This window comes from Chaetodon auriga, chromosome 4 (assembly GCF_051107435.1).
Source record: "Chaetodon auriga isolate fChaAug3 chromosome 4, fChaAug3.hap1, whole genome shotgun sequence".
Lineage (NCBI taxonomy): Eukaryota > Metazoa > Chordata > Actinopteri > Chaetodontiformes > Chaetodontidae > Chaetodon > Chaetodon auriga.
Window position 1 is genome coordinate 10706888 of NC_135077.1, and position 144179 is coordinate 10851066.

Consider the following 144179-nt stretch of genomic DNA (forward strand, 5'->3'; position numbering starts at 1 on the left):
TGTTTATTTATTTATTTATCTTTACAATTGGCTAATCAATTATTCGACTAATCATTGTAGCTCTACTTGTATACTAGGTAAAGGTAGGTAAAGACACTTTATAAGGTCTTTGCGTTTTCTATTCAACAATCTTGGTGTGTAATGTAACTAGTAACTATAGCTGTCAAGTAAGTGTAGTGGAGTAAAAAGTACAATATTTACCTCTCAATTGTAGTGTAGTATATTCTCGATAAAGTATAAAGCAGCAAGAAAAGAAGATATTGAAGTAATAATAAACATATTTGGTTATATTCCACCAGTGGATAAGATGAAAGACTTGCACTGTTGTTGGTGCCCTTCAAGTATGCTATTTGTAATAATATTACAGTGCAAAATTGTTGTTACTTCAAAACTTTTCTTTGCTAAAACTACAGGAATGTTAGCAGAAAATGCACTTAAGGAGAAGAGGGGCTCCTTATAATGACGAATGAATGGAAGAACTCTCAGATTAAGTGCAGTGGGTTCAGAGTGAGTGGGACATTTAAGATCACGGATAATTTACCATTTAAGTGTTGACAACCAATCATATTAACTGACTGTGGCCTTTCTTAATTGGTGAAATGTCACAGCTGTGGGAATGCTGCCACCAAAAACCACATGAACCTCACGGTAAGACATCTAATCAATCATCAAACAAGAATCTAAATTCTATTTTCAAATACTCCACACACTCATGATGTCTTCAAGGTGTACCAAAACTACCCATTTTAATGCCACTGTCACAGCTGGGTGTGCATCTACTTCATATAGTGTTGGGTGATTTAATCTATAGCAGATATAGTGCAGTAAAAAAGTAGCTATCTCATGACACTTGTTAAAGTTTTAAGTAAATGAATTGCATTAATTTAAGTGAAGTAAAATTAATGTATTTGAAATTAGTTTTTAGTGGGATAGCCAATAAAAAATAGATTGTAATATACTGAGGTTTTGAATATGTTTGCTTGATTTAAGGATTCTTAAAGGGTAAAACCACCTTAAAATAACACAGAAGTCATCCCGTAATTTATATATTAAACTGATGAGAAGTCAGGGATTGCTACTGTGTTATTTGACCATTTTTAATGGGTTTATTAAGAGCTTAAAAAAAAAAAAAAATCAATATAAAAACTTTTTAGTATATTATAATCCAAATTATTAGAATTTGGGGTTAAAACCTTAATTGACACCCTAGCTGAAAAATGAAAGTCCAAATTAAAGGGCACCTGTAATGTGCCCTTTAAGGGGTTTTATTTTTATTTTTTTTTAATACATACAGAAAACACTTAAAACCTGCTTAATAATGTTTGAGTCCATTAATTTGTCCTAATTCTAATAATCACATTGACCTCTAAATAAACAAAAATTGTTTAAATGTGCATGAAAATACATAAAGCACATGTGTCCCTCTGAAACGTATTAAGTTGTACAAAATGAAACTTACTGGTAAATCAAACTTGGCAAACATACCTCCAGCTGGGGATCATGATATGACGATTACCACCCAACACATCAGTAAAAACCTGAAATGTACTAATTAATTTAATGATTTCATTGGAACACTTCATTTGCACACTGCCTACTTTGTTTTTGCTACTTTACTGATATGTCATGATTGATGTCCACAAATGTGGCAGCTCTGTTTCCTGCCAATTAGGCTGCAATTTAGCAAAAACCTGGCTTGTGTTTGCCCTCCACGACATCCTTGTCTGTGTGTAGAACCCCATGCCTCCTTTGGCAAAATCAAATTATGGAAAACACTCCAGGCAAAAAACATTTTATTAAGGAAATTGGAAATGAGCCAAAGTGAAACTGCTTATCCACCGCCAACACTCACACTCCACTTGTCAAGACTGATGTTATGCTTTTGCACTGATATCAAAAGCAATAAAATATCAGATCTTTGCACTGCAAAAACAAAGGCAAAATAAAAACAGAAATATATCATTTTTCCCACTTGGTGTCTGTTGCCAACATGCGAAATCATGTGATTTCCAGTAAGTCAGAGGACCTGCATTAAGCAAACAAACATCTCTAAACCAACAATCACAGATTAGTCACTGTGGGCTGCAGGTCAGGGCAGCAGACAGTCAGAGGTGGTAGATGGAGTGAACAGTAGTCGGATGTGGCAGAAACATTGCTGGTAAAAAAAAACAAAAAAAAACAAGCTGGTGACTGAATTTGGATACATTTGGAAATTGGAGAAATGTGAGTTATTTAATGTTTTTCTGGCTTTTTGCTGAATTCATCACTGAACACAAGCAACATTATTCACAGTATATTATGCAGTGCTGTGATGAACAACTATATGTTCTGTATTTTGTGAGATTAATCTCTGACAACTGTGTACATTAATGCTAGCAGGAGTTATAAATGATCACTATTTAAATGTTTCATTCAAGATTCAAGATTCAAGATTCAAGATTGCTTTTATTGTCATTGAGCATAGCCATGTCAATGAAATTTTTGTTGCAACCCCCGTGTGAAAAAGAAAAGATAATAAAATAAGATAAAATAGAATAAGATGAAACACATCTAGATAAAATAAACTCATAGTGGGGAACATCACTATGTTTCACAGATTGCGCCACATATTGATCTTTTTCCCGGCTTGGTGCCATATTCATTTTGAAACCCTTGCTTGCAAAACAGCTTCAACTTGCTATCTCATTTTACTCCCTTTGCTCTGCTTTAGATGAGACTACAGGCCACACTTTGCCTCTTGCTGCTGCTCATTTTTGAGGTAAACCTACCTGAGAATTGTCTCTTCAGAGCTGTGGCAAAATGTTTAACAACATCTTTCATAACCATTGATTAGCTGACAAAAGGGATAGTTGACTCCTGAATACAGCAGCTTGTTTAACACTGTGTTTGTGTTTAGCTTGCATCATGCACACATCTCCGGGTCATACCTGGTTCCACTGTGGATCTGCCCTGCCTCTCAATTCAGACTGAGTTCACTGAAGCGGCCATCACCTGGGAATTCAATGGTCTTATTACATTTCCATATAAATACCAGCTCCATTCTAGCTGTTTTGCAAAGTATACAGTTAAACATTTGTTCAGTTTGATCTTTTTTTGCACTCAGGCAAAAATATAACTGCTGAGTCGCCTGGCTCGACTAAAATTAAAAAGGATGGCTTGTATCTCACCATCTCCCCTGTAACTGCTGCCAACCAGGGCAAGTATGTGTGTTTGGTAAAGGACACCAATATGGAGATGATAAGGGCTTACGACATCACAGTTGATGGTGAGGAAGATCGATTCTCTTTTATCATACATTCACACATTCTCAGTGGAGCGCTCTGAATTTGGGTAGATTCGACAAAACTGGTATACACACATTGAATCTGAGGTGTTTGCGCTTCTCTCTACAGCATCAGTTCACTATACCATTAAGGTATTCGAAGGCTCCACCATTCAACTCCCGTGCAATTTCCCACTTTCCAGCCAAGTTGAGGCCAATGCACTTTGGTTCAAAGAGACAGCTGTGGGCAAGAAGACGCAGCTGAATACTGGAGACAGTTCAACAGATGATAAAGGGAGAGTAGAACAGCTTTATCCACTTGACCACGATCAGACCATCATACTCAGAGAAATCATCATGGAGGATGCTGGAATTTACACCTGTGAATCTGCAAAGGGGGAGAAGCTAAGCACTGTGTACCTTGTTGTTGAAGGCAGGTTTGGCAATCTTTTCCATATATTACTGTTGCACAGTCTGTGCAATTTGAAGCCATTAATTATTGCAGTAACTGGCAAACCAACAAGCGCCAAATGAGCTTTTCAGAAGCAATTTAATCACTTTTGCAGACCAAAGCTAGCAGCAAACAAAATAAGAGATAAAGATCTCATTACCAAACCATGTCGCGGTAGTGTTATTTAAATTGGGCACTGCATTTATGTATGTTTTTAACCATGTGCTCAACCTTCTTTCAGTTCGTCCGACCTTTGCTCCTCACTCATGTGGCATCACCACAGCATGGGAGCCCTGCCAGGACGAGAACAGTCGCACAGGAGAACCCATGTTACAAGAATCCATGGGAGAGTTTTCCATGAAGCTGTATTCTTACCTCAGACAATCACAGCCCTCTGGCAATCTGCTCTTCTCTCCTATCAGTATCGGCGGCGCACTGTCCCATTTGTTGCTGGGTATGGAGCAAGTGCCTCATTTTTAAAATCAATTGAATGACTTGTGATCGTGCATCAATATCTTTAAAGTCTGGTCATGTCAACATATCCTATAAAAAGACCAAAATGAGATGAGGTATCCTTCCTGGGTCAAAAATCTGACATATCTTACTCCTCTCTGCTACAGCTCTCCATTGTTGTTCCACAAACGCATCAGTGAGCCACACAGCTGCGATGTGACATGTTTCTTCATTATGATGAACGTCAGCACCGTAGTTTACTTTGAGCTTACACTGTCCTGCTGCCAGAAATATTTCACCAAATCCATTGCTGAAAATAATGCCCAACAAAAGCACAATTTCCTCCTGTTTGATAAGTGTTTGCTAAAAACTCCAGCGCCCAGCCATTTAAGTTGATTATTTAGCCTTTGTTTCAAATGGAAGTACGCTGCCATCACCTTTTCTCAGATATTTATGCCTTCAGTAGGATCAAATGGGCTTCGGGCTGAGTGCCACAGACAGGCAGGGGAACTCAGAGACTTCGAAAACTCATCCATTGCTGGTTTTGGTCTTTTCATGAGATTTGTTGAAAATGATAAAAAATAAAGAATAACACCAACCTTATTCTTTAAGATTATTTGGTATAACCAGCAGCAAAATGCTTTTATTGCCTGAAAAACTTTTATATGACTTGGAAGTTACATAAAAACAGTCTCACTGTGAAATGTCACAGGAGCCTTTCTGTACTTTTTAAATGTCAGACATGTCTAACAGCTTTCCATATCACTCCGAATTACAGCATTTCCACATTACGTCTTTTCTTGATCCTGTTCCCTTCAGGTGCAAGGGGTGACACCCGCAGAGCCATTGAGAGGGCTGTCTGTGTGCCTCATGACTTCCACTGTGTTCACTTCCAGATGAGGAAGCTCAGAGAGAAGCTGGCCAGCTCCTTGCAGATGGCTTCTCAGATCTTCTACAACCCACGTACTAATCACTGTGTGAAGCTCACAAAATAGCAGAAATTCAGTCACACAGATACATGCAGAGGCTCTGAGTGCATAAAGAGCAAAAAGGATATGTGTCTCTACAGCTCATTGTGGTTTCTCTGTTCTCTTCCTCAGAAATGAATCTGAGTAAGTCCTTTACTAACCAGTCCATCCAGTTCTATGAAGCCGAGCCCATCAAGCTGCTGGAAACCAGTGAGGAAAACACACAGATGATCAACAGCTGGGTGGCAAACAAGACCAACAATAAAATCAAAGTTTTGGTGGACTCCGTATCACCCAGCACACAGCTGATTCTGCTCAACGCGGTCTCCTTTAGTGGTCAGTAAAGTGTGTGTGCACAAGTGCGTGTGTAAATGTAAAAATGGTGGAAACTAATAACCTGTGTGTATGTGTGCATCAGGCCAGTGGATGGTCAAGTTTGAGGAGAAGCCCAGGAAAGGACTTTTCTCAAAACTAGATGGTGATATGGTAAAGGTGCCGCTCCTCTATCACCAAAAATACTTGGCAACTATGGAGTACGTCATTGAGTTAAAGGCACAGGTAACAGTCAACGCCCATCTTAACCCAAACATTCACGTTGTGCATCACACAGCTTTCCAAACTGTGAGGCGTTGAAGGAGGATGTAGAGGAAGAGACGGATCGTGCCAAAATGTTTACTCCTCGTCAGATTCAGAACTCAGTTTCATCAGACTACACAGACATCAAAGACCCACTTAAACAAATACAGGAAAAATGTGGGGCTCCATCGCAACATTGTGCTTCCTTTGTACATTTCCTAAAGGACTATAGGAACCGTAGTTCAAAACTTTGTTTGAGGGAGGCCCCCTGCTGTGTCCTGACGCCTGGATTTCTCATTGTGCCAACAGGTGGCGAGGTTTGCTCTCACGGGTGACAGCAGTCTTTACATCCTGCTGCCTCGCTCCAACACAGCGACTGACCTGCAGCAGGTGGAGGAGAAGATGACGGACACAGCTGTGCGTCAAATGATCGAGCAAATGAAAACCGCACCTCCTCAGAGCATCGAGGTCACTCTGCCCCAAATCAAACTGAATGTCCAGCCAGACATGAACATACTTATCAAGAAATTAGGTTTGTTCGTCTTTCATGTTCTTTCAGAGTCTGTCAGACTCAACTGACTCACAATGCAACATGACCACAGCTCTTTGATCTCTGTGTATCTGATCTTACTTGTTTTTCCCCTCCCATCATCTTTCCTCACTTTTCTCTCCCTTTCTCCCACAACCAGGACTGTCATCACTCTTCGAGGGTGCCAACTTGTGTGGCCTCTACTCTGAAGACAGCCTGGTTCTGGATGATGCCAAACACAGAGCCTTCCTCGCACTGACTGAACAGGGAGTCGAGGCCGGAGCCGTCACCGCTCTCTCATTCTCTCGCTCCTTCCCCTCCTTCTCTGCCCTGCGGCCTTTCATTATGCTGCTGTGGAGTGACCATGCCAACGTGCCACTCTTTATTGGCAGAGTGACTGACCCATCAGAGAGAGAAAGTTGGGGTGCAGACAGACGCAGAAAATAGAGAGAAACAGACAGGGAAGAAACAAAGATATGCTAAAGAAAGGCTTTCTGGTGGAAGTGAAACAAGTCTAATATACCCAATACAAAGTCAGTCTCAGTTTTGCTTCAAGTAGTCACTAAAATGAGCAGTGACCCTCACAAAAAACATATATACAGGCCTGTAGGTGCTTTGTTTTCAAAGATGCTGATTAATAAACATTGAGAAAAACACACATGCTCCCTGTGTTATGCTTTTGAGGAATTTAGCAGAATTCATTGAAAGGAAGACAGACGACCACTCAAACAACTTCAATTTATTTTGCGAAGTAGTTACACAAACCCACCACAGGATGGCAGTCATACTGTGTGATTGACATTGACCGTGAACGCACAGAGACTGCAGTAGTGAATTCCCGTTTCGTTCACCCCTGCCCTCCATCATTGCCACTGATATCAATTTAAGGAAGACGAGAGTCAAAATCTGTGACAGTAAAGGTTTTTCTTTTTTTTTTTTTTTAATTAACAACTTGCTTGATAAAAGCACAGCATCTGAGCAAAAAAATACCCTGAATCATTGTATTCACAAACCAACAAATACACTGATGGTGAGAGACTGAATGATGGCATAGACTGTAAACACATCAGCATTCAGAATGATTAGCTAAGCTTGCTCTCTATTAATCAAGCTGACAGTGATTGCTAAACATGCAGCTGTATTGCAGATAAAATGATTACATAAGCAAAGCGGGGTCAATAGACAAGAGTCAGAAAATTTGGTGACTGTAAACAAAACCAACAGATCCAGAGACAGGAATAAACCACCATCCAGCCAGAAATGTGAACTCTATTAGATCACTGTCCCCCATTCCAGCCCCAATCAAAGTTCTGCGTATTCCCAGAAATGCATCTTTGATGCCTGGATAACATGATAATATTGTTGTTTTGGTTTGATTATCTCACTGCTGACGCGCTGGGTGTTTTGATGTGCATAGAAAAAGTACAGAATAAACCCACCATCCTTGCCCAACCCTCTTGTTAATGTCATTTAAGGTCTTACTGAGAATGTGTTCAAGCTTTCTGCTATAACACACAGTTTAGTTCCCAGCTTTGATAATGCCTAAGCCCTTTTTATGCGAAACCTAATTCACCACCGAACGATCCGTTTTTTGCAGTCAACGATGAGACACAAGGTTGTTGAAGGACACCAAGAATATGAGCAGCCGGATCGATTCAACAGTTAGAAAACTCCCGGAGGCCACTGACCGACTGTGGGTGTGCTTTTGTCAACCAGTGCATGGCCAGAGCTGTACAGATAGATGGGAGTACATTTGATATCCTGGCGGGCATTTAGATAATGCAGTGATAGTCTAGCCCATGTACACCATCAATACGCAGAGATGTGCACGGAGACACATAACACACATGTAGGTTAAGTGCTCTATTTAGCGTAGTCTTCCAGCGTCTTGGATCCTGGCGTGTGATTATCTACTGTCTCCTGCTGCCAAATGTGTTTCCATGCAGTGTGTAATCCCATTTTACCTCCTGAGGTTAATTGTGTGTGTGTGAGGATGTGTTTTACTCATGCTGTGGGGACATAATTCTGTTTATGCAGTCACATTGTGGGGACTTGTCTTCCTTATGAAGACAAAACGCAAATCCCCATAAAGTGAATCATTAATTTTAGGGTCAAGACTTGGGGAAAGGTTAGGTTTAGGTTAAGATTGGGGTAAATGTTGGGATTAGGCAAGTCGTGGTCGTGGTTATGGTTAGAGTAAGTCTCCAAGAATGTAAGTCGACCGTCTGTCTGTGTCTGTGTGTGCATTTCCACAAACTGCACAGTTTATTTCAGCAGGCAATTCTGTGCCACAGACACAGAACCAGTCGTCCCAGCGGTCTTGCCTCCTGTCCAGAAAATGAAATGTATGCCATCATAGACCTGATATTTAATAGGCCATGGGATGAATGCAACATAGATCACAGCAATGACTCCCTCTGATGGTTTATTTCAGCCCAATTTCTTTTACATATATTTTTTTTTTTTTTAGATCATCTCAGTGGCTGAGGGTGTACAAAAGCAGATAAGGGCAGATGTTCAACCTTTGGCCAGACCTCTTCCCATAAATCAGATAAAAGGACCGATCAAATGCCGGAATTGTCAAATTAATATATAACTGCTGTGATACCGCCCTGCAGGGAAAAAAAAAATGTTGCATCATCTACTGCATCATCTGTGAACTCTGTAGGAGCAGAATTGGAGCCGCTGAGGTAAACCTGTTTGGATCCTGTTGATATCTAGTTCATGACGCTGCAGCGAAGTGAGAGCACGAACGGGACCTCCAAAAGCAATATCCGTTCTGCCTGCCGCCGACACGACTACAGCCGGTCGGAGGGTATGCATCAAGATATATTCTTAAAGTTGCTCTGTGACTGTCTGGCAATGAGAGAGGCAGATGGCAAAGGTCTGGCACACATGATTGACAACTTGTCAGTGTCCTCCAGCCAGGAACACTCACACCACTGAGGCCTGTGGTGGTGGCAGAGGATTTCTCTCTCTCGTGTGTGTGTTTTTCTTGTCCTTTATCATTATTCCTTCACACCTCTGTGCTTCTGAAGTTGAAACGTCTTGAATGGGGGCAATGGCGTGAATGCAGACAGACGCACACGGCACAGACAGAAAATGTAGGCACTCATATTCTCATAGCCCTCATGCACACAAACACACACACACATACACTGACACGTTAATGTCTGATATGAAGGTGTATAGAAAGCCACTGTCACTGAAAGACAATGAAGGACATACAGTAGGAACACTGAAACGGTAAAGGTACAAATCCACCAAATGCATCATTTTGTGCTTTATAATACGGTGTGTTGTTTTGCATCAGATCAACAATCACTAAAATAGAGTCTTCTCAGACCAGAATCACCCTCTCCTGTCACTATATACCACATTATGAGTCACTGGGGCGCATACACGTTCGGCCCTTTCACTGAATGAATTTTGAGTACATTAATTTCAAATTTCATTAGTTGTAAATTTGAATGATACAGTATGAGCGACTTCCACAATACAGTAAGGTCTAAAGCACAATTTTGTGAGTATTGTTTTGTTACGTCAACACTTTAATGAGGACATCGTCACAATTTGGTTCACCTTTAGAAAAAAATACATTTTAAAAAATGTATTCAGATACACATCATTACCATCACTAATATTAGTATGAATATCATATACTAATACTTGGTGCTGTAATTATCGGTGTTACATGACGGATTTCATTTTCAACATTATTATTATTGCATGTTTTTATCCTTTGCTCTTGGTACGACTTTGTTTGGTCTCTGTTATCAGCTATCTTTCAGTGAGATAAATGTGTGTGCATGTGTGCATATGTGTTAGTGTGTGCTTGTATGCATGAATGTCTTGTGTAATCTAGTCCGGTTTGTCACTGCTCGGAGCTCCTTGCTGCGTGAGCGTATGCCAGTACTCCACTTTCTTCCCTTTGTTTTTGAGACACTCGAACCAGTGTTTCAGTCTCTGTCCGCTTGCATTGATGCCCAACTCCACTCCACCTGCAGACAGAGAGGCAGAAACAGAGAAGAAGAATCAGGAGGTGATGGGACATTGTTGGGGGGGGTCAACAGGAGAGAGGAATGGAAGAAAGAAAGACTAGTGTTGGAAAAACCACTCAGAACCTTTACTTAAGCAATAGTACCAATACAACGATGTAAAAATACTCCATCACAAGTAAAACTTCAGCAGAAAAGTGGCCTCTGTGACTCTTCTATTATCATATATCACATTATCTAATCACTAACAGTAATGCATCAATGCACATTTAGCATTTTACTGTTTACTGGTGGAGCTACATTAAACATCTTTATACACAGTTCAGTAGTTTAGCCAAGTGGTTCCAAACGGAGGGGTCAGGCCTCCCCAGTGGGTCACTAGATAAATCTGTGGGGTTGTGAGATGATTAATGGGAGAGGAAAGAGCAACAAAAGAAGTTCTGATGCAAATTGTATTGTTTTTTTTGTTTTGTGTGTGTGTGTGTGTGTGTGTGTGTGTGTGTGTGTGTGTGTGTGTGTGTGTTTGGGGGGGGGGGCTGAAGTCGTGGGTAATAAGTTTTTCTTTTGGAGCAGCTTGTTTACAAATTCAGTAGTTATGGATCATATCTGACTCATACACAATTCAAAATGTGGCCTCTCTTATCTGGCAACCTGATGAATTTAAGTAAAATAGACGCCTTTTTTTTGTGTCTAATTTTTCTCTCCACCAACTCCTGAGGGAAATATCTGGCTCTTTAGCTGCTAAATGCTAGTTGCTAACTGCATCTGTCTACACTACCTGCTCACCACCAAAAGGTACACCGTGTTTTTAGAGCTTTTTACTGAAAACTGCTGCCTGATGTGGGTGAAAACGATGAGAAGCGAGAGAGTGGAGCAGAAAAGTAAAGTTGGAGACCAGACAGCTAAACAATGAGCTAAAACTCACAATGGAGCTTTGTGAGGCTGAGGGGAACAACATATTCAGATGATAATGCACAGTAGGTTCATCAGTATCAGCCTTTCACATTGCATTCAATACTAAGTCAATACTAATTTCTATTATACATGATTTAAATGACGCCATATGCAAAGTTTTGTGACAAATGGTGGAACAAGACATCTAAAATATGACAAGGGGCTCCACGACAAAAAAGTAAAGAAACAATTGTTTAAATTCTAAGAATACATTTTATGTAACCTTAAGTATTTAAGTAAAATACTGTAGTAGCTACAGCTGTCACATAAATGTTGTGAAGTATAAAGTACAATATTTCCCTCAGAAATGTAGTCGAGAAGAAGTACAAAGTGGCATAAAATGTATGTAATGAAGTACAAATAAGTCAAAATTTTACTTAAGTGCAGTATTGAGTAAATGTAATGAGTTACTTTTGACCACTGGTGGAATCAGAAAGCATCAAGGGGACAAATTGACAGACAGTTTGTTTTCTTATTAAAATCCAATGTTCAGCAAGATGTAACTGAGCTTCGGCTATAATGTACATCAACATTCGTGACAATAAAGATTCGTATTATTTGACTGGCAGACACAAAGCAAAGAAGGAAGCAAACAGACATTGAAGACATACTCCTCCAGGCAGTGAGGAAGAAAAATAGACAGATAGGTAGGGGATTACAAGAAAAAGAGATTTAGATAACAAAAGATTTATTGAAAGATCACGGGGGGAATAAATATGCAGAGAAGCAGGAAATGACTCAGGTGGAAGTGAGCTAAGGTGATGGTGGAGAGGCAGACTGTAAGACAGGGAGATGCAGGCAGTTGTCACACTGAGGTTATTACAAAGCCATTCCCTTGGCTGTGATTGCACAGTTAATGGAGCGTTGAGTTTTAAACATGGTATTTTGGCAATGCTGCCTTCTAACAGCGCCCTGGAAAATGACAGCCATGAGCAAACAAGGCTCGATTGTTGATCTGCCTCTCATCTGAGCGCCGCAATGAACCCTGCCTGGGATGCTGCTTCTGGGAGGAGAGGAGCAGCCTTTAAGTGCTTCCTACCCTGCTTCCTCCTTAACTCTCCCTTCACACACAGACACACACAACTCGCAGAGCAGGTCAGAATCTGTTGACAGGACTTCGATAGGATAATCACGCACAACACCCCACTAACACTCCCACCACCTCCGAACAGAGATCGATGGAGTGTTCCTGGGCCTGCGGGTTGCTAGTGACAAATGGTCAGCCATCCTGACATGCGTAGGGGGACAGAAGAAGAAGAGGGATGAGGAACCAGAGCCGGAGGAGATGGCACAGACGAGGGCGAGGCTGACACGCAGACCGGCGAGCAGGTGTGCACCAGCACAGGTTTAACCCTGTTCTCTGTCTGCTTATTTTTACCCCTCACAAAATTTCCCTGTGCTGAACATCTGTCTCTTTCAACCCAACGAGCAGACACACAAGTACGTGCAATGCATTAAGTATCTGGCAGAGCTGTAGACTTGAGGCATCAATCCGCTTTAAACGAAGGGATTGGCAGACCATCAGACAGCGTCTGAAACCCCGTCCCGCACATCATTTCTCCTTCTTTTGTGGGTTGCGTTTGTCCATTTCTGTAACCGTAAAGCAGCCTGATGGCAGGCTTATTGCCCCGCTGAACACATGCAAACCCTTTCACCTTAGACACTGGGTACAAACCAGTTTGTCTGAAGCATACAAAACCCTTAAGACTTGACCTGTCAGACTGAACTTCAGACTTGCTTTAACTTGAGACTTGAATGCAAAAACACTCATGTGTCAAGTTTTGAAGACCAAGTGAACAATAAAAAAAAATAAATAGCAACAGGCATACGTTGAAATAGCCACACAGCTAAACTCAAACCCAGCTCTGAATGCAAACTGTTCCGATGTCATGTCATTTTACCAATGACCATCAGATTTGCAATTTTCTTTTTCAGACTTGTGACTTGCCTTTACCCTTGAACTGAAATTTGCTTTGAAAAGACACCTGACTAAACAGATCTGACTTGGACTTGTCTCACTCGACTTGACTTTGACTCGCCCCAAAGAAAATTCAAATTTGCTTTCAAAGATTCAAGAGTCGACTTGAGAGCAATGACACACGGATCAAACTTTTTCTCTTCTGGTTCTAAATCCGATTCAGCTTGTCTTCTGAGAACCAATCCAAATTTATTGGACATATTTTGATGGAAGGCAGCATGAGGCTGGGGATTTCTATGACACTGAAAACTGAGTCAGTGGCTCACTGTGACTGAATGAATGTACATAATTCTTCACCGAATCACTGAAATGTATGACATTGATGAAGAAACTGCATTTAATGTTGATCATATCAGTGCCTGATCTGCTTATTAACAGCAGTATTTGCACTGACACTGGTCTAGAGTATCGCATGGGCTCACCCCTACTTGAACCTTGATTTGTCTCAATTGACTTGAGCCTTGACTTGTACCAAAAGATAGTATTGGTATCTATAGTGTCTCTTTAGCAGTTGTATTATGTTGTAAAGTTTTACAGCTTTCATGTGAGGTGACATAGACGCTGTAAATGTACAACTCAACATTCAACATACAGCTCAAAGTTAGTGGTTTAGATTTGCTTCAAATTTCTGATCACTCCTTGTGTATCAATCTTCCACACAAGTCAACTTGATATATTGCAGGTGTTTACTTGTGTACTTTTGCCCTCGCAATTTTTCTCTCAGTGTCAAATATTTTCCTCCACAAATCCCTGAAATCTCACCTTTTATCATGTGCCTCCTCTATATCTTCTGCTGAGCCCATTAGCCCACTTGTTATTGCTCTCACTCTTAAAATAGTGCGCCAGGATTGTGTTCGCCGAGCCTCTTTATCAACTCGTTTTCTCCATTCGTCTTTGTCTCTGTGTCATTTTTCTCCCAGTAACCATTAACATAACTGGCAGGCTGCTGTAGCTAAACCTGTAATGATAATGGTCAGAGGAATGGCTGTTATCTGGGGCTGTACATTAGACCGATGGCCTTTTCTCCCAGCTGGGCTAATAACTCACTGGGCTTATCTAAACAGAGTGCATCCCACCCACCCACTGCCTCACACACACGTGTGCACACACACATACATTAGACAGAATAAAATGCTTTGATCTGTAGGCCTTCAAACTCACAGGGTAGTAATCCATTTTCACTGTGCCTCCTCACTACTTCCCCATCACTTCCTAAGCTCTCATGTGCTCCATTGCTGTGATATAGACATCAGGCCATGCCAAAGCTGTTTAGCAGTCTGATGAAGGAGCAGCAATCTGATGTGCCAAGTCCACGAAGGATGGGGATCCAGAGCAAACGTCTCCTTTTTTCCTTTCTAAAGCCTCTCCATTTCCTTTTCTACTCAAACCTTCCTTTGCTCGCTCAGTCGTTCTCCTCAAGCCTCATAATTACCCCTCATGTCGCCACAATTTTTTTTTTTACTCCCTTCTCCGCCCACACTCGGCCTGGTTTTTATGTTTTCTGCAATTGCACCACTTTCATTCAAACACTCTTGTACAGTCATCTCTCTTTGCTGCTGCTGCTGCTTTCGTCTCCACTCCTCCCCTCCACATCTCAGTTTTTCTCAGCCTACCTATGAAGTCGTTGCTCATTCCCAAATCGTAGTCCCACACAGAGATCTCCAGGGTTTTCTTTGCCAGCTGGTCCAGGGATACTTCATATGAAAACTCCTGTGCAGGTGGTGCACACAAGAGCATATTTATATCAATGATTCATAAACACAAGAGTTGAAAGGAACCGAATGCGTAATTTAGTGTATTTTCAGTACAAGCATGCAGATTGATGCTGAGAAGGAAATGTCAGATTTGAAGTCACTTCAAAAAGGTTTGCTTAATTGCCATGCTCATTCAAATGTCAGATACACTACAGAACATAACTTTGAGCTCCGTAAAGAAACCAAAGAAGTTGCCAGGGGTATTGTGGTCGCTTGTAGAACAGGAGACAAGTTGTACCTCATTGAATTCGGGGTTGAGAGTCTTTTTCTTCACTGAAGTCTTGTATTTGGACTTTTTTCCCATATCTGGCTGCAAGATGCTGAGAAAGAGAGAAAAACGAGAGCAAAAGCTAAAGAGGACATGAATTCATCAAGACCTTGTACACTCTTCAAGTTGTTCCAAACTCAGGATAACACATAGCTTGATCTTAAATGAATAGTTTTGGGAAAAATATGCCTAGTTTTTCCAAGTGCTTTAAAAGGCAATTGGACTTGGTTGTGGTTCTGGAAGAAATTATATCCAAGAGGTGAATCTGTTCTAACTGATAGGGAGTCCCAGGCATTTATCCTCTTGCAGCATCGTTTACACCTTCAGAGTTGTTGAGGTCATGTGTGAGTCACTGACCCACCCGGCCATCATGTGAGTTGTTAGGGTCACATGAGTCATGGTGTGAATGGGCATTAAGCTGTCTGGGGAGGACTACAGGACTACACTGTAAGTGGTGGAAGCCACTTGGATGAGAGGCAAAACGTTCTCCAGAACCTCTAGCAAGTCCAGTTGCCCTTTAAAGCACATAAAAGTGCCATGACCTGGATGGATGGAAGTCTTCAGAGTCATTAGGTGAGAAGATTGATGTTCAAAATTTGTTAAAAATTAAACAGTTGGGCACGCACCCCGTGTATTGAGACTGTTAGTCCTCTGCAGTGGCCGCAGGTTCGACTCCCACCTGCGGCTCATTTGCTGCGTGTCGTCCCCTCTCTCTCTGCCCCTTTTCCTATCGCACCTTCAGCTGTCTCTATCATACAGACTAAAAAGCCCCCCCCCCCCCCCCCAAAAAAAAAAAAAAATTAAACAAAGTCAGCAGCCAGTTAGCTTAGCATTAAGACTGGAAACATGGAGAAACAGCCAGCCTTACACTTAAATTTTGTAGGGGGTTAACAATCAAGCTGTTTCCCTCTTTTTCCAGTCATTATGCTAAACAAAGAGATAATGGACTGCTGGCTGAAGACGTAGCCTATATTTACCCACAGATATGAGAGTGGTATCAATCTTCTCATCTAACTTTCAGCAAGAAAGCGAATATGCTTTTTTCTGAAATCTTAAACCATTTCTCTGGTTCAGTTCTTCTTGTAGCCCATATTCCTTTGAGAAATAGGAGTGATGAGCAATGCAGGACGAATGAAGTAACTGTAAATATGCGTATGGTACAATAGAGATCCTCAAATACATTTTTCTTTTCCAACAAGGCCTTCAATATTCTGAGATCAAAGTAATCGTTCATTTTACTTTTAATCTTTTGCCCTGACAATAAACTTTGCTGAATGGCAGAAACAAAGGGAGACAGAAAGTTTGCAAAATCTGTTTCAGAGATAACTGTGACCCAGAAGTCAGTGTTGAACAAAGGCAGGGACAGAGGGAGGTTGAAAGAGAAAGAGAATGAGAGAGAGAGACAGAAGACCACAGCAAGATCATAATCATGCCAATGTTGGAGGACTATACGCTCCGGCAAAGAGGCAACAGACGGATCGCTAGAGGGCAATGGGAGTCATCATCAGCATAAATTCCAAGTCAAGATGTTCAGGCGGTGAGATATCTCACTCTTCCAGCCCCCGCCAGTGACGAATTCTGGCCTGACAGCTGATGCATGAGATGGGCTTGGGGTTGTCACTGCAGAGCTGGAATCAGAGCGAGTGAAGGTTGGAGGGATGGAGGAGGGGAAGGAACAGGAGGTGGAGGAGGAGGAACTGACAGAAAGCAAGGTGGTGGCATAAAAAACTTGAGACACTGTATGATGTCAGTGCCGGACATGGGCTAAAGTTGTAGACAGCTATGACTTCAGTCCTACTACCTGTTGCTGACAACTAAAAGATTGCAAACACAGGATTTTCTTGGTTCTGTCTTCACCAGGATTGCCCAAAGCAGCCTTAATATCAGTATGTCCAGATGTTCACAGCCTTATTGGGTTTCCTACAGCAAACCCCAAGGCTCCAAACCCAGGGGGCTTGACAGGATCTGAAAATGGTTATGGTAAATGTGTAAGAAATAAAAATAAATACCAATGTCCTTTCATTTTAGTTTTTCTTGTGAAATAGAAAAATAAACATTAAAGGAAACAATCTGATATGGAGAAGTCTTTCTCATTTTTGGTGACACCTTAGTTTTTCCAAGGTGGGAACCACTGAATCAGAGAAAACGGTTCAGATTGCATTCAAAAGCCTTGGCTTAAAAAGTTTGGCTCTATAAAGAGGCTCTGAAGATTGTTATGCAGCCGCCACACCAGAAAGTGACATGCACTGAAAAGGTATCAAAAAGGGAATAAATCTCTCCTAGCTTGTTAGCTTAGCCCAGTCGCTAAAGGGACAAAAGCAAACCATTGCTCTTTAGTGGAACAGTTTATTTAAATGGAGAGACATTAATTCACCCATGAAGCATGAGGACACACATCTGCACAAGTTGAAAATTTTCAACTCATACAGACATGTCTTCAGTCAGTGCTGCAGCTAGCTTACAGCTAGCATCTGTACCATTGGTAAAGGACTATTTGGGTCAATAAAACACAAACAAAACTTGTGGTAAAGCTTCACTTTCTGTCAGAACACATCTTTAGAGATTATTCTAAACACCTGCTCTGGTGAAATGCCCTTTGGAAGGACATATACAGTAGATATGTACTTCTTTGGTACATACTAGTGATAAACCTACTGTGTACCTATGACACTCCAGACTACAGTGTTGTTCCAGTTAAAGCCGTTCAGTTGATGACATGTTACCAAACAACTTTGTGTCACTCGTCACAGGCTCTGTTAGGTGTTTATTGTATTTTGAAAGATCATTTTCTACTTAAGCTCATCAGCATTCATCTGCCCAAATACCTGGTGCTTATGGCCTGACTGCCTTCAGAAGAAAGGAAACAGGAAGAAAGAAAGGAATCAATTGAGAGAGGCAGCCAAACAAAGCCTCTCTTTGACCAGCAGCATGCAAGAGGGTGAGGTGAAAGCCTGGGGGACATCTCAGTCTGAGCTGTGCCAAATCACATTTTACATACGGCTCCAAAGCGGTTCAGACGGGGGCTTCCAATTTCCTGAATAACAAAACATCATTTGACAGCAACATTCATAATAATTACAGCATAAATAAGAAATATTTCGTACAGCAGCAACCAAACTATGCTGAAATTACCGTAGAAAATTCAATGTGAAGAATAATTCATACCATGGAAGGCTGGTCCACAGAGATAGGGAGGATTATCCCTTCAGTTTTTGTTTGCTGTTTCCATAAAAAGTAGGTTGTTCACTGCAAAATACAGTAAGCTAACTAATCATACTTTTCTGGGCTGTACACATTTACTATTTTAGCCACTTATCACAACCTCCACTGACTGATAAGGAAACAGGGATTGACAGCTGTTCTTCTCTATAATGATGATGATGTTTAAATATTGTTCTATAAAACTATTTTGTTTTTCTCATGTGGAGCAATTTGAAGAAAAAAAAGACAACTCCGTGTCCTCATGAGGCTGTAGCTCTCTCAGTTTAACAGATCAAGTGGGTGTCTTTCAATCTTCCAATACAACATTTCTATATAACTTTATATTGCTATTTCCTTTGTTGCAGCAGAGTTTTCTTGCTGAATTTCATACTAAAATATCTGTAACTTTGAAAGATACCAGCTCGATTTGGTTAACTCAGACTGCTGTTCATATTAGCTATGGACGAGCTTCAGAATGACTCTCTCAGGACAAGCCCTGTGGATTTTGTCATCCACGTCTGGTTTATTCATACTGCAGACGGGCACACATGCAGTAGACACATACAGCTCCTATACAAAATAAAATCGGGGGTGTTTGTATGCAGATGTCTTCCATATGTGCGCACTAGAAGACAATCTCACAATATTAAGAAGAAGAGCTTCTTTGATTGTTGTACTTGGCTGAACAACAGTTATTTGTGACTGCTTGATGAGAATAGGATGGATGGATGTGGAGTAGAGAACTGTACATACAGTTGTACTTAAAGTGCCATGCATGGGTGAAGTGCCTCATCTTATGAATACCATGATGCAACTGTCTCTGTAGTTTATTCTGCAAGGACTGGACATTTCGTATAACCAGAGAGGGCAGGGGAATACAGATGGAATACTTTATCTAGCGTTAGGCAGGTGATTCAATTACATGCATTCCCTTGCAGCAGAAAGTTTCTACTATACCGTGTCCTCTGAGAATAAAGTGTGACCCCGTTGCAGACAAGAGTCCATTGATCAAAGTCCACAAGACAGTAATTATTAAAAGCTCTGTCACTGCAGATCAATAGTAAAATGTTTAAAAGCACTTTTTATGCCGATCATATGCCATCAAGCATTAAAAAAAACATACACGCACCAAAAACATAAAACACAGGACCTAGACAAACCCATTGCCGGTCACCGCACTAGCATGCGTCCTAGCTTGTCTTGTGGACCCTGTTGGTCATGTGGATATGCTAGCATGAATCAGGGTTTAAATTGGAGTCATTGCATTTTCTTTTTTGCTTTTTTTGTGCAAATCAAATCAAATCAGGCTCTGTAAGGGAACAGGGATGATCACAAGTTGAAATATTAAATATTCTACATCATGTTACATTTTTTCATCTCTTTTCCATCATTTCTTTTTATGTAATTGAACATACATGACTCAATCGCACAGCAAATTGACAGCTCTTTAAATACCAAGGTTATGAGAATTTGGAACCTAAAACCATCCTGACAGTGATTTCAGGTTACAGACAGACAAAAGAAGAATGAGAGCATCCCTATGAATGAAAGAAACAGCACAGAGGAACAACAAAAACACAGACGTGACAGGGAAAGATGAGGGAGGGGGAGCCGATGTTAAAAACAGAAACCAAAGTTATGACACAGATGCGAGAACAACACAAAAAGTGATAAAAAAAAAAATGAGTGACAATTGGAAAGAGGAGCTAAATATATGCCTGCTGCAGAGAGGAGTCGTGATTTACACTTCAGACAAGTGTTCAGAGTGAAAAAGAGAGAGAACAAGAACGTAAAGTACGGCAGTATGCTTGGTCAGCATGAAAAACCTGACGTGTTTTGCACCTTTTCTGCCCTCACATGTCTTTTCTCTGACAGAATAATTTATTTTTTACATATTCTGTGTAAAGAGCAGGGGGAGAGGAATGTGGGTCCTTCAGAAGGATGCAAACTCATTTACTCTTTAAATGCTAATTTGTCCTTTTAAATGGAAGACAAATTAGCTCTGAGATAATTCTGACCTTGTGTCACTTGAATGGCTTCTAAAGGCTGATTGAGAGTCACAGGGAGAAACAACCAGTTGGAAAAGCCCTCTGGACAAATGCATGAACGCACACACATGCACACACAGCATGGATAAAGAGAGACTGGCATCAAGATCAGCTTTGGTTACACATTCCTCAAGAGTATTGCTATGGTGTTGCAGCTGCAGGACATCACTGCACTGACAGTGAAGTAGTCAGAAAGCCAGCTAAGCAAATTAATTCCTTAATCCTATGTCGACTTAATTGCCCAGTATACTCTAGAGATGCAATTTACCTCTGTCAGCAAATACATTCACTTCACACATAGTTCAAGTCAATGGCTTAATATCAAGAGTCACTTTGTAGAGTTCAGAATATTGGTGGCACTTAGGATGGAAGACTTCTTAAATACATTTTTATTTGCCAGAGAGTTCAACGCTAATGTCACTAAAGCTTCACAGCATTAATTATGTTGGAATTCACAAAATGATGCATTTGAGGAGCAGCTTATAGTCTGCAGATCAACTACTGAGCTGAGGTAAAGTGTTTGTGATCGATACAGAGAGTCCCTGGTACAAAAGAGAACAAAAAGAAACTCTGGCAGGCAGACAAATGAACAATCCAAACTTATCTGCCAGAAATAAGAATCAGAGCAGTGGCTTAAACAAATCATGTAAACGAGCTTGTACAAAAAGAAACAGCCAGGGGAGAGAACAAGACAAGGGGGACACAACAAAAGGGAGTGAAATGCAACATAGCAGGTAAGGAGAAAAGAATGACAGAAAGAAGAGGAAGAGCTCGACAGCCCAGGTGCATGTGTGCTTTTCTGGTGGATTCAAAAACACTGCGCATCAATGGACCGATAAAGCACAATGTGTGCCACATTTCAAGTAGAAGAACAAATCAATACCTTGGAGAGAAAGAAGAAAAATATACATGTGTATGTGTGTGTGTGTGTGTGTGTGTGTGTGTGTCTCAGCAAGAGAAAGAGTTTTCTTGCTGTTAAGATGGGAGCGTCATCTCTCTACAGTACAGAAGACCCTCAAAATCCCAAAACTGCAGGTGAATAGTTCCCACTTACACAACTGAAAACACCATCAGATAAAAAATGTTTTTCAATACAGTAATGGTAGTTGCCCCCTTTCATTCAAACAAAACCTCCTAGTATTGACAAAAAAAAACCAAAAACCTTTGCTTCCCAGCTTCCTCTAAATTAAACTACAAAACACATTGTTTGCCCCTCCGGAGCAACACATATTTTATGATTTGATGCCTCTATGGGTAAAGTTTGTACAGGCCTATGAACAAAAACAGCTTGGTTTTAGACGTTCACTGTCTGCATTTATGAGCCACTTTTATGCAAATTGATTTACAATTTGCTCCATATTCATCCTTTCACACACTCACACACTGATGGCAGCACAATACCACGCATGGTGACCATCAAGAGCAAGAGCAAGGTGGAGTTCAGTGTCTTGCTCAAGAACAATTCAACATGTGGACGGAAGCAGCTGGAAATCAAACTGCCAACCCTGCTAGGTCACATCATCATATACAAATGTAACTTTTTGGCATTTGCTACTATGAGTGATGCTTTCATTTTTCTCCATTCGCTGTGCATTAAGGTCAGCCAGTTCTAGATGTAAAGCTGGTCTTATAATTCTGTCATGAAACATGTAAACATCTATACATAGAGGAGCCACAGAGCACACCTCTGAGATCTCAAACAGTGTGATGGCGTCAAGCACACTAACCAGTAATCACATTTCCAAGATAGCTTGGGAGGTTGGTTCAAAATAGCAAAGAAAAAAAGATATAAGAATAAATGTAATTGTAAAGTATATAAAAAAAACAGGCAATCAAAAGTCTCTGCATGACACCAGTGCACACGGGCAGAAGCATGTTCCAGATATAAACCTGCATCCAGCACACAAAGGATCAGGAGAATACTCCAGTCTTTTCTGCATTGTTTACCACCATCCTCAGGCCATAAACAAACATCTTGGTCAAAGGGGTCATAACCAAGCCAAGAGTAGCTTATCTATTATTGAACCTTAAATAACTGTATTCCAAATCAAACCATTCTGGATCACAGTATCATCAACTGAGGAAACGAAAAGCTGCTTTAAAACTTCCTTTAAAGCCTCCCACAACTGGAGGTGGCATTGGTCACAGGATTTGTTTTTCCTGTGTGGGAGCTCTCTCACTCCTTGCACTATTGGTATTTAAGTTCACAAGGCAAAGTTTCATACTTTGAAAATAATTGTACCAGCTGAGAGAAGCGCTGAGTCTTACTGATGGTAAGACGTATGATTGGCAAAATAAGTACAGAGCCACAACAAACAATTGTTTTAATTGTTAATCTATTATGTTTTGCATTAATTGCTTAATCGCTTATATAAAATGTCTGCATGCCACAATTTTCCCTTCAAATTGTTTGTTTTGTCTCACCAACAGTCCAAAATCCAAACTTATTCAATTTCCAATGATAAGTAAAAGAGAGTGGCTTTACATTTGTTCGCCCACGCTTTGGCGTTTCCTGAGTTTGTGGGTGTTGTGCCATGATGGTGTCAGAGCAGGGCATCTGACTTCGCCCCCGCAATCCCGTCCAGCTGGTCAAAGGGTGAAGTGTTTGTGAAATAGAAAAGATTGCACACTGTAACTCCGGGTTATGTGAGCAGTCTGAGAGCCCTCTAACCTTAGCCGTGTCCATAAAAATATCAAGACCAAACGGTAAATTCACATATTGAATGCAAGGATTCACACCTGAATTAACTCACCAACGTGGTTAAATTAAAAAAAAATCAACAGTGACTACTCTCATGAGACAGAACATGAAAAGAAAATTCTTTTTTTATTCCAAACTGGCACACTTTCCACAAATGTGGCTACTGGTCAGGCTACTTTCGCACTTGCGAACAGTTGTAGATTTCCACAAGGTTCCACTCAAATTGCAGATCACTATGAACCAACATGGATATTCCAGGAAGCTACTTTCTGTGTTTACTTTTGGTCATACACAGAGACAAGTGTTTGGGATGATTCATGTAAAAACCAACCTACTCACCCTGACTGTTCGCTGTATTATAAGGACATCAAGCCACTTCCTGCATTGGCAGGACATTGCTGTTGAATGTGAATTTGCTGATGCAGAATAGCTGCATAATTTGTAGGATACCAGATTTGTTCATGAATATCTGACTTGACTTACATTTTGACGAAGGGGTCAGAGTAGCCGTTGGAGTCCATGGCGGCCAGATGGGCACAGCGTATGATCCCAACCAGCAGGCAGCTCTTCTCTGTGTTATAGCACAGTGACACCAGGATGCGGCCACGCTGGGGACATGGAAAACAACCGTGTCAGACGCAGCACCTGTTTTCAACCTGACATTTCCCTCTTCAGAGAATACACAGTGGGGAATCCTAGACCGGGGTCAGTGAAGTTTCTCCAAAGCACTTTTTCACTCATAGGAAGAGGAAAGTTGTGAATGTAACTGAAATAATGCAACACAGTAGATTAGCTGTGTTTTGTTACAACATTTTCAATATGTATAATATGTAGGTGTGACTGTATTGGCAACAGGAGTATTAAAATTAAAGCTTGTAATTAAAGGTCTTATCTGAGCCTTGCAAAATGATACTGCTCCCTTCTCCTTTTAATCTCCAGAGTGAACCATAAGTCTAATCAGCCTAATCAGAGACCAAAAGCTATTAGCCTCTGTCTCCAAAATTATGACCAGAAATTAGATAAAGACCCCCAAAGGAGGAAAAACACTGGACCAGCATGTGTCATGTGAGTGGTTTCACTTCATGCCTCAGACACATATACAGATTAAAAATGAATTGAAATTATGAATTAAATTAATTAAACCTTCTTTTTCTTTAGAGATAGTGAAAATACAGGGCAGATTACAAATGCTGAAAAGATAAGAAAATGTATTAGATATAGGAGGGTAATAGGAAATGAGTGAGCCATGTTTTGGTTGGAAATGGAAATAATAAGATCGGCGATGATAAAGCTGATGACAGTTTTACCTCCTCCTCTCCCACGACTGCCCCCTGTTCCACTGTTTGATTGTTAGTTTCTTTATTCTGATATGAGAGAGAAAGAGAGAGAATCAGACAGAGAGAGAGAGAGAGAGAGAGAGAGAGAGAGAGAGAGAGAGAGAGAGAGACATCATGGTTGTATCCCACAGAGCCTCCAGGTGAATATCTATTACAGTTTATGATGCAGCATTTGAAATTGATGCCTGAAAGCCTTCAGGCCAACATGCACAATGGAAACAGGACACATCTTGATATATATGTTCCTAGAAATCCATCTGATATTTATGTGAGCAGTCTGTGCAAGGTGTCCCACACAACACACACATATAATACACGTACCTGTGCAATTCTCTCCAGGCCCATATTGTATCGTTTGCTCTCGCCCTCTCTCAGTTTCTTCAGAGCCACTCTCACCTCTCCAATGAATTCATTTCGTCCGAGTCTGTCCATGTCGCACACGCACAGCCTTCATCCGTGGACGGCGCATACAGATGCAGAGACGGGGAAGAGAAGCGGTGAGTCAGAGAAAAGTTATGTGTGAGCCCTGCTGCTGCTTTGCTTCAGTCATTATTGTGAAGCAAGCACAGACCAAATATGCCAAATATATCCAAAGTGAATCTGAACAATCAATCAGCTCCTCCATCTGCAACACAAGATGAGTTCCTGGTGGTTTCACATGAGCAGCCTCATGAATGCTGATAAGATGTGTGACTGCTGTCGAGAAAGAGGCTTTCCAAAGGATTTCAATGAATATCCTTCTTGGCTGAAACTCCATCAGACACTAATTTGTTGTAATAGCAGCATGTAAGATTTAAATTTTAAAGCAAGTGGTTAATTTTCTCTCTGCGTTTCCATGAATTGAAAGGACAGCGGTTATATCTTGTATACAGGTAAAGCACATTATAAAAGCTGCTGTTGATTCATGTGCATACATTTTGTGTTACGTATGTCATTTGGGCTGACTTTTGTGCTTTCAGTGTGATTTAAAGAGTTTGAAGATACACTGGGGTAAGCACACTCACAATGTCTCTGTGAGGTTGTATTTAAGCATAGCAGTCCTTGCAACTCAATACATGATCAGCATCAGCATGTCAGCATTTAGCAGGAAAAATGCTTGTCATGTTCGCCATTGTAGTTTTGCATGTTAGCGTGCTAACATTTGCTAATTAGAACAAAACACAAAAGATGAGGTTGGTAGGAAATGGTTTAGCAGGTATTTAGTCATAAACCAGTATAGGACAAACTAAAACTTGGACCTGATGATGGTCCAAGATGAAAAGTCAGTGGATCAACAAACTGGTTAAAATTCACTTTCTGAGCTCCATTGATATCTGCACCAAATATCATTGCATGGACTCCCTTTTCTATTTGGTGTCTCTCTTTGGTTGCACTTCAAATGTAACGAGAGACAACTGAATCAGTATCTTCTCCCATATCACTACAGTCGTGCGAACCAAATTCTTCCAAAGGGTGCACTCAGTTAAACTGATGGTGATGTTTGCTGGAGAGTGAACATTATAATATCAGCTACAATACAGTCCTCACAGCCCATCACCTGCTGCAATATTCCCTCTGTGCTCAAATATTCCCAGATGGACTGATGCAGCTCTTGATTTCTTCCTCGCTCCTCACTCTCAACCTTTCCCTCTCACGCTCTCTCTACACACACACACACACACACACACGCAAACACACACACCTTCCCCCTCCTCGTGTTCTCTTCCTGTCTCTCTGACATTTGGACGTTTGACATGCTGGTTCCAGCCTTTTAGTCATAACTGACGAGTGTCTCTAGCAGAAGCTTCTGAATAACTGACTCATGACCGCGGCTGTCAGATGACTTATGTGCCTTTGCTCTGTCATACATGTAGGGCGTCTGTGGTGAGACGAGGGTTTGCCGTGAAATGTGACACCGGTTCCGCCCAAACTTTTGGCCTCTGCTGTGCAAACGCTCCATCCGTTTCCTCACACCCTCTCCCACAATTTTCCGGCTTTAGAATTCCTCTAAAAACCAAACAGATGTCGTGGAATCTGTTCAACCTGAGATGCCAAATTTTGTTTTATTCACTGACAAAATCCACCTCTTGAACTACATCAGATTACCAGGGGGTTTTGGCTCCCCCGCTTGGAGTCTGCACTTGTGAAAGTATCTCTTTAATGGTCTCAAACGAGTAACAACAAAAAAACGGACTTTGATGACAACAAAAATGACCTTGTAGTGGTATTTTTATAGTTTCTTAAAATGGTCATTGCCATGTAATATGCAACTCTTTGGTATTTTAAACTTTGACACCATATCACTTTTATTTCCAATTTATAAGGATTTGTATGATGTAAGGCTTATCTCACATTTGGGCATTACTTCATTTCCTACATGTTTAGGGAACTTTTCCATTTGATTGATTCAGTATGTTATATGTCAGATTAAATTTTGAAGATGTTAATATTGTGAAGATAACTTGCATGGCTACTTAAAACATACTCTACATTGATTTTTGGGGAAAATCCATTCACGCTTGTTGCGTCAATAGAGATGCAAATTTACTGGCATTGACTTTTTTTACTTCAATATCAATGTCTCGAAAGAATCAAAGTAGCCTTCTGTTGAATACTAATTGACTGATTTCTTATTACAAGTCTATTGTCGTGCTAGCAGCTTTGTGAGGCTGTGGGAAGACACAGCAGTACTTGGAGCTAAATGCTAATGCCAGCATCCAAACATGCTCACAGTGGTGATAATAATATGCTACAGTTAGGCAGGTGCAATGTTTACCATGTTCACGATTTTAGTTTGCAATGTGAACATGGCAACATTTGCTAATTACCACTAAACACAAAGTAGAGATGGAAATGGCTACAGACTGTATAAAACATGGATGCAGTTTCTGTGATGTCACAGCAGTTATTAGAACTTCTGTGTTGGCTTCATTTTTTAGCCCAGGATGTTTCCGATTGTGAATTACAATTGAAATTTGATCAGATGACAGCGCTAGATGATTATTTCAAATCACCCCAAGGGGAGCATGAATGTCTGTATAAAAAAATTAATGCCAATTCATTCAATAGCTGTTGAAACATTTAATTCAAGACATCATCGCCATCACTGAAGAAAAACTGAGAAGATCACCAAAGTCATTAGGATTCATCATCTAGTGACCATGAACATCTGCACAAGATTTCACAGCAGTTCATCCAACCGTTGATGAGATATTTCAGTCTGGAAATATGGCAAACTGGGCAACATCACCACCCGTAGAGGCATGCTACAAGCACAGAAAAAAAATCAAACAACCCCACCCAAACATATCATTTTCACCCTGACATCTAACACCTAATCACAGATTTTTTCCCTCCAGACCACATCAATACCCAACCATACATCTGACCTGAGGCATCCACTAGCTCTCTATCCAAAACTAAATCAAGTTCCACATTTGTCCCTATCTCCCCACATCCGAGGACAGTGCGAGTCTATTACGAAGCCTGACAGAGGGGCAGAGAGATAGAGGAAGGAACTGAGAGAGAGACTAGACCTGGCAGTGACATCATGTTGGTAGTCCTTTAACACACACACACACACACACACACACACACACACACACACACACACACACACACAGAGGATCTCTTGATAGCCACCTCGCATCACAACACCTCTGCATGCTCCATCCCTCCTCTGTTAACAGGCAGCCTGATAACTGTCATAAAGATGAGATTCTCCCCAAAGTCATAAATATGCAGTTCCCTTCATTTTTTTTATGCATTGAAATGTAGCAAAATGTGTTGTGTCATTTAAATCAGGAAGGATAAAGCTGCCACAGTGTCATTGTCACAGTTTTCTAAACCATTTGAAATCTGCCCAAAGGCAGAGACAGACTGCGGCTAGTGATGGAGAAATTTGGACATAATCTAAAAACATCATGTCTCACTGCAATCAAACAATCTTCAGAGCAACTCAATCTGTACTCAGACATCAAAGGAGACTGATATATCTGCTTGTTCTGAGTGCAGTTTCCCACATTTCAGGTATTTTCTAGAAATTATTGACAGCTCACAAAATCAGCCTTGAAACCAGCAGACTTTTACTGGAGATGATTAAAAGCTTTCTCTTAAACGAGTCAATTCTGATTTTCAGACTTGTTAACAGACTAAATAACTCAGGAGTTTTGCAGTGTATTCCAGTTCAGTTAACTTTTCAGTCAAGATCCCAGCACCTCGGGCAGCCTTGATGCACCAATTGAAGGATAAGCCAGTATCAGGCCAAGCGTGAACTCTGGATTGAGGACATTAGTTATTAGTTTACTCAGCTGGTTCATTCTTAATAACAGAGAGGACCCCCAGTGGCCCGCAGAGATAAAGTGCACACTGAGGAATATGCGAGGTTGAATACAGAATATTAAAAAAAAATTAATGCAGTCACAACTTGAGAGATTTTTTTTCTCCAAGCCATTTCATAACCACCTTCTATTTAACCATCCCTCTCAATTTAAGTGCATTTTGCGTTGGCATAATGGCTTTATATAATCATATTAACGGCCAATGAGTGACTGAATAGCAAAATAAATAAAGAAATGCACAAAACCAGTCCTGTCCCTCCACTTTAGACACTGCAGTACTGTTTTTACAGCATTTATCCTCCAGTACAAAGGGTGCAGTAGAATGGACTCGACACAAAAGAAATTTTTAATTATTCAAAGGTTTTTGGCTGCACTCCAGCTTTTATCACTCTCTCTGATATGGGCTTAAGTACCAAACAGTGGGGAAAAAAGATTTTAGCTTAAAGATTGTCATGACATCCAACCCCGTTTTTGATATAATTTATGGCTGGCAGTTTTCTGGAGTTGCCAGTCAATGTAGATACATTCAATAACTGACTTGAGTCACGGGTCACCCACAACTCCTTTCCTCCTCCGTTACTGCAGTAGATTGCCTACCTTAAGCATGAGAGATGCTCTGGAAATGATGCATGCAAATAAGTGACAACAGCTGGTTACTGTTTACTCTCTCCATCATGTCAGAGCTGTCTTAAGTTTCTGCCAGCGCGAACCGAACATTTCCTTCCATCGTCAAATGACAAGGTTAGCTCTGATTACAGTCACTCTACATAAACCTTTCCACAAAACAACAATTTTTCTGCATTTTTTTTTTTTCATGAGTGAATCATTTTTCATTTTTGCAGCCACAGTTAGCTGTTAAATGAGGAGCTGCAGGCGACATGCCACAGCAGCTTTACTGTGTGCTGCTCCGGGAAACTTCTCTTACCATGTGCAGCATGAAATCAGATAGTGGTTGTAATTATTTTTGACTGACTTCTTTATTGAAATGACATTTATTTGGCTGCACTATTAATAGATATGCCAGTTGCTCCTCTGTTGTATTTCTGAAAAGGTAGCTGCTGAAAAAGTGTTTGCTGTAGTATTAAGCCTTAATATGAGGGTATTGTATCTTTAAATTGTGCTAACAATACCTGAATTGAAACACTGATTAGAAATTACCCTTGTTCTCATTTGAATACATATTCATCTTAACTACAATGGCTGTGCTCTGGCTGCAGTATGGCCCAATTTGACAATAAACTTTGCACTGTCCAGGCCTTCAGGCAGGTCTACAGAGAGGCTGAGTCTGGACAGAGTCCTCCTGCTCAGCAGTGCACAGAGCATGGGGATCAGAGAGTGCAGCACCCCCCTCCTCTGCGCCCTGCTGGGACCGACAGAGCAGGATGCAGCAGGGTACAGCCAAGTGAGTAAACGTCTCTCCGGGGATTCCTCTCTGTTTCTCCATTCTCTGACTGTTCGCTGTTTTCTGTGGAGTAATGAGAACAAAGTCTATCTGTAGGCTGAGGTATGGTGCTGGCGCCTGAACGCATCGAGGGAGAGTTTGAAAAGATTTTCTTCCTCTCTCCATCTCTCTCTGTCTGTCGCCTCCTTTCCCCACTTTCCTCGCTGTCAGGCAGCGTTCTATTCACTCCCGCTCGTTTGCTGTCTTACGTATTTCTCGCTGTCCTCATTCTTTTTTGGCTTCCCTTTGAGTAAACTCCTCCCGACCACTCGCCCTTTTTTCTCAGCAAAGAGTATTTCCTCATTCATCACTTTATCTATTTCACTTCTCTCTCTGTGAGCAAGTCTCTCTCTTTCAACTGTCCCTTGGATTCCCTCCATCCCTCTGTCCTGTTATCTTCCTCAGTCTTGGCCTCCCTTGTTTCCTCTACCACACTGTCTTATCTGTCACTTGACATCATTCACGCTTTTCCTCCTGCTCTCTTTGTTGATCTTGGCAGTCACCTCTCTGTTTCTCTCTCTCCTCAGCTCTTGCTTGACACTGGTCACACTCCTCCCCCTCGTTTTGGCTTCCCAGAGCCCCCATGCTGGCTTGTGTCTGTGGGCTATGTCCTTGAACAGAGGTCAAGTGGGTTTCCTCTAGTTTGAAGGGTCTCTCCTCAAGCTGCTGTTTGTGTGTATACGTGTGTTTTTTTTGGAGAGGGAGAGTAAATGTTATTTCTGACTGTGTGTATGTAAAAGCTCAAGGACGTGTGTTTTTACGCGCGTGTATGTGTGTGCATGTGTTTCATCCACATACAGAGTGGAGGCCATGCATGTTCTTTCCTGCCAGTGATTGCCCTTGACATACACACAAGAGGATAAACACACACCTGACTGCCTATATTTGTGTGTGAGGTGCAGATGAGATTCGTGTGTGCGTGTGTGTGTGTGTGTGTGTGTGTATGCACTTCAGAGGGGGTGTGTGTGCGCATGCCTGCGTCTGAGCACGTCTGTGCTCGTGTTTCCTCAGGATAAACAATGCCATCCAACCCTGTTATGAATCCGCTGAGCAAACTGACACTGATTGTGTGCAGCACACACGTTCACAAACAAAACACACGCGAAACTCTGTCTCTGAATCAACTTACACATGCAGGATGACACAAGTGCGTCAGACTTTTTGGGCCAAGATGGCTACGCTTGACCTCAATCAATCCATATGGAGAGCACTGTGGGAAGGAGGGGGCGGAGCCTTACCACACAGCTAGCACCTGAGCAGTTACCGCAGCAACAGCAAGTGGAACATTTGGCTGGCGTCGCCTGGCTGCAATAATGAATTACCTGGAAAAGCCCACTGGGAAGCATAGACGGCTGTTGCCAGTTCACTGGAGGATTGGACGCATGGATCTTCATCCCCCGCATAATAAACTGGTCATATGGATGTCTGTGGAATAGTGCTAATTGGTGACCACAGTGAAAGTCAGAGGTGAGCACCTACCTGAGTGTTTTGGTGGTCATGTCGGCTGCTGTGATGCCATGATACACCAGCGTTTCGTTCCACACTGGGTTCAGCGTATTCTTCAGGGTTTTCGTGCGTAGCTTGTTAGCCTGAGGAGATAAAGCAGAAATATGAAAAGAAATATAGGAAAAGGGAAGGATCAAAAGAAGAAAGGAGAAATGAGGAATATTTTAAGGGTGAGGGAGCAAACTCGTCAGATCAGAACAAGAGGAAGAGAACAAAAGTTCACGAAAAGGAAGCAAAATGAGTGACACCAAAAGATCAAGAAAGTAGGAGAGAGAGAAAAAGTGTGGGGAAACATCATTTATCTCTGTCCCTCAGGAAACCGCAGACATCTGCTGCCTACTTTGTAGAGGAGAGTGAGAGGACGCGAGGCTTCCCTCGCTTCACCTGTCCGTCTGTCTCCTCCCCAACATGATAAGACAGTGCATTAGCACCAGCCAGACCTCCAAAACAGGCACTGTGTCTCAAACACAACATAACACAGCAGCCAATTAAACTGCACAACACAGTCAGCATGAAAAATTAAAGGCTTTCCAAGAGAGGAAATGCCCATGAGCCCTTAATAGCATCACCATCCATAAATAAAGTTTGCAGCCACTTGCAGTCTCTTTCCTGTGGTTGTCTATTGGATGTGCAATCTTGTTTATGGTTTTATATTATAATATATATATTTTAAAGTTTATAAAATACTTCAAGAAGTTGGGTTTGCATACCAATAAATTGCATTTTTACTGACTCCCTTGATACATGCATTACTGCACACAATTGAACTTACAAAGTTATGGACACATTCTTGTTATAAAATGTAGGTCAGTGAGACCTAAAACTAATTGGCTGTTCTGAGCCGCAGGAGTGGTCATCAGTGGTGGAAAATATTTACTTAAACACTGTAAGTAGAATTTATTTAGCAGCTATAGTTAATAGTTACATTGCAGATTTAGATTTTAAATACTTTTAGTGAGGATATACTTTTGATGAGGATTTTTCCTCATCTGAAACAAATCAGATAAACCGACCAAACTAACAAGTACAATCTTTGAGTTTTGAACCAAGACGCACAACTTTAAGATCAGGCCTGTAAAATAAAAAAGTCAAATTCACTCAAGGTCAGCATCGGAAGATGGGACAAATTTATGCAGCAGAATGAAGCTAGTGACCAGGTGTCGAGCGGGGGGTCATGCAGAAACAATAGCAGGAACATTAAGACAAAAAGGAAAAAAAGGAGACAAAGAAAATGTGAAACTGGGAATTGGTTAACATTTTGACAGAACCTCCTCTCGAGGGATGGCTCTAGACATCCCTCCAGGCAGGTCCACATGACTGCAGACAAACTCTCCAATCAGGGCAATGTTCGAAATGCCCTGGGCCAGAACCCAAGGGTGCTTGTCAGGACTGTATCCCTCCCAAATACCAGGTACTCGAGATCCCTCCCACATAGACAGAACTTCAGGAGGTGCTTTACGATAAAGAATAGTCATCAGTGAGGCAGGAGGTTTCCTACTCCAGCATTCTCACTTTTGCTGATCCCACAAATCAAATTTCCTGGACTCCACTCTCAGAGGTAAGTACCATGGGAGCACTGGAATGGAGACATGCCAGTGGCAGAGCTGGGAAGGGTTGTGTGTGTGTATTTTGGCCACAGCAGATGTTTGAACCAGGTGAATTGAGGCTCCTGGTCAGGGACAATGTCTCCGGGGAGACCATGCAGGCAAAAAGCTAGTTGGAGCAACAGTTCGACTGTCTCTTTGGCTGTAGATAGTCGTAAGCTAGCGAGCAACAGCAGGCATGAGGGATGTGTCTATGTCTGTGTAAACACAGAGGAGAGGAAGAGATGGGACACTCTGTGACTGTCTTCACCTTGGGGTTGCCATTTGGATGCTGCCTGTACTAACAATAAACCACAAGTATGGCACCTTGGAGAAATGGACCTCACACCTTGACGAACAGCTGGGTCTCTTGCAGTCTGCACACTGCATATGTTGCACATGTTCCTGCTTGGTCTTGTCATCCGGATATAAAAAAACAAACTTGTTCAGCATGTCCTGTAGCAAGTAATTTAGTCTGGCGTCATAAGGAACTTCCAAGAGATCTGGATAAATAGATGCAGAGGTATCACTGGGAGACAAGAAAAACCCAGAATAAGTCCTCTGGACCACTCAAAGTGTGGATTATAGGGTGAGCCATGGAAAGCACAGAATGACTAGCAGTTGCATCTGTCAGGTGAACGGTGAGTGTTCCTTGGTGATTACCTGACATACCCAGGCAGACGGGGACAGTTCTGTGAGTCACTAAGCAGAAGAGGTGCCCATTGAGGGTGTTTGCTTCCATTAGTTTGGCCAGGGGCTCCCGCCGATGCACAGATGAATGGTGAGTATGGTGCCCATGAAGCTGGCAGTGGCAGCAGAGTCAGCAAACATTGAATCTATATGGGTCTGGTCAGACTTCACTGAGCATGAAGCATAAAATGGGATCACTGATGAGCCCTGGCTTTTAGCTGGCAGGAAGAGATAAAATTGGTCACAGTACAGGTGCCTCCTTGAGATGGAGTTGTCACTCCTCTGAGGAGAGCTGTGTCCAGCCAAGTTGCACTGGGTCAGGAGTGTTGTTTAGGGCTTGTGTTGCCAGTACCAGAAGGACGATGTGGTTAGGATATGTGTGGGAATGCATGGGGATGGTGCATGTCGGGGCCTGGTGGCTTGAACTCACTCCCTCCTCAAGATGACTTTTGATGTAAGTGGTGAAGGCAAGCTGTATTTCAAGTGGTAGAAAACCTTCTTGAATTTGTTGGTGAGCATCTCCCACTCTGTGGTATCCCAAACCTTAGCTCTGCCCATGACGTGGGAAATAATGTAAGCTGGGAAATGATGTAACATGAGTTCACTCAGATGGAAAGTTGGGGGACCGCAAAGATCAAGATACCTCAACATTTAGACCCTACTATGGGTCAAGCTCTAAAAATACTGGGGCTAACACTTCCCATAATGCAACTCAATACCGTCTTTTGTTGGACCCCCCTCTGCCTGTTAAATGCCTTCATCTTTCATACTGCACCAGTTTGTAATGCAGGCTGTCTAATAACAGCTTACATCGTCAGGGTTATTTTTCAGGTTTTAGGAAGCAGCATTCAGAGCCATAGAAGACATTACACAACTGCTTTCACAAGCTCATGACGACTAAACTGAGCTTAATGTGTAACATCTGTTAAGTGCCTCTTTAAAAATGCATCAATGAGCAACACTGTTGGACGACATGTACCTGTAGTTTTTTTTTTAAGTAAATCCCATATGAGCTGTTCAGGCACCATAAATACTCATAAGACCACCAAAGGTGTATTTATCCACTACTGAAATTAGTCCCCAACAAATGCACTATTTACTCCTGTTGGGTAACATTTTATTAAAATAAATAAATAAATAAATAAAAAATGGATGGATATTATTCATCTTTTAAAGGACAGTATGTCTTGATGACCTATTTTTGAAAAATTAATAATTTCAGCAGAAACAATTTGGCTCAGGGCTGAATGCCACAGATTGCCACAGAAGAAAGCACTGAGAGATCAAACACATAGCTGATTTTGCTCTTTTCAAGGCATTTGTTGACAATAAAAAAAAACTGCTTTATCATATATATATCGTATATATATATATTTATATCGTACACACACACACACACTCTGAATGTCCAGCTGGTAAAGAAATCGTGTCAGCTATTCTCTCCAAATCTCCTGCTCACGTCTGAAGCTGAGCAGATAACCACCTCATCTCTCTATCTGTCTTTGCATTTCTGCCACAGCCAGCTTCTTGCTAACGCCTCAGGGCCAGATGCTGAACCCTCCCTTCCATCTTCTTTCTCTTCGTCTGTTTTTGTCCCCACATCCTATTGTTCTGCCTGTGCCACCTCCCCTCTTCCTCCCTTGCCTCCCATCACTGTCCTCTTTTTATTCCCCATTTTCTGCTGGAAACTTTTAGCTTATCTACAAGAGTCAGCCCTCCAGAGCTTGCTCCATGAAGGGAACAAGTGTTTTCGATTCATGTCGTTGTTTGATTCATTAATGTGCAGTAGGAGCCATGCACAGAGTCACGACTCACAGTGGCGTTTCACTGCTGTATGTGTGCCAGCACAACTCAATGGCACAACTACTTCTCAAATTGTCATCACTCCTTATTGACTGAATTGGGCTGATTTTCCGAGCACATACCTTAACACATGCTACATCTACAAACACTTAAAACACTAGTTCCCTCTTCCTGCCCTCTGTCACTGCCTGCCTCTATTTTCCCTCTACACCGGTGCTTTTGCATCTGTTTCTAAATGTTTTATCTCTTGCCCTCCATCTGTCCATCACACTCTCCCTCCGTTTTCTCAGTCTGTCTGCACAGATCTTTTTACATATTTCACAGTCCTTCTCTCTCAATCCCTACTTCCCAGAGCTTTGGATACGGAGTCTGGCTGTGAGCAAATTTTCCATGCACCTCTGTTAGGAATGAACAGATGAAAATACCACTGACCATGACAGAGGCACCGGCAACTGCTCTGTTCATGCATGTTTGTGTGTGAGAATGAGAGAGGGAGTGATAGAGAAGGAGGGACTTATGGAGGGAGCATCTCCGTGTGACTGTGACTAAAGCCTTAGCATGTGTCTGCCCATATGCAAGGTCATGCGCCACATGCACTACAGTGTGTGTTTGACAAGGCAGCATGCTTGGATGTGTACTGGTTACAGAGCGAGTGCTGGAGGACATGAGGCTGAGAAAGGGGGCAGATGAGTGGGACCTCTTTGTGTGCCTCTGCTCTCAATGTTTCGAAAAACTCAGTTCTTTGCGGAAACCTTTTGTGTTCTGGATTACTCATTGAACGTGCCGAGAGTAGGTGTGTGAGTGTGTGTTTCCATCATCCTCACCTCTACATGTGCACGTTCCCACTTTTCCAGTGACGTGTCCCTCGTCTGGTGGGCATTTAACAAACGGCAGGTCATGGGTACTTACCTACTCATTGACGCTTTCTCTGCGCCCCCATCCCACCACCACCACCACCTCTACACCCCTCTCCCCCCATCAACACTCGCCTGTTGACGTGAGCCGTGTAACAATCCTCCCTGTTTCCATGACAACCACCTGCTGCTGTCCTCCCCTCATCTGTCTCCCCCTCCCTCTCTTTCTCCACTCTCTCTCTCTCTCTCTCCCCCCTTTCCTCCCTCTCAGTTGTCTCCCTTCTCTCGGCACACTGTTGGTATTTCAAGGTCAAAGAGGGTCACAGCCAGATAGTGAGATAGAGACAGAGATAGGGGTGGAAAGTGGGGAAAGGAGAGTGATAACAATGGGAGAGAAGACAGACAGAGGAAGGCTGGAGGACAAAAAAACCCCAGACGTTGTTATTGTTAGCACCTTAGACCTCAGACAGTTGCCTCATTCAACCTATCTTGGCTCGGCGTGCTCCCCGTGCTTATCATAACCTCATTTCGTGTCAACCTTGAGCCAAAATGGCCGACAACAGGTTGCATTCTGCCGGAGCTGGGGGTTGCTGATGTGGTGAGCCTTATCTTCCCTGCTGCTGGAGCTGAAAACAAGACAAGAGCTGTGCAGCAGACCACGACGTGTTTGTGCTCGATAAAGCAGCGCATTGGACGAGCCACATTAAGTAGCAACCAACCAAAATGTGCCCTGCTCAACGGCTCAGAACGACACACTAAATTAGCTCGCTGCCATGTTTTTACGCTTTTTGCCAGAGCGTTTTGACCTTTTCGTGGCATCTGATAAGCAAGAATCAGCAAGGGAGGCTATCATTTACAAAAACTAAATAATTCTTTTTTGTTATCTTCAGTTGAATAATGTATGAATTGTTTGCTATTTTTAGTCTTTTCAGGAAATTACGGTCTTGTGCCAGCAGTTTCTGTGTGATGTGGGACTTTCCTGGGGGAGTGTCAGCGTGTGGGACGGCCCAGTGTGGTAACACGTTACGTTAATTGCCACTGAGGTAAGGTTGGAACAGTGACCTTGCTAGCGCCGGGGAGAAGATGAAGCTTGACGTATGGATCGGCCAGCCCATTGGAGTCCATGGCTTTCAGTCCCTGTGGACACAAACAGACACACACGCACGCACACATACCATAGTGTCAAAGGTGACGTCATCATGCCCTCAAACACTTCACACAACTGACAGGGTCAGAAAAAGACAGTGACTATGACAGACCTCCTCTACTGTAGTTACATCTCAATAGCGCCTCAGGGTGTTTCTTTCCATGCCACTATTTTCTACCCTCCTAGACTCCTTTGTGTTGTCCTCATGGGAACCGTCCAATGCAATTTACATAATTAACATTACACAATATGTAATGCAAGGCTTGTGTCCTTGTACGATGGCCGCACCAAATGTGTCTGCCACAGCAACGGAGAAATATTATCCGACATTTCTTAGTGCCGTGAGATGATTTTGTTTTGAATTGACAAGGCTGCTGGGGATGTGCGACAAACACGTTTTTTTTTTATAAACGTTGGGAAAAAGCAATCTGACGTCTTGTGCAAACATAAAAGCATTACAGTAGAATTGTTTTCACGGGGCTTTCAAGGAAGATTATGCAACCAGTCACACACAGAGACAGACAGACAGACTGAAAGAGATCTGTCTATATGAAGAACATATAGAAAATGTGTGTACCTTTGCCTTGTGAATTGTACAATGAAGACAGTTGTTCTCCTGATCAAAGAGCAGGCTGAACTCTAGCGTTCCCAGGTAGGCTGAAAGCAACACAAACCATGGCCATTACTGCCAGTAAAGGGACAGGCAGTCTCAGTCAGTCACACACACACACACACACACGCACTCAAAAGCTCTGAGTCATATTTGTAGCAGATGGCTTCTTAAAAACACGGCGCTGCCTAATATGAATTGATCTGTCTTGTTTGATTACTGTTTGGGAATGAGCAGAAACTTACAGGCTGAGTCCTGCCATTGCAACACTGTCTAATAAATCATCGGTGGCTCTGTGTCACACACAAAGTGGGAGTGACAAACACTTTTGGAAAAATGCTTGACTCCACATTTACTCTGCAAGCATATATTTTGCTTCTGAGGAAAATGTAGAAACTCATTTTGAGTAAAAAAAACAAACACATGACTCTCCTCTCCAGAGTTTTAGAACTGGAAGTGTTGTTTTTCTGCGGTATGGCCTCGTGATTCAATAAACAGGCACACACAAACCAAACAAACACTGAACAAAGAACAACTTTTCCACCACAAAACTTGGTTCGCCCTCCTCGCAACTCACTGTCATCGTCGTCGGAGTCGAGCGCCTCCTCCCTGTCTCCATCGTTGCTCTCCCTCCTCTCCCCATCCTTGTATCCCCCACCCGTGTCCCCGTTGAAAGTCTCCTCTTTTAGGATCTTCTTCTCCCTCGGAGGCGGAGGCGTGCAGGGGTAGTCGTGAAAACGTGGGAAGAAGTCTGAGATCTGTGGGATGGGGAGGATGGGGCCCGGGCACACATTGATGGCAAAGTGCTCCTGCATAGAGATCTTGACCGGCGAGGGGGGAGGCAGAGAGGTCGAGTGGGGCGTCGCCGAGGGGGAGGAGGCGGACGAGGAAGGGCTGGAGGTGGAGGAAGGGGGGATGGCCAGGTGGGAGGTGGAGGGGGGCGGCGGGGGTTTGGACACGCTCATGAGGACTGTCGAACGGGACTGTGGGATGACAACGGGGGAGTGAGAGGGAGAGAAAAAGAAATGAATGAGGAGGGACAGTGACAGCTGGGATCATAGCAGAGGGGAGGAACAAGAGGCTCAGAACTAGGAGAGAAAAACAAAAACAACAGTCACATCCTCCGTCTCGTCCGACTTTCCAACTTTTCCATTTCTGTGAGTTTGTGAAGCAGCAGCAGGGGTCAACGTTGGCAATGAGTTGAAATTCACAGCACATCTAAAACATCCTGGAGGAAACTGAAATATGCGCCTGTTCTCGTCTCGTTGATGCAAACCTGACTTCTCAACAGCCAAAATAGAACTTGCCAGAACCTTTGGCACTTCAAGTGTGACTCACACATTGTGTCAGCACACCAAGTCAGTGCTCCGAATTAATATTCAAATGTAGTGGTGTGAAGCATGAACAAGTGATGTCACTCGTGCATCTGCACTTCACTCTAATCCCTCCCTTATCTCCCTCTTTCACTCCTCTCTCTCTCATCTGCAAGTCCCCTGAGCAATATTTACATAATACTATTTGAAGCCTTTCTCAGTCCTTAGCGTATTTGTCACTAAATGAAGCGTAATAACTGTTGGTAAACTCCAAGCCAAATGCTATCATTTCCTATTTTCCTCAAAATGATTAAGAGAGACTCAAGACATGTTTTCTCATCTGCACTCCCACAGTGCCACTGTCTCGTTATTATTTCAAGAGCTAGTTTGATTTCAGTGATCACAGGGATGAACTTCAAGTCGCCATGTGGTGAAGTTTCCTTTGTTTGCTGGCGCCGTCCCAGATTAAGAAAAGAAAGAAAAAGGAATTAGGTAATGAACCTAAACATGCAGGCAGTTGACGCAATGGCAGATCCACGTCATTGACAAGTACTTTAGCTGTATGTCACAAGTAACTCACCGCTGTGAACACTGATACTGTGCATTTGAGGATGAAAGTCACTCTGAGGGTCATTCGAGGATGAACGTCACTTTATCGTCACCTCTATATTGCATATGTCCATCATGTTGCTGCGGTTTAGTTCAGTTTGTGACCTTTAATGTATGTCTGTGCATTTTGTATTATGTTTAGCATGAGGTCATGATTTTCAAGTCTATTCTTTCCCCTGGAATTAAATAACTTTATTCTTTTTGTTGTTGACATGCATCCGTTTTGTGAACACAGACTCTTTGAGCTCTGTTCTTTGTCTTGCGTTGCTTTGATAACTCACAAGTCAAGGTGCTGACATTCGGGCTACAACGAATGATTATTATTTTCATTATCAGTCAATCTATCCTTCTTAGAAATTGATTTGTCATTTCATTTTGGCTATAAAACGTCAGAAAATAGTGAAGGATGCCCGGCTCAAGTTCCCAGAGCCCAAGCTGACGTCTTTAAAAAGCTCATTTTGTCTGACTAAAAGCCCCAAAGACATTCCATGTCTAATTATGAGACAGAGAAATGCAGCCAATTCCTCACATTTGAGAGGCTGGAAACAGAGGATGATTGGCATTTGGGTGAAAAAAGACCTAAACGATCAGTCGCTCATCTAAATTGTTGCAGATGAGTTTTCTGTCATTCAACTAATGAACTGTTTCAGCTCTGGTCACCTTCCACCCCGCTTTCATAACAGGCAAATGCTGTCTAACCAATTTGATTTGCCTTTGCAAAACTGTCATTTTTGGACAGTTCAGCATTGAGGTTTTGGTTTAAATGATCTTATATGTCCTCCTGCGTGTTGTCATATACAGTATGCATGTTGACTCTGCCTTTGCGCTGCGTGTGCCTCAGTAGAGGAAACTCAGAAATCAGAAACAGGACCAAAAAAAGATACTAAGGAGATTCCTCAGGTGAAAATAGTGAAGATTTTGTTTGACTGTGTTTACATCAGTGTAGCTATAACTCACCTCTCATGCACCACGAAACAAACTGACTCTCATCTAACACACTGACATGCACGTTTATATACTGAACGCACACTGAAGTGTTTGTTATTCAGGCACACCATTTATACCCCAACAGAACCAGACTTAACTCAGTTGTGAACTTGTGTTTCCAAGAACACATCCCTCCTTCCTCACTTTACTAAGTTACGGCAGTTAAACAGACTCTCTCTCTCTCTCTCTCTCTCTCTCTCTCACACACACACACACACACACACACACACACACACACACACACACACACACGCACACACACACGTACACACGCACACATGTGCGTTAGGACCAGATAAAGACCCCCAGACTGCCTGGTCCCATCTTCAATACACACTCATTCATTCATTCACACTGTTCTTATGTAACAACGCCAAATCCATCGGTACCCACATACGAATCATCACTTGCAGCATGTTGCTTACAAAGTCAATCGCTCTCACCCGTCTAGCATATAGTGCAGAGAGACGCACATGCGAGCACATGTGCACACACGCTCACACACACATGCACAAATATAGCCACAAACACATACCCAGGGACAGTCTTCATCTCTGCCAGCACTCCATCTTGCCCGCTCTCACGTCCTGTTTCTCACACACTGAGGAGCATGCAGACCAGCTTTGAGTCAATATATCCCTCTGTACTCTCTCTCTCTCTCTCTTTCTCTCCCCGTCTCTGTTTGCTCTCCTCTCCTCTGTCCCTCCCTCTTCCCCTTCCCCTGTAGTTGTGACGTATCTGGTTAAAATCCCCGTCAGTCCTTCGCAGACTGTGCATATAGTGCTGTCAGTCATTTCTTCAGCACTGGGGAGATTTAAGGAAACCCAGGGGAAAAGAGGCATGTGTGTGTGTCCTCATGGTGTTGGTGGTGGGTGAGGTGTGTATGGGAGGGAGTGCATAGATAGAGAAAGTCACAGACAAGCAGAACAAGACGGAGAGACACATGAGGAGACAAACCGATGTCACACAGACAAACACAAGGAGACACCAGCAAAAACAAACACACAGCGAGGCAGATAGATACAGTAGACGGAGAAGAAAATGGATTTGAAAACATTAAACGCACACAAAAGGAAATATTGCCTTGAGATGGAAAAAAAAAAAAAACCCAGAGCCAAAGGACAGAGAAAGGAAATTAAATTCAATGTGTTGACTGAACTGAACAAAATACTCCACCAGCCATACAATCACGCCGCCAGATTACTTTGTGTTGGCTACGACTCCGGCCAATATCAGCCAAGAATATGTGTGTTAGTGTGCGCTTTTGTCGGTATGCATCCGACTGTGGCAGCTCTCATAGCATCGGCTGAAATAAAATAAACCACAGACAGCAAAACATCAATAACACTGCATCTGTGCAGGACGACACTGAGGTAAACTACTGCTGGAACACAAGAATGAGCGGAGGAGAAGGAGAAGGACTTGAGTGCGTATCCCTGATGTTCTGTTTGGGGCGACTCTATATGGTTAAACACACTGAACTTGACTGTTTTGTGTATCAGTGATGGATCTTGATAGTGCTTTTTATACAGCACAACCCTCCTAAATGACTCGGTTTGGATTTCTGTTTTAAAAAGGGTGTTAAACCCATCTGGGGTCTCGTTGATCCCAAAGATGAGCAGCATCACCATGTAGGATAACATACTGTAGATTACTTGTCACCAAAGGGAAAGGGAAAGGTTACCAGTGAAATACTTTTCACGTATGGGGTTTAATAAGGTCTGAGGAAGGGGAAAAAAATGGTTGATTATTACTCATATGGAAAAGTCTCAAACGAAGGAAACTTTCAGGTTAAAGGGGAGAAATTTCAAAAGGGAAACTGAAAAAGTGAACAAAGCTGAAAAACTTCAGAGGATTAGAAATGGACATAATAATCTTGTGGAAAAAGTGAGTTAAAAGGCACTTCCCCTTTGTCAAGTAGAGCAGCAGAGCTCCTTTGATTAGAACGTACGGCGGAGAATAAAACATGTCAATGACGTGTTTCTGGTTGGAAAAACCATCAGAGCACAAACTGACGACTATGTAATTTTCCACGGTTGAAAAGTAACAGATGAACAACAGTAACCCTGGTCAATTAAATATAATGGTCATCTGGAGGAAGATGTGAGGTAAATACATGCAGATGCATGTGCTCATCCAGTTGTGAACACTTTGATTTACTTTGCGCATCTTATTACTATCAGAATCACCTCATCAATATTGTGCTAACAGACCATTACACTGTATATTCATTAATTTGCAAAAAGAACATGACGGCTAAATGAGTTGAAATGAGATAAATGAATGCTCAGTCTACCGATGCCAAACTCTAAACTATAAATAGGTGCTTCAGACATGGGCTACATGCTTTAAGTGGCTTAAAATGAATGCAGAAATGCTGCTGAAGTACGAGTACCTCTGTTTTGGCTGAAGAGGAGCTCTCTCACGGTGATGTTGGTTTCTGCAGAGCTGCTCATCCCTTTGGTAAACAATACATGTGGATAGGTGAGCGTTTACTCCGCCCACAGCAGCAGCAGCTATCAGACAGCTGCAGAGCTCTCACAGCTGACCTGCTGACCATCAAAGCTCTCACACGCTCTCCATGTGGCTGGCCACCCAAGAAACACGCTGCAGCCTACCAAGAGGGCTCTTACTGCAGTCTCAACGAGTTTAGGTCAGGGGTGACCAAAACAGAATTTCAGATTTCTGATGTTTTCTTGCAGGGTTGCTTTCCTGAAATAAAAATAAAATGAGATAAAATTCTCAATTGGCCTTAGTGGTCGCCTGTCGCCTGTAGCTTGTCAGGGTTGGAGCTCCCACTGAGGACACTGAGGTCATGTCCTGGCAACGCTGGGGTGTTTACATTCTGCAGATATGGTGGGTATTTTTTAGGCTGATGCCAGTGTTTTTAGACTCAGTATTTCACCTCTAGATTTTCATTTCTGGCAGTGTGGCTAAGGCTTTTAAACAGAATTTGGACCTTTTTAGTTAGGAAATAAACCAACATAAGCACTGACTATAAGGAAAATAAAGACAAATTTTCATTGAATTACTTTCTAGTAAAGAAACAGTCCTAGATTACATCCAAAAATACAGACTGGACAGTCTGTCTGTGTATTTTTGTTGCTAATTTGGGTGAACTGACCCCTGTGATTACTGTCTGATCATGTCAAGCAAAATGGTCTGTAAAATTAAGCACAGCACATCGGGAAAGAAAACGGTGCAATGTCAAAATACAGAGTCATTCCCATTTACACACGATTCCTAGCCGGTACAGTCTCCACCTGCCTCCAACCAAAACCCCAGAGCAATTTATTTTTCAGTTAGGTTGAAAAGTGACTCACTAGTGACTCAAAAGTGACTTCAAATGACTCACGCACTCAGTGTTATGTGAAAGGAAAGGAGACAACATCATAACCACAGATCGCGGTGAGTGAAGTAATAAGTACATTTGACAGGCGCAGGTTTAATTGACACCGTTTTCCATCCACAGTGACAACAAACCACATGGATTTGTCTGGTTTACCGTGTCCAGGACAGTTCTGAGGAAGAAACGCAATCAATTGTGCTTGAAGAATGAAGTCTGGACAATGGCACTGCAGTATTGATCTTTCTCAGGGGTAAACATTAGGTAGCCTGTCAGATGGATATTTAACACAGTGGCACTGCCCATGAGCTGACAAAAGTAAATAATAGTCAGCAGCATCCAAAGACAGAAAAGGATGTGAGATTCAAACCAGAAGAATGAATTCTGATGATAGAACAGGACTGATGGGGACACATAAATATTACTTAGTAAGCCTGCATTGTTTGCATGAAAAAAACCATCAAACCCACCTCAGCAACGAGTCACAGAAAGAGCAAACGAAAAATGAAATCCACGAGCAGACCAAAAAAATCCATCCAGAGGCCACACATCCCTCAGCCTCCTTGTCAGCATGATTAAAGCATTCACATCGCTCGTGAGTATAATATAAATAATAAACATCTAGAATGAGAGAGTGAGAGAGATCGGTGGGAAAGAGGGAGAGGGGAACACCAATTTGTGGAGGAGCATTCATCCAGTCCTTCTGCATGGCAAGATAATCTCCTCCCATTACTACAGCACAAAGCAGTGCAGGTTTTCCATTAAGTGTACAACCACAGCCTCCCCAGCCTCTCAGCCAGCCATTAGCTCTGAGATTAAGTAAACCTCTATTTACATACTGTAGCACTACCGCATGCTGAATTTTTCAACATTCGGCACCAGACGAGACCAAGATGGGAAATTGCATAAATTTCCTGATAAAGATCAAAGGAACCGCTGGCCCTATCCTACACTTGTCCTTGAAAGCTATGTGCAGACATATCTTGAATTCCTGAGTTATTCCTCTTACATAATGCAGTGCAGAATGTGTGCTGCAAGAGTCTGTATGCTAAAAGTCCAGATGAACTGAAAACTCATTTCGGACAAGAAATCAGTACATAGCTCACAGCATATTCTCTCTTTTTTTGGCTTGTGTGCTTATTTGGTCAAAACTGTATTTATCAAAAACAAGAAATGTGTTTTGTTCATTTTCGTGCACTGACGGTGTTCACTGCATCGGTACAGTTTCCTTTAGAGACTACAGTTACATTGCATTTAAATGGCAATGTTCAAGGTCCAAGCACACCTTGTTTTTAAAGGAAACTGGAGACGACTGATTGATTTAATTCATGTTCGTGCTGACTATTTAAAAGTGGAGTTGGATATGCTCTACACGCATTTGCATCCAGCACTAAAGTTTGCTAAGTTTGCATTAGCCACACCATAAGCTAATGCTAATACCAGAACAAGTAAGACACTAGCAACAAAAGCCCTGAATCTAGTGAATTAATCATGATTGCAGCTTTTCATTTACAAGAGGAAGAATGTTTTATTAGTACTTTCCAGGTTACTTATTCTCCCTTTAAGTAAAGCATGTGCATCTCAGTGAGCAGCCGCCACGGGATCTTCCCTCGTTAATTTTCCTTGAGTATCAGACTAATTGGTTGAATGACATTAAGATCGTTAAGAGGTGGTCATCGCAGTCTCAAAGTGACGTCAATCACAAGAAACTGAATTAATTGAATAGGCAGTGTGATGTTGGCGAGTGCATTTTTTAACAGGTGGCTAGTTGTTGATGTTCCCCCGGGGTGGCAGTTGGTGTCACAGGTGCTGCTTGCGCTCCACATCACTCTGCTTCGGGGGGAATCATTGGTCGTGTTGGCAGAGAGTGCTGTTCTGTCAAGGTGCATTATTCTTCTCACCGTGCGCCATGTCCCCAACTTCAGCCCCGCATGGCTTCTGGCCTCACACAAGAGGCATCTCCCTCCGTCTTTCCCTCTCAGCTCCTCCCAGCGCCGCTATCATCTACCACCAACATCACTTTCCACTTTCACCTTTCCCTCATTTTATCAGTCTTCCTCTCCCTCTCTTGAGGGCTGTTCTAACACAGACAGATCCCATTAACCCTATTGTGACTCGTCCTTAACTCTGACAGGCAGGGGCACACACAAAAAGAACAGATGTGTGTAGTTTTGTTTTTTGTTTTTTTTTAATCTAAATTCACCCACAATGTCACTGAACGAGTTTTCATTTCTCGAATGTTTCGTGACAGGCCCAGCCAAAACAAAGAATGACCCCTATCAGATAAAATGACAGACTGACAGAACGATATTCCCTCAGGTTAAATGCTGTTTATTATTTTTTATTTTATACGTGTCCCTCTTGCTATTTTTCAGTTTATGTGTGCTTTTAGACAAAATGCACGAGTCCCTCCAACATTGAAGCGAAGTTGTTTTCATCTCAGCTCCATGTTTTCATAAAGCATTTTAGCCCCTAGTTTTTCTAGAAACAAGCAATTGGATTCGAAGCGTAGCGAGTCATCTTACTCATGAGGTTTGAGCTTGTCTTATTTCTTGTTTTGTCTCCCATGCGGTTAAATCACTCACCCGCTGATGCTGATCTCCAACCAGCCTGCTCTGAAGCAAAGCACATCCACGTTATGTGCCACTTGACCTAATTTTATCCTGCATACATACTGTGATACATATTTCCTGTTTCCCCTCTTCTGCTGTTCCCCTGTTTTTCCTCTGCTCCTTTTGATGAATGGCTTTGCTTTTTAGGATAAACGACACCTCTGTGATTAATTGTGTGTGCACTTTCACTCTTTCGCCTTCCCTTTCAATTTCTGTTTCTCAGCCCTGTGGAACTACAAATATCCTATCTTTACCTGGGTTTGCCCCATCAGCATATTCCCATAAATAAAAGAGGGGGAGAGGTGGAGATGGAGCGGAGAGGGGTGGAGGGAAGTGTGGCCCAGAGGCAGGGCAGTAGGCATGTGCGAAATGGAGGGGTGAATGGATGGAGAGGGAAGGGGAGAGACAAGCCAACTGCTCCAGATCAGAAGTGTGAAGGTGACTGCAGAGAGCAAGACAGAGAGAAAAAGAGATGAAATGAAAGAGAAAAGAGCAGAAAATAGACAGAGAGACAAAGAATTTGCAAAAAAAAAAAAAAAGATAAGGTAGAGAGATAAGAGTAGCAAGAGACATGAAATCAAAACGCCAGACAAGTAGGGAGGGATTGACAGGTCTGATGAATGAAACGGTGGATTTCATGAGGATGTCAGAACAATTCCCACAGCAGGAAATGAAATCCACGATCTAAACCTTCAGATCCTCAAGTCATTTCATGATTTGGAGAGAAATGGCCCCCACTATCGCACCATAAAAGGGGCGTAAACGCAGTACATGACAGGAGAATGCACCGCAGAGCACGAGATGACGGAGGGGCACGGGGGCGTATTGAAATAGCAGCGATTGTAGCGAGGTGTGCAGCCAGTGCCCCGTGGCAGGACGGCATGTGGTGCTTAATGAGGCAACAGTGCAAGCAATTAGTCCCTGATATGACATTATCAGTCACCAATAAGTGAACACACCATTAACCATGAGACCCCTCCAACAGACCCTCATCTTCTGACTCTTGCTCATATACAAACAGCACATGCATGTGTTCCTAAACACAGAGTCCAATTATTTTTAATGGACTCAGTACCTATTGATGGTCAGCATGTGCATACGTTTGGACAGAGCGGGGTGCCGCATGGCTCAGAAAGCATTCTTAACGCCATATTGTTCTCAATATAGGTTGGTTTTTTCTGGAAATTGCATTTGGAAAAAGTGGGGGTCACCTGACAATCAAAGGCATCTTTTTGAATATAAAGCGTGTCCTCCTACACAAATGACTGCATTTTGGGTTGTTTGTAACCTCATAGTTGCTAGGCTGGGTGTCTTCACGTCAGTTTGCAATGTGTCTTTTAGAGGTAGTCAGCCCTGAAAGTGTCTCGTTAGCCCAAGTTCAACATACAGGAATCTCTCTCAGCTTATGCAGCGTGTTTTACTGCCATGAAGGAAATAAATTTATGAGGGGTGCAACCGAAATGAAAGCATCTCCTGTTGTCAACTGCAGAAACACACCGTCGACCGAATCCTCTGCCGAGCAGCCAAGAACTGCCGGTGTCACAGATGATGAGGAGCTCAAAAAGACCAAGAAGACGGTGTCTGTCTGAGACAATCTGTGTGACTGCTTCCAGGAGCCTGACAGGAGAAGGGGTGTGCATGTGAATCATAGAGGAGATACACAAAATGTGGGATTTACATTATGCTTTAATGGAAGTATTTCATGTTTGACTTTCACGTCTTATAATCAGGGTCATCCAATGTTTGGTTAAATACAGTGGATTTCTCCAACGTTGTCCTCTATAATAACCGCTTGTATGGACTAAAGCAGGATTACATTTTTACGGTTATGTTTGGCTTGCGTTAACTTTATAAACATATAACCATAACCCCAGTGTGTTTGCAGCTTAAGGCGAACTACACACAGGACGTCAGTCTCCAGTGTCAAAGTCCGACACTTTGTAAAGGTGCACGTCCATTGAAATGTCAGTGGCAAAGCAAAGCAGTATTAAATTAATGTCATTTCTCTGTGAGAGTTGGAAAACTGCCCCTTATTTCACTGCATCTACTCAGCATGTGACCTTATAATCAGCATTTCCAAGATTTGGCAACATGACGCCCAAAACCGCACCACTGCCTCCAGCCAATCCACGCCAAGCCAAATGCAAAAGTTGATTTCCACTTAAGTAAACATTTCAGAGGTCTGCACTCCATTGGGAGCTGACTGGTGCATGAAATTCGACAACATTATTGCACTACCTTGTCTTTTTCTGTGAAGGTAAGGGGTGAAATAAGTTTCCACTTCTTCGAAAAAAAAGCAAAGCGCTAAATAAGGGCTTTGAATGGATGCACTAAGCATATTTGAGCGTGGCGAGGGTCTGATCGCACAGGGGAATAGGTTCCTCAACAGATTCCCACTGCAGCACTGCCTCGCTGGGCCAGGAGGGAGGCAGAAAGAGGGAGGAAGACAAAGTGAGAGAAACAGAAACGGGGAGAAAGCATCAAAATTAGATTATGCCGTACCTGCAGTTTTCATTTTTTCATGAGTGCAAGAAAGTTTGTTGCTCTACTTACTGGACAATCATCCACCTGTTACAAGTGGCTTCAGTAGACCCTACGACTCCATGCATCTGTGAAATCACAGCATATCTTTTCTTTAAAATGGCAAGGTGGACAAGATTTAATAAATTTTGCATTTTTACACATTGGAAAGCGGGGTGTGACATTTACAAGAGTTGTAGGTCACGCAGCAGGTTGTGTCCGGTGAAGTGCGACAAAGTTCAGACACTGACCACTGCAGAGCAAAGCAAAATGCCAAGGAGAAGACAACAGTGTTTGCATGGACAGTTACACCACGGCACCAACACGCACGAGCTGAAGACACGTGCGTGTGAGGGATAAGTCGTCGGTCAATAAACAGTGTGGCGTTGAACTGAAAATGGCCGTCAGCATTACAAAGCCTCTTTAGCTTAAATCAAAGAGTGAATCCACTGTCATTATACTGGTGACATTTGGCATCCCACGTATCAGGATGTGGGTTCATCACTTCAGGCTTAAACGGACGTCTACTTTTTTTTCAGCTGTTAGTTAATTAACTTCTTGAACCTTAAATTCTCCACTCTTTTTTGAACACTTACTGCCATATATACAGCACTCTATATATTCTTCATCCACTTGCTTCAATTACATGACATGAGGACTTTGGCCTGATGCTCCAGTGAAGCTCCACAGATGCCATGGTTTAATAACTGCAACACTACATTAAGTTTTCTGAACATCAAATGCTTCACTGGATCCACCAGGCTCACTTGTGCTTCCCCACACCTTTCCAAACTGTGAGATTCTGTTTTATACATTATATTGACTTTATTTATGAGATGTTCCTGGCTGCCTCTCCCCCTGTCCAGGTTGCCGGCCATGTTCTGACGTGGCATTCCTCCAGCAACAGAAAGCCTAGGAACTGACTCACCTACAGTATGACTATACTTTTTCTGGCATGCCCCTCCCCTCCAGAGGCTCACTGAACCTAGTTTCACTCCATATTTTTTTTTCCCCCCGCTCATCAAATTAAAGTGGTGCGTGTTTTTATAAACATTTAGCACCTCACATTGTCGAAACTTATAACACTGACTAGAATTTGAAATAAACATGGATTTGCAATGATCATAATGGACCTGCAGATTGTATCAATCTGGGTTAAAAAGGTATAACGATTCCACATCTTGAATTCAAAGCCGACCAAAATAGACTGAAATGAAATATAAATTCATCCAGACTCATAGAATGGCTCATCTGCCTCCCCAACATATCTGCAGTAAGATAATATCATTGCCCTTTTTGTTCTTGAGGACAGAGGCAGACAGCTACATCTCTAATCCCGACATATTTAGCTGGATAATCAGCCTTCATTATATAATCCTCAGGTTAGCTAAGGCTTCATACAATAGAGATACACATCATTGGCATCCTCATCATCAGCCAAGACAAACAAGGAGGAGAATCAGATTAAATAGCATAAACATACAATCAAATCTTCTATTTCTTTCCATTCTTTTAGTGTCTGAAGAAGGTAAGCTTGTGTATTTTTCTGTTGTAATGATTTGTGGTGGCATGTCAGCAGTGTTGAATAATTCAAAACAACTGGAATCAGCTGTGCTTCAATTGTAGTAGGCGAGCCTTGTACAGATCATTGAGACAGCCACTCGTTCTCTGATGAGACTGACAGACGTCTCCTCGCTTCTTAATAATATTTCACTATCTGGATCTTGAGTATATTTTGCTGTACAAGCCGACAGATGGCCAGCCCACTGTTTCTATGTGTTTTGGTTCAATATTTGTGCCCCCGTTGCTTGCTAGTCACATCAACAGACTTATTTAAACCAGCCCCAATGTGAGATTATCAGGCTCGGCAAAGGAGGAAGAGGCTGTAATTAGACAAGATTTATACAAGGCACTAATAAGGAGATTTTACCAAATGAAGAGACGGGAAAAGATGTCTGTGAGTGAGAAAAATATCTCGTTCTCGCCCTCTGTTCCCTCCTATCTGCACCAATACTGAAGGCGACAGTCTCATTTCAGAGCCGTGACATGAAATCAGTGCTGGGGGGTTGGTGGGGGGAGTAGGGGAGAGGTGTTAAGATAGGTGAAGATAAGATGGAGTGCCAGACCAGACTGCATTACTATCGGTTGTTTATGGATCAGACACAGGCTGGTTTGGCCCTGTGGGATTGATTGTCTTCTGACTGGACAGCAGGCGAATAGAAAGATAATACGAAAAAACTAAGAGAAAACAGAGGGGGAGGGGGCAAAGATGGGTGAAGCGCCACCTGAACTCACAGCCAGGCTGAGTGGAGCTGTGCATGTCTGTCTGCCTGTGGCCATGCATGTTGTGCTTTTTTTTTTTTTTTTTTTTCCGTCTGCCGGAGAGGTTCATTTTTGTTCCCAGCATGGGAACAGAGTATCTCAAAAAACATGCAAAAAACATATTTCAGCAAGTTTCAGTGTAAATTTAGGTGCCAAGGAATAAGTTTCTCCATTTTGACAATTTTCTGTGAACAGACATGTGGAAAAAACATAAAATGGTTTAAGGGGAATCCACCAATTTTACACATCAGACTCTGTTTACAGGTCTTGGGGAGTATAACTGCACATGTGAAAATAAGGGATGTCTTGATTCAGCGTTGGTTGGGGCTGAAGACGTTTGAAAATGAAATCTGGGGGAGTGAAGTTGAAAGAAGTATTTACCAGACCTCCACTGTCTGTTACTCATTTCTGCTTCAGGCAGGCTGCTTCAGGCTACATTAGCCACTACTAGAATTGCTGCTATTATGACTAGACTATACACCCAAATTGCATTTTGAGTAACGTGGGTGCCAGATATTGACAAGGAAGGAGGACGCATGGAATAGAAATGACTTTGGTTCGACTTCACATCGATTCTGACCGCTGTCCATCACGAGTCTGTCCTTGTCATAGGACTGTTATGCCAAACCAGCGATAGATTATAGATTACCGAATAACCACCAATTGAACACTTTCTTCATTCTCCTTCTGTGAATGTCCCCCAGTCTTCACCTGATTTGGCAGCTCAGACAGAGTTATTAATTTGTTATTAATATGCCATGCATTTTTCAGTAACTGGTTCCCAAATGTTTTGACTCTTTGTTCTCACAGGAAAAACAACAGCATTTACTCATTTGTTTTCCTGACAAGGACTTCTGGTGGCTGCGAGAATAAACCGGAGCAAATTTCAACCATAAAGGAGGCAGAACAGTTCAGGAGCACACTTGTAGATGATAGTCCTGATGACAGTGTTGTCAGATGCAGAAAATGCTGTCACTTTGGAAAGCAATGGAAAACAAAGCATTTTGTTGAAATTTAAATTAGAATTTTTTTATGGTCACACTCCATTTAAAACTGCTGTTATTGGTTGCATTTGGAACCAAACTTGCACATATAAAGTCTGAGCGATCCAGGAAAATGTGCAAATATTTTAACTATTCAGTATATGACACTACGGGAACATGATCAGTATGAAAGGCCATAACAGTGTTAATGAGTGTGACCCACTTGAAATTTTGCACAATTCATCCTTGGACAAAACCCATGCACCCAAGATGCACATCCTGATGCAGAAAAACACTTCATCCTATGAAATAACAGATTTAAAGGGTCTTGCAGCCTTGGTGGCGTAATGATGTGCTTTATGTTTTCTGTCTGTTTTGTGTCTTTCTGTATTGTACGTGGGTCTTTTCTAGTGACACATACAATGAATCTCAGCGTCCTTCAGTCCAGTGACTCTTGTGAAATATATTTAGAATATCCATTCAGTGCTTAACCCCTCATGCTCCAGCCAGGCCCATTCAGCTCCGACTGCTACATCACAGCTCTCCGGTGCAGCGCGCTCTCCATCATCAGCTGTGTTAGCTGTGTTTGTTTTAGCCCAGTCCACCTGGCCCTCCATTTCATTACTTCAATTAGCATGATTAGGATCTAAAATTGCTTGTGTCGGCTCAGTGATTGACAGCAATTGGCCACTTAGGGAGGAGAGCGGCAGACACACACACAGTGCTGCTCAGTGGCTTGTGTACTGAAACGCGCATGTGTGTGTGTGTGTGTGTGTGTGTGTGTGTGTGTGGGTGTGTTTGTTTACCCTGATGGGAGTTTGTGCTCACTGAAGATGAAAGCAATTCTTCAGGCAAACAATGTGAGACCAACACTATAGAAAATCCAGATATCTTGCTTCCTCACAAATGTGCAATGTGAATGTTTGGGGGAGTGTAAGAAACAGGTGTGTGTGTGTGTGTGTGTGTGTGTGTGTGTGTGTGTGTGTGTGTGTGTGTGGACGTGTATTACTCATATTGTGGGGACTACTGTTTACACAGTCACATTGTGAGGACTCGCCTTCCTAAAATGAGGGTTTCCCATAATGTAAATCGTGTAAATTTTAGGGTGAAGACTTTGGTTAAGGTTAAAGTTAAGGTTAGAGTCAGGCAAGTAGTGGTTATGGTTATGGTAAGTCTCGAGGAAATGAATGTAAGTCTATGTAATGTCCCACAAGGTGATGGAAAAACAGACTGTGTGAGGGGCCTTGTTTTTCTACATTTTGGGGACTCACGTTCCTTATAATACATTAAATTCTAGGGTGACCTGGGTTAAGGTTCGGGTTAGGTTTAGGTTAGGGTTAGGCATGTAGTGTTTATGGATAGGGTACGTCTCCAGGAAATTAATGTAAGTCTGTGTAATGTCCCCAGAAATGATGGAAACACGCCTGCGTGTCAGAGAGTGAGAGAGTTTGTGTGTCCATGAAGATTTTGTAAACATTCTGAACTTTCCAAAGCAGAAAATATCATCTGCTAAGTTTCTAACTGCATGAATAAACCATTACTGTACTATGGGCATAAACACAGTATTAATACAAGAGTAGTACATGCAGATACTGTAAATCATTTTCAAGGAATTCCCGATTGCAATCATGTGATAACATGAACATTCCTCCCTTCTCCAGCCATCCAGTTTAACATGCTCCAAGCGTGTTGCAACCAGCATTTATCACACAGACACTGATTGTGTGAAAGTGTGACAAACAGGCAATCACTCCTCAGTCGTGGCACGTTTTGTTCAACCCAGCGGGAGCTGGGAATGCGGCTCATTTGGCGGAGGCACATTAAACGGTCGAGTGTAATTTAGAGGACTGGCCGGTCTTCATGTCTCTTCTCATTACAATCCTCGTGGTCCACGCGGCTCTCAGTAGCGACTGCTGGAGCAGATCTCGAGGATCTGTCTTCGCACCATCTTCATGGCATGTGAGATGGCGGAGTGAGGCGTTATGTTTGTAGTGCATCAGTGCCAAGTACGGCCGTTCATCATCAGGCACTGATAGCCGGAACCGCAGAGGTCCATGACAGAACATTAATCTGTTTCTCAAACAGACAACATCAATAGGCCTCTCCTCCTCCTCTGCAAGTCCTAGATTTTGTCACTCACTCCCTTTTTCATCCGTCTCTTCTCCATCTTCCTCACGCCATTCTTCTTCTCTGCTCCTTTGATCCATTCATTTCTGCTGTGTTTTTATTGGTTGGGTGTGTGTCCTCTTGTCCAGAGTAAACGATGGGTGTGAGTGATTCCTCCTCCCTCTACCTCAAGATGCAGTCATAATAGTTTAAGCAGCAGCCTGAGTCTCATGTTGTCTCCAAACAGTAAAAATGTGTTGAAAGGGGTCGCTCATTGATCATCACCTCATTCTGCTGTTCCCCTCAGCTCTACAAAGTGTTTTAGCATCTTTAAGCTAATTGTTTTGGTCTTACGGCACATATTTACGATTTCGAGTCAAGCTGCTGTTTTTAGTGAAAAAAAGCTCAGATAAACCCACAGCACACACCTGCCTGAATGGCAGATAAACAAAATAAATTTGGGTGGTCAAGGTGCAGAAGTACACCAACAGTCATAAAAACAGACATGAATACAAATAAGCCTATGCAATATGCAATCCCCCCTTACATACACACACACAGAGAGCACTTTGTTCTCTCCAAGCACCTTTGCTCTGCCTTGCCCTGACACACGCACAAATATAGAGACAAATAAATACTTCAGTATGCAGAGGGCTACATGATCCCTGAGAAATTAGGGCGGCTGTGGCTCAAGAGGTACAGCGGGTCGTCCACCAATCAGAAGCTCCGTGGTTCAATCCCTGGCTCCTCCAGCCTACGTGTCGTATCTCGTCTTATGCCCCAAATTGCTCCAATTGCTGTGTCATCGGTGTGTGAAGGGGTGAATGTGTTGTGTGTTCTAAAGTGCTTTGAGCCAGATATTTCAAGCAAACCACAAACAGCAGCTAAAATGAGAGCGAATACAGCTCTGGTTGTGAGAAACATGACTGCAAATGAATGCTAATGATACTCCCTGTCTAATGGGAAATGGGAAAATGTTTGTTAACACATTTGGTACTGTATGACAACTTTATGAGGTGTTAAGTTATTAATCCAGCTTTAATACTGGTGAATAACAAGGTTTCTCAAAATAGCTTTTTGGAATCTGACTTTAAGGAGATCTTCTGTGTTTCCCCTTCACTTTCATCCTTTTCCACATTCATCTTTCTCTTCCATCCAGGATGTCTCTGAAAAGTGGAAAAGGAGGATCAGAAAGCAGACCGCCCTCTGCTGCCAGGTCAGTGGGATCTAACTAAAACTGGTGGATAAAAGTAACGGGGGAACGGTTACACTCAGATTAACAATTTAATTAAAAGCTTTGTGAAGAGGTGAGGTTGTGAGCTTTAAACCTGTACTTGGTGAGATCCTGCATCCCCAGATGTACTTCTTATGCAGTGATGAATGCTTTGGAGAGATTTTACATTTTTCCAGAGTTTCTGGGTAATACAGTCCTTGAAACCAAAAATTCAAACAACAGTCTCCCATTACTGCTGCCATCTGTCAGCAACCTGAGTCCACTGTAACTCCCTCAACATGAGGATCCATCCATGTGACAGGCCATGGGGTTCGGTGTTGCTTTTTATCACAAGAATGGGGGAAAAAAAAGTTCTGATATTAATTCTGAGGCATTAAGTGCACTTTGAATTGATTAAGGCTTCTTTGTCTCCTAGCTTGTCTCCACGAGGAGGGAGGGGTGCAGCCGCTAGCAGAACACCAGCTACGAGGAAATTCAAAAGCAAGGCCCTTCAGCTCAGCCTCTCCAAGAAATTCTGGTTATTACCATTGTCTGTTTCTAATCAACATTGATTTCCAATCATTTCTTTGCAATTATTTCAAGGGAGGCTAGATGGAGTAATCACCCAAAAGGCACTTAAGTGTGTTTATTTAAGTAAGTTAGGAGGGGGAGGGGAGTGTAGGCCTGGCTTTGATGATGACGACTCTCAACACTTGGCACACTTCACAGCTCAAAGTCGCCCTCGGCCCAGGGGAAGGGCTCTGGTGAGGAGGACGGTCGTCGGCACAGTAAGAGAAGCCTCAGCAACAGCTCAGCCGTGGCTGCTGCCTACATCTCTTACCTCAATAAGCTCTTTGGACAGGTCCGTACAGCACATCACCACTCACATGCACGCTGCCACAGCCTTGACACACTTGTTGGTTTCTAGGTTATCCCAAAATACGGCATAGTTGTCTTTTCAAGCTTCCTGTTTTATAAAAACCATCATCAGGAGCAGGTGTCAGGGAACAGCATCTAATGAACAGCAGGTGTGCCACCTGATGCGCCAGTTAAGCTGATGATGTCACAGGCCTAAACTGCTTGTAAGATCAATACACGTCAACAAAGCTCTCAGCGTCATTTTCTGACTCACCTGCCTGTTCCTGAGAGGCTGTCAGTCGTTTCAGCAAGTGCCTCAAAATGAGGTGTGTTCAAGTGCAGGGATCCAAATTCATCAGAAGTGGAAAAGGTGACAAAGATGCAAACCCTCACAGAGTGAGGATAACGGGGAAAAGTCACCCTGGAATTAATGTAATCTTTCTGCTAAGAAGAAGTGACGTCAGTTGAGGGCACTTGCAAAAACAGTCAAGAGAGAGCAAAGAGTGGTCCAAAATTGTATTAAATTACATTGCATTTACTATACAATAAACAAACGAAAACACTATAACAACAGCTAACAAATGTAAGACACAGCTGATATTATATTTTGGTAGAGAGTGAGAGAGAAAGAGAGCTAAATGTGAATTAGTCTCATGTTCCAAAACAAATCTAAAATCAAGTCATGGTTTGTGAATGGATGAGTCACCAAAACATGTTACTGAGGGACTTCTCCTACCGCCAGTCAACGGTGACTTCTTTTACCCCTGAAAAAGACTGTTCCACTGTTATTTTTCCCAATTGCTATTTTATTCTGTAACGTCACTTTTCAACACAACAACGTTGTCGATCAAGATGATCACAAACAAGAGCAGAGCAGGTGGACGGCAGAACTCCATTGAAAACACCAAAAACGGAAACGTAGGAGCAGGCAAACAGAGCAGAAGACTTGACAAAGAGTGAACTGAAAACTGGTCTGAAATACAAACTAAACTGACGAGGGGATGAGTTACAGGTGGAGGGATGGGCAGAGAAGCTCAAGTGAGGGGAATGAAACAGGAGAACAGGAAAGGACTTGATTGGCTGGGGAAAACTCTGGGAACAGGGCAGGGATAATGAGACTGGTGAAGGGCAGGTGTATGGAGAAAGTGTGGAGGGGGAACAGGAGGGAAACACAATGCAGAGAACAACAAAAACCCAGAAAACAACAAACCCAGTCAGGACCATGACAGGGACAAGCAGGGCAGAGCCAGTTATGTGACTGGCTCAGACCAAAGCCAGTAACAGAAACTGCCGTAACAAAAACTGCTGGAATTAAATAGGAAATGACCTACAATAGACCACATTTTGTGAACTCATTTAAAACTTCATTTGTTATTTCACAGTGTTGTGGCTAAATTGTATGTTTGCATTTATGCATATGATAATTTACTTAATTCTGTACATGTGGGCCTCAAGCAGGCACGAGGGCTTTGAGAGGTGGCTGGAGGCGAAGTGCCAAAGAAAGATCGATAGAGTGGAGGTTTATAGACTGAGTCACCCCTGAAAGAAATAACATAACATTGACTTTAAAGTTGCACAGAATGCAGTTGCAAAATCGATCCATTTGTTCAGCTGATTGTAAGTGGTGACCATCGATTGAAAATGCAAACACTGGTTGTAGCTGCTCGCAGTGAGCGATGACTGTCTCAGGATGAGCACCCTGTTTGAAAAGCATTGATGCTTTTACAGAATCAGTCGAACTGTGGAAAGTCAATATCATTACCCACCTCTAATCATGCAAATATGAAACCATCTGATCAGGGTTGTGTTACCTCATCCTCTAAATCTACCCAAAAAAATCCTTTCAAAAGAAGTCGTTCCAATAATTTCACTTCACAGATGAAGAGCTGCCTGGACACTGGGCCCTGACTGGTTCGAGTTAAACTTTGCCAACATTCATGTCTGATACCCGATCCCAGACTCTGTAGGGCATCACTGAATATTTTGGCAACTGACAAGTGTAAATGAGCCAACAAATGTTCCAGCTCAATGGCACCTTAACCATTTCTGTTAAAAGCATTACTTGATTTATAGAGAGAACATCGTTTACCGTGTGCGTTTAGCTGCATAAGATGTAATGATTTGTTTGGGGGTGTACGATATGTTCAGCCCTGGAATCAAGAGGATCAACGTGGTCTTCTCAGAAACTGAAAATGGTGGTAGGAAGACTTTGGCTGCATGGTTGTGTCTTTCGTATGAGAAAATGGACGTGGATCAGATCCTGGATGTTAATGAGGCTGACTTAGAAACTCTGTTCTGTCAAGGAAAAAACCCAAACGGCAGATACCCATTAAAATAATTGGTGGGAAATGGAGAGTAAGTGCAATGACTTATTCGATGTTCTGCTAAAACTGAAAAGCCAAAACTTCATATGCAGAAGGTCACAATCATGTATTTAGAGAACAGTCTATGCATCATCATTATGTCCTGAGATGTCATCATATTTAGAAAGCTTACTGTACTTACATGTGGTCCATTCAGAGACACTTCCATTGAGGAACTGACCATTTATAGCAAATGGTTAAACTGGTTTTGTGCAGAAAAAGGCTCTGCTCTTTGAGGGAGCTCTCAAAGATTTTTGAGCAGCAGCTGATTAATGAGCCAGTGGTTGAGATGCATATGTGCTATGAACCATTACAAGCCCGTCTCTTAGAAATTACCTTTATATAGTAATAAATTGTTTTCCAAATGTTTCCTGAGTAAATGAAATGCTACATATAAATTGATCTGTTTTCAATTATTAAGACCCAAACCTTGTTGCAAGTTAAATTGAAACATTAAATTATAAAAAAAAAAAAAACACATAAAAAAATGTTAAATAATGCTAAAGCAGATATTGTATTGCCAGACTGGATATTTTTGGCAGAATACAAATGAAATGTGTTGTCAGTGAACATGTTGCAGACGCGTTAATGAACAGCGTTTCCTCACGATGTTAATAGAAAATGGACATGGTCGGTGGTACTTTTCCTTCAAAATATATTTGCGCTTGCAAATTAGTTGTTAATAAATGTAATTTCACGGTGTTGTCCATTATGGGCAATCAATTCCCAGAGAAAATAAATCTAATTACTCAAAGAAAGTAAATGTTTCCTTGGCTGCAATTCAGTTTTGTGGTGCAGTTGGTAGATTTGATGAGGACTGTGATATACACTTTTTGTTTTGCATTTAGCTTTATTCATGCCCCACTCCACAAAAAATAGATTTTATTTTACTGTATAATCAACTATGACTAACGGGGCTCATTAGTCAGATCAAGGATCTTTTGTTCAGTCACTTTTATTCCTCATTTATTTTGTTGTGGTTCCTAATATGTGCTTTTTAGTCTTTGTTTAGTTATTATAAAGCGTACACTAAAACTATTGGGTATTATTATTATTATTAGTAGTAGTAGTAGTATTAGTAGTAGCGGTAGTATATTATTATCATTATTATTATTTTATAGGATGAACCTGATAAAAGACCCTTTTAATTGTGGAACCACGTAGGACCCTGGTGGGACCTTACTTCAAAGTGGAGCCAAAGGCTTTTCCTTAAATGCCTTCATCACAGGAAAGGGATTTACTGTAAAAGATAACAGATAAATCTACGCCAAGCCGGGCTGTGCGCCTGAACGCCTTGAGGATGTTTCATAACAAGACTTCTAAATAACTAATCGGACGCTTTCATTGTTTTAAAGCATTTTACGGGAACTGAAAAACCGCTTCACACTGACCTTGAGCTACACGTCCCTCCCAGAGTTACTACCTCACCTGCCATGACTGATCTACCCTGTTTTTCTGTGACAGTCCCCTGGTTGAATTTACTGGTAGTCAGGTAGAGAGGTCGCCACGGGATAGAGGACACACGGTTTTGGTTGCTGTTGTGACACTGAGGAAGGGAGACCATCCATCCTGCAGCAGTCCTAATCCCTGCCTCAACACAAGTATTAATAACCCCCTTAGCAAGGTTCACTGTCAGCCCTCATTAGATCCAACTGAAGAAGGGGCCGGCAGAGACAAATAGCTAAAGAAAAACAATTGATGCATTTACATGTCAGAGCCACAGCGGAAGACGTGCAGCAAAATGGACTGTACTCACCAATGAGCGATGTATGTGTGTACTGTGACTGTGTTCGTGAGTGTCTTGTCTTTGTGAGGACCTTATGTGTTTGTCTGAAGTATCCACATACCTCTCATGTGCGTCCATGCTTACAGATCAGTAGGCTGCTCAATGGGCCATCTGAAGGCAGACAGAATGAAATTAACTGTTAATGGGCTCATTCTGATGGATGAATTGAGAGTCTAGGGCATGCTGTCTAATCCTTTCTGGATGAAAAAAAATCCAATTAATGTGTTGACCTTGCTATCTAAATATGCCCTTGTAGGCTGGAGGATCCTGTGCAGCGTAAACAGCGGCTCTGGACTCCGGGCAACAGAGGGTTGTTTTTTTGTTTATTTTATGCTGCAGCATCAAAAACCATAACCATCTTAAAACCTACGAGGTTTACATAAATCAGAAGTGTTTCAGTGGCCAAGTACACGTATAGTGAGATAACTCTTGACGCAGTTGCGTCCTGGCATTGCAGTTGTGTTTCAACTCTGTTGGCAATATTATGCAGTGAATAATCATTTGAACGTCTGCCATGAGGAGCAGCTTCCAAATAAACCATGGGAGCCTCTCCTTTTCCTGAAGCTATTGTGCACTTGAGCAGGATGACCTTGTATGATTTATGTATTAGCCACCCTGAGTGCCAACATGCATTAGGAAGAAAATATTAAACTTCTCTTTGTATTTGAGTTCCATTGCTGCACTGATTTGCCTTTTTATCTCTCTCTCTTCTCCAGCAGTAAAAAAAAGATCAACTGAAGGTTGAAAAATCATTTCCTTTAATAAAAGTAACAGAAATGCAGACACCCGATTAAAAGCACAGCTCCTGTATAAAGATGTAAAAGCATAGACGCTGAGCATTAGCATTAAATAGACTTAAGGATCAAAGGTAAAACACTTATTCTTCAGAACTTGAAGCTGATGCATTCAAAGTGTCTTAACATTTAACGTTCCTCCAAATGATACTGGAACAATGCAACGTATTTTGGGGCTTTTAGTCTAAGTTTTGTACGTAAAACTCCAGAAAAGTTGTAGCTGAAGCAATCAGATGAATGTGATGAGGTAAAAAGGGCAACATTTCCCTCTGAAATACAGTGGAATAAAAGTCTGACGTAAAAGAAATATCAGAGGAAAATGCCAGTTCTTTACATGGACAGATACATTTTGTTTCTTCCACCTCTACTTTATCTCAGTTTTTGAATTCTATTGAACCTCACTATTTTATCCTCGCTGCATGAAAGTGAGGAAAAACAAGCCCACAGCAAAATCTGCGCACATTTGCACTCACAGTAATGGGAGCTTTTGTAAGATGTTGTGTCAGTCTTGTGTCTTTGAACTTATAGACATCCTCAGGCTTGTGTCGTCTTTGTGCTAAGCAGTATCTCCATATGTCAGCCTCAGCTGCCGTATGCGAAGATGACTGCGTTTGCATGTTTCCTGCTTCCCCTGTGGATGTGTTGAAGTTTCTGTGTTGTGATGCACATTGTTGGCAGGCCCTAGAGTCAAGATGATGTTGGCACAAGCATGATTTTTTAAAAAAGGCATCTTGCTAATGTCTCATTGGTTTTAAAGGATGATTAATTTCATTTCATGGTCTTTTAATGTAGAAGCTTTACATATGTAAATTCAAGTCAGTACTTGTTTTCAAATATGCTAATTAGAACATTGTTTCAAGGATGATGAATGGCGGTTTTTGTTAAAATACGAGCACATTTATGGCCAGCAAAGTTTATTTCTTGCCTGAGGATACACATTTGTACGGTTTTGCAGCTGACGGTAAAATTCTAATGTCCTTTTATCAAAATTGTCTGCAACCGTTGGAATATATTAACAAACTGCACACATACATTTCACTGCAATCCATTATTTCTAATGACTGTCTACGTATGCGGAGGTTTTCTTCTAGCTTTGGCTCAACTTCTCTGAAAACACTTGAAAAAGGAAGAGAAAAGAGGGCAAGAGAGGGAGAGATCACCCAGAGCAAATGTCAAAACAAGGCAGAGAATACTGAATGCTTCACACACAAGGCTATATGCAAATTATATGTCTTCTGTCTGTGTAGGCAAGAGTATGCGTGCGTGAATCCGTCTTCACATGTATGTTTGTGTCTTCGTGACAGTGCACGGCTTGTGCAACTCACTGACACATGGTCGTGCGTGGGTGTGTATTTGTATGCACACAGACTGAGCCTATGCTGTGTCTCCCTCAGGATGCCACAGATGTAGAGTGTGTGCGTGTGTGTGTGTATGTGTGCATGGAGTGAGTGTGTGGTATTGTGTCATTTTGCAAATTAGAAAGACATGTAGCTGGTTGAAATCCCATTAGAGTTCACCGTCAGCATGCAGCAGTGTTGACATGATATGCATGTTATTCTAATTTGGTAGTCAAAAACAGATTATCACTGGGGTATTTCTCAGGAGAATTTGCTGATTTAAAGCCACTCTGATTCTACATCCCGTCCTGCGAATCTGTCTTGTAATTATTTCCACTGTTTGTTTTTTTCCCCTTCTATGCTCGGTCCACAGGAGAGAGAACTGATGCCAGAGGAGTTGGATGGTAAGATGTTGCTGGTGTAATTACCACACAAACACATGATCAATTGCACGTCAATTGCACAGCTTCATCAGTTGCATGTTGCGTGTTAAGCTTGCTCCTCTTCATGATTCATGCAAGAGGTGGAAGGCTCAGACTGCCTTGAAATGTTTTTCAGTGACTCAGAGTTACAGAATCAATTAAAATAACATAAGCAGCTGTTCTTAAGAGCTAGCTGTAGTTCTCTCTGCTGGAGTCAACAACTTATAGATAAGTTAAAACTTTATTCAGAGTTTAACTATTAGTATCTGTGCACACCTTGTGTGTACGTGTGTGTTTGACTCATGGGAAAAAATATTCTACCCTACTTTACGGTTTGTTGCCAGCGCTGTAATTTGTCTGTCTGTCTGTCAGAGCTGCAGGAGGCCTTCAAGGAATTTGACTACGATGCAGATGGCTTCATCCATTACAAAGACATCGCAGACTGCATGAGGACCATGGGCTACATGCCTACAGAGATGGAGCTCATCGAGATCATCCAGCAAATCAAGATGAAATGTGTGTATTTATCTGTCTGGTTGTGTGTGTGTGTACGGTTCACAATTCTTCCTCAGTGGTTAAAGCATGTGCGCATGATTGATGGGTGTTTCTGAAGTAAGCAGGCTTGCGCGTGTGAGTAATGTGTCTGTGTGTGTTGCAAAAAAAATTTGGGGTTGTATTTGGTACGTGCACGTTCTTTCCTATGAGCCTGTGAGGAACTGATATTTGTCTTTGAAGTTGGGGACATTCACGACATTTTAGCCGACTGATTAATGGCCCTAACAGGGCAGGTGCATGGGTGTGTGAGTGTGAGTCTGCATGAAGTCGTATGTTTAGCTGAGGTCTAACTTTCCTCTCTCTGCTCTTGACGACAGTGTGTTTGTCTTTGCTGTTTTCTCTGAATGATCAAGTATGGATCTGTGCGTGGTTAGTATTTGAAGTTTAAGATGAATCATCGTTGCATTGTTTTATGAGCCTGGAGAACCAGTCCATGTAACACCTACTTAGTGTCAGAGCAAGGCCAGAAAACCTGAACAAACCTATGTGTGTCTGCCAAGACTTTACATAAACCTTCAATGGACACACGAGGCTGAGACACATGCAGCACGCAGAAGCATTCTTTCAGTGTTTATGTGTGTACCATTTGAGTGGTGTGATGTTTCCTTTGAAAGAGACAGCACACTGACTTCCTTACAAATCAAAAGTTAGATTCATATGCATTACATCGCACCTCTGCTCAGTTCAACTACAACTCTTACAACAAATCAGAATACCATATCCATCCACATAGATGAGAATTTGTTTCTGTACAGCCAAACAAAGCAGTAATATCACTCACACTTCTATCACAGGCAAAGCAGATGGTCACAATGAGCCAGACAGCAGCCTGCTACATGACACAGAAACCACACTTTGAACAGCAACCACATTAGCTTTCCTGCTAAAGTCTAACTTACAAACATGAACACATGCCATCCCTGCGCTTTAGCTTGTTTCATTCACCAGAAGTGCTCTGCTAATGCCAGTGTGCAGGCTGGTTAGTTAAAGAGCTGCTCAGCTGCAGCACATCAAACACAATGTAAACATACCTGCAAATGTCACTTTGGTCTATTTGGATGCTGGTGTAGTCCCTCCTCAAATCCACCGCTTAAAAAAACTCTCTGGCCATGATTTGAGAGCCACAGGGCAACTTTGTTTAGTTTGTCTCTCATTACCCTTTTGGTAGCCCAGATTACCAGCTGCTGTCAATCAGTCATAGATGGCCACACCCTTCCAGCCCACTGAGAGGAAAAAGAGCATTTCTGATATTTCCCCCAAAACCTTCTTTCAACACTACAGTTATCATTTCAACCAAAACATTTCTTGTTCCTAATGATATCTAGCTTTGCAGGCAGCTTTCTGCTTGAGAAATAGTGAGAAATAGTTCTTACGTTAACTGTTGACAATATCCTCTGTGGATAATGGACCTTTTTTTTTTGGATTACCGCTGCTGAACATCTTGTCTTTGTTTGATGCTGTAAGCACCACAAAAACAAAAAAAGTAACCTCTGTTGTATTAGTGTGGAGGCAAAAAGACACAGATAACTCAAAATGCAGGCAAGTAAAACCTGACAGGACACATTAGAGATAATTTATTTCTTTATTTTTATTTCTTGTAATTGCCTGAATCAACCCTTTAGCCAGGTGTGTAATGTACATTGTTGTTGATAACAGCCATTTCTATATAATGTGGTAGAGACTTCTACATATAAAGGTGCCTGCTTTTAGAAATGGGTTAAATTCAGGCTCATTTTACATATGTGTAACATAGCATTGAGCCCCAGCACAATAACACTAATATTGGGCAAAATATTGGACTTCCACAGCCCACAGTGTAAATGTTTTGGCACAAATTATCACACTGGATACAGTGAAGCCGTGTCTCTCAGCTCTGATCCTCTGGGACTGGAGTGCAGGTGGCTTCTGTGCTACCAGCAACTTAATTAGACTCACTTGGACTCTCAGGTGTAAATAATTTCGTGATTAGATGGTTAGAGTGACAACAGCAAGGATCTTGAGCACCAGGATAGAGAGAGCCATTGTTGCATCAACCTTACATACACATCTCCTAAATGTCCTCATCTGATGTGCGCCATTGCAAAAAAGACACAAAGGACAAACAACTGTTGTTTAAGCTTGCTGAGCCTGAAAAAAACAGCAAGTTGAATTACAGAGAAATATGTATAAAACAATTCGCATTTCTTTCCAACTTCTTGATGCATCATTACAGCATAGAAATGGTGTCTCCGATTTGAAGTGTAAGATGTGTAAGTGTAAGAAGTGTAAGTCCAAAGCTGGAGCAAGCAGATAAACAATATGTGAAGCTTCAAACTGTGTAGAAAAACACTGTATATCTCCACCAAACTTTAAGAGAACTATTCAGAGCATCAGGGATTTGGTGGTGGTTACAACATTTTATACTTTATGCTATGTTTCATACTGTTAAATATGAATTATTCATCTGTTCAGTGATGCCTTAATTTGACCCATAAGGTAGAATGAGCTGCAGACACTTAATCTCTGTAGCGTAATCCCTATAGAGCCATTAATACCATGAAATTCACTCTTTTTTATGTAACTAGCGTTGCACTATCAATTAAAAAATAATAATAATCTCCTAAGACTTTTGGGAGAACTTTTCTACTCCATGATTACAGACTGACCCAGTTAAGGCACAGAAATTCTTCAAGGCGGTGTCAGGAAACCCCCACAGACTGCTGCTCCACAAGGGTAAAGCCAGTCAGCCAAAAAATATACTGCACCTTGAGGCAAGTATGAAAATCATTTGCTAACTCAAAAATCATAGATTAATGGTCTTTTATTTCAGAACCTTTCAGCTGCTGTTCTAACTAGTACTTGACAATTCATGAGTTTCATGATTCAGCACCATTAAAAGTGCTTTCCATGCAAGCAGAGCTCGCCACACTTTGGTTTTCAGCCTCAACAGTCCTGAGACTCTGAGCACTGATTAAATTTTGTGAATCACTAAATGACCACAAGGGTTTATTGAAGTAGTCTTTAGATCCACCAAGGCCCAGATAATGAAAACAGGCCAGGCCTATTGGTGTACACTATCAAATAAGCCTGCCTTTTGTTCAACTAATAACATGAGCCCTCCCATTGTATCATTCTGTTTTGATTGAATTACCATGGGGATCAAACAAAACAAAGCTTTTTCGAAAATGTTTGGAAGAAGCATAATGAGCACATAGCTGAATGTCTCCATGCACTGAGGGCATTCATAAACTTTTCACTGACCAGCTTGGTAATAAGACCAGGTGCAACATTATTACCTTTACTTAAGTTCTGTATTGAAGCACAATATTGAGGTACAGTGCTTGTACTGGTGTTTGTACTTTGAATGTCTCCATTAGGTGATACATTTTAGAGGGAAATATTGCAACTTTTTCTACATTTATTTGACAGCAATAGCTACCTCACTGGCAGTACATTTACACAATGAAACATTGGAACATTCACTACCTTCTTGAGGCAAAGCTTTGCCTAAAATGAACTTTTGCATGATATGCTGTTGACCACATTGGAAGTAAAAGTATTTGTAAAAGTATTTGTAAAGTAAAAGTATTTAAAAGTATTAAAGTAAAAGTAAAAGTATTTCTTTTCCAAATGGCTACAGTCAAAGTTGGGGTGGAAAGCAGGCCGCAATGGAGAGGCACAAGACTTTATAATGGTTTTAATTCAACAGTAACCAACACTCAGTCTGTCCTGAAAGGTGTTCATGGTGTTGAACTACACATGAACAGAGAAAAATTGTTGTATAAAGAATTCAAACCCTGTTTACTGTGTCAGCTCCTCACACATGGACAATCACTGTTTGAAATAGATGTGACTGTTGGATTGTCACATTTAAACTGCCCCATGAGTTGCAAAGCTTTGACCTCATAGCAACGTGATTGGTCATTTGCAATGATGGTCCTGAAGCAACACAATTATGATGTTGTAGGAACAACACTGGTGATATCAGACGGTGCTACAAGAAACATGACTCCACATTAATGCTAATGTTGCCTTGTGTCTCCTGCATGTGTAAAAAAGCATCTCTGTGCTAACACATTCACCATAATGACTTCACAAGGTGATAAGATGTCAAAGTTGGGCTTTGAGCTTGTTCTGCCCCAAAGTGGCCAAACAATTTAAATACTTCTTCCATCCATGTTTATAGGTAGATAATTACACTATAGACCTACTGTACGCACCACTATCCTCTAACACCCTCATACTTAATGCATGAATCCACATGTCAAACATAGACATTCCAGGTAGGCGCAGAGGATATTACTTGGTACTAGTCAACCTGTACATGTATGTCTGCATCTAAAGTATGTATGTATCCTTCTGTCTTTCTGCAGGGGGTGGGCATGTAGACTTTGATGATTTCTGTGAGCTAATGGGGCCGAGGATGTTGGCTGAGACGGCTCATATGGTCGGGTTGAAGGAGCTGCGCAGTGCCTTCAAACAGGTAAGAAGTCCCCAGCCAAAAACTCTAAAAAGTCTGACTTCAAGCGAGTGAAAGGGGCCTGGTGCTATGACAGTAGTTTGAAGTGTGCAACAGGACCTTTCCCTAGAGAGAGCCAAGAGTGCATGACTCTTACTTGTAAACAAGTCCAGGGGAAGAAAGGGAGCTGGCTATGAATGCAGAAGAAAAATGTTTATGGGAAAGGGAAAATATTCATCTTGATGATGTTTTTGGGAAGCCTGGTCCCTGCCATCCCAAAGAACCATGATATCTGCTGTATATTTGTCTCACTTTTAATTTGTGGCCATTAGACATGCTTATTTTGTTTCACATTTTGCGGTGCCTCATTGGTCTGGAGGAAATATCTATTGAGTTACTGGCTTTGATGTCAATAGAGAGTCAGGTACACAAGTGCTGCATTGATTGCCCACCGAAGCCAAGCTCTGCTGTGACGTAGTCTGACCAAGCAAAACAAATGAGGTGATCATGTTATTTACAAGCACAGCTTCACACACCTGGGTCCATCCATTTAACACATTACAGCATGATAGGTTTTTAATGGTTACTGCAAAACAGACACACTGATAATGTGCTGGTAATGATTAGAACCGACAACATATTGGAGTCCACGATATGGTACTGAGATTAATGTGTCTATATTTTAAATTTAGCCTCATGCATTTAGGTTGCTGCTTTTTGGCTTCTATGAAAAGTATGGCAAGAATTTGACATCAGCTGCCACAGCAGTGTCAATTAAATAACCCACCCTTGACTGATCTTGATCTGCACTGGTGTCACAGTGAGCTTCGTAAGAATGTTTCTATCTCCAACAATCTCTTCCTGAACCAGTGTGGCTACTTTATAGATCAAGATTTTATCGAAGCCTGTCGGCAAGCCACCAAAAGCATCATTCCCCTGCATAAAAGACTTTAAAAGTGTATGCTGCTCAGTTGATAAGTCAGACATATTGAAGTTTTTAACTGCAGCCTCTATTTCTGCCATCTGGAGTTTCTTTATCACTCGTGAGTCATCGTCAAAGTCCTGATTCTGTCATCGGCAAGAAATTCACAGGTTCTGACATTTGAATCCGTTTGTCAAGAATAACGAATTAGCTCTCAACTCTTCTGCTTCTGAACAAACTTCGGCAACTTCGGAGCATAGCCTACTGTCAGAACAAACGAGAATATATTTTCAACTCATTCAGCTCATAGTCACTTCAGAAGTCTTTCTCACTTTGCTTCACACCTCATGAGTCAGCATTGCCCCATCTGCAGACTCAAGCTGTTTTCAAACTTCCAGGGACCTCATGCAACCATGTTGTAACTAATACTGTAAATGTAACAGGTTCAAATGATTTATTTGTAACACCTGAACATCGAACCTCTTTGTCTGTTTATGCCTCTGAATAACTTTCTCTCGTCTTTACTTCTCCTCATCTACTCATGTCGCCATGCTGTATTCAATCTCCACCCTCCTCATTAGCGCAGAAACATGTAAATTGCTCTTTCCTTCTCTGTTCCTTGTGTCACCTCTTATCCTCTTCACCTATGATCTCCTTATTTGTCTCTCCTAACTCACTCCATGTTCATGTCCCCACCTCCTTAATCTCCGCTAACCGTACACGGTGAAGTTTGACTGTGACGGTGATGGAAAGATCACGCTTGATGAGCTGAAGGAGGGCATGAAGACCCTCCTGGGGGAGAAGCTGAAGAAAGGAGAGCTGGAAGAGATCCTCGCTGACATTGACCTCAACAAAGACGGCAACATCGACTTTGATGGTGAGCGGTTGGGGACTTGTGGAGGAATGTGTGGGAGAGGAGTGGACTTCAGGCATGCCGTGAGAGGGCATTAAAACAATTAATAAAAAACAATGATTAAACCCTGAGATAGCAGGGTGGGTGGTGCACAGTAGCAATTCTCATGTAGGGGTACTTGTAGCCTTCACCAGTTTTATAGGAGTGTAATGAAAAGCCAACTAATTCCACACTAAATTCAACTAAATTAATTTAATCTGATAATTAAAAAATCTACATATTTGGAGGAGGAAAATTAACAGCTAAATAGGATCACAAATTGGTGTGATGCTGATCTTTATTCAGTTTCAAATAACCGACAAGCAGCCCATCCTGAGTCAGTTGCACTGTGTGAAATTAGCAAGCAAGCAGAGAAGTTGAAATAGTTCACACGAAGTAATGGATGAAATAATTCATGTAGTGGAGTACTTGCAATAGTTAGCTAATGGATAAACAGTTGAAATGATAAGCTAGATGTATTGTTAAAGAATTGAAATAGTTAATTAAAAGGAGTGTGTAGCTAAATAACTAGTTAAAAGCAGTGAACAAAAAGTTGACATAGTGCACTAAGGGTGACAAGACAACAGTTCAAATAGTTAATAGTTTCCAAAAAGTAACGGATGAAGAGGTGAAATAGTAAACTAGAAGTATTGTTTAAGAGTTTAAATAGTTAATTAAAAGGAATGGGTGGTGAAATAGCTAGCTAAAAGTAATGGAAAAACAGTTGAAATAGCGAATAGTTAGCTAAAAGCTAGAAATACCGCTAAAACATCTAAATAGCTAAAAGTATTGTGTAGTTGCTAAAAAAAAAAAGTGATGGATAAACAAATAAAATTGTAAGTTAGAAGTACTGATAAACAGTTCAAATAGTTAGCTAAAGTTAAGTGCGCCTAGAGTTAAATAGCTAGCTAAAAGTAATGGACAGTTGACATAGTTAGCTGGTGAAGGTGATGGGAAAACAGTTGAAATGGCGAAAAGTAAAGACAGCTGAAATTGTTGTCGAAAGTAAGAAACAGTTAAAGTAGTTAGCTATGAGCTAAAAGTAACACAAAATCTGGGGAAATAGTTAGCTAACAGTAATGGATAAATTATCGCAACAGCTTTCTGCTAATCCAGTAGGAATAGCTAGCATCAGGCACAGTTTATAATCCATTCATAAGAACACATTTGGAACATGACAGATATTTCAATGACGGGGCTACTTGAGCCGATCAGGCATTAAAGGTTGGAATCTGCTGATGTACAGGATTGAAGACCAAACCAGAGAGGACAACGCAGAGGGGTCAGTGAATCCAGTTGTAATGGGTTGAGGATGAAGGGGACAGATGGGGAAAATGTGTAAGAAATGAGGTAGGAGAAAGGTGAGATGGGAAAAGAAGGATGGTTAAGTCAAGGTGGGTTGGCTGGAGGGGCCAATCCAATCTAATAAGAAGTGCATTAAGCCAATCAATAGACATGCCTGGACAGCTGTCACATGTTACACAAAGAACACACCCTGTTGAACACCCCAAGGACATTGCAAAAATGTCATTACCATGCGTTTCCTTGAAAGAAAATAAGCACTACAATGGCACACAATGACACACGCACACACATCATTGTGCACATGCGTAGGTGCTATCAACACCACATGTATAATAGTGCGCTCATTGGTTGCAGCTGACAAAGGGCTTAGAGGTGTGATCCTGTTTGTCTTGTCTCAGCAATCCAATCAATTACAATCATTGGGAACATATGAATAGGCATGTCAGTCTCAGAGGGGATCAATAAGCAGGTGCTCCTTGTTATCATCAATTAGCCCCTGGGGCAGCTTTGGAGTGCATCTGTCCAGCTTTGCCACGTGGGCAGAAAACAAGCATCTGTGGCAGAAGTGAGAAGATGGTTCAAATTAGAACTGAGCTGCTGTTCCGCTTGGTTTACTTCTTTTATAGAAAATGGTCAGAGGAGTACCTCAAGAGACAATGTTAGTGGGTTAATCTGGAATTAAGGTTTAGTACTCAGTCAATCAATAGATTCTGATCTACAATCAGACGTCTTTCAGAGCAAAGCACTTCACTAAGTCAATGGGATGTGATTGATTGGATGGATTTAGTGAAACCTGCCTCAAGCTATCTTGTGCTTGGTTTCATTGACAGCACTGGTCAATAGCTATGATGATTGACAAGTGAATCTACAATAATGGATACATGGAGCTGAAACAAGTGGTAATCAAAGTGGTTACCAATTATAAGGAGAGATGAACAGAGCCTGGTAACTGGCAGGTGGCATATTGGAGCTATTAACCTTTTTAAATCTAGGACAGGGGCTAATACCTGTCCAGACAACCAGCCCTATACTCTATCTCACTTCAACAACAGGGAAAAATGAAACTGTCATGTTTAAATATTCAACTATGCGATGCTGCTGTATCCTCTCTCCTTTTTTTCTTTGACATTTCACCCCAGAAACGCCTCAATTTTTCATTAACTTGGTGATAATGGAAACATTTTGTCACTATATCAGACCATGAGCTGTGTTACTTTCCAGTACAATTTCATGTGGGCTGATAATGATGTGGCTGTATCCCATGCTCTCCTTTTATGATATTAGAGTGTCATAAGTCCTTATCGGTGCATCTGCTGCTGTCTCTGTCTCGCTCTGCAGAGTTTGTTATGATGCTTTCTGCAAGATGACCTCTGATGGAAGAAGATGGAGCAGACAACGCTGGATTCATGAACTGTACACCAACCCATGAACTCTTCTTCTTCCTCCTTCTCTGCATCATTATGTATTCGAAATGCCAGATTGTAAAAACATAACAGAGTCAAAGAGATCTGTTTATATTTTCATAATAAAAGTTGAGTAAGTGCAGAGGGTAAAGGGTGAGTTATGAAACACCAAACTGTATGTGACAATAGTGCTGCACAGTCGCCCCCTTGTGGTTGAGAAGTGTGTAGACCCATCTGGGCCTCCAAATAAGGTGAGATTCATTCTTTTTGCCCACTTATTTCTCAGCCCCTTACATTTTAACTTCAGGTTCAAGTTGAACTGCAGTGTATGTAACTCATTTTGCACATAAATCACCAATCCAACTGTCTGTTAGCAGTTTGTTTGGTAACTGTCAATCAAATCTGGTAAAAGAACACATACATACAATCCTGAGTTGAGCTCTTGAGTGTTCAAGCTCCAAATAAATAATGCGTCAAGATGTTTTTATGCCTGTGTGCCAACGACAGCTGCAGCCAGGGGCATTGTGTTTTCTGGTTGTCCATCTGTTCGTCCATCCATGCGTCTCATTCTCGTGAACATGATATCTGAGAAAAACCTTCAGGGATTGTCTTCAAATTTGGCACAAACATTCACTTGGACTGAAGTCTGAACTGCTTAGATTTTAGTGGTCAAAGTTCACTGTGACCTCTTCAAACACGTTTTGAGCCATAACTCAGTAATTCATACACTAATTTTGATAAAATATCAACCAAAAAATACACCTTTTATTAATTCCTTCAAAGTCTTTATTACGTATGAGTCTGGACAGACATGGATGTAAACTGCAACTTTCGTTGGCAGAGGTGTACAACTGAGAGGCAGTTTTTTTTTTTTTGGACTCTGACGCCACTTAATTAGTCATGAATATTCAACATTTTCAAAAAATACTTGGTTATCTGATTTGGAGCCAATGTTTGCAGGGCTTTTAAGTGAGGTCCTTGCTGTGAGGTAAAAGCTCCAGGACGCTGCTACAGATTGCTCAAAATCTGCTATTAAACTGGTGAATGAGTGGACACTTAGGCTTAAATTGAAAAAAGAAGTGCATTTATTCTGCAAATCGATAACTTAAAACATCTGAGCAAAAAGCAAGATCTGTCCAAAAAGCCTTTTTACAGATGGTTTACATATGACAGCCTTGAGTTTTCTTTTAAAAGAATTTTTTTTTACACATTATACACTAACTGAGAGGGAAAAAACACACACACACTTAAAACATACTTCATACAATTGCAAAAAGGAATGGTAACCAAGCCAACACATCGTGTTATTCAAATCACAATGCAAAATGGTTTAAGGCAAATGCAGTCCCACTGAAGCACTGCGGGTACCGTCCTCTCTCCTCCAAGCAAACAGAGAGTAGCTTTGAATGAACAATAATGCTAACCCATTGGCTGTAAACATGCCATTTGTGTCCTGTTTTTTCAGAATATTGCATGAACCCCTTTTCTCACACAAACACATGGTCAGAATGTACAAATTTTACAAATTCATTCTTATAAATTAATTCAGTTTTAAATTAATTCATTGGGTAGCTGAATCTTTTGGTTTAGAGGAGAGACAACTAATACAAGAACCACTTATTCATCACTCCAGCAGGATCTCCAAAGGACTGTGACAAACAAAGATGTTGGAAGATAGTGCATACGACTTAAGGTTAGCTGTGAGAAGAAGAAGCATCATCGTAGAATCAAGACAAGATTTCAGGCCATCTGACCTAGTGTTAAAAGAAATATGGCCAATCTCTGCGTGGTAACGTGGAAGAAACTCATAGTGGAAAATGATGGGAAGAAACACAGATGGTCTCATTCTTTCAACAGATTGGCCTTTGCCACAACTTAGAGGCAGCAATGGAAGCTGTGCAGGGTAAGATTGTGGGAGAAGTGAGGAAAAAGAAAATGTGAGGCTCAGAAGAGGTCGTTAATACTTAGGTCAGTGTTTGGTGCACTACCAGATTTTAGTTGCACTTGGTTTTGCACAAAGATCTCCTCAGCGGTTCCTCTAATGCACATCACTTTTTGGACTCTCAGCATTTAGGATTTTATTTGCCAGGCTCACCTCACCCTCCTGCATATCAACAGAAATCTCAGAAATGCTCATTCAGGGAAGTTCCAATGAAAATGAACTGCAATAGCTGCTGTGACACTTGTGTTATTCTTTTCATCATTTTTGACAGACTCACACAGATGTGTGTCATTGGAAGAATCCCTGAGGTGGTTTGGCCTCATCTCTGGTTTCAGTGATCCACAGTTCAAGGATGTTTCAGCTTTGCTCTGGTGTTGTGTAGGCTTAATACAAAATGAGCAGTCGAAGAATTCGGATGGGAAAAGAAACAAACGATGTTGATTCAAGGTTGTTTGAATAATATTTCAAAGTCCAAACAATGTTTGTGGTGAAGAGGAGGGGAAGCTCTAGTTGTTGGGGATGCTCTGCAGATATGTGAGGATGTGCTGGATCTTCACCAGGCGTTCTTTGAGGCTAGTCATGGAGAGGACAGAGAGCTGGTAGCGTGGGTCGATAGGCAGAACAGCCAGGAGCCACCAGCAGCACGCTGGACCATTCGGAGTAGCCTAGAAGAGAAACAGAATAGTATAAGACATTTGCTTTCACAACCAAAAATCATTCAAAAGACCCATAATATCATTCCTGTGATATTATTCGAAACACATCAAAGACATCTGAGAGTCACTTTACTGTCTGAAGTGTCTGAAAGGAGCGGCGCAAAATTAATTCTAAATATAGAAAATGTGAAAATATTTTGAAAAGTCTGCTTTTTCTCCAAACCCCCTGATCTTTTCTGTCATGTGTATGAAACATCACACAGCCAAGTCTGGATGAAAGAAAACAGGACCAAGGCCAACAATCAATACCTGCATCGCTCTCATTCACAGTTTTGTTTCGCTACATTCTTGTTCAGAAGATTCATCTAACAGACAAAAGCCCCACTGTCTTCCTCTCTGACCTCTTTTGATTTGTCAGAGCTGTAATGAAATCTGGTGGACAAAAACTAGACATATCGATTTAGCCAACATTTCTGCAGTTCTCACAGGCCTGCAGTTGCTTCAGAGTTTCAGCCTTCAGCTATGTGCGTTTTACTCAAGCATGTCCACTTACATTGTAATGAGTTAAAGTTGAAATCAGTTAAAACACAGATGAACTTTTATGCTAACCTGCCAGAGGAATGCACGTCCGCGTCATCGAGTTACAAAGCTGAGAAAAATCCCCGTTTCTTTGAGTTTAAGAGCCTAAGCCAGTTACAAAATGTGCTTAACACGCACAGAAGGATCTGATGTGAATGAGGTTACCATGTCTGGACTACATGTTCAAGTGTCTGCGCTACATTTTACCATTCGGGTTACATCAACCAAAGAATGACTGTCAGCAATTACATAAGAGCATCAAAAATCATGGTCAGTGCTTTGCTCTTACAGTGCGCGTGCACGTGGTTGAGTTGGGGATTCTCTTCATGACGCTCTACTGACGCAACAGGGCAGGTGGGATTAAGCATGAAGTACCCATAAAGCTCTTTAGCCTATATTGTCAATAGACCCCGCCCTGTGGCTGTCCTAAGAGCGGAGCTCTAATCCCCAGCAGCGCTGCAGGCTGCAAGCCGGAGCCAAAGCTGAGCACACACAACAACTGTGTTCCGGTATTAAGGCCTCTCAGGCAGGTGGATCCATGGTAATGCGGGTTTCCCCAAAAGGCAAGTGTGTCATGAGATGATCCAATTTTAGACCAACAATTTGCAGCTTTGCAAACCCTGCAGTAAGCAGGAGAAAATGAGTGCTTTTGTAGAGCTCAGCTGATTTAAGTTCTGGTGATTGTAATAATAATAATAATTATTATTATTATTAATATATTAATAATATTTAATCGCCTGGTGTCTTTGCTGTTTTTTTAAAAAGTTGAGACAACCACATGTACTGAGACAGCTGAACAAATGGCTTGTTGTTCTCACAGGCTCTACCCGTCTGCTGCCAACTCACTGCTGTGGAATGTATTTACAAATTGATCTGCTAGACAAACAATATAAAAATGACACAAGAACTAAATTACTAATACCACAAATACTATTTTTCATATCAGCTCCTACTCTGGGGAGCCCCAAGAGATGTTTGACTGAGTGCAAGGTATCATTTTCCAGTTCACTAATTCTAAATCATCTCAAGCTCTGCTCTCATTGTAGTCTGCCACATTGCTCACTGTATGCAGTATTACAAATAAGGCCAATGGCAGTCATTCATTTTAACATATCAGCAAACTGTACATTTTTGTGTGCGCTAAGAAATGAAAGGGAACCACCTAAGGTAAACTAAATGTCAAAGACAAGTGCAAATACTGCCTCTAGCTCTGACTCAGGCGTGCACACAGTTGCTATACAGCAATGTGTAGTTGCTGTGTAATTTAAGATCATAATCCTTAAAAGTCTGTTTTCCATATAGTTACATAAACTAATCTGGGCAGGAAGTGGCACATCACCACATTGTGCTGAGTGTTTACCTGGATATCAGCCTCTCGTTCTGGCATCGGTCCAAAGTGCTGCAGGATTTGGTTGTGGAAACGGATCTTCAGGTTCTGGAACCAGACGCGGGCCTGCTCATAAACAGCATCATGCAGCTCTTGTAGTCTCTCTAGCTCCTCTCTGTCCTCCACCTTATAGAAACAAACAAATGAATAAATACATTGCTTGGAAAGGAGTTGCCGATGAATGATAACTCATATAAAAATGGATTTTGGTGGAGTATGATTATAAAAACACAACATACTGACAAACGTCAGTCAGTCAGTGTGGTTCTTACTCTGGTATCCTCCAAGTGCTCAATGTCAGCAGTGCTGTAACCATCCTTCATTCCTCGGGACAGGACCCGGAAGCGTTTTCCTCCGATGGTGTCCACGACTGAACGTCCGTCAGGCAGGAAGTGGACACTCCTGATGGTCAGCATGCAGCCATAATCTACAAACCTGCAGGGATGGACAGAATGGTTTATTTTTATACATCTGAGTTTCATCCACAAAAGATTGCAAGCAGTAGTTTGCCTGCTTGACATGTATTTCAATTGATATCAGAGTGGATTTTACTGATATGTTAAAATAATATCCTAAAAGGACATTCTAGATGTGGTGTAATTCACACAAATTCACACGCTTGCATGTGTTGGTGCCCGCATGCTTACCCTTTCTGAGGATCGTTAATACACATCCCGAACTGCCGCGTGCCCGTGTCCATGCAACGGCGAATCATGAGGCGGTAACGCGGCTCAAAGACATGCAGGGGGCAAGGCACGGTGGGGTAAGCCATGGTACACACAAAGATAGGCACATTCTTCGTCAGGCTGCAGAGAGGGAAAGGAAAATTTTAGACTCCTTCAGCTTCTTTGAACTGTCTGCATACAGAAACATGTGATGATCAACATTTGAGCCAACCAGGCCAGAGACAGAAATACTTACTCAGAAAGCTCTCTGGTCTCCTCCAAATGAGTTTTAGTCCTCTCTGCATGCTCTTCACTGAAAAACTGTTTGATCAGGGTGTCCAGGACATTCGTCACCATGTACTTCCTACATGCTAGATACTGGAGAGAGCAGGATATGGGTTGAATGGTTTTTCATTTTCATTAGCACGATGCTAGCCAAACAAGACGATTAATATTCACGAGTTTCAGAACATGTCAAGAAAAGTGGCTCACCTCTTTCAGGCTCTCTTTACAGAGGGGACACTGGGGCGTATGGTCCAAGCAGCGTTCCACACAGCTTTTACAGAAGGTGTGGCCACACGGTGTAGTCACAGGCTCATAAAATAACCTGTATTGATCGGAGAGATGCCACATTTATTCTGAGTGTTTGCTCATTTAAAAGTGTACGATGTGAGTGGCCCACTAGTGTGTGGCCTTACCTTAGGCAGAGAGAGCATTCAAAGTCATTGAGGTCCAGTAGGTCCACAGGAACATTTCTGCAGGATTTTACTTTGGCAGCTTGTTGTTTAGAGCTCTTTGCCACACCTGAAGTCAACCAGATAGAAGAGAGCATCTCTGACATGAATATGGTGCTAAGTGGGTCATTGGAACATAAGATGTGTTTCTTAATAATCTGGATTAATACAAGGGTAGGATATACACAGCAGAAGACAGCAGCACATTATTCTGAAAAAAATCAGTATTTAAACATCCAATTAAGATTGAATTTTATGCATCATTACGACTATTATATGTTTTGAGTTCTTATATAAGATACTGGTCTGACAACAAAGCAAACAAGATTTAATTTGGAAATTTAAATGTAATATAGTGGGAACTGGCTGCTGACCTTGTTTTTTATACTTGCTACTTCCACTGTCAACAACACATGGTTCTGTGTCTGACACTGACAACTTCCTCTTCAACAGGCTCCCCTTCTCCTGGTCCCCCAGCTGAGGAGCAGAGCACACTCTCTTCAGCCCCTCCTCGCCACAGCTAGAGCCATGAATTCGTAGCGAATGGGCTCGACTCAGACCGGGCCGCTCCAGGCTTTCCCAGCGTTTCTGAATAATGACAGACGACAGCAGGGTAAGATGATGATAGTTCCTTCAACATATGTGGCAACAGAAGCACTGAATGAATCCGTTGACACACTAGCTGATATCATTATTCTGAGAGCTAGTACCTCCTGGTTGTCCAGATGGTGGTGTGCCGAGGAGGCGCGGACCTGGTGTTGGTGCTGTCTCTGGACCGGGCTCTGTGGTTGAGCTTGTGCGTCGGCCACGAGGGTTTTACTGAGTAAGTGAGGTGACGTGTTCTGTGTTGTTTCCCTCAGACCGACCTTGACGTTCTCATCAGCCGGGGAGAGCAGGTCACACAGGATCTGTAAAAACCACTTGGATTATCATTTGAAGTCAACATCAGCAAAGACAGTTAACTCAGTTATGACTAAGAAATCAGACCTCCACAGGGGCGGGATGAATATGGGGGCTGTCGATTGATGCATATTTGTCATATTTTACTTAGATAATTAAGAAGGTCGAGCCTGTTCTTGTTGATGGTGTCATATCAAAATCTAAAATAAGCACCAGATGTTGGCGTTCACTGAAGTATTACTCTGCATAGCATGAAGTTAACTTAGATTCAATGAAAAAAATCCTTATTTTGAATTTGCCAGTACAGTACATTTTTGTGGTGTGTGAGGGAAATATACTTTTTGTCCTCTCTGTATAAAGGAGTTATTGAGAAAAGATATAAACTACACAATACTGTAAAGTCAAAAAACTCAGCCATGATAATGTAAAAAAAGAGAAAGCAAACTTAGTCCAGAGAGTTGCCTTGTGCTACGTTCAGAATAGTTATCACCATGACCTCATTTTGAACTGTATATGACCCAGTAGCAGAGGCCATCAAACTTTCTTCACAGTTAAGTTCAAGCTTAGAGCCTGAACTTCAGCCTCTGCTCCACAGATCACTTGAAACATATGTACAGCTAGCACTGCCACAAGGATGGAGGCTGTCATTTTCAATTGCATTCATTTATATGGGTACTGGGAAGGCCTTTGAGACTCAAAGTGTGATTACATGTTACACAAACTCGATTTGACAATCTATCGATGCACGCTGTCGAGCTCCCACACAGTTGTGGACTGATGTCTGGCCTGAGCCATGTCTCTTTCACAATCAGAAAGATAGGGAATTCATTCTTGATGTCAACACGACCGACAACCTTCACCAGGTGCAATCAATTTCACATGCTTTCCATCAAGTGAAAACTAGAGATGAGTAATGTGATGATGTATGCTTCCTTACACAACGATGACTCAGGGACGATTACACAAAACTTCAGCAGCATGAGCAACTGAAAATAACAGTTTCATCACAGTATGGCAACAAAGTTTTATGTTATTCTGAAACTGTATGTAGTCCTGCATGCATGAGTTAACTGTGTGCCACTTATGTAACCGCAATGCTGTGTTCTGCCTGTGCAGTGGTACTAATGACATTACAGAGTCACAAGACTTGACCCACTAACAACTTATGCAATTCCATTACAGACTATGCCAATAGACAATGGACAATTGCAGAGAGAGCGGCAGTTTACGTTCTGATCTATTTCATTTTCAGAATATATGTTTCTAAGTTGCACCCTTTGTCTGAGAAACAATATGCAACAAGTTTACATCGGCTGACTTCAATCAATATGATTTCTCTCTCTGCACATTCATGACACGTGTCCTCTGCATAGAGGACAATGTAAATGCTATTAAAAACACTGCAACACAAGGCGGGCTGTCACCAGGGTACCCATAAAGCCAGAATCTCTTCCCTGTTTCCAGCCAAATTTTTATTAAGCCATAAAGCTTAAGTGGGATTTTTAGATCCATGCCATGAAAACAGGCAGGTTCCATTAAGTGAATGCAGTATAACAGCAGATACTATAAAAACAGAACAAATGGCTTTAAGCAATAAAGACCACCATGTTTTCAGCTCTCAAGTCAAGAAGTGAAGACACTTGTGTACCTAGATTCCTTGAAGTAATGGTCCAAGTTAGCTAGCTCCTCCAGCCCACTTGCATAAACACTGAGTGTCCTGAACTCAGCTCACTACCAGACTTCAGACTGAAAACAGAGTCTAATAGTTTGTCTTTTTCTCTTCCCACACTGGCAGCAGATGAATCACAACTCCTTTCTCCTAAATTCTCTCACCTTTTCCACTTGTCTTTTAGCACAGGGGAAGTCTTCGTCCACGGCCAGGCAGTGGAGGAAGACTTGGAGAGACTCGTCAACTTGCCCCATCTCATGCAGCACCATAGCTTTCCTGAACACAGCCTGAACGGGCAGAAAAGGAAGGACAGAAAGAGAGAATTCACACTTGTGCAACAGCATTTATGCATGTATGCATGCACCTTAAGAAACACTGGATTCAAAATCATGCCGAACTGTTTTAAGGCAGACAGAACACATATTAAACTTCTTACACACAAGCGAGAGATGCTGCTTTTTCTAAATGCAACAAGTGCTTGCACTTCTTTGCACCACAGACAAAAAATTTCTCTGTCAATTTATTAATGGCTTTGACCTTAACCATTGTATTCTCAGTTGTGGTCTAGAAAATGTTCTTCAGTCATGATAGTCTTTTGTAACTTATTTACCCAAAGAGAAGGCTATTTATACAATACTAAAAACAGCACGAGGTCACTAAAAAACATGCCTTGCAAACACACAGAGTCACCACAAAGAAAGTACTCTACGGCGATGATTCAGTAAGTTCAGCTGCCAAGACATGCATCCAAAACACTTTTACTCCATAACAAAGCCAATGAATGAGTAAACATGATTATGTTCATCTGGTGTCTTGTAATAATCCGATTACACAATAAATGAGGTGCTCCCTATCTGTGGTTTTGCCAGTCTTAAAATACACCTCTTCTTAGTAATGGCCGGCTGACCAATATACCAGATTGAACACATGCCAGACTCCAGCGAGAAGGAATTTTCAAGACAAACTTAAATTTCTGTAGCATGGGATGAAAAATGACTGCAGTATCAGTGACCTACTTCAGCAGAACAGCTTGATCCGGGACAAAATTCTGTGTCCTCCAAAGCCAAGCGGTACTGTTTGAGAGCCATGTAGGCCTCCGCTCGAGACAGTCGCACCACCGCTGTCGTCTCTGGATCTGCAGGAGAGATGAGGAAATGGAGAGGGGGGAGAACATTCTTTACTTGCAGGAGGGAAAGGTTTAGTATTTAAATTTAAGGATAATCAATTTTGGGTTATCTAAATGCCATGAAACGCGACATGAGTGACACCACACTTATCGTACGAACTATCAGTCGATGCTATGATGAGCAAACTTAAAGCATTTCCCACATGCATGGGTAGATAGTTTACGTCAACAGAGAGGTTTAAAATTATGCAAGTCGTAAGTTACATAAACACAGAACAAAGACAAATTTTATTTACAGAGTCACTGAATGCTCTGCTAACAATGCAAAAGGAAAATAAGTTTCATAAGCCTGAAATAGCTGCATGTGATCAGTGAACTTTATATTTCTGCTCCCGGTGGAAGGTCACATCAAAGGGGACACAAGAGCTACAAATCCAGGCATGAACTCAAAACACAAAGACAAAGTCAGCTCTGAACGCTTTCAGGAATGGCTGAATCATTTGGGATAATAATTAGTATAAACCCCGCCATGGCATTCATCTCATTACTCAACTAAGTCAATCTGTTGCGAGCAAATCTCGACCTTTTGAAGCTGTCTATCCTGCGGAAATTACCGGCAAACTGATTCTGTTAGTGGATTCTGTTAGTTCACCTGCATTCCATCACAAGTTCAATCAATTTAATTTTCACCGAGTTGCAATTTTTCAGCACAGACACACAATCAATCAGGCAATTCACTGCCTCTCATTGAGACACATGAGATTCGGCTCATTTTTCCGACGTTTGGCAGACAATGATGTGAACAGGACCATAGGTAGGATTGTCTTGACATCATACCACCTGGAAGTTTGAGTCCTTCCTTTCAGCGTGTCTGCAGGACTGAAGGCCAGTGCTGTCAAAAGCAGATGGTCTGTCGACATCATTACAACAGTGATATTGGTCTGCACTGTGACCAATGTCAAGTGAGAGTCTTGTTCTGACAAGATCCTGCCAGTTCCCCTCATTTAAACTTTTTGTCTCATGTATTACTGCCCTCTTTCCTCCGTTTCAGCTTATTTTTGCAATTTTCAATTTAACAGACATTCTACAGTGAAGAAGCAAACAGGAAACAAGAGGAGAGAGGGGGGGTATGACATGTAACAAAGATCGCCAGCCAGAACCAAACCATAGATGTCTCAATTATGTAGCATGCACTGTAACCAATTGGTTACCAGTGGGCTTCTGTTCACCCATTTTGTGGTCCACCTAAGTTACACAATGCAGGAACACTGCAGGTTGTGCAACCACAGTTACCAATCCCCATCCTTCAGCAAATGTGTGAATAGAAAAAAAAAATCATACAATGCAAATGTGGAGACCAGTAATTCCAGTTAGACTCTCGACTCTGTGGTGAGGCATTCCATTGGCGTAAGGATCAGTTAGGCTCGTCTAATGCTGCAGTTTAGGTTTAGGTTAATTCTGTCAAAAGATGTCTTGTAGATTAAGTTTGAATAACAGAGGTCAACAGGGACACAGCAAGGTTACATGTGTTACATCGCTTGACCCAAATACCACGGACGTCTCCATAAGCTTCCATTAACAGGTTAAAGTCCCAGAACAATTTTCCAGCCATACTGTCAGACCTCCAGACCGCAAGTCAGGGTGTGGGAGATCAGATGTGGATCTAAACTGCTGTACATAAGGACTCCTTATCACCACATCATGACAATAAATGAATTAAAGAAAATGTCATTTAAAGCTCATTACCTCTGAACTACAATAGCCCAAAGTAACCAAATAACAGGAAAGTCACCGTGGTTTTTCTAGTGCAAGGTTTGAGGTGATTTGGGATTTAGAGGTTTGGTATATCAAAAAGAATAAATAATTAAAAATAAAAGGACCATTTCTCATGCAAGCTAGTGCCATACCCACAATGCATCATATCATTTAAGTATGTACTTCTCTCATTCCACGTGAAGGCAGGCCGTCATAACAACACTTATCTCATTCCTTTATCCAGGAACTGCTCAGTGAACACGCAGACAGTTTCCAACTGGTTTCCAAGGTCATCTCCATAAGAACAGCTAGGTGTTTATTTCTTTGCTCAAGGGCTCATAAGACCAAGTACTTCTCATTTTATTAACTTTTGTAATTGCAACTTTTACAGCCATTACTGGGATTTGCACATGCAACCACAAACCTGTATGATCGCAGACTGCCAATCATCTGCCATCTCCCCACATTGCATAACGTTGGAATCTGTTACAAAAATCTGACCCACTGTCTGGACTGAGTGTGTAATCTGGACCACTAGCCTTGCCTTGCCTCCTAAACTGACCCATAATCAGCCCTTTTCTTTTCCCATTTCAAACAGTTAAGAAACAGTGGCTTGTAACAGCCATAACATTTACAAAATATAAATGCCTCCCTACCCCCCCCCCCCCCCCCCTTATAAGTTACAAAACCTACCAAAATATGTGTCATGACCTGCCTTATGCAACTTTGACCGACTGCGCATGCTCAGCTGGTGGAATTTCGTAAGCAGAACGCACATGGTTACACTTCAGCCAATGACAGGAGAGCGGAAGCAGCACAACACATGAGGGTTATAGTAACGGTTTGGAAAGTGTTGGTTAGTGGAATTCACGCTACTAAGCTTCTGACCCACTGACAAAGAAAGACTAGCATAGTGTCATATTGAAGCTTACACCTTTGTTAATTAAATAACGTCTCAATAACACGATGTTCCCATCATCCCCGCTAAGCATGCGCACTACCATGCACCACCCTCGTTCATACATGGATGTAAGGTTATCTCCACAACACTTACCACGCTGAATAACATCGGTGGCTAACGACACGGCCTCCTTGTAGCGTTTCCTTCTGCACAGCTCGTCCACTTCACACAGTGTTTTAGAGCTTTTCAGCTCGTCCGGGAACCATTTCTCTAAGAGTCCGCACAGAATCACGTTCGCTTTCTGCTCACCCGTGACGGTTTCACTGCACAGCCTGCATTTGGAGAGCAGCCGTCTGTGTAAACACCTTTTGCAATACGAATGTCCACATGCTATGGTAACAGGTTCACCTAAGAAGCCATGACAGCTGGGACAATCAAACATATCCTCCCAAGGACTGTCCCCTGCGTCCCGACTCTCACCCGAGAGTGCGTCTGGCCCATCCGCTTTCTTCTTAAAGTTACGGAGGATACAGTCCACGAAAGTGCTTAGTTGTTCGGGTCTCACGGGGCCATACCGCATAGCCACCGAAAACCAGTCAATGGCTTCTTTGAGGCAGTTTTCCGATGCTAGAGCGTTAGCTTTCTGTAGTATAAGTTGATGGTGGTCCTCCTCCTCTTCTCCTGAGGCGTCCGAGTCGGCGCCGATGAAGAAGGCGCTTCTCTCCTCCGTCGCGTCCTCCACTTGCTCTTGGAGCGACATGGCAGCGTCAAAACAAAGGAAAAGAAAATGTTATATAGGTTTTCTCCTGTTGGCGTGCCTATGCATTTCTATGGCCGCCGCGGTCCTGAACAGTGGAGCCAACCGACTTTCTCACAGACACCCCGTTTGTTACATAAAAAAACAGCGTCACGTGATCAGCGAACTCGTGCCGTGATTGGTCAGGACGTCTGGGTTACAAAACGTGCGCTCGAAAGTTTCATAACTGCGGAAGAGACGTAGTGAAGTTGAGTGACTGTGCCAGATCACAGGGTTCTCGTCTGAACCCGACTCTGCTCCGTCCAAGCTCCCCCAGCCTGCAGCTGTGACATGAAACAGCAAAATCTAACAAAGACACAAGATGGGACTCCTTCTTCTTCTAGTTGTCAGGATGTTGCACTTTGTGAAAGCGGTCAGAAAACTTACTCAGAGATCCCCTTCATAACTGGTTGTGTAATAAGATTTTGTAACACCGTCTAGTTTCAGTTTTATGTAATTTACTTTATCCTGCCTAGATGGGTCTAACCTATTTTATTACCACTTTCTATCACATGTCTGACACTAACCTTCACATTTGTCTTTGCTGCCCTGATAATATGTGTGCACCTCCTGTTTCTGTTAGCACATTGTGCACAAAATCAGTGTAATGACTGGACAACTTATTGACCTAGAGTGACTAGCGTGTCCACATTTGTGACTTTTGATAATCATTACCAAATGTTTTGCATAAATAATGGCTATTTGCCAAATAAAAAAGCCATGCATGCAACTGTATTAACTTCTTTAATTCGGTCCTAAACTCTGCAGCACACACAGAAACTGAGGCATGTTTCACAAAGCCCTAGGCCATTAGCACTGAAAGCCATTTTGACCTTTTACCCTTGTATAATTTTGCATTGACATGTGGGCTGCACGTACAGGCAGCTATCCTGGGGTTCACCCGTAAAAATCAATCATCAGCAAATAGACCAAATGTGTTCGTATGAAAAAAAGTTAACCCACTTGTTTTATATGTCACATGTTCTCATGCTGCTAGAAGAAAATAATCATTCAGCTGGAAAATAAAGGTATGTCCTATGCTATTTATCTTCAATGAATATGAAAAATATACATCATGTAAAGGTCAGCAATTACTGATTGGTCCTTGGACCCAATCCCCTTTTCAAAACTCAGTGTAACATAGACACAAGAGAGGCTGACTGCGGACGTGCTGTCAGGACATGTTGCACTGTCTGTCGCCCCCCATCATCACCTGTCATCTCGTCCAGTCTGCTTCTGCTTTTTACAGCAGAGAAGCTAAAGTTAGTTCGACCTTATTCCTAAAAATGTGGGACGCTGTGTAAAAAAACAAAAACAGGACACAGTCATTTGCAAACGAGCTGTGTTCACTGACAACAGTTTTATGAAGTGTTCCTGAGCCCATGTACTGATAACCTTCATCCAATCATGTGTTCACAAAGTGGTGAACCTCACTTGTGAACGACTGAACCTTTCCAGGATGCCTCTTTCAAACCCAATCATGATACTATCACCTGTTACCAATCAACCTGCTTACCTGTGGAATGTTCCAAACAGGTGTTTTTGGAGCATTCCACATCTTTCCCAGTCTTTAATTGCTCCTGTCCCAACTTGTTTGAAACATGTTGCTTCATCAAATTCAGAATAAGCAGATATTTACAAAAATCAATTAAATTAAAGAGGTTAAACATTAAATTTGTTGTCTTTGCCCTGTTTTCAATTGAGGTTATGTCTGAAAGGATGAGCAAGTTATGCCAATGTATTTATGTTTTACACAGCGTCCCAACTTTTTTGGAATCGGGGTTGTAAGATCTCCATCCATCCATACATCCATCCATTGTCTCCCGCTTATCCGGGGCCAGGTCGCGGAGGCAGCAGTCTGAGCAGGGACGCCCAAACTTCCCTCTCCCTGGACACTTCCTCCAGCTCATCTGCGGGGATCTCGAGGCATTCCCAGGCCAGCCGGGCGACATAGTCACTCCAGCGTGTCCTGGGTCTTCCTCTGGGCCTCCTCCCGGTGGGGCATGCCTGGAACACCTCCCTAGGGAGGCGTCCAGGGGGCATCCGATAGAGATGCCCGAGCCACCTCAGCTGACTCCTCTCAATGTGGAAGAGCAGCGACTCTACTCTGAGCTCCTCACCCTATCTCTAAGGGAGTGCCCTGCCACCCTGCGGAGGAAACTCATTTCAGCCGCTTGTATTCGGGACCTCGTTCTTTCGTTCATGACCATAGGTGAGGGTAGGAACGTAGATTGACCGGTAAATCAAGAGCTTCGCCTTTCGGCTCAGCTCCTTCTTCACCACGACAGACCGATACAGCGACCGCATTACTGCTGCCACTGCACCAATCTGCTTGTCAATCTCACGCTCCATTCTTCCCTCACTCATGAACAAGATCCCAAGATACTTCAACTCCCCCACTTGAGGCAGGAACTCTCCCCCAACCTGGAGGGAGCAAGCCACCTTTTTCCGGTCGAGAACCATGGCCTCAGACTTGGAGGTGCTGACTCTCATCCCAGCTGCTTCACACTCGGCTACGAACTGCCCCAGTGCATGCTGAAGGTCCTGGCTCGAGGGAGCCAACAAGACAACATCATCCGCAAAAAGCAGAGACGAAATCTGCCGGCTCCCGAACCAAACCCCCTCCGGTCCCCGGCGAAACCGGTGACAAAGGGCAGAACCGGTGACAAAGGGCGGCCCTGGCGGAGTCCAACATGCACCGGGAACAGGTCTGACTTACTGCTGGCAATGCGGACCAAGCTCCTGCTCCGGTTGTACAGGGACTGTACAGCCCTCAGCAGAGGGCCTCCAACCCCATACTCCAGAGCACCACCCACAGAATAACGCGAGGGACACGGTCGAATGCCTTCTCCAAGTCCACAAAACACATGTGGATTGGTTGGGCAAACTCCCATGAACCCTCAAGCACCCTGTGGAGGGTATAGAGGTGGTCCAGTGTTCCACGGCCAGGATGAAAACCGCATTGTTCCTCCTGAATCCGAGGTTCGACTATCGGCCAGATTCTCCTCTTCAGTACCCTGGAATAGACTTTCCCAGGGAGGCTGAGGAGTGTGATGCCCCGATAGTTGGAATTTCTTTGAGGCCGACCGGTAGTCCTCCTCCATGGCCTCCCTGAACTCTTGCTTCTACAACCGCCCGAGCTGCCGCACGCTTGGCCTGCCGGTACCCGTCAGCTGCCTCAGGAGTCCCATGAGCCAACCAGGCCCGATAGGACTCCTTCTTCAGCTTGACGGCATCCCTTACTTCCGGTGTCCACCACCAGGTTTGGGAATTGCTGCCACGACAGGCACCGGCGACTTTACGGGCACAGCTACGGGCGGCTGCATGAACAATGGAAGTGGAGAACATGGTCCATTCGGACTCGATGTCTCCAACCTCCCTTGGAATCTCAGCTCCCAGCTGAAACGCGTTGGAGCACTTTTAACCTCTTCAGCCATGTAATTTGATAAAGGCTTTTTAATACTTTTTCTAAAATCAAGATGAGTGCCTTGGTATTTTTTCCTTTTGTCTCCCTTGGAATCTGGTCGAAGCTCTCCCAGAGGTGGGAGTTGAAGACCTCCCTGACAGCGGGTTCCGCCAGACGTTCCAGACGTTGTAAGATCTCAAAGAACAAAATGAAAATTGCAAAAGCAAATGATCTCCAGATGATGATGGTGTGTTGCCAACAGGCTGCCAACAGGTTGAGGACATAAATACATTTTATTTCCCTCCATGAAGAAGTCTCAATTATTACATCTTAATTTGGGTTGAACCAAAACGTCCTTCAACAGTCAAAACAAAACCAGATTTAGTGGGGGGTTTTTTACATGTGAGCGGCACAAAAGCAGCTTTGATCTGAGGGAAACACATGACCTGCTGAGAAGTTTGAGATAATCATCACTGCAAGAAAAGCATGAAAACTGTTATCTAACTGCAACAAAGCTGTGTTGTTATGACATCTTGGTGAACCAAATAGAGACCAGCAGAAAATCCAATAAGTGAAATTGTGAAATAACAACAACAAAATAATGTTGTCTAACATTAAAACATCTCATGCAAGCATTGATCACGCATGTCAAACGGCTATTAGCCTTCATGAGTGTCGGAGACTTTGGGGGTAAAGTTTGTTTGCTTTGTTGTGACCTTCAGCCAGGCACACTGGACATAATCTTGTCCTCTGAAGTCACAGTGAGGAAAAGATCACTCTTTCTACCGCTGTTGATGCTCATTTACTCATGTATGTCTTGCTATGATGTTTGGGGGACCTTGGACACACGCTGTTCATTGCAGTAGTAGTTGATTGAGGCCAAACTGGGGGCGAACCTGATGCAGCTTTGTGTACTGTGGAGGGACGCTGCCATCTAGTGGTCAACCTGTGCCATTACTCCAATAGAGAAGTGCTACTGGAAAATTAAGCAGTTTGCAAAATACTTCTTGAAGAAGGATATGACATTAACATTTAATAAAAGAATAGACACAACTGGCAATGTGTGTGTGTAATGACGATACAGTTACGTGCTGCTTTACATCCATGAAACAAAAAATAAACAATCTTTTGGACAGATTTTATTGAAAGCTGAAAATCTGAGGTGAGAGGAGACCCAGAAGTCGTATAAACTGTATTTCCTGTGTTTGTGTCACTTGTGTACTCTTATAATTACACTGTATTTACAGTAATTACACTGCCTTAGCATATTATACTGATTTTCTGTGTTGAAGGGAGTGTAACAGAGTGCAGAGAGGTCTGTGCTGTGGGTGAGCATGTCCATCAGAGGGCAGTGTTGAACTGTAAAACAGACATTAGTTGTGACTTCCAGTTCAGTCCAGTGACCTCTTGTGTTTGGTCTGAGACATTTTAACAAAGCATCAGCTGGATGGGCTCCACACCTTTAATCTCTTGTGTGCCAAACAGGTAAAATAAGAAAATATCTGAAGGAAGGCAGATCATCATCTTGAGCTCCATGCAGAGAAGGCTGAAGGGTGTGTGCGGTGGTACAGACTGTGACTCTGAGGACATCTAGTCCTTCTGTTTTTGAAGCGTTTCAATCTGACTGACGAGTGCATTCAAACATAAACATACATGCTGCCACATCATATCCATGGGATTTGGATTTGCCTCATCTGGCACACTAGTGATTAGGTCATTAAAACAACTAGACTGTGTATGAGTGTGTGTGTGTGTGTGTGTGTGTGTGTAGGTGTGTTTTTATAGGCGCATTCTGTTCATAAGGATACACCAACCTAATTCTTTGAACACAGATCTGTTTTTCCCCGCCTAAAAAATTCCTCACTTTGGAACTTCTGGAGAAATCGAGACATGGCGAGGGACGATATGAGGTCAACTGTGGAAGCATGTGTGACTTAACTGTTGTTCTTTTCCCTGTTGACTCTTAAAACACAGCACTATCAGGATGACATACCATTTCTGTTGCCACAACAATACCATACGTAATCCATCAGAGGATTCCAGTCCACATGGAGAAATGTGACCCGCAGTGTGTGTACATCCTGTGGGATTTGTGACCAAACATGACGACTTACTGCTCGTGTTGGTGTGGATGCCAGGAGTAGCTCTGCTTTACCTGCATGGTGTGACGCAAGAAATAAAAAGGATTTGCAAGATGCAGGTTAGGCCTGGTGTTGTCAGCTGTTCAACGAGCATGTGCAAGCCAAAGCAGAAAAATGGGTTTCATGGGTTTATCATCCTTTGGCCTTGCAGTTGGTTGAAACCTGCTGTCATCTTTCAGTCATCCTCCCCCCTCAGCGTTCTTTATTTAAAATAACAAAAAACAAATTAGTAGCGCTGATATTCTCTGGATACAGAAATGAGATATGGAATAAGAGCTCAAACTCCTCACCCTGCATGAATCCAGCAGTAACCTTCATACTGAATCCAGTGGTATTTTTTCATATATGCTGCACTCACTTCGTATGCACTTGCACGTTTGTGTTCATTTATCAATGTGGGAAACCTTCTGCGCCGGATTCTCAAACAACCGTGCAGGAATGCACCCCTGGTGCTGACTCTTGGTCAGCCTTATCTGGCCCTGCTTAATCTCCCAGAGGTGTTTGGGTTCCCAGCAAAAATACTTACACATGTACACACAAAAACATGGCAGCATTTAGAGTGCGCACACACACACACACACACACACACACACACACACACACACACACACACACACACACACACAGCTGTGTTTCCATCACTTCTGGGGACATTACAGAGACTTGTGTTCATTTCCTAGAGACTTGCTCTAACCAAACCCGAACCCTAACCTTAACCTAAACCTAACCTTAACTTCATGTTATGGGGATTTGCATTTTGTCCCCATAAGGAAGCTGAGTCCCAAAACGTGACTGTATAAACAGATTTATGTGCTCACAGCTGTGAGTAATTCACCTTCACACACACACACACACACACACACACACACACACACACACACAAAAACACACACACAGAGGAGAGAAGAAATAAGAAGGAGCTGACAGACAGATGCAGAATTTGCCTGTAGAGGTTCATATGATTGAAATAAACAGTGAAGACAAATCTGTTGCATGTACATAACACATTCAAAGGCCAGAACATGATTACATCTGTGGTTACGTGTGTGAGTCTCTGGCTAATCTCTAGTTCCTGCGTTGCACTCAAGAGGAGAGGACGTGAAGCGTTCACGGTCCACCAGGAAAAAAGTATGCATTGTCTTGGCGGTGGGCTTTCACAGTCAAGTCAACGCTTGTCTCCGCTGTCACACTGTACACGGCTGGAAAGTACTTGTCCTCGAGCTATGTAAATACAGTTTATAGATCCTAATAATTCCAGTGTTTGCGTAAGAGCAAAGCATGAACATGTACAGCGCATGCACACGGACAGATGATCTCGCTCCTGCAGACTCCTTGTTTTGTCAAGTGATTAAAAACACAAAGGAGTACATTAGACCCCACTCTGACCCTTGGACCCCCCTTTCTTTGCCGCGTGACTGACCCCCTCCTTGTTGAGTCTGCCGAGTCTGGACCAGGCCAACCGTGGTACAACGGACCCCATTGTCTTCTTTATGAATCTGTTATGTAAGAAATACGACAACGAGTGAGATCACCATCTACCAAGCCAGTTGATACCCCCCTGCACGCAGCTCACGCCTCTGTGGGCCAATCTTGGATTTGTTGGTGTGGAATGAAGAGCAGAGCAGAGAGGTGGCAGTGAGGTGAGTCTGGATCTGAGGAGGTGAAATAAACTGCAGTGTAAACAAGTGACTGGGGAGATTATGAGGGATTTAAAGAGTAGAGCCACATTTTTTGGGCCTGAAAAGTCTCCCTGTATGCTCATCATTATATAACTCTCAAGACAACAACTTTTTATTTTTATTTTAATACATTTAATAGTGCACTTTGATTAACCTGTACAGAAATAATATTAATAAAAAAGATAAACCATTTGTTCATTTCTGTAACACAAAGCTGAACATTTACAATAAAATAAAATAAAATGATACAAAACAAACATATATCTGAGGTATAAATATATTTGTTTTAAATTAACTGTCATTGTCATGCGTTATTATTTGGCAGAGACACAGTTAAAGGTACAAACATTTACGATATGAACAATGGCTTAGTGAATTAATCCGACAACTCAACACGACAAATGCGAGCCCTCAGATTGAAGCGTGACTGTTATGTAATGACGGTCGCCTCCGTTATGAGGACCTAAATCTCACTTCTTTTCATAAACACAACACAGCACAGAGAAAGAAGCTTACACAAAGATAGTTTTCCTTCCTTTTGAAATCACACAAACATTCAATCTGCCCTCCTCTTTACAGTAAAACCTGTAAAATCTCCACCTTTATAAAAGGACCATTTTTTTCTCTGTTTATTTCTCATCTTTTATAGGAGTAGCCAGAGGTTACTGTCGCAGGTTCGAACAGTGCATTGCTTTTTTTTTAAAATCTTTATTTATTTACTTATTTTTATTTAGATGTATACAAGTGATGTCCGGTCTGCAACAATAAAACAAGTGAACTGACTGTGCTCTTAACTGGACTACCTCTAGCTTTTTTAAGAGGAGAGGAAAAGCTCAAAACGGGGAAGCCTTCTTCTTTTAGCTTTTCACAAATTTGGTCCATTATTGCAGATCTGTTGGTCTTAAAATGTAGTTTTGTTGGTGTGATCGTGTCTCGATCGATATATCTAATTTTGCCCATGCATCTTCCAAACAACCAGTCAAACACATCGAGGCTCACTGAATTTTGATTCCTCTATTCGTATGTCAGTAAATGAGGCCCTTTCTTCAATCGCTCCCTCTCTTTTTGGTGAGCCAGCCACCGATTCTCATCTGTCTCCCTCTGTTTCAACACCAAAACCCTTTGTGCTATCATCTCACGATATCCTCCCTATTCCTTCTACTCCGTCTGCATATTACCAGCACCTTCACATCTTTCTTCACCCGTGGATTCGTCAATCAACTGACCATAATATTGTCAACTATTCCTCCTGTGCTTTGCTGTAACAGAGAAAAAAAGGGACAGAGGTAACACAAGACAGACACAAACCATTATCGTCAACACAATACTGTATGTACACATTATGTCGCCACTGGAAACCAGTGCGAGGAATATGTATTTATTAGCCGTTTGTAGCTTTGAACACACATGCACACACTCGCGCGCACCCCCCCCCCGCTGAAACCCCCTTTGCTTCTCAGAAGCAATAGAACCCTTTGGATAAAATTTAAACCTCACATCCCGACTCAGCGACGTCACGTCTTTGGCCCAGATAAATGTTTGTGCCACACGAGTCCTCTTATAGCATACTGAGAGCCACAACAGAGCAGTTTGAAATTGTAGCATGACGAAATCAGAGCAAAAAAAAAAAAAAAAGTCCTTCAATCCAGGATCCAGGATTTGTCTTTGAAATATGTGTATGGAGAGGCTTGGACCCAAGCTAGCTCTCTGTTGGAAAGGGTGGAATGAGTCATTTCGAGTCCCCTGTCGGATCCAGATTCGAAGGAGCGGTTAAGTCTGTTGTTGCCCAAATTGCACACTGCTTTCTCATTTGTCCATGGGCACGGTGAACGAGTCGCGTATCCGCGCCACCTCGGCGGCGCACAAGTGTCCATACAGTTTATTGTACCACTCTGGGAAACGACCCCTGAAGAAAATGAAAGAGGCATGGTGTTAGCTCATTGTGCCAGCAGCTAAAAGACAGCGAATGTCTTTGCTCCCGTCATGCGTTCACTCACCTGCAGTCGATCCTGGAAATATGTGTGAGTCTGGACTTGTTGGCTCCGCAGGGCTCGATGTAGTAGCGTGAAGTTAGGACGTTGGCCCGAACGCCGACAACAGGTGCGCCTTCGTGGTCCACAGATGTACACACCAGTGCACACGCGCCCTTTGGCAGGTCTGTTACCCATGTTCTGGTAGAGAGAGTGAAGAGTTTGGGTTAAAAAACATTAAATCAGAGGAGAATGAATACATTGAGGACAAAGACGAGGAGGATCATGGGGATGTGTACCTGAGCACCAGGTGGTCTCTGGTGGGATGTGGAGCCATGGTGTTCCTGACATACTGGTAGACCTCTGTTCTCTCATCCAGGGTCTCCACTATCCGGCTCTCGAGCAGGTCCTCGTCCCAGTGGCCCTGCTCCCGAAGCACTCGTGTCAGAACCTCCTCGGGAATTGCAGGCACCTCCACGGTCACCTTCCACAGCCGCAGAGGGAAGCCATCATGCATCTGGAGAAACAGATGAGAAAGGCCCCATTAAGTCACACACAACTCTGTTTTAAATGAGCAGTGTGGAAAGTTAAATACTTGTGAGATGATACGGTATATTCAATAATTGGCATCATATATTCTCTAAAGTGAACGGCGGGGGTTAATGTGGTGAAGCTTCCTTTCGGATATCTATCAGTCCTGTTTATGGAAATTAGACATGGTACTGCAGCCATAACTCAACACACAACAGACAGGCTGTGTTTCAAAATCCTCCCAATGCCCTTTAGCCAAGTCAGCTGCTCCATTCTGCCATCAGATGATAACGAACACGCTCTCAGTGCCTTGTGACCCTCAAACTGGAGAAAAGATAACTTCACACGGGGCCCTTTGCACACTAGACACAGGAAATGTCGGCCTGGGATCATGATTGTGTATGTGTCTCTGTCAAGCTGATGTCATTCTGGGATTGAGTCCAGTACTGGGATGGGAATGAGAAGCCAAGGGCCAGGCCAGTTTCACACGGATGTGTTTCTATACAGGAAACCCTAACTGCTGGTTTTCCACTGGATATTTAGAGAAGCAGGAGAAAGTTTGGAGAGGCAGACATGAAGAGGGAGAGGAGAAGACAGGAAACGCAGATAGCTGAAAAGACAGCGTGTGCTTCATGAGTGGCGGCTTGTTTACGCGCCACAGACAGATTGGCGGGTGATCTGTTTTTTCTCTCATCATTTCATCTTTCACGACTGCATAATATTCACCCTCTGAACGCAGCCACACCGAGCAGATGGCGTGTGAAAAAGACGAACTGCAGTGAGCTGTTCTCACCTTCCTACAGGCCAGCTCGGCGTGCTCGGGTGTGGAGCAGCTGTCATAACCTCTGAACTTGTCCTTGGCCTCTTTGAGGAGGGCGTCCAGGCTTTCCTGTAGGCAGGCCCTGTACCCTCCCTGACCGGCCTCTTCCCCTGCGAGGTCCTCCAAACGTTGCGGCAGCAGCGCCTGCTCCACGTACGAGTTCCTGCAGCGATTCATCTCTTCTGGGATCTGTGGGACGGGAGGAGCAAGAGGACAATGAGGGACCGTCCTCACCTTCTCATTGTGTTGCTGGAAGCCATGAGGGTGTATGATGGTTAAACGTGCTTCATTTGATAGTTTGGTTTTGAGGGAAAACTTTGGTGAGAACGTAACAAATTAAAGTTCACCTCCACTCAAAAATGTGCTTAACTTCACCTGACACCTGAAAACTTAAATTGTCTTGAAACATGTCTGGAGTGGATCTTTAAGTCATGCATGTCCTGTGATAAGGGTGATTAGCACCACATCTGTACTTCATGTCTTGTTTTTATCAGACATCTCCATCCTGGTTGCATTAATCTCCTCATTAAGCGTGACTTGGGATGCAACAAAATTAAAAATGAAAACACTACATCCTTTTTACATCTCCTTGTTAGCTTAGCTCGTTCTCTCTGTTCTGTCTGTTTGTACCTGCTATCTTACAGATTTAATTGAAGATTAACAATATTACTGTCTGAGAAGAAGGATTTCCATTCGATAATAAAATGCTCGTTGTAATGGAGGCAAATTACCGTTGGGAATTTCAAGGGTCTTATTCCTTTTACGAACCTTCATGAGCAAATCGAGATCTGATTAAAAGAAAATAATTCAGGAGGTAATTGAGTTTGTTTGTTTGTTGTGTAATGTGAACATGACAGGAAGCCTCTTCTACAATCTAATTAAATTTTGAACAGTAATGACCCACAGTATGCAGCCTTTTAGCATTTACTGTTGCATGTAAGAGAAGGCTGCACTGGGGAAAATTTTAGGCTAAGTGGGATTGAAAGTGGATTAGTAAAAGTGCAGTTTGGTGATTATTTCCTGTTTACCCAGTCGAGTCTAAAGTTCTGCATCAACAGGGGCATTTAAACCAGGACGGTTGGCGCATTTACTTGACACTGCTTGAGCAAATGATAGCATGAACGGGATCAACGAGTTATGTAACTGAGGTTATGTTTGTTTATAGAACAAACACAGGGACACAAGGTGCTTGACATGGTACAGTGAGCCGGAGGTGACATTCATTCTATCAGCAAACACAAAGCCATCATGCACTTTTCATTTTCACGCTTTAGCTTTAAGAGCGAGCCGTTGAGTACACATTCAGCTCCTGTGCTTTTAGCCACTGACCCGAAAGAGTTTCCTGCACTCCTGGATCATGTGTGCCAGGCCATGAGTGGCAGCCAGGTTCTCATTCAGGTCCCTCTGGTCCGGCTTTCCCAGTGTCTGCTTCCGGTTCATCACCCTTTGACCGACGAAGAGAGAAAGGACAGATGGACACAACGAGATCAGTAAAAGCATCCGTCATCCAGACAGCAGGCGGCTGAGAGGGTAGAGGAAGTCAGAGAAAGAACGAACCCCCTTCTGCTAAATGTGGAACAAAATATTTTTCTTAATTAAGTTAAGATGTTTATGTAATCTTTCTATTTCCTCTGTCTCTCTCCCTTCCTCGTCTCTCAATTCCAACTACAGTATCCTGCTCTTTTGTTTCTTTAGAATGACCCTTTCCTGTTTTGAGAATGTACAGCACATGTTATGTAAGCAGCTAATGCTATAACTGCATCTGGGATGGCAATCAAAGTAAAGCTGATGGTTACAGTGGTGCAGAGGCGCACACGCAGCGGACACACACCTTGGCGAGGAGCTCTCCTTGCGCCTCAGAGTGTTGAGGTGAAAGAGGGACGGGGCCAGGCAAACAGCCAGGTTGGTCGGAGTCATCTGGTTCTCGGCCACGCTGGCCGTCACGTCACTCAGCAGACACAGCAGCGTCCGCAGCGCCTCGCGGTTCTCGTCGGGCAGCAGCAGCACGGCCGCACGCACCGCCTGCAGACGGAGCTCTTTCGGCATGTCTGGAGAGGAAGAGGCTCGTTTTTAATGTGTGTAGAAAGAGATTACTAATAACCAGTGTCATGCTGCATTATTTCACGTTTTTCTTTGTTTTTTTTTTGTTTATGAAGGGCTTCCCTCTGCCTGCCAGGAATGATTTACAATGGGATCTGTGTCCAGCAAAGTGTGTTATATAAGCCTACGTGTGTGTGTACACTATATGTTTCATACTTCATGCACAGGAATGGTTCTGTTTCACCTTGTATAAACAGCTCCTAATGCAGCTAATGCGATCATAAAGGAGCAAAACTTGAACTCCACATTAACAATGACTCACAGACGGATGAACCAATAGCGCCTTAAACACTTCATTCCACAGGTATTTCCTGCACTAATCTTGTTTGTTTTCTTCTTTACGGTTTCACAATTTCTTGCTCCATGACAGGCAGGCACCCACAGCTCTAAAACAATAGCTCTTCATGTAATCCTCTCACAGATGAGTGTCTGTGTGTGTGAAGCAAAGGCCTGTGTGACTGCATGTGGATTTTTGTTGTTGTATGTGCGTGTATTCTTACACTGATAAATCTGGAGGAAGGTCTCTGACAGCTTGCTGGTGAGCAGGGGCTCCGGCAAGTCTCTGAAGTACTGCTTCAGCATGTCCGCGACGTCATATGCCGATTGACCTTCGTAGTTGACCCCTCCCCCGTCCGCGCCGCTCGCCTCATTCATCTGACGCAGAGCTTGGATACGAGATTTGACTCCTGATTTCCTGAAAAGACCCACCTGGAAAAAAAGAGGGAAAGACAAAGAGAGACTTACATCATGAATACAGCACAGAAAGCTGGTAAGTCAGCTTTGAACTTTAATTCTCCTGTTAGTCTCAGTATTACCACGAGTACAGTGTTTGATCCTGCTGTTAAGGCGTATCAAATTGGTTAATGTTCCCAAAGCACATAGGAAAAAAAAACGTCTTTTAATGCTTCAGACTGTTCATTGAAAACTAATATGCTCGAGTGATCCCTAAATCCAGAGCTTACAGTCAATATGGTTACATCACAACAGATCCTGTTGACTGTATTCACAAGAAGCTCTGTGACACCCAGTGGGCATTCTTGTACTGAATGTTGTGTAGGACCTCGTCAGTGGCCTTATGAGGCTGTATGAAATGGCAACGTTGAGGAGGAAAAGAGAAAAAGGCTGTTGGCTCATCCAGCCGGAATATTTTCCATGAGCTTTCACCACTTATAAACAGAGGCGCCTTGTCCTGCTTCGAAAAGAACACCATCACTCTGTTTTCTGTTTTTGCCCTCCATTAATAGCCATTTACTCCACACTGCCCTTTTCTTCCCTCTTCCTTTCCTCGTTCACATGAATGTGCGCACACAGTCCGAGGTGAATCTTTCATAATGTCTCTGGATTTAACAGGTGACTTAACAGCTGCACACTCTGACTCTGTCCAGGCCTCGCCGCTTCAGCGAATGTGTGACAGAGAAGAGAGAAAGGGCGGACAGACAGAAACTGTATATACACACATACACACACACACACACACACACACTGACTAAGTGGGTATCAGGTTTTTTCCGATTCCCGGCTCTATATTACGTAACGTGCAGTGAAAAAAAACTCATGGATGAAGATTTGACTGATTGCAGATGTCATAAAATTCTGATATTATGTAACTTCAGCACCTTAAAGAAAAGGCTTTTTTCTGTGGAAACTGAAAACAGTACTTTAAGCTTAATGATAGACTGGCAGGGATTCTGATGTTATATGTACACTGCAATTACTGTATATGCACAGGTTTGTGTACACAGCTGTCCACATGTGTGTGTTGACTGTATGTTACCTGGTCGAGGCACTGATTGCGTAAATAGCGCATGGCCTGCTGAATTCCCTGAGGGAGGGGCTGCCCTGTCCGCTGGACGATGACTTGTAGTGGCACACCGAACACATTCCTGTCTTTATAGTCGCGCACCTTGATCCGCTTCATAAACTTCGGCACAGCCCTGCAACATACACACACAGGAAAAGAATACTCATTAATATCTGCTGCAGATTGACGTGGATTTTGATATGAATTTAGCACTTAAATATTCACTTCAATCAAAATTTGGACTAACGAGACGGATCCGATTGAGACAATGCTTTTCCATTTAGTTCAAATTTAATGTAACACTCGGCGAGACTGAATCAAATTACGTGTGTGTGTGTGTGTGTGTTTTATGTGTGTGCAAGGAGGAAACCAAGCTGCAGAAGCCTGTCTCCAGGTTTATGAGAGGGGTGGAAAACACAGGGTGAGGGGAGAACGGGGGTGGGGGTGGTAGTACGCCGGGGTGTCAGAAGGGGAGGATCCCACTGTTTTTATACATCCGCACCAAGTGTCTGTCTCACTATTTGTTACTGTGTGTGTGTGTGTGCGTGTGTGCACTTGCAAGTGAACACCAAGTCTACAACCACAAACCCCAGAGTTGAAACATGCATCTCCGACCGTTTCACAAGAATGTGCCCACAAATTTATGGCTGTGTGTCTATCTGCATGGGTGTGAGTGTGTTTAGCGGAGAGACACTATGTATGACTCAGGACAAGCTTGTCTTTGTAAGAGCAGGCGTTCACAACACTGGGAGCGCTTCTCCGGACCGCAGTTTGGGAAAAATGGGAAAAGAGCATATTATGATCCCGGCCCGGAATTCTGAATATGCGTGGGCCTCCGGTGGCCAACAAGTGGCCTCTGTCTTTCAGTGATCTTTCAGCCTGTCATGAGACAAGCTGGGGTCAGAATGCTTTCTATTCTTGTCCAAGAAAGGGACAGTGCGAGTGGAAAAACACAACAAAATAATGTGATTTCTCATTTTTAGTTCTTTGGACACTGCAGATGCTAAAAACAGGTAATGTTGGGTAACTAATGCTAATGTTTGCACAGTTCACAAAACTTCTGCACAATAATGCTTGTCTGTATTATATATTTCGACTGCGAAGAATGTCCCGGACTTTTCTTTCAGGGCTTCCCTATTAAACAACATGTCTAAGACTTCTCCCCAGTATTCCCCTCCGGAAAAAAGAGAAAAGGGCAGGAGCACAGATGGAACGAGGACGCACAAGTTAGGATAAGGAGGATATTCGGTGTCATTGGATAATCATGAGCTACATATAAAATGAGGTCAGACCAATAGTTTAGAAGTGGCAGAGAAGGAGTTGTGGTGGAGGAATAATTGTTGAGGACTAATCTTTCCAGCCTCCAGCTCTTGTAACACCATGTGTGTGAACTGCCATGATTGCCCCGTTGAGGAAAAGACAATGTACACCCCTTCCCAGCAATTACGGGCCTGGGAAAAGAATGTGAAACCCAACCTCTGTGGACAGCCGTCACCACGTTATACAACAACCTGCAGATGGAAGGGATTGGAAGACGGGTGGGACGGAGGGGTAGTAGTTGGATGGCCGAATGGAGAAATTCAAGGGCATCGCTTACGGGGAGCAATTATCCACATGCAGAAGGCATTTGACATGAAAAACAAGCTTTAAACTCCTACGTAAACGCCCCCAGTCCACTCACCAGCTGAAGCCATGTTTGTTTGTAGGGGTGTGTTTCTCTAGCAGAGCAGTGAGCTGCAGCAGGGAGAGCTTCTGGAGCAGATTCATCTGTAGCACAGACTGGCAGCTAATCTGGAGCTGGGCCGAGGCCAAGCTGGGCCGATGGGAGTTCTGGAAGCTCGGCCAGCGAAGTTTCTGAGGCCTGGAGCGCAGGGAAAGAGAAAGAGGGAATGCAAATTGAGATGTGAAGAGAAGAACGTTGATTAAAAAGGAGCAGTTTAAGTCCTGGGATCTACTTCATGCTTTTGTGTACATATAAACTAAACACAGCCACACACAGTATCTGCAGCTTTGTGAGCCAAGTGATCGGTTTAGGGATTACAGGGATTTATGTACGCATCAATCAAGAGACTGTCTTAAGGACTAAAAATCCACACCCGCCCAAATGTAATTCTGCCTGTGGATTCCTGAACGAACAGCAACAGTCCCCATGGAGACCAAGCAGCATTCCACTGTATTCAGCACCATTACGTAAGGAGAGAAGTCTCAGCGTGTCCCCCTGTTCATCCTTTGCTGTCACCTTCTTAGAAAACTCTTTTTTTCTTGGTACCTCGGTGTTTGTCTTTCTATTGTTTTGTTTCTCCTCCAGCTTTTTCATGCACCAAGGTAATGTTTGGCAGGAGTTTCCAGAAGAAGATGAACAGCATGAGCTTGTTTGGAAGCAGCTGGTTGAGTTAGAGTTTTCTCTTTAAGGATCAGTTCACTCAAACAACAAAAAGCAGTGAGGAAGACTTTCTTTGGAACTGCTTTCTACAGAAGAAATAGCCCCTATGAAAAGTTCTGAGGCCATTATATTGGGATGGAGGCGTTTTTTCCATCATTTGGTGAATTGACCTTTTAATGGTTATACTGCATTTGTATACGACAGTTTCGATTTTCTTTACTGACCTGCTGGTTCTGGTTAGAGATGCCCCGACACCAGAATCTCTTCTTTCTCTCATGCCTTCCTCTCCCTCTCCCAGTGGATTTCCTGTGCTGTCTTGGTCACTTCCGTTCTCCGTCTCCTCCAGGCGGTTCTGCAGAGGAGAGGACGGGCACGGGGAGGCTGAGTCCAGTGCTGAGTCTGAGTCTCCTTCTTCTTCTTCATCGTCCTCCTCCTCTTCCTCTTCACCGGCCACAGCTTCCGGCCAGGCGTTAGCGAACCGCTTCAGGCCAGTGACGTGTTGCAGCACTTGCTCCAGTTTGCGTTCATCCCCCTCTTCCTCCTCCTCTCTCTCGGTGTAGGGGACGTTGTCATAAAAACTGAGCCGGCTGTCGACGGAGCCTGAAGAGGCACGACGCTGGCGTCTGCTCTGACGACCCCTGAGGATGACTGAGTTCCCATTATCATTCCCATTGTTATTGCGTGAACTCCCGTCCTGCAGGGCTTTGGGGAAGGTTCCAGGCTTGTGACCTTCTGGTAAGTAGAAGAAGATCATGCCCTCCTCTTCTTCCTCCTCCTCTTCTTCTTCTTCTTCTTCTTCTTCCACCTGTCTGCTGTTGTCTCGAACACTGAAGTTGTTCCTGCGGTTCTGCTCAGCAACTGTCATCCCATTGCTGGCTTGGCAGGGGATGGGTGGAGCAGATTTGGGTGGGGGTGTGGGCTGTCGATCTGAAGCTTGTTGAGGGATGCTGAAAGGATCAAAGCCCTCCAAATACATTCCTCCTCTCTTACTCGAGCCTGCAGCCGTGCTGTGGCTGCGAGCGCGAGTCACTGGGCTCGGAGTGCTCACTGCACTTCCACTGCTGGCTTCGGACTGGCTGCTCCCAGTACTTCCAGTGCTGCCGTTGCTGGTCTGAGTGGAGTAGGAAACAGAGCGATTCCTGTTAAGCGTCATGGTCTGCGTGGGATTGCGGTGGTGATTGAGGTTCTGGTTGAGGTTGATACTGGAGATGTCCACACAGTTGAGCCTCCGCAATTTGTCATCATCTAGACCCTCTTTGATGACAGGGCCACTGATTTCAATCTTCCCTCCGCTGGTGCTCCCCTTCTTCTTTCTCTTAGAGGTGGTGCCGCTGCGCAGCCGTAGACTCTCCATCCTCTTGAGGAAACTCTTAGCTCTCGAGCGTGTGCTTTTGCCGCTACCCGCGCCTCTGTCCAGGCTCCCTCCTCGTCCCCCCATCACTGTTTTCACATCAAAGGTGAACTGCCCGAGTGTCTCCAGGGGCGACGGAGGCATCCCATCAGACAGCGAGTCCTCATTAGCGCATCCTGACCCGCCTGTGCCCGATGACGAACACATGCTAGCTACAGAGCTGGCGCGAGTGGCACCAGCAGGTAGAGCTTCATTTGATAGGGTGGCAGCATGGCTCTTCTCTTCTCCTCTTCCACCACTCCCGCTGCTGTGGATGGAGCCCACTTCAGGCTGTTCACTGAGGTCCGTCAGCACGCTCTCTGAACTATTGCCTTCATGCAGGGCGAGCTTGCCTTTCTGCGATACCTGGTCCTTTGGGAACGGGGGCGGGGCAGAATTTGGGGTCAGAGTGGAAAAAACCTCCAGCTCCTCCATACGGGACCAGCGCTTGCTGTCCCTCTGGAAGGTCCAACGGCCACTGATGGCACATGGCTCGTCCTCATCTGAGTCCTCACTCTGGATAGGGGAGAAGGAGGGGATAAGGGAGAGGGCGGAGGAAACAGTGAGCGGAGAGGGAAAAAAGAGAGGAAGGGAGAGGGAACAGTTAGAGTTAGACATTATGTGCTGCTACGTTTTCCATTTCTTCTCCAACATTCCTCACCTTAGTCCAGGAAACTTTCTGGAGTTACGGAATTTATTTTGTAATTTTTGTGCTTGCACATTGCCTTCTGCACATTCATGTTCAGCTACCTTTTAATTGTTGTGGTGGTTAGTCTATCATGTCAATGTGCGGTCAATATTATTGTCTTTTTGTCTGCTCGTCAGCAGTTTTTATTGCCGTTATTATTTTAGTGCTGTTATTACTTAATTTGTTTGGTTTACAATGGTTTGTATTATTGTGTGCGCTGAATAAGCTACTGGACTCCTGAACTTCCTTTTGGGATTAATATAATATCTAAGTAAGCATATGGAATATACTGACATATGATGGCTGTCAAATGCCTTCACAAATCAACAGCCTTTACAAAAGAACATCTAATGATGGATAATGATGTTCCTCTTAGGAGATATACAACATGCAGATGACCTAATAAGACAATAACATAACACTATGTTGCACTGGGGCCTTGTGGTTAAGAGAATATGCCTTGACAAAGCAAAGATCTCCACAGTCAGCCAGTAAACACGTCTCAGTCACTTCCTGACTGCATGGACAATACGTACACAAGACAAAGAGTTACTGAGTCACATGTAGTCTATACACCTTCACTGAATGCACACACCACCCCCAGTTTGGTTAATCTATCTCAGGCCCTGGAGGGACTTCAGGAAATTCCATTATGACCCCCATAGCTCACAATGCAGCCGGCCAGACTGGGGTCAACACCCCCTCAGCAGTCTCTATCCCCTCTGTCTGTACATATGCACAAACACACACACTGAGTGTGAGACACATCAGTCACTGATACACTGTTACTGTCAATCCATACTCCTTATCCATGACAGAGATACAGAGATACACACACACACACACACACACACACACACACACACACACTGAGAGATTCCAAAGGAGACTTCTTCATATTTCTCAATCAAAGCAGAGAACCAAACCTCATAAAACCAAACCAGAGGCCACAATTTAAACACCTCAATCTCTTCATCTTTCTAAAGCCGTATAATCTGAACTCACCAAAACACAAACATTTTCGCATCTGTCAAAATAATAAGTTTAGAAATAAACTGACTTGAGAGTTTTTTTAAACAATAATCAGAGCCCCCTTTACAAAGATGTCAGGAAATTAGCACTTTGACAAAAGAAAAATGATCCAGTACAAAAATGTTCAAAGCCACAAAATCCACGTTGCACTCGTCGAGTACCAGCATTCTTGTTTTGCTGCTCACGTGGGCCCCACATACCACATACTAGGATCATTAATTATGTGTTTTGCAGAGGAAATGAAATGAGCAAAGAATGCAATCTTTCCCTGCTACGTAGAGGAATTTTATTACAGTCAATGATTTAAAGAGGACAAGAGACTCTCGTGACACTTGTGGACTCCATTGTGGCTTTTTTCTCAAGCTATGTTAGTTGGAATGTGAGATAACGGGAGTAAGCATTGTGCACATTTTTTTCAACATTCTGCGGATATCTTATCCTCAAACCATCAAGCCACCAAAGCATTCACTGCGACGGTGACTGCTCTGAACGTCACACGGACTCCGGAGAATGAAAAGTATTTATTATTACAATTAGACAGATAGAACAAATCAGGAGGAACAAGACTGGAGATTTAAGAAAGAGGGAATGTTAAGACACAAGGAGATCAATGCATTCCTAAGCTGTCTGGGGGGGGGGGGGGGGGGGTTGTCCCACAAAGATACCAAATAACTTCTTTGATTCTTCTACTCTCCTCTGTTGACTCCTGAGTGAAAGGTGCTGCAGAAAAGGTCATGCTGATGAATAGCACCACACACAGAACAAGGATGTTACTATGTAACACTTAAGGTCATTAGGGAATTAAGGTTCACAAAGTTTAAGTCAGTCTAGGCTTTCTAGTTTGTTTGAAAGTGTGCATGGTTTAAAACTGGGTTATTCACAGAAATATCTTACTTTTTTCAAAGAAGAAAAACACTTTCCAAGAGGCCTGCTTCTGTGAAAGTGAGATCTAAGAGTGTGGTGTTGGATGGACTTACTTTTCTCCTAAAAGCTACTTAAAAATGTACCATATTGCAGGAAGGCTCCAAAAGCAGGATACTAATTCCTTTTATGGTGAGCCAGAAGTATGAGGAAGCATTGGAGGGAGAAGGGGAGCGCGCCTTGAGTAGGGGGAGGTCCTGCTGAATGAAACCCCTTCATTTAGACATTAAAGCTATCCTCCTTCCCCCTAGGGTCCTCACAGCCCACTTGATATAGAAATAAAGCCAACAGGTGCCTTCTCATTAAACAAGATGAGAGAAAAAGCAGCATTGCGCCCCGTGGCCACGAGTGAACTGATGGCTGAGGTGAGGAAATGCAGTTGTGGTTGAGGAGACATGCAAAGGGGCTTTTCAGAAAGAGTGCCATTAATGTGTGTGCACTTACCCTTTTTCTTTGCGGCGATATCTCCAGTCTCATTAGAGCACACTTGTTTAGGGTGTTCAGTCTCCTGCAAACACACACACATGCAAAAATTGGTTACATTCAAAACAGGATTTAAAATATACAAGCCCTCCACAAACCTCTCATCACCAAGAGGATGTATGTATGTATGACGGAAGAAAGGATGAAATGGGACGAAAAACAGGAGAGGGGAAGAGAAAGACAGACGGGGAGCTCCGGGTGCACCCAGGCTGGCTAATGAGCTGCTGAAGGATAATCCCCACATGAGCGGGAGAGAATGAGAGGGAGAAAGAAAGGGAGGGAGGGAGGAGAATGAAATCTGTTGGAGTGGCGACGACAACTTGTGTGTGTATGTGACTGTGTTTGGGGGGGGGGGCAGAAAGGTTATCCCTCCAGCCACCTGGAGAAGGGGAGCGAGGGTGGTGGTGGAGTCCACCCTCTGGAGAGCTCTTAGAGCAGATCATGTAACAATGGAGGAATGACGGGATGGGAATTGAAGGATAGTTGGGGCTGTGGGGAGGGGGCGAAAGGCTGCCAAGAGAGGAGACATTGAGATGATAGCTTCCAGATGTATGGAGGGACACCTGCTGTGGTTTATTACTGAGAGTCGGAATTTGATGAAGGAGTCGACTCCATTAAAGAGCCATTAACCTCCTCTTCATATGCTAAATAGCATGGCAGGGGCACCGACTTCAATGCAAACCCAGTCTTCTCCGATGATACTGACATTTAGCACTTCTTCATACACACAAACTAAGATGTCTTTTTGAAGCATTGAGACCATTCATTCCCCAGCTGTGGAGGCAAATGAGTTTCCTATGTCTCCTGCAATAATGAAAAGACTGAAAGTACAGAGCATTGCGTGACCATAGCAATGCTGCAGTGAGAGGTAGGAGTGAGATATGTGCTTGCAAGGACGATACAAAAGACTCTAATGATGGAGGTAAACACTTATCGGCCTCAGAAAAAAAAAGAAAATAACAAGAGAAGAAGGTATGGGCATAGAAAACTCAATGGAGGAAAAGGTGCAGTGCATGGCTCCAAGGTGCTTATCGTGTCATTCTTTCATCTTGCCTGCAACTTTCCAAAGCACGGTTCCTTTTGAAGTCATGCCCTCATGGTTTCATTTGGGGAGGGGAAGAGATAGTGCAGAAAGGAGATGAATAAGAAGAATGGTGCATGAAATCAAACGAAAGAGAAAAGAAGTACAAAAGCTTCAGCATGACTTGTAATCTCACCTGCAGAGAGCCTCGATAGCGTCCCGATCGAGGAAGTCATGGTCTCTGGTGACCGAGGAGATGTCAATGGGAAACTGGGCATCTAAACAGAAAGAGTCAGATTAGTGTGGGTGTCTCTGTGCTGCTGACTGGATCAACATATTTAGATCAAACTAAAGATACAACCCCTAGCCTAAAAAACTCCCACCCACTCAAACACCCACCAGGGCCTTCCGTCCCACCTTCTCCCCCTTGCGTACAGCCTCGATGAAAAGCTAAAAGAGGAAGTAGCGTCTTAGCTGACCAAACAAACACAGCTGCAGCTTTCAGAGCCGGCAGGCAGGGGGGATGTGGAGCACAGAGGGAGAAAACAGGGGATCGATTGAAGAATGACAATAGGTACTCCACTGCTGCTCAGAGGTCCCACTTCCTTTTCTCTGTCTCATTCTTTCTCCCCAAGTCTACCTCATTAACAGGATCAGTTACTGAGTTGCAGCATTGGCAATGGCATGCAGATAAAGTGTTCCTTAAATCATGCAGAATAGTTAAGCACCATAGTGTGGTATGGGGATGGATAGAGGGATGGATTCTAAGATGTTTTCTGGAATGCGCTGACCCAACCCGAAATGGGAATCTTGCATCTACACCCCTGGGGGGCAATGATGATAAGAAAATGCTTTTCAAGGGAGGCACCTTTGGCCAACTGTACTGAAACAGGCCCATCAGTCTGCTTATCTTTAGTGGGGCAATAGTCTTGACAGCACAGACAATAGATTGTCCCACAAACACAAGGGGAGCAAAAATGTGTCATGCATCGGCACAAATTCTTACTTGCGTGGAGACGACTGCAAGTGACAAACCTCAAGGGTGTAAAATCAGCAAAATGATTGATTGTGGTTGGCACTTGAATGTTTTGTTCATGTATGTGTAAAAACAGCGTCATCACCTGTGCAGAAACACAATGAGCTTTCCGCTCAAATAGGAAACCTTTTACGGTTAAGTGGCGACAAGCAATGACCTGTTGACAATGGCAGCTTAGGCCTTCTGTCATCGTCCTGTAGTTACATAAGGCCAACTGGTCCATCCATGGTATGACATAGTATAGTTGAAGTAGCTACAAGGAGTGTAAAGAATGTTTAATGTATTTTGGTGAGTGTGTATTTAAAACTCAAGGGTCAGGCAAAGCTTTCTCTCTCAACCATTTTTCAGTGCATGAGTAACTTTAGAGGGTTTGGACAACATGTTTTGTGTTTGTATTAACAAAGTAAGAAAGACCTTTGGTCCTCAAAGAGTTACTATAGAAGTTACATCATAGTTAATGTTTGGAATATAGTAGTTATGGTTTGTGTGACTTTAACTGCATAAGCACAGCAAAGTACTGGTGTTAAGAAAAAGCACACCCGTTACTCCTCAGGAATGTTATGTTCTGTTGTGTGTGTGTGTGTGTGTGTGTGTGTGTGTGTGTGTGTGTGTGTGTGTGTGTGTGTGTGTGGTGAACCCCCTGACCTTATGTATGCAAAGACACAAGTGTGCATGTTGGTGTTTTGTGTGCTTGGCAAAGGACATCATGGTCACATGTTTATGAGCTAAACATCATAAGTTCTGAAATATCTAGGATGAGAGTGTTTGCCAAGTGGATTTCAGTTCAGATTTTTTTCAGCCTGCTGGCATTGAAAAACAAGACCTCTAAAATATGCCATTCTTCCCAGTATACCTGTGGCTCTCTTATGTCAAAACCAGTGGGCAGGTAGAGTCTCATAGAGGTTTTTACCTTCATAAAGCTGAGCATACTGTGGGAACCCCGCTGCTCGGAGCCAGGTGCAGGCCTCTTTGGCTTCAATCTCTGCAGAGGACACAATGTGGAAGAATATGAAGGCATGTTAGGTGTTGGGGGACACTTTAACCCACCTGAACAGAAAATATTATCAAAGCACACATAGACAAACATGCCACATAACCTGACCCAAAGGCTTTTTTGCATCACTAAAGTGTAAATGAATGATCAGTTGAAAAAGACAGTCCTGTCAAACTATCAAGGGGAGGCAAAACTCTGCAACTGGGCACTCCAACATGCCAGCAGCTTATCAAATGTGAACCCCTTGACCTTATAAGCTATCTCACACTCGGTCACTCTCCTCTCACATTCTTCTAAAGCTGGAGCTCAAAGCATCCTTCATGCAAATTGTGCTAACCCCATCACGCACTACGTGTGTGCCACTTAAGCTCCTTACCCAGGTGAGGCAGTGGTTTTTGTTTGGTGGTTTTGTTTTGTGACATTTTAATGTTAACGTTAATTTAATGAACCTCTGTTGATTGAGATGCGAGCAGGACATACACATTTTAACATACATACAATGAATGTTTCTCAAGTGTCCATCAATACCATTATTACAGCTGACAGTATAACTGCCAGACAAACTCCTCCATAACCCCCTTTAAACACAAGGTGTGACATTTGGGCTCCTCATGCTAAGTACTGACTGAATGTTGAGGCCCACTGTGTCAGAGGAGCCATGGCGGGGTCCCCCAACTATCTGCGAAAGCCCTTTAGTTGGCATATGCCAAATGGCTGCAAACACCCAAACCTTCTCAATTGCTCCATCATCCCCACAGCCAGAGGTTTGTGGGGAGGAGGCAGACACAAACATGTCTCCAGGCCTTAAGGAACTGACTTTACAATGTCCTCTTTAGTAGAGTGACAGCAAGCACAAATGTAGCACAACCTTGAGAGAGACTTGTAAACCAAAACCAGAGGAACAAAGGCAGGAAGAGACACTGGTAAACCATGGACGAAAGTGACAACATATAGAATGACAGCAAAACACAAAAGCCAACTACTTGCTAATCTTGTTACCAATGCGAGAACTGTGCGTGAAGGCTGAAAATTCAGGCAGGATGGTAAAAAGTTTCAAATTTCAAATAGTACAGTCCCTGCATTTAGAGAATGTAGTTACATCCTTTTCACTTTTAACAGGGGTGCTATGTTTGGCTGAGCGTGACTGAGCTAATAGTAACCACCGGTGAAGAGATGCAGAGCAGTTTATTTTATCTTCGAAACATCAGTCTGCCAGTTCCACCTCATTTCGAGGTTAAATTACACCGAGGAATTGTTCTTTTTTCTTAGCACAAGCTCAAGAACAGAAGCATAAAAGGAAAACAGGCTGTGCCTGAAAAGAATTGGAAGACGTTTCAATATTTTGGTGGAGAACTATTGAGATAATAAAGACATACATGTGCAATAAACAATGTCAAACAAGTGAGACATTAATGACTGGGAATTGACTTTATACAGACAGAAGACCATAAAATACTATCAGACAGACAGAGAGGGCACAAGATGACTGCTGCAAAGGGTCTGGGCTCAACCTTACATGAGCATTTACATACCAACAACAAGCCTAGACGGCAGACAAACCCACTAACAACAAGGTGTGACACGACCAAGACAGGGTCTCCCCTCCGTCACTGCAGGGGCCAGCACTCCTCACACAAACCGCGGTGACACGAGCACCCAAGTGTCACATAACACATTAACAACTAAACTAAAAGAGCTCTATTTCTCCCTGCAGATGTGAAATGGAATGTCTCAGAAGCGGTGTGTTTGGTGGGTGTGTTGAGCCTGATATTTTTGGAGCTTAGTGAACCCAGAGGAACGTCGAAACCAAAGAGCAATTATACCAACATTCTTGAAAGCGAGCACTGCGTAGGGCTAAAGATTCTTGCGTTTGCTTGTGTATCTATGTGTGTGTGTGTGTGCACATGCAAGTCTGTGTGTGTTTGCAAAGGCCAACCTCATGTTTAAAGACAAACCACTCAGAAGACAGTAAAGCTATTGACATGCAAATTAGACATACAAACACGTGGTTAGCTTTCCACCCCCAAACCCCAAAAAGAGGGCTATGGGATCCATGAAGTGCCTTTGGAGGGAAGCTATCCAGTGACACACGCCATTGGGCTACAATGTGTGTCAAATCTACTTAACAGTGACATAATGTGGGCTTGGTGTGCCTCGGAAGCAAAATAATGACAGTATTTGCAACGCATATGGACAAAACGGAATAATATTTGCCACTGCGCCACACTGTGTCTCCATTCATTCATAGGGTGAAGCAAGAATATTTTTCTCTCCTTTGTTTTGCTGCAGGAAGTGGACAGGGGCATGGGGCATCTGGCACAAACAACCTAACAATAGAGCCGCACACACACAGTTGTATGCATCTGGAATAAAATAAAGTTGGATCAACAAAGCCATAAAAGAGGTTTAGAAGAATATCCCGGGCACTCCAGCCATAAAAATGTCATCCTACAACACCCCTCCCAATCCTTTACATTTCGGTTTGCTTCAATAACTTGAGATTCGTGGGTGTATTTTATTTTTTGTCTTCCCTCACTGTCCACCACAATTCCTTAGCCCTCGCCAGGGAACTACCTCACTTCCTCTTCCTGCTTCCCTCACAGGAAGAGAGCTGAGCAACGCTGCAGTGGCCGCCGACCACCCGGCTGCAAGGCCCTGCCTTCGTTTGTTCCTGGCCAGATAATAGGCGGAGAGGTAGCCAAGACAAACACTGACTCCGGTGATTGTGTGTACTTACCAAATGTCCTCATGGTTAAGGACAGCTACAAAGCCACATACAGCAAGCACTTCAATATATTCAATCACTGAGTTGTCCTCAAATAGAAAGCTGAAGTTCACTCCCTCGATAATGACGATGATACTTGGTGTACATGTGCCAAGTTGGCTGAAGCACAAGAGATGACAAATGAGAAAGGACTCAGGCCAGCACCAAAGACTCAGAGCCAACCACAGTACTGAAAATACTACATGCCCTGGCAGACTAATTATGCTACAGCTGACCACACATGTCCTTATGTGCAGTGCAATTTCTGGCAAAGCACATTCAAGTCAACATTCCTTTTCGGGTTCAGATTTAGCTTTTTTCATGTAGTGAAGTTAGGGATGAAAGCAAGTGCAGATAAATGTAGTTATTCTAAAACACAGACAAGTCCACAAGATCTTTGTCAGGCGTTTGACAAAATTTTGACCCCAAAGGCTGCAGGCTGCGAGCTACAGGAGTAACAGAAGGTTTCAGCAGCATGCAGTTCCCTGACAGCAAAAGGTAACCTTCTGCTGAACCAAACCTTTCTCCTGTTGGTCATCTTATTACAGTCACTGGTAGTGGTCTGGTTGGCTTGGAGACAGACAAACAAACAGACAGATATGTTAATATGTGAATCTGCGGACAGACCAGACCAGAACTCCTGGTCCTTCTGAGACGACAACACAGGATGTCTGAAATATGTCCATTAGGCGGGACAGAGAGGCAGATGGACATGTGGCTAAAAACGAACTAGCCTCATAAGGACAGGTTACATGGACTAAAACGTACAATCTCTGATAACTTAGACAAATTTTTAACTAAATGTATTACTTCATAGACAGAAATGCAGACAAATCATAAGCCACACGTTAATGCTGCTGATGTGAATGAGCACAGACAACACAGTGAGACACAGTCCTTCTCAGTGGGAAAGACAGAGGAGAGCGATTATCAGCAGATAACATGACTAATAAGAGCAAAGCTGATGCTAATAGAGATTTCATATGGATCACAAGAGGCTTTTCCGCTGGAACTTGGCCAAAGTTGAACCTGTGAGCAGCCAGTCAGGGTTAAGCTTCACCCACTGCCCAGCGGCATCGACTTCTAAAGTTATCCATGCGTCTTTACTTTCCTTTTCCCTCCTCACCCTCCTCTCCTCTGCATACTTCAACTCTGCTCGGCCATTCTCTTCTCTCCTTTCCTGTGGCAGGAAATTCTCACAATTGCCGACCAAAGTTTCCCTCCATCGCAGGAGGCAGCAGGGTCTGGCTTGGCCGAGTCTGAATGCTCAGCTCCAGTGGGAGTTTGCCAGCAGTTAGCAAACAAAGGATGCTGCTCCCCACCTCAAAGGCTCTGCTACATATATGGCAAACTGGAGGTCAAGAGTCTGAATACAGTTATCACTGTGGCTGCGTCTTTGAAGTTGGCAGAGAGAAGAATGCTTGACTAACAACTGCTGTGAATTGAGGTGGCTTATCTGGAATTACCCGATCATCGCCTGGTCTCAAAGTGCTGCCTGTAAAAAGAACCCAAAAGGCAGGCAGGGGGTTCTTATCTGCTCCAGGTCTGATTGGGTCTTTCTGAAGGAGCTGCAAAGTGGGTCTAGACAAGTGATATGATAAACCAGGCCAGACTCTGTGGCTCAGCAGTAATCTACAAGTAAAGCCAGGAGCATGGATGCTGCTAATGGTTGTCTTTCACCTCAACGGTGACAAGGACACAACTTGAAGAACGTGTTTCTATTTGGTTCATAACCTGACACTTTGTGAAACAATTTCATGAATGCACTTTAAACATTCTTAAGAGCTTGAATGAAGCTTCAGGACAACTAGAGACAAGCTGTTGACTGATTTATTGGTTTGGCCACTAAGATATTTTACAAACTATTGGTATCAGTGGAGCCGGGGTCTGATAGTAGCCGATGGCTAACCCGCCACCCTCCACTGTCCCTAGTGAACGAGTGTTCACCAGATCCTGTGTGACAAGCAAAGCAACCGCCTTTCTGGAAGGACTGTAGACGAGCTCTGTTTCCTACATTATTACATCAGGCATCTCAAGCAGAATTACAGACTTTGGGGGAAAATAATAGCTCAAAAAAATAATAATCGTTCCCACTGAGATCTTTCATGATTAGTTTGATGTTCAGTTCAACAGTTGTCCAGTTTCTAATGAAGCCAAAGATTGTTCATCTCCAACAGTGTTGAGTCACAGGGGTGGAGGTGTGTCATATCTGCCAAGTAATTGGCTTTTTGCTGCTCCAAGCAATCATTATTACTTCGGCGTTTAAAAATCCACTATTGGTCGACCTCTGCTGGGGACAGCAGCTTTTTGGATGTGACCAATGTAAAACCCTTCCAGTACTCTGCTGGAATGTAAAGATGTGCATTAACAGATTTTCTTCCTGATGGGTATTGGGTTTTGTGATTCCATGGTTCAGACAGCTGGTGTTTCTGAGAGGGTCTGGCTGTTAGCTAAGCGAGACGATGCCAGGAATATCACCATCTGGCCGGCCTCTAGCTAGGCCCCGTTGACACACACACACACATACACACACAGGAAAGAATAATGAGGTTACTACCATGGTGCATTCCAGTCATCCACCACCAGCTAGAGCAGGCATGAATGCAAGGACACATACAAACGCAAACACACAGCTGGTCCACATGGATCATGGCAGAGCTTACTCCAAAGGGCCCTGTGCTCCCTGACAAACGATTTATGCTTACATGGAGGGTCCTAGTCCAATCAGGTGACCTCTGATAAGCCTTCCACAGCCATATGACAGCCTACCTGCTGGGACAGCTCTGTTGATAATATCCATTCATAAACAGATCCCAGGACAGCCAAACTATACCTTCAGCAGAGGGACAGTAAGAGAAGTATATGAACATATGTGTCTCCTCACAGGACATGGAGAAACTGAGTGCCAGCTGGATGTAAATCTTTCAGATAAGACCCCTACTCACTTCCTGTTTCACAAAGTGCAGATGAAGTGTGTTTCCTTTATTTGCTCTTCTCCTTGCACAACCACCAACTGCTAAAACACCTCGCCCCATCCCTGACTGAAGAAATAAGAGTGAGAACAACAAAATGTGGTTCCTAGTATTTCTGTAACAGCCCTCCTGTTGCCAAGTCACTCATTAAATGTGTGTGGAAGTACGGTGTCAGTGTCATACAAACTCTGGGTTAGTGGTTACTGGAGACAATGTTCATCCAGCTTTCACTGCGATGTCTGTGAGTGTCTTTGAGCACGTTCTTCATGGTTATAAGGCTCAAACCATACCAACCTCTGTAAGCTCCTATCTGTTCCAGACCTGAGGCAGCTGATAAGGAGCCATGTGTTGGAACAAACAGTTAAAACAGTTGAGACAAAGAGCCAAAGCCCACAAATCCTGTTGAGCCTGCCAGCACAGGACTGATTTTATACAGCCACACAACACATCCCCGCAAATTTCCCACCATTAGCAAAAGGTCGGCAGTCAGGCAAAAGGCGCAGGCAGTTTAGTAACCTGGAGGCACTGAGGTGGTAGAAATATCGCAGACTGATACGATACCTCCTGATAATCTTAAAACACACTAAATACGACTTACTCCAGTTCACGACCCTGTTTCCAAAACACGGATCAAAGTTTCATCCAATTCAAAACGTCCAGTGTGCGCCGGTCTGCCGGTTACTCATTTCTACAGTGTGCGTAAAAGTAGAGATTATCAACAACGATTTGTATCAGGTCCGAAAAGCAGATGCGACAACCTGTAGGTGAACCAAACGGGCGAGTTGTGTCCAGGAGAGAGGACACTGGGGACGCGGAGTTATGCGCAAAGCGCGGAGATTTCTTATCTGACAGCCCGCAGCGTTGCGCCTAAAAGACAACTTTAAAAGTGTTTTACTTGAAGGTAAAAATCAAGCAAACATTCAGAGTCTTAAATACTGAAAGAAACTAAAAAGAAGCACATTGTAGACTACTAATTGTGCCTACAAGTAAGCTCCATTTCTCCTGGATCAACAGGAAACCGCTTGACTGTATGGACACATTTCGACTTCAAACAGAAAACCATCAAAAGCAACTCATTTCCAAACACTTAAAGTAATGACTATGAAACTGACTTACGTGTTAATATCATTTTCTAATGTGACGGTCGCGACCAGCCTCAGCATAAACCAAACTCCCGGCTGCGCCCCGGCGGGCTACGACTGTCCGGTCAGGTCAGCTCCACTGTTAAAGCGAAGCCCGCATGATAAATCCAGCGTAAAGAAAACTCAAACTACACAGTCGGAGTCAAATGTCCTCCGACCGTTGCGCAGGACAGTAAATCCATGGTTATAATTTGATTTGGCTGCGAAAAAAAAAAAACAGAATTCCACAATCTTCAAATCCTTCCAACGCTGTGGGTCCCTGACTGAAGCGCTCCGCAGCCGGAATGTGAATGAAGAGTCGAGTGATTCAAGCTTTTGGAATGGGCAGCTCTGCCGTGGCTCCACCCCCGCCCCGCTCCGCTGCTCCCCAGCTGATGAGGAGCTGGAGGCGCACGGATCCCCTCAAAGCAACTTCAGTAGATGATGGCGTGAAGGGATGGGTTTATACTAACTAAATGTGACACCAAAACGGCTGCTTTGATTTTCAATCTTAACATCATCAGTTTCTGTTAATCTTCTTGTTTTTATTTGTAAGGCTACAAATTTAATGAACGGATTTTAGATGTTCCTCAAAAATGCTTTAATCGAAAGTGATTAACTGGGCTCCCCTCTATTCATTTGAGCTCCTGCCTCGTCTGAGCCTGACCCACCTCCCCTTATAGGCAGCAGTTTTCTCTGGAGGTTGGTACCCAGTTTGCATATCATTAATAAATACTGGAGACAACTGAGAGAGGATCTTTTGTGACGCGAGATTAGTCTGAAAAGCGTAAATCGCGCAGTGAAAAGGGAACTGTTGCAGGTATGCTAATGGCCTTTGGTGGAGCCTCTGCCCACAGCGCGCCTGACGCACGTACACCACCTCAGGTTGACTCCACAATAACAACACATTCAGTCCTGACTGCAGGGCACATTTTAGGATGTTGTAATGATGTAAACGCGTTGGTGGTGCTACACCTTCGAAGCATTAAAAAAAAGAAAGTCAATATAATTACTGTAAATAGTAATTGCTGTAACAATGAATCTAAATCAGGATTCTTTGATAGCCTGAGAGTATACAGGCCTAGTTTGTTCCAGCCCCCTAAACAGAACATGTATTTTTTGAGGCTTATTTAGGTATTTAAAAAGAATTGTTTTAGTATTTTGATGCTGAAATCAAATCAGATTTACATGGGTTTGTGTCCCTGTGTGGGGAAGAGTCATACATTACTCCTTTAATAAGCCATTTCAAAGCAGCCAGTTCAGTTTTCCAGTCTTCCCCTCTGCTCCTTAGTCCTCAGGGACTTTTCATCCAGATTTCCAAGAACTCCTGCACTACGTCAGCGTTTGGCATCAGCCAGCTCTGTGTTATTGCCATGGTGACACGCAGGCAGGCGCTGAGATGGTGTGAAAAGTGAAAGCCAGACTAGTCACCATGTGGCAGGGAAATACATGTAATCCCAAACTTGGACTGTGAGGGGGGGAAAGGATGATGCAGAAAATCCTGGCGAACTGCGCAGTCTGCTGTTGGCTGCCACACTGGTCCCAGCTGACGGAGGAGTCACAAGTGATTCACCCTGAAGAGATCCTGCCAGCTAATAAAGTGAGCAAAAACATGATTCTGTGCAGCGGCGGCATTCAGAGGGATGGGTGGGAGTCATTTGAAGTTTTTGGTGTACTAAACTATGACTTTTTAAATATGTAAGCCTCCAAAATCCATCAAATTTTCATATATATCTGCATAATGCATCAGTGTTTCATGTTTGGTTTAGGAAGCCTGAGAAGCTCAAGTCTTTCTTTTTGAAATGAATGGAAAAAAAACATATTTAACATTGTCTTATCACCTTGATACTTCATGACATTTTCTAATCTTGTGAGAATAGCTTATAAACGTGATTTTGAATTGACGACATGTTTCATTCCACAACAGAAAATGACGCATTACTTCTGTTTGGGGTCTCAGAGACTCTCGCTGTAAAACCCGATTGAATACAATGGATTATCATATGCTTTAAATCTGTAATTGGTGTTGACAGTACTTTTTACGCAGCACTACACCTCCCAAATCCCAAATAAGTGTATTTGGATATCTGTTATTGTTTTGCAGTTTAATAACAGTTTGTTCAAAAAGGTCTGACAGAAGAGAGTTAGACCTCTTTAGTGTTTAATTGACTCCAAACATACTTCACAATGTAGGATTACATACTGTAAATTTATTTGTCTCTGGGTGACTTCAGGAAAAAAAAAATACTTTATATAACAACACGCAGATATACATGTATATTTGGTGCAACAGCAATGCTTTATAGCAATTTCCATATTTTGTCTGCTCTGTATTTGAAGTGAAGACTTTGCTGCACATACAACATTGGGGTCTGTGGGAACCCAAACAGAAGTAAAGCCAGTATCAACAAAACTTGAGGGTTAATAGAAGCAGAATCACAAAAACTTCTGAAGTTCTGAAAATGGTTTGATTTGTAAAATCAAATGAAAGTGTGATTAAACACTTTGAATCTGACAAAGCATTCAGTATCAGCTTTTGATACTTGATGCTAGAGACACATCTTGGTACTCAAAAAGTATTGAGGTTTGCTACCCAGAAGCATACTCATCTGAAGAATAAGCATTCTGTCAACTGATCAGCACTGATATGAGTGCATAAATGTCAAATAATACGTCAATGGGGAAAAAAAAAGATCTCATGAGCTGAAAAATTGAGGAGGACCTCTTTTGTTTTTTATCCTTAATCTGACGGGAGGGAGAAAGATAATTATGGTCTGTTAGTGTGTGTGAGAGAAAGAGAGAGAGAGAAAGCAAAGAGAGGAAGGAGAGATGAAGAGAGATTACCAAACAAGGCCAAATCCCCGAGCCACAAAACCCGACCACCCAGAGGCTGCACCCAAAACCCCAACCCAAAGCTACCCTCGGCTGAGATGGGTCAACAACCCCGCGCAGGATTGAGGGGGTACGCGCTCAAGTTGTTTTGTGGTGATAAATACGCAACAATGCCAGCGATTGTTGATGAATGTGTGTGGTAAAGTGAGAGAGATCAGACAAGCAGACTGCCGCTGCTGCCAGTCGCTCTGGGGCAAATGAGTGTGTCTCTTTAGAGCGTCTACAATTTTCATTCATCAAAGCTCGTCAGAGTCAGGCGCTTGTTTGGCTTATGATTCAGATACAGATCAAATACACACCAGTATAATGAGGGCTTTGGACAAAGGAGAGGAAATGAGGAGATGCATCAGTGTTACAGCAGGCAGACACACGGGATTAAGCCTGCATTAAATGCAACTTTTCCTTAGAAAGGGAATACAAATAAACACTTTTACCTTTCAGGCATCTTATAAAGGAATATTATATTATGAAGGAAGTTGATTATCTCATGACTCATCTCGAGTTCTAAGTTATCAGTTCTATTTTGAGACAAAAAAAACACCAGGTGTTACAAAACAAAACGAACCACAAATATTTGATTTTAATAAAACTGGCCGTATGCCCATCAACTTGGGTGCAACGGCTCATTATTCCAATTTTCTTCCCAACTGTATTCCATCAAGACCCCTCCCCCCTACTCTGCCCATGACATTTTATTCTAACGTAACCATTTAATAACCCTAACCAAGCAACACACATTAGCCGTTCAGATGAACACTGGGCAGGTCTTTTCAGATGTTTTTTTGGAGTTTGGGAATAATGGGCCATCAGAACAATGTGCAGTCCCCTCAACCTGTTGCTGCTGGGCTGATGGGTGAAGCTACTGTTGTAGGTTGTAAACTTTATAGTGTCACCTCTGACCCTGAGACGCAGAGGGAGGGGCTGGAAGAGGAAAATAGAGAAGGTGCACATGAAAAATAAGAAAGACTTTTAAACAAGACTCGTCAAACAGAGACCAAAAGAAGTAAAGAGAGAACAGAAAAGTGAGAGACAGATGAAAGCGTTTCCCCCACCATGGAGAGCCCACCTCTGGGCTCGCCTTGGGGTTTACGCTCCCCTCTTCTGCCATTCCTAACCCCAAACGTCGGGGCCAGGTGAGGGTCAATAGACGGATGTGTCAGACCAACACACACGCAAACACCCAAGGCCGTGTCAACAAAGACTCAAAAAAGAGATAACCAAATTATGGGCCTGTAAAGGTCATAGCGGCCGTCCTGAATTAGAGAGAACGTGTGTGTTTGTGTGTGTGTGTGTGTGTAAATGTCTGAACTGATTTATTTATTTTTTTGTGGCCATAAAGATGCTTGTCACAACCAATACGTAGGTCATAAAATAATATGAAAGGGACACGTATGTATCTATTACAACGCTACCTTATCAATACACTGCGTGTGTGTATGCATGTGTGTGTGTGATTATATATTATTAAGAAGCAAGGTACCACCACTGTCTTTGAAACACGATCTACATGCCTCCAAAGACAAGAGTGTGTCCTCTGCCTTTCACTGATGCTGTTTGAGATAATGAGTTTAACTGATGTGATGTGTGTGCATGTGCATGTGTGTGTGTGTGTGTGTGTGTGTGTGTGTGTGAGAGAGAGAGAGAGAGAGAGAGAGAGAGAGAGAGAGAGCAAGAGACTGAGGACTGAGACACAGGAGGGAGGGGAATAATCTTTTCATAACAGGAATCTCCAGAAATAGCTCATCCATGGTCGAAGGGATCAGTCTAATAAGACACTGATTAGAGAGAGAGAGAGAGAGAGAGAGAGAGCTCACATGCTTCCATGCACACAATGGCGAGGAGGAAGTGCAGGGAGACAGAGGCTTGGGCCAGCACACACACAAACACACACACAAACAAAGGAAGTGTGAAGCAGACAGCGGACCAAATGCCTCGCCGACACCCTCTCCGGGCTTTGATGGACTAACCACGCTCACAATAGAGACAGGAGGCTGACACACACACACTTACACAAACAATGGATCGGTGTTGCACTACCACGTATTTTTCATCCAGGTGGTGGGATTCAAAAACACAAAAACTTTATGTTGGATCATCCATTTATCAGTGATTTAGGTGTCGACCACAGCAGTAAGGATCTGTTTAGATTATGGCACCAGTGCAAAAGAACATTAAAGCAGGTAAAATGAACCATTGCAGGAGGGGTTTGAAGAGGCTGTTTAAGTGATCGAGACCTGTGTGTGGTTTTTGTCTGTACTGTAAGTCCACTTGCACATGCGCATTAGTTTAAGGATGGATAAAAAAGAAGTGTGCACAGATTTTCATCGTGCAAACAAAATAAACAGCATTAAGTTTCACACTCACTGAAGGTAAGGTCGGCACTTGCAAAGAATCTTCATTTTCTCTTATAAAACAAGAGTACATATGCTATAGGTGCCACGTGTGCACTTCTGCAAGGTATGTCAACTAGTCTCACTGTCCATCAAACACACACGAATACACAGATATTCGCACACATACGCCTTGTATGCATGCACACTGGCTTGTCCATGTCCTCTTGCTTACTCCTGGAAGTTTATAGTTATAGTATACCTTTTGACTTTTTTAATGCCAACAATGAGAGTGAGTAAAACTAATAGTGGGAAGTATCTGCTGGGTACATTTATTTTACTCAGTTCACTGTAAATCTCGGAGCCCAGCTGACATCTTAAAGGAGTTAAATCACTGTTTCCCTTTAAAGCACTACCATATGTGGCTTCTGCTCTCATCCTTGCATTTTGGACAACGGCAGAGAGAATTATTGGCCAACACTAATGTGTAAATGGTAAAGCAAACAGTGTGTAATTTAACACCTACACACACAGATGTACACTTAAAATACAGAAACACACACACGTTAAATACACATGTGTGAAAGGTCCTTTAGTCTTCAGAACACTGTTCAACTGTTTGACATTTTAACATCAAACGGGAACCTGAGAGCTCTTGATATCACCATCTCTATACTGAACACAACATTGGTGGTGGTAGACACACTGTAGTTCACATCACACATCACATCAGTGTCTTAAAGACATTTTTCTAAAGGGGAATCCACTGATCAGCAGCCATCTCTAATGTGCTGATCAAGATGAAAAAGACCAACACACACACACACACACACACACACACACACACACACACACACACACACACACACACAGATCACTGCTCATATTTTTCCTATTAGTCATGCATGGGGAAAGCAGATTAGTGATGGTTTGCTTTAGGGAGAGAGAGGGATGGCAGAGGAAGAGCAGAACCAGAGAGCAACTGTTAAAGGTTTTGGTGGAAGACAGAGAAAAGAAAAAGGCAACATTAAAAGTCACATTTAGAGGATAAAAAATAAAAACAGAGGAAAACAGGTTGGGAGAAGTGTCATACATGATCAATAAAGTTGGTGAGAGGAGATTGCAGAAACTAGGAGAAAGCAAAGATTGAGAGGGCACACAGCAAACAACAGCAATGTTACAGGTAAAATGCCAAATAAGTGGAAATCTCTATTCCAATTTCAAAATGCTGTAAAACTTGTGTTTCTTCTGCAAACCCTGGTTGATAATCGCCATAAATGCCACCGCTAAAACTCAAAAACATTTCATGGTAAAGGGCAGATGTTACCGGCTTACAGTGAATGAAACAAGGTGATTTATTTCTACAGGCTCTAACGCTGGACAACACATAAAGAGTTACTGTGTGTGTGTGACTACATTTTGTAAGAATTACAAGGGGTGGAGGTCTGCTTGGGAAACCAAGAGAATACTTTGGGAGTGGTTAATGATGCCAACCATATGGCCATGAAACGAACACATGAGTGCTGTAATGCCTGGAAATTTCCAGAATTCCTATTCCAAACCAAGAGAGGTATAATAATTACTGTTTGGACTGATTCTGTGCTCTGCAGTGCCTGGCTTTCCAAACGGAACACTTTGGTTCATCAAGTACATCAAAATAATTCGGACAAGATGAGGTGACATTTATCCTTTACGACTTTAATGTTCACAAAACACCAACAAAGATTCAGGACAGTTCAAATTTCTTGGTCTCATGTATAAAATGGAAATTTGAACATCTACAACTCTGCTGATGAAGCTCCTGTGATACAGTATGATCGAAGGCTTCAGAACAGCTGGCAAATGGACCTTGACGTAAGACTGTTTCGTCAATGACGTCCCCCCCAGTCATGTGCATCCCTATGGACCATAGTGTCTGATTTTACCTCATTAAAGTGATGATAAGTTTCAAATAGTTTTTCTTGAGCAAAAATGTACTGACAGCATCCGTGAAGAATGTAATGTCTGTTGATATCATCTGACATCATGATGAATTGTTCTGGGTAAAGGCGGAGTTGGCATGTGACTGGAGGAGCTGGCATGGGCGTCAAACGTATGCCAACTACCTTTCAGCAGCAATGAATCATGGGGGCCTTGGGTGTAAGATTTAAGCTGCAACGAGATGCCGAGCCCTGCAGCAACATTGTGGAGGGTTTAAGTGTGTAGTAATGAGGAACAAGGTGGGAGTGGATGGATGTTGAACGTGCCAAGGAGATGAGAGAGATTTGACATCAGGGTGAAAATATCAGTGCAGATGTGTATGTTTTTGTGGATGCAGGCCTGTTTTTTTCAAATTGTGTGGTGTGTTATTATCTTTTAACTATATGCCTGTGTGTCCTCCATGTGCACGCCCATACTGAGGTGTCCAATAACACCTTTGACAATAGAAAGTGCAGAACTCTCTTCCCTTTTCTATTTTCTTTCCTGTTTTGGACTCCTGTCATGGAGTCTTAGAGTTGTGTGGAGTGAAGACCAAATTTCAAAGTACCATATGTCCATTCTCGCTCTCTGTGCGGAATCAGTCAGTGAGTAACGCAGGAAGTTCATGCTTGAGTCTTCCCTGCAGTGACCCGTGACCTCCTCTGAACCCTGACCTCTGGTGAGCCACGTGACAAACCATGCAGACATCTAGGCTGTCATGACAAACACAAACCAGGTTCAGCTGGGAGATTATCACTGATCCACGGGCTCTTTTGCAAAAGTGCATCCGAGCAGGTTGCGCTTTCAGTGATTCCTTCCAGCTCCCAACTTCGTCCAGCTCGTGTGTCTTGTGTCATTTTACAGCAGATAAGATGAGAGAGTGCTACTGCAGATCAAAGAGGGATGGGGATAAAGTACAGACACACTGTGGCTATCCTAAACGAAAAATATGACAAGTGCCTAAAATCAATTTCTCATCTCGTCCTCGTTGTACAAAGCCTTGATCAGACTAACAGTGATTCAAAATTACTGTGTGTTTTGACACTACATGAGCCAAAATGAAAAACCTTGTCAAATCTACTTGAGATAATGTAAAACACGTTTTCTTGATTTGTTTAATATATTCGATTTCTCATTCGTTGCTGGTATATTTTATCAAACATTTCTGGATATGGAAATGATTGTTGAACAAAACAGGATGCATTTGGTAACTGTGGCTTACATTATTAATATTTATTCCATTCATTTGACTATTAGTGTCTTGTGTCTGTAGTAATCTCACAGTTAGCATTTAATGCAAAGGTTGGCCCATGACACACTTTACGAGGTTATATGCCTCACAAAATAAGAGAAACATAGTGTCACTTAAATACTTCCAATGACTGCTGGTCGTCTCTTCTTCCAGGTAAAACACTTGAGATCAAAGTACTTTTTTTTGTCTCTCGTTTTTCTTTCTGTGCAAGTAATTTTCTTCCCTTCAGCTCCAGGCTGACAAATTACAGCAGGAAGGCGACCATCAGCCAGAGGATATTAACTAATTCCTCATCTGACAACCTTGACCTACTAAACCAGAGATGGACATGAGACTGAGGAGACAAATGCTTCGCACATGCAGGAATTAGATTTAGGCTTGAAATAGTTTTTTGCGCGTGGTTGAGCAAACCTACGTATATGCCCAAGTTTATTTGCATGCTTGACATATTTTAAAGGTAGCCTTCTGTAAGCACTAACCAACAAGACAGGTTTTTGATATGATTATGAAGGGCCTAACTTCAGTTGGAAAACTGAAATGTTTGTCTTCATGCATACGCAGGTGACCCAAATCCACTGTGCAGGAATCTAAGGAATCTGGTGTATTTAGCCAAATATAAATAAACCGAAGGAAGTTAGTGTATGTGTTGAGCTGTGTAAGGAGAAGACAGCACCCCTGCAGGTATGCAGTGGAGAGAAACTTGTTATGAATGGACTGTGACACATTTCTTCTTCTTAAAAAGAGAAAATTTGAAAACTGGTACTCAGGTCTGCGCACTTAAACGGCAAAATTAAATGACTGAGTAGCTGTTTGAAGTATTTATTAGTTCTGTGAAACGATTCTGTTTTCAACCTTCAGTTTAGTTTGCCGAGTTTCCTTCTGAAGCATCAACGATAATAGCATAAATGCTTAAATGCTAAATGTCTGAATCTCACTCTCTGTGGTCACTCAAATACATTTTAACACTTTATGTGGCTAGCCCTGATGCCCTGAACCCTCATTCACCTGACATTCTGTCACTGTGTCCTACACATAAACGTATAGACGTTTATTTACTTTTGGAGCTAATGGACAGCACTGATGTGTTTGAGGGTGGGACCTCTGGGTGATGAACAGGAGCCACAGTCAGACCTGTGACTCCCCCCTCATCCCTCTGTTCCTCATCTGTCCCTGGGGAAGATAGCTCAACCCCTGAGCAAACGGGGGACTAATACTGTCCAGCTGGAGGTTGGCAGCAGAGACAGAACCTCCATATGCCCAACAGATTGGGCTCTGGCTCCCATGCTGACCCTTATCTGTTTACCCAGCCCCCCCATCTTTCTGAGAAAGAAGGAACAGGAGTGGACAGGAAACTTAAAACAGAAACGAGCAGAAATACAGGAAATTCTTATGGTTTAATTGTTCAAATCAACAGGACAGATGCAAGAGAATAAAATATTATATTCTTGATAGATACAATGAGCAGCAATGGACCAGACCTCCATAGTGTTGACGTGCACTGGTAGCAGCTGTGATAATTTGAGGCAGTCTGCTTAAGTAGGGGCTAGCTGAGGCTTGATAACAAGTTGGAAAAGACTGACTGACCAACTGACATTTCCATCCTCGAAGCTGCACCACTAGCATGGCTAAAAATGGGTTTGCATTTTTTGAAATGACTAATCCATGCTGAGATAGATTGGAATATGGATTGGAATTAATCTTTTTTTAGTTGTCAAAGTAGCAATGGCTGATTCTATGATGTCAAAAAGGAGGGCATTTTAAGCGAACAGTTCAAATTTCTTGATCCCATGTTTCATATCTAAAAGATATCGCAACAACAATGGCACAAAATGAAGGAAAAAGGGAGGAAAAAAGCTGTTAAATTACAAAAATGTTAGCATTTGCATTCATAGTCAAGTCACATGATGGTAGTGCAAGTCACAAACAACTGTAAATTTTACAATGGTCTCTGTGTTCTCAGACGACAACACAGTCTTTCTACTTGTGTTGAGATGATATTGCAACAGAAAGATCAAACTATGTCGGTGTCTGAAGAAAAAATGTTCCAGGCCTTAAAAAACATAAAAAAACAAGACAAAATCCCCCTTTGCATACTCGCTTTTAGTGCTATTGGCTTGAAGGCAATGAGGCAAGCACAGGACAAGCAAATAAAGAGAAGGGACTGCTGTGTTACTGTGTTCTGGCTTTATTCACCCGAAGGTTTTGAACTCGATCCTCAAAACTGTCACACTCACGAGGCTTCAGACAGCCAGGTTTTTCTAGCTCACGTTTCAGTGTGCACATATTGGTAAGAGCCACTCAAGTGGTTCACATGACAGCTACATTGACCCTGCAGAAAGATAAGTGAGGAGAAAAAAAAAAAACTCAACTTGTTTACCATTCATTATCTTTCAAGTGAAAGCTATTTGAGAAAGAAAGATGCATACACAGGAATCTGTTATTCAGAACATTATGGACCTGCTGCTTTGCTTTCCAACCAATGGAGGAAAAACATTGGGTTTGATGGACTAGATGGCAGCTTTGTGACCTGTCAGGGCATTTTAGTGAGAGAAATGCTGGACGGACATTATGTTCACTGACCCTGACCTCAGCCACACACGTGCACACAGAAGACATTAAGTTGTCAAAGTGTCACCTACTCAACATGCTCATGCTAAGTGCTCCGGTGTTTGTATTAATACCAGCTGTAAGGAGTTAAACTGAAGGTTGGCCTGGACGCGGAGGGTGACAACACTCAGCCAGTGGCCTTGTGTTCACCCATTCATGGTGGCAAGGGGGTTATGATCCCTAAGTGACTACAAGGTGAAAGGTCACCTAGAACAACTCTTGATCAGACAGAGAAATGGGCATTAAGTGGGCGTCTCAAGACAGTCTAAAGAGAGATTATGTTGAAACTTCTTGGAGGTCTCTGTTGGGATAAGCAGTTCAAGTCACAAAATTAAGCCTGGCCCTATCAGCACTGAACCAGACTCTCATCTCATGACTCTTTAAAACAGGAAATAAACATCTTAACTACCTCAAAATTTGCCACGGAAACAGATTCATGCGTATACAGAAATAGATCAACTTGATGCCATTTGGTGGCAGTCCAGAACACAACTTGTGATGGATCACAATGTTGTCCTGACACAAACTTTTAAGGCTTTTAAGAGGATCAGCAGGGGCCTGAAGGCATCCATAACTCCATCCTCAGAAGCTCACCAGAACAGTGGACACATTTTTCTTGGCCCTTTAACCAAATTCGTACTTACAGATGATCAGACTATTCTCTGAAGGACTCGCATTTCGCTAACTATCTCATCTAATTGCCAGCAAAGGTTTTGTCCATAGTATTTACAACAGTTTCTATCAGATCTACCAAATGCCTGGAGGACAGTGAGGTTAAAGGGGTCGCTTTGGAAATGGTCCTTACTGCTTTTGTCTGTAATATGGTCTCAACTGTCAGGAATCTTCAAGGGCTGCCTAACACAATGACAAATGCAGAGTGGAAAGTATAAGGAGATGGAAAAAGGAAAATGTCTTTGCCCGAGGACACAGGGCGGCTGTCAACCTCCTCATAAATAAAAATACCAGTCACTTTCCAGCGCAGAGAAAATAAAGAGTCAAGAACCAGGTCAGACAGGAGATGGACGTGGTCTGATAGCTGATTGCAATGCAGGATTCCAGAAACCCATCTGTAATCACTTCTTCCCAATTTTTTGGCACATCCACTCGCTCTTCATATCTTGCCTACCCACAGTCCCATTTCCATCTGCATATAGCCAATGTTTATCATCCCAGTTTTAGCCAGGCTAGCAGCATGGTTCTTGGGATGGTAATGTCAGTCTGTCTGTTGGTAACCCAAAAGTTGGATATATTGCCATGAAATTATGAAGAATTACAGCTCCCAGAGGATGAATCCTACTGACGTCACCATCAGGTCAAAATTTAGAATCTGTCCAGCACTTTTGTTTACAACCAAACACCTGCACAACTAATGACATTCCCACCAGACTCAGCTGCACTTTATCATTAGTGCTGTAATATAAAAAGGTAGCATGTTAGCATGCTGACATTGGCATTTAGCTCAAAGCATCACTGTGCTTAAGCAGAGTCTCACAGAGCTGCTAACATGGCTGTAGACTCTTAGTCTTGTTATTGGGCACTGCACTACATTTCAAACTATAGTACCTGTGCAGTGCTGAGAACAATAATAATATGTGAGAAGAGGTCCAGACATGCAGCCACATCCTTGACTGCACAAATACACAGAAGCATTTCACTGATGTGGCAACTTCCGTATTTGCACTCTAAGGATGAGTGGTAGAAAACATATTAGTATGAGTCCTGATGTCCTCAATCCAAACTGTCTTCAGTCATTAGTGTTGTTGTTAAGAGTTTTAAGACACTGGACTGCAAATACTTTTACTTTACCGGAAAACATGATCATTTGATTAAGACTGTATTCAAGCCCAACTGTCTATGTAAGTTATATTTTCCAGCTTCTGTGACTCGTGCAGTCTTGTGATCTGCTTTGGAAACAAAGACATCTATTCTGAGGATGAGATAAAAATCTCCATTAATATTTTGAATCAGCTGTGCAGATAAATAAAGACTGCTGTCTGGCACTTCCTTTGTCTGTGCTTGGGGAAAACTTGTGTGTACGTGCTCCTATTAAAACTTTTTTGCTCCTATTGAAACTGTTTTGCTTAAATGTAGCTGAAAGGACGACTGGATGATGACACTCACAGGGTGTCTTGTGTGATGATGTGAGAAAATGGGTCAGTGTGTTTGTGCTTCTGAAAACACTGGGATGACACCCTGACCTATGATCACATGTAAGTAGATTTCATTTCATGTAATGGGTGCGGGTGTCACACTGCTCTGTCAATGTAATTAGCCATCCTAATTTGGTTCCTGGAATTCTCATATTTTGGCAGTTGAGCTCATTTTCCCCTGACTGATAGACAGACACACAGTGAGGCACATCTGGTAGTGTTTATGAATCACATGGCACTATTTTAAATTGAGAGAATTAGCATTTCATATTCCTCATTATTACTGGATCTGTAAGACAATCTCATGGCTGCAATATGCATCTTGTTCGTCTATTTTCCTATTTGGCAAAATTTAATTTCCATTTTGAGATAGCATCAGCACTTGCTCGATTTTCTAAAACAGAAGACTCCATCATGACTCATTGCTCCAAAATTGTAAGAGAATGTCACCAATCAATGGCATTTGAAGGGTCAAAAATAACAACACGAGCATTAGTATTAGCTCAAAATCCCCTGTGGACAGAGTAAATTAAAGATGGCTAACCCACTGAGACCTTCTCGAGCCGCAAAAAGCAGCAGACTCACAGGAAATGAAGGCCCACTGGAGAGTAAACAAACAACATACCATGAGATCAGGCACCCCAAGAGGCAGTTAAGTCACAAGAGATGAGACCATTTTAATGGGGCACTAAAACTTGTTGTAAGTACCCATCTGGAATGGATTCTTGTGGAATGTGGCTGTTTTACAACTAATGACCAGTGACGAGTCGTCATGCCATCATCTTCCGCTTGTCTCACATCACCAGTCGAGAGTGAGTAGAGTATAAATGAACAGCATCAACAACAGCATCAACAATAAATCACATAACTAGAACAAGAAAATTGAAATTCATAGCAAGTACAAATATGTAAGAGTGCAAATCTGCAAGTGAGCAAAAGGGACCATGGAAGTGCAAAGAAAGAGTGCTAATTGCTATTAAGCTTATCAAAAGCACTTGGGATGAATAGAGTCTTCTAGTCCTCTCTGAACAGGTGTCCTGAAATGGCAGCCTGAGGGGAACAGCTCAAACTCCCTCTGGAGTGGGTGGTCCTGGCAGTCCAATTTTGCTTTAGGCCTCCAAAGGACCTGCCTATTATAAAAGACCAAAAACCTCCCTGAAATCATACTGGCAATTCTAACAAGACTTCCAAGTCTATTCTTATTGGAAACCAAGTAATAATACAGAAGGTTAAAACAGATTCAATGACATGTCTGTAAAAAAAGTCATCATGTCAGTAGAAACGTTAAAACAGAACCATTGGCAAACTTTAAAATGTGTCCATTTTTATAGCTGTTTGAGCGCTCTTTAGTGCACACAATGTAAAGAAGGGGGGAGAGACAGCACCTTTGAGGGGAACTGGTGGATGAGTAGAGCTGGCAAGAGAGAACATCGTTAACCTCTCACACTCTCTTCTAAAACAGCACCACCAATCAACCCAGTAGCATTGATTGAAGCAGGGGAGGCACGCCACACAGAGTAACTCAAGGTAATAAAGACAGCTCTATCTCTGCCAACAAAGCAGCACTGCTCGCAACAGCACTCACAGCATTTCTGCTGACGGAGGGAGGAAAGGTGTAGGAGTGGACCGGCCTGGAAGTCTGCGGTGTGAAATCAGACATTCTCGAGCGCCGAGGCAGGAGCAAATTCCACAATGTGTGCAAATATTTGCGCACACCACTTTGGGAATCCCAAGCTTTGCCAGATCAGGAGTTCTGTGAGTGTCGGCTCACTGCTCCTCGTCTCTGTACAATGTCAATGGACACTTGAAATAGCAGGCCGGTTTTTCCAGCTCTGTTATATCTGGATGTTTGGGTCTGTGACGGAGACGAGTGTTTGCCCAAGTCCTGTGCTGAACAATCACATCACGTTCCAGCTGCAGGAGTAAAGCACCGGCAGCGAATGGGACAATGAGAAGTCAAGAGCGTGCATCGAGTGGTCTACTTGTGGTCTTGCTGAAAAGTGCTAGACGTCCCACTTGAGTGATGATTAGGGCGAACAGAAACAGAAATCAAAGAACAGGCTGATTAGGATTCTGCTCACGAATGAGTAGACTGAGACAGCAGCTACATGATCATAATGATGAGGGCTCAGATCTGGCTTAGGACCTCTGCTGTGTTTTCTTCTGCCTTTTTGCGGGTCCTGACGCTGTTCTCTCTTCACATAATAAAGTAAAAACAACATCAAAATAATTACCAAAAAAATAAATGATGGTTATTTGTTGCAATGCTAGAATCTCAAGCTCCAGAGCTGCTGCCTGGATCAAACATCTCTTTGAGTGTCAGACTTTTACTAAAGACAGAACAAATCAGAGATTGCTGGATCAATAAAACAGAGGGGGGTCTTATCATGAGAGAGTCAAAAGACGCATTGAATGCGTTCATGTGTTAAAAAGAGAAAGTGAGAAATGACTGAAGGGGAGGGAGCGCAGCAGAACAAGCAAAGTAAACAAGTTTGGCGTGAGTTTGCTGGAGTCACTGGGTTTAGCAAAACATTCCACAGTCTTCGAAACAAGCAGCCTTGTGAGTGTCCAGGGGCAGAAACAAGGGGGCTTTAAATCACTGAACAGGAACAGCGTTGAAAGACTCTAATTCAATCATAAAAATCTCAAAAGTGTTCAGCCTGTCACACCGACATGTTAAGTTCAGCAACTATCAGTCACCTATAGAACAGCAGGACAATCAGTCAGAAGAACGCTAATAAAGGCCAAAGCTAATAAACTGGAAGAGGACAATATGGTTCATTTACATGAGCCCACTGGAGCAGAAATGATGTACAGTCGTTTTCCTTACTGTGGTCTCTACACACACACACACAAATAACTATGTGATAATTTATTGCACTGAGGAAATTTGAAGACATTACAAACCTTACATTTCTCAAAAGGTCATATAGCCTTATTTATTATGTTGATATAGACTGTGGTTAATGTAGGAATCACTTCTAGTTACATTTCTGGGAAAGATGAAACAGTTCAAAGCTGTCAATACATCATCTCACATCGCTCATGTCTCAGAGACTGTGGATTAATAGCTAGTTGACTCTTTACATATTGCCATAAAAAAAAGAAGCAAAACAAAGCGAGTTTGTGCTTTGTGCGAGGTAAGTATTAGTCAACATAAGTCAATTGTCATTGTACAAATTGATTAAATGGCGTACCACATTTTGACAACAATGTACAAAATAGGTACAAACTGGGGCAAAAGCTTGTAAGTGATCCTTGGGTTGGGATTGTTTTGTCAAAGCATTGTTCCATAAGCCAATAATTAACTTTCACGTTAAGCCGGCATGGCTGAGAAGAAGCACTACGGATGAAATATCAGCCACTGAGCTCACGTGTCAACTGAGCAAACTCATCTGTTGATGAAGACAGTGTCATATGACTAAAGGCTCTGGCAAAGGCAGTAAGTAGACTTTGAGTTTGTACTGTTAGTCAAAATAGGATGGCCAAGGCCAAGAATGAACTTTGATGCTTTATATATATACACAGTACTGTAATGGTTACGCATAGCGCCTTTCATTTTTTGACATGTTTCTGATGTCAAGTGGTGGATTCAAAAAACGCTAAACAAACAGAAAAACAGACAGAGATAGGAAATGACCGATGAGGCAGAGTGAGAAGACACAGTACGTTCCTGGCACGTATCCCATAGTCATGTCTAGTCGAGCTTCACTGTAATCTTATAGTGCACACGTACGCATGCGAACACAGCAAAAGAGTCTGTGCATGCTTTTAGGTATGCTCTGAATCACTCACACTCACTTACACGCAAACACTGTTTTTATGACTCTTGCAGTCGTTCAAGTGTGGCACACTTCACTCATGAGACACACATGGACTTGAATAAAATCTCTGGCACAAACAGAGATGACAGGAAACACTGTTCTTGGCCTACTTTTCATATCCACATGACTAGGATGGCATGCAGGCACAAAAGTAGACAGTGGAGCAGTTCATCTGCCTTGATAAAATAATAAGGAGGGTGCTATTTATAGACGCACAAATTGAGCAGCTTGACCTGAATGTGAAGGCATACTGAAACGTGACATGCCAACAAGGGAAATGGTGTCGACAAGGAACATCACAAGCCGTGCCTGATGAGTGATTTACTGAGCTCCAATTAAAGCACTGGAACATCAACCCGATGAAAACATCTTAAGTAGATCTGTTGTGGAAAACAAGAAAAGATTCAATAATTACTGGACTGTTGTGGTCTCACTTGCTCACACTGACATCAGGAAGTAGATGGGAAATGTCTCTTTTTAAGGGACAGATGTGCTGTGAGAACTTAGAGCAGACTTGAAACACATGTTGGGAGCAAAGCCACAAACACTTTAATTGTTGCTGAGACCACAAATGTATATGTCACAACCCAGCTGAAGGCTGAGGATAATGAGTTGGAGCTCAACAGCACATCAAGGCAGCCATGGGTGGTTAAAGTGAGTCAAGTCTGATATGTAGAAGACGCACACATTTCATATTTGTGTTTATATGCAGTTAATTCTCATGTTTTCAAGCTAAATCCCTGATCAAACTTTAATAGCTTTGTCGATTCTTGGGGTGAAAGTATCTTGTTGAAGCTAATTTGTCACATGGTCGCCTGCTGCGTTTTCATTCAAAGAGATTTCTGTTGATGTCACAGTGGTGTGCCCTTTTTGACTTCCTCTTTGGGCATCCTTGAGGCATGAAATGACCCTGCTGGGTCCCTGTAGAATCCTGTAGGGCCACAATGGGCCCAGGACATCTGTGTGGTTTAACAGTAGGCAGGGCTTGAGTAGACCGGAACACGTCTATGGACCTCCCACTGGCCCACCCTTAAGCCTAACACAAAAGCCTGGTTGCCACTTCACAATAACACATTCATGCACAAGTAGGGAGTAGGGACACAATTACACACTCACACTCCAGCACTGGCACTTAGGTATTACAAATATGTTTTCACAGAGGCCTTTGATTTTATTTACTGTATATGCTTTGGCGAAAGAGTGTTTTATGACCATGTCTGTCCCAGCTGCAGTATAGGTTTGATAGAGATGTTTCAGGCATATGTTGAAAAATCTTGACCAAACCAGCACAAGTTTTCACCTTGGTGGGGCACACAAGGCTCTATGGATGGCAATGTCAGGTGGTTTTTGGGCTGGTGAGTCATTTTTGCTCGAATCACGTCCGTCCAGCCAGTTACATGCTTACAGATTGCCAAATTCATTGGGTACAAGGCAGGTTTTTGTCTGCCTGTGCTTGCGTAGTCTTTTTGTGGTCTGAAAGGGACCCACCTGTGCTTACCAAGATGAATGGAGCGGTGTATATCAGGGGATGTGGTAATGCAGATTTGGTAGCGCAGAGCAATTTTGGAATTCATTTTGGCATTAAATTGTGGCTCCACTAAGACTAAGCACAAATGCAGACAGTCTGTGCCCTTTGTTTTGCTTCAGTTGGTGGAGGCCCACACACAGGCCCCTGTAAAGTTACGCAAACCCCTTTAATGAAAGCTGACTTCTTTCACTTACAAATTGCTCAACCAGCACACCTTTTTGTTCAGCACTTTGCAACAAATACCTGGCTAGATTTGAAGCGTAGACACTGCAATTAGATGGCATGTGTGTTAGACTACTGGGAAGTGCTACTACAACTACTAGGAAGCTCACATATTAAATACCTAAAATTTGTAGGCTTATTTGCACTGATTGTGAAAGTAAAACAGAAATATAGCAGGGATATCGTCATCCCGAGGAAACATTAGTGGAGAAGATACAACAATGTTTAACAATATAAACTTCCATTTCCAGTTCAATCAGAGTCAGACTTCCTTATTACACTGTGGATTTTTTATCAGTTTGCTGGTAGTATGAATGTAATTAGTATCTGATATACTTGGGCAGCAGCCAACATTGCAATGACCCACTCGAAACATATGCTTGGCGCATTCTGAGAGTGAATGGTAAAAATGTTACTTGATTATCACTGGCTGTCATTGAATCACACAAACAAGCAAGGCAGGCAATGCATAACTGCACCTCAAAATCTCCTCCACTTGACATTTCTGTTTATTATTGGAATTAACGCTCTTTTAGTATTTCTCTAGAAGGCTTCTCTTAACGAGAAGCCCCCACTATTGAAAAAAAAAAACAAAAAAACAAAAAACAAAAACTGGAATTTCCCCTCGCGGGACAAATAAAGGAATATTGAACTGAATTGAATTGAATTGAATTATACCAAGGGTCACAAAAATAGAAGCCAAACTCTTGTTTTTCTCACTTTTAAAAGATGAATGTCTGGATAAACATGCAGCAGCATTAACAGCTGATATTAAGAGAAAATCCACTTATATTTTTTGTTGATGTGTTAATGCTAAAGGGAAAGCAATGCAAACTCTGCGACTCAATACACGTGAATATTGGTGCAACATTACATAAATACAGCAGCTGTATGCATGTTCACACTCATTTGACATTCCTCAACCTGAGCCAGACCTAAGCAGCATGACAAAGTATAGTGCAAATCACTAATCCAATGAAGATTTCCTTACTGTGTTTTCCATAACTACGACTCCAAAACAGGTTTAGTCCTTTTCTCAACAGAGCATTTAGCCTAAGACATGTTTACAAAAATGATATCTAGACATGTATCTGAAACATTTCAAGCCAAGATGAAATTAACCAACATAATAGGCCTATTACCTCTCTGCACAGATCTTTGGTAAATGGATTTATTGACAAACCTCTGGTTGTTATGCAATAGCATTAGCCCGGTAGCGTTGTAATAGGCATAATAAACTAATTAGGCCTCTCAGGTAGCCAGCCAAAAGGACTGTAAAAGGAGACCGGAAATAACCTTCACGTCGATACAATCCATGATTACATCACACAACGCAAACCCTACAGAAACAGCAGTGCATTATAAATGAGACTCGACACAAAGCGTGGGTTTTCCGCAAACATGACATTTAGAAAGACTATTACACAATATTCAGGTCACGTGAAATGTTTTAGTGCAAGGGCAGGATGGTGAGCACACATGTAAGTGCCAGCTGGGAGAAAAACAGAACATGTCAGCATAAGTAACATGAAAGAGAAAAATAATTCATGTGCTGAGTGGTGTTGACATAATTCAGTGAGCAGTTACAATGCACTCTGAGCTGTGTCTAATCCCCACCACTCATCTACCTGTTTCTGAATTTCCTACTGTGTTTATTATTGTACGCATTCATCAAAACCTGATCATCTTGGGCCCTATGACATCCATTTGAATTTTCATTCAGTCATTTTTCCACTACATGTCAGAAAGATTGAATCTTTGTACAGTCCTTACAGTTCTGGATTTCCATGAACAAACACTAAAACCACAAGTTACATGATGCTCTCTTCTGTACAACTTAAACCAACCTCCTCAGCTTAAACGTCCTAATCTCAGATCTGTATGACAGCAAACGTTGGAATTTCACTTAGTCTTCAATGAACAGACTATTTTGCAGGCAGGTATGATGACAGATTGTGTGTTTCTTTTCTTTTCCCGCTATCTGCGTGAATCCAGATGCCCTTTGATCTGTCTGAATCTTAGCGAAAGCCATTTAAAACAGACCAGAAGGCATGCCACTCATGTCACACTCTTTCCTCTTCTTTTGAGTCATTGCTGAGTCAAAATGTCCATTTTAAACCGACCTTCTGCGAATCAATACATCCCTGTGTTCAAGGTCGGAAAGCATTGAATCTCGCAGCAGCGGTATATGAATCACAGAACACGTCTAAAGGCTTTGGCATTTTCAGAAAGAAAGAGACTTTTTCTAAGGTAACCTGAAATTCTCAGAACTATTAATCATGAGCTGATGAAAAGGCTGGAAGTCCACACTTGTGTACAGCCTCAAAGCTACAGTATCTGTTACTGTTGTGTTGGAATTTCATACCTTTGGCCTAAAGGGAGGGATCAGAAAAAGATGCCTGCTCGAAGCACTGGCCCCTTCAAATTACATTCATACACCTTTGCTGCCTAGAGAAGCTCCGTCCTGAAAGGGGGCTGATTTAAGGGGGCTCCCGAGGAGGACAATAGAGTGACAACGCAGTGATCGTCTTGATGACGTCTCCGATAGACAGCGTTCACAAAGGCTGTGAGTGACAGCTGGATCTGGTCAGTGGATAAACTTGGCATTCTCAGGCGCATGTTGCTCCCTTCAGCTATAAACATGCTTTAAATATGTGATGTGATCGTAGGGATGACAAGGGTGGGAAATGTCAACAAGGCTATTGGGTTTCAGGATGCGTGATGCTGAACAGGACTGACATGCAGTTCTTGAAAGCATGCCCTGACTGTTATTACTGTACCTCTTGCACCTCTGTCATCAAGGATCACATATCACAATAATGTCATCTTCATGTGTTATAGTAAAAAAAATATCAAGTCCTAGTTGATTTTTCCAAGGCAAGACCATTTCACCACCAGAAAGGTCAGTTAGGTCTTAGGTCTATTTTTCACAGGGTGCCAAACTGAGTCATATTTAATTGGTAAAATTAAATATATATGCTATAATTATGGAGTAAAGACAATTTGATTATGATTCATAATTTACGGCATCTTCCACACTGAAAGCTTTGTCGGATTCAGTTTCATTAGAGGTTAATGGCATGTGAATACAAACATGCCGGCTAAGAACATCTTCAGCTCTCTTGGTACAGTACACTGTGTTCCTGCACTTTATGGCCAAGAACGCACACATTTATGAATTCGCACACAGTCATAATGGCTTAACCACACATGCATTTCCTGTCAAAGCCACAACATTGTGTCTACATCTTGCAGAAAGAGGGAGTGTTAAAAGAGGAGAAATTAGTGGCTCGTCAAGAGAGCTGTAATCAGATCCTGCCATAATTCTTTGACCCACTTTTCAACTCTTCCCTCTTTCATGCGGGACAGTGAGTTATGTTATGACAGTGTGACCTGGACAGTGTTTGTTGGTGGATATTTATCACCTGGTGCTCTCTACTTCAATAGAGAGGTTAGGCCAGAGGGCAGTGACCTCTGGATACAGAGGGAAAATTGTGTTACCCCCTTTGAAAGAGGCACACCAGCACCTGTACTGACTTGGAACGTGTCGAGATTTCAAAGATGATGCAGCCAATCGTCATGTCAATCGTGACCTTAAAGAGGATCACACCTCTCTTAAAAACACTTTGAAGTGGCCTGAACTTTTAGATGATGTCAGCCAACATTCCTCAAGAGCACCTCTATTAATCCATTTTCTTTGCTGCTGCTCATATATGACAGAGGCCTATCTGTATTATTTAGAAGCAAGCTCGCCAGGGAGGAGGGAGTCTATTCTGATGCACTCAGTCCTGCATGTGTACAACCAGCTCATTAGTTATTCATGGATGAAACCTGGTTTTCAAGCAGAAAGCAGGTAAAAGGGAAAACGCCAACACCGCTATCTCTAAGTCCTGCAATGAAAATGTATCCACACACATACACTTCCACAAACACAAATAGACCTGCTGTCACAGGAAAAAGGCACAAGAAAAACCTTAATATGACACAAACCTGACAATCATCATCTTATAAAATGGGCAAAGAAACATCTGAACCTGTTTCCCTGAGCTGCAGCATCCCCATTAACTGCTATCTATTGATCTGTTTGTGAGGAACACTGTTCACTGTTCAAACGCCTTGCAGTGTATCCTGTGTTCTCTCTGAGACGATGACAATGCAGTTTTCCCATCCTGTTGTGTACCTTGTTAAAGAATCTGAAACTTCACGTGCTTGGAGGAAATTCTGGAACAAAACATGCACACGATCACATCCAGACCACAGGCAAACAAACACATACATGTACCGCGCAAATTTTCCTACATGCATACACCTGCTGTGTCAGTCACTGCCTTCATCACTCACCTGCTAGTCGACTCTCTCGAGCTGTCTTGCTGAGCATATCTAGGGCTTTGGAGGTAGAGGACCTGAGGTGGTCACTGAAGGACCTCTGCAGCAGCAGGAGCCTCATGGAGCGAGACATGCCGATTAGCATCCACTGAAACGTATCAACGTCAGACTCCTACCTTGTCCGTACACCTGTTCCTGCTCCTGATCGGGTCGATTATTGTGCTTGTGTGCCTTGTCAATCCCACTTCTTTTCACTGCTCCTGTTTGTTATCTCGCCTGATATCTATGTTCAAGTATTCAGTGGTAATCTGACTAGTTTCTCTATTCTATCCTCTGTACTGGTCTGCTTTCTGCCTCCTTCTCCTTGTCATTCTGCTGTGTTCTAGGACTGTGCGCTCCCTTCTGCTGCAGCAAGCATTAGTGCAGTAACTGCTGGGACACATCCAGCCAGTGCTGCAATGCTCTCATACCCTATTCTGCCAGTGTGTGTGTGTGTGAGTATATATATGTGTGTAAGTGTGAGTAAGTGCTTTCTGACACAAGCGCGAGCACTCTCTGAATATCTGAGTGCTTTAGAGTCACGACTAGCATCTCTCCTTCCCAGTCCTTTTTTTAAATCTTGCATCTTTTTTTTTTTGCCTCACTTCTCTTTCACCTTCCTCCTCTCATCCACTCTGTTTACACCTGCCCTTCCCTGTCTAGACACAGAGCATCAATGCCAGTTATATAACCCACTGCCCAGGCAGCCTGCTTGTTATAAAGATCCACCTATCCTTGTCCAGAAGAAGCTAAAAAAAACATTAGGTCCAGGATAATATTTGAGTCACTCAGACAAAGCTGCAGGACAATTCAATGGTTCCCAGAAATGGTTGATGATGAAAATATTTTTGAGGGATTTCCCAAAAGGATATTGAGATGTCAAGAGTGAAAAAAAAATGCTGAGCTTTAAAACTGTGCTCTCACTGGTTCCTCCTGGACCACAGAAACCTCTCAGTTATTCCCCACAGCCAATAATCACATTCCTCAGCCATTCAGCCATGGGAAATGGCCCAACGCATGACATGACTTTACTGTAAATGCATTATTGTAGGAATAGAGTATGCAGTGCGCACATTCAAATACACACACACACACACACACACACACACACACACACACACACACACAAACACAAGTAAAATGTCATTAGCTATTGAGAAAAAGGAATGTAATGCAAACCTTATGTAACAAAACTTAAGCTACTGAGATGGACACAAACAACACAATGGAATACATTACTTAGACTGCTGCTCAGTTGATCGGATAACGCTGATTTAGCTTCTATTAAGCAAGCACAGCTCTCAGGGGTCTGCGAAGAAGCTTAGTCATTGGCGACTTAGTGGGTGACATTTTTTTTAAACAGCAGAGTAGCTGTTGTAACACTGCAACACCATCTGATGGGGACTAAGAAGACTTTTTAGAAGATAAATGAATGCCATTTTGTGCAGGCTTCTCAAAATTAAGTCAAACACACAAGAATACAGACTTATATACCATACAGTAGTATATCGTATATTATATATATCTATATATAGATATTTTTTATTTATTATTTATTTTTTAATGTTTTATGTTCTTAAAGCTATACTAATTGATATTTTCATATGAACAGTGCGTGAAATCACATTGTGTATTGTGAGAAGCTCATTTGCAGTGATGAACCACAGATAATCATCAGCCAACTCTGCAGTTCCTTTCCCTTTTTTTATGTTTCTCAGGAGTTGGTGGAGACCAGATTAGAGCAAATTTACATTAACAAGAAGGACGTCTGTTGGGTGATGTCTGCTGGGTGAGTAAATAGACAATGATGTGCTAACACATTCACCATGTCAATTTCATAAGGTGCTGCCAAATAGCCAGAAAACTCAGTGAAATTTACTGAACTTAAAAATATAATACTTAAAAATACTGTGCGTGCCTTTCAGACTGCTCATGCATATGGCGGGTGACTCATTACCTGAGATTATATGTGCATGTAGCTGTAAGCAGTACGAGATTATGAGTTCCAGATTGCCCTCCATTGCATTCCACACTAAGCTCACACTTGAGAAAGTCAGCCAATTGTGCTGATTGCTCCAGCAAGTGAAGGTAATGTACCCTACATTGGCTTACTGCAGCCTGCTGACAGCATTGTGCTCATCACGGCCAAGTGACTTTATGGCCTCCTGAGGTTTACTGAGACTGATAAGGCTGGATTCCCGCATCTTTGCTTTTTCACAACCTTTTGCTCTGTGATTCTGCAATTGAGGAATGACCTCTTTAACGACGCTGTAAACGAGGGTTAGGATGGCATACAGGAAAACAAACATCCTATAAAAGTATCACGTTTTCAGTATCCCCTCTCACACACCTGTTCGACTCAAATGACATCTGAATCAAATTATGATTTTCATGCATGCGTGAGTGTGTGCGTACTCCAAGGTGCACAAACGCAAACCATCTGGGTCAGTTTTTGTATCAAAACAACATATCAGTGTACTTTCCTTCTCTCTGTCTCTGTACCTGTGATAAGGGGGCAATATACAGACTGTAATCTGGATATGACGGAAAATGTCCCGAAGGGCGGAAGAGGGGGGGGTGGACAGGGTGAAAACAATGGAGTTCTCATACCTCAGGAACTAAAAGTCTTGCCAAATGCCCCCTCTGTCAAACAAGTGTACAGTGTGCCAGGAGTGTGTACCTACATCTAAACCCCACAGAACAGAGGCAGTAGAGAGTTACCTGCCAACACACTGACCTAGAAATGGAGACAGGGGAGGTGAATAACGAGGGCGGGGGGTGTTTCTGGGAGGACTTCAAACAGTGTATATAAACAGCGTGTGAGAGTCTATCATCAAGATGTCTGTGAAAAACAATGCAGTATACTCTATTCTTTACAGCACGGCCAAAAATGTGTCGGTATGTTGAAGCATGTGTGTGTGGGTGTGCCCCAAGTGTGACTGTAATTGTGTGCAAGTCCCTTTGATGTGACCATCTGCTTCAGGTCTCTGCTATCAAACTTCCACTCCCTCAGCCATACTGTCTGCCCTACTTTCATACAACTCCTGACTCTCTGAAACCGTTGCACCTTGATTTCATACAACCAGACACCTCAAGACATCAAAACACGAAATATCCCACATGAAGTTTATCAGTCGACATGTCAGCCCCCCACATGTTCTAGATAGTCT

The 144179-nt window shown here is 42.7% G+C and overlaps 5 protein-coding genes and 1 non-coding gene across 9 annotated transcripts in view; 3 read left to right on the top strand and 3 right to left on the bottom strand.

The window, feature by feature from the left end:
- The first annotated feature begins 2710 nt into the window (after window positions 1-2710).
- serping1 (serpin peptidase inhibitor, clade G (C1 inhibitor), member 1) lies at window positions 2711-6686 on the top strand. Its single transcript, XM_076727573.1, has 10 exons — window positions 2711-2758; window positions 2897-3005; window positions 3104-3265; window positions 3393-3695; window positions 3955-4167; window positions 4986-5129; window positions 5267-5470; window positions 5553-5692; window positions 6020-6242; window positions 6400-6686. Exons 1-10 carry the CDS (start codon window positions 2711-2713, stop codon window positions 6684-6686), a joined length of 1833 nt encoding a protein of 610 aa, XP_076583688.1.
- A 277-nt stretch (window positions 6687-6963) lies between these two features.
- doc2g (double C2-like domains, gamma) lies at window positions 6964-42016 on the bottom strand. 2 transcript variants are annotated; one of them, XM_076728199.1, is made up of 11 exons: window positions 41876-42016; window positions 39009-39414; window positions 38399-38478; window positions 37737-37811; window positions 31718-31827; window positions 24800-24926; window positions 24449-24505; window positions 23625-23749; window positions 15162-15243; window positions 14783-14879; window positions 6964-10240 (listed from the first exon to the last, which is right to left on the bottom strand). In XM_076728199.1, exons 2-11 carry the CDS (start codon window positions 39394-39396, stop codon window positions 10101-10103), a joined length of 1281 nt encoding a protein of 426 aa, XP_076584314.1. In that variant the 5' UTR covers window positions 39397-39414; window positions 41876-42016; the 3' UTR covers window positions 6964-10100. The 2 variants fall into 2 exon arrangements, with proteins under 2 accessions (XP_076584314.1, XP_076584315.1); XM_076728200.1 differs by having other exon boundaries at window positions 39009-39519; window positions 41876-41964.
- Window positions 42017-51231: 9215 nt separating this feature from the next.
- cabp4 (calcium binding protein 4) lies at window positions 51232-73885 on the top strand. Its single transcript, XM_076727821.1, has 9 exons — window positions 51232-51346; window positions 56389-56445; window positions 56879-56980; window positions 57172-57304; window positions 63954-63984; window positions 64375-64518; window positions 68910-69019; window positions 70647-70794; window positions 73453-73885. The coding sequence occupies exons 2-9, from the start codon at window positions 56390-56392 to the stop codon at window positions 73479-73481; spliced, it is 753 nt and encodes a 250-aa protein (XP_076583936.1). The 5' UTR covers window positions 51232-51346; window position 56389; the 3' UTR covers window positions 73482-73885.
- Window positions 73886-74584: 699 nt separating this feature from the next.
- Window positions 74585-86726, bottom strand: lonrf1 (LON peptidase N-terminal domain and ring finger 1). The gene is made up of 12 exons (XM_076727820.1): window positions 85985-86726; window positions 83066-83184; window positions 82214-82336; window positions 80191-80388; window positions 79855-80068; window positions 79445-79550; window positions 79239-79353; window positions 79003-79124; window positions 78729-78887; window positions 78354-78516; window positions 78055-78207; window positions 74585-76124 (listed from the first exon to the last, which is right to left on the bottom strand). The coding sequence occupies exons 1-12, from the start codon at window positions 86589-86591 to the stop codon at window positions 75966-75968; spliced, it is 2238 nt and encodes a 745-aa protein (XP_076583935.1). The 5' UTR covers window positions 86592-86726; the 3' UTR covers window positions 74585-75965.
- Window positions 86727-93957: 7231 nt separating this feature from the next.
- dlc1 (DLC1 Rho GTPase activating protein) overlaps window positions 93958-144179 on the bottom strand; it is a 75411-nt gene continuing 25189 nt past the window's right edge. The window contains exons 1-14 of one of the 3 annotated variants that reach the window (XM_076728058.1): window positions 140986-141422; window positions 110940-111011; window positions 109190-109271; window positions 107934-107997; window positions 103683-105364; window positions 102757-102936; window positions 101049-101208; window positions 99775-99982; window positions 99006-99222; window positions 98504-98618; window positions 97148-97363; window positions 96123-96340; window positions 95851-96024; window positions 93958-95759 (exon numbers count right to left, since the gene is read on the bottom strand). In XM_076728058.1, coding sequence (XP_076584173.1) covers window positions 95660-95759; window positions 95851-96024; window positions 96123-96340; window positions 97148-97363; window positions 98504-98618; window positions 99006-99222; window positions 99775-99982; window positions 101049-101208; window positions 102757-102936; window positions 103683-105364; window positions 107934-107997; window positions 109190-109271; window positions 110940-111011; window positions 140986-141115 — 3618 coding nt within the window. In that variant the 5' untranslated portion in view covers window positions 141116-141422 and the 3' untranslated portion in view covers window positions 93958-95659. Of the gene's footprint in view, window positions 95760-95850; window positions 96025-96122; window positions 96341-97147; window positions 97364-98503; window positions 98619-99005; window positions 99223-99774; window positions 99983-101048; window positions 101209-102756; window positions 102937-103682; window positions 105365-107933; window positions 107998-109189; window positions 109272-110939; window positions 111012-117875; window positions 118194-140985; window positions 141423-144179 lie in introns of those variants that run through there. The other 2 variants (XM_076728059.1, XM_076728057.1) reach the window with 2 other exon arrangements.
- On the top strand, window positions 137161-137217 carry LOC143320225 (U7 small nuclear RNA). Its single transcript, XR_013077141.1, has one exon. It is a non-coding gene; the product is annotated as a U7 small nuclear RNA (small nuclear RNA).

Excerpts from the sequence above, each read along its gene's own strand:
- serping1 (XM_076727573.1), top strand. The coding sequence starts at position 2,711 with ATGAGACTACAGGCCACACTTTGCCTCTTGCTGCTGCTCATTTTTGAG. Across the intron at positions 2,759-2,896 it reads TGCTGCTGCTCATTTTTGAG|CTTGCATCATGCACACATCT; the intron begins GTAAACCTACCT and ends GTTTGTGTTTAG. Across the intron at positions 3,696-3,954 it reads TGTGTACCTTGTTGTTGAAG|TTCGTCCGACCTTTGCTCCT; the intron begins GCAGGTTTGGCA and ends ACCTTCTTTCAG.
- doc2g (XM_076728199.1), bottom strand. The coding sequence starts at position 39,396 with ATGAGCGTGTCCAAACCCCCGCCGCCCCCCTCCACCTCCCACCTGGCC. Across the intron at positions 24,927-31,717 it reads ATGACCACCAAAACACTCAG|GCTGTGCGTGTGCGACATGG; the intron begins GTAGGTGCTCAC and ends CCACGGATGAAG. Across the intron at positions 15,244-23,624 it reads TCTGACCCCTTCGTCAAAAT|CATCTTGCAGCCAGATATGG; the intron begins GTAAGTCAAGTC and ends TCTCTTTCTCAG.
- cabp4 (XM_076727821.1), top strand. The coding sequence starts at position 56,390 with ATGTCTCTGAAAAGTGGAAAAGGAGGATCAGAAAGCAGACCGCCCTCT. Across the intron at positions 57,305-63,953 it reads TCAATAAGCTCTTTGGACAG|GAGAGAGAACTGATGCCAGA; the intron begins GTCCGTACAGCA and ends CTCGGTCCACAG. Across the intron at positions 64,519-68,909 it reads CCAGCAAATCAAGATGAAAT|GGGGTGGGCATGTAGACTTT; the intron begins GTGTGTATTTAT and ends GTCTTTCTGCAG.
- lonrf1 (XM_076727820.1), bottom strand. The coding sequence starts at position 86,591 with ATGTCGCTCCAAGAGCAAGTGGAGGACGCGACGGAGGAGAGAAGCGCC. Across the intron at positions 79,551-79,854 it reads TAGCAAGTATAAAAAACAAG|GTGTGGCAAAGAGCTCTAAA; the intron begins GTCAGCAGCCAG and ends GGTTGACTTCAG. Across the intron at positions 78,517-78,728 it reads ATTAACGATCCTCAGAAAGG|GTTTGTAGATTATGGCTGCA; the intron begins GTAAGCATGCGG and ends CCATCCCTGCAG.